Source organism: Petromyzon marinus, chromosome 85, assembly GCF_048934315.1.
Source record: "Petromyzon marinus isolate PM22_M1 ecotype Great Lakes invasive population chromosome 85, UKy_Petmar_22M1.pri1.0, whole genome shotgun sequence".
In the NCBI taxonomy this organism is placed as follows: domain Eukaryota; kingdom Metazoa; phylum Chordata; class Hyperoartia; order Petromyzontiformes; family Petromyzontidae; genus Petromyzon; species Petromyzon marinus.
Window position 1 is genome coordinate 2,160,677 of NC_133750.1, and position 144,179 is coordinate 2,304,855.

General features: G+C 43.1%; 2 protein-coding genes and 2 long non-coding RNA genes across 14 annotated transcripts; 2 read left to right on the forward strand and 2 right to left on the reverse strand.

Moving 5' to 3' along the window:
• Positions 1-23,408: 23,408 nt before the first annotated feature.
• On the reverse strand, positions 23,409-28,951 carry LOC142907916 (uncharacterized). The gene is made up of 2 exons (XM_076057877.1): positions 25,856-28,951; positions 23,409-25,082 (listed from the first exon to the last, which is right to left on the reverse strand). Exons 1-2 carry the CDS (start codon positions 26,038-26,040, stop codon positions 23,993-23,995), a joined length of 1,275 nt encoding a protein of 424 aa, XP_075913992.1. The 5' UTR covers positions 26,041-28,951; the 3' UTR covers positions 23,409-23,992.
• Positions 28,952-34,158: 5,207 nt separating this feature from the next.
• On the reverse strand, positions 34,159-43,667 carry LOC116936924 (uncharacterized). 8 transcript variants are annotated; one of them, XM_076057872.1, is made up of 5 exons: positions 43,545-43,667; positions 42,075-42,141; positions 41,022-41,147; positions 39,990-40,039; positions 34,159-37,616 (listed from the first exon to the last, which is right to left on the reverse strand). In XM_076057872.1, exon 5 carries the CDS (start codon positions 37,586-37,588, stop codon positions 36,257-36,259), a length of 1,332 nt encoding a protein of 443 aa, XP_075913987.1. In that variant the 5' UTR covers positions 37,589-37,616; positions 39,990-40,039; positions 41,022-41,147; positions 42,075-42,141; positions 43,545-43,667; the 3' UTR covers positions 34,159-36,256. The 8 variants fall into 8 exon arrangements, with proteins under 8 accessions (XP_075913987.1, XP_075913986.1, XP_075913985.1 ...); XM_076057871.1 differs by lacking the exon at positions 42,075-42,141; XM_076057870.1 differs by lacking the exon at positions 42,075-42,141 and having other exon boundaries at positions 41,022-41,210.
• A 4,096-nt stretch (positions 43,668-47,763) lies between these two features.
• LOC116936921 (uncharacterized) lies at positions 47,764-78,478 on the forward strand. 3 transcript variants are annotated; one of them, XR_012931390.1, is made up of 5 exons: positions 47,764-47,966; positions 60,163-60,296; positions 63,385-63,518; positions 66,400-66,533; positions 67,143-67,220. It is a non-coding gene; the product is annotated as an uncharacterized LOC116936921 (long non-coding RNA). The 3 variants fall into 3 exon arrangements; XR_012931389.1 differs by lacking the exons at positions 47,764-47,966; positions 67,143-67,220 and adding an exon at positions 78,406-78,478 and having other exon boundaries at positions 59,909-60,296; XR_012931388.1 differs by lacking the exon at positions 47,764-47,966 and having other exon boundaries at positions 59,910-60,296.
• Positions 78,479-106,990: 28,512 nt separating this feature from the next.
• LOC116936937 (uncharacterized) lies at positions 106,991-114,336 on the forward strand. Of its 2 annotated transcripts, none has more exons than XR_012931392.1 (3): positions 106,991-107,114; positions 110,202-110,335; positions 113,421-114,336. It is a non-coding gene; the product is annotated as an uncharacterized LOC116936937 (long non-coding RNA). The 2 variants fall into 2 exon arrangements; XR_012931391.1 differs by lacking the exon at positions 113,421-114,336 and adding an exon at positions 111,197-111,309.
• Positions 114,337-144,179: the final 29,843 nt, after the last annotated feature.

Below are 144,179 nucleotides of genomic sequence, written 5' to 3' on the forward strand. Positions count from 1 at the left end.
TGTATAGTGGTGTAGTGGTGAGTGTAGTGCATAGTAGTGTAGTGGTGAGTGTAGTGTATAGTGGTGTAGTGTAGTGGTGAGTGTAGTGTATAGTAGTGTAGTGGTGAGTGTAGTACGTAGTATTGTAGTGGTGAGTGTAGTGTATAGTAGTGTAGTGGTGAGTGTACTGTATAGTAGTGTAGTGTAGTGGTGAGTGTAGTGTATAGTAGTGTAGTGGTGAGTGTAGTGTATAGTAGTGTAGTGGTGAGTGTAGTGTATAGTAGTGTAGTGGTGAGTGTAGTGTATAGTAGTGTAGTGGTGAGTGTAGTGTATAGTAGTGTAGTGGTGAGTGTAGTGTATAGTAGTGTAGTGGTGAGTATAGTGTATAGTAGTGTAATGGTGAGTGTAGTGTATAGTAGTGTAGTGGTGAGTGTAGTGTATAGTAGTGTAGTGGTGAGTGTAGTGTATAGTAGTGTAGTGGTGAGTGTAGTGTATAGTAGTGTAGTGGTGAGTATAGTGTATAGTAGTGTAGTGGTGAGTGTAGTGTATAGTAGTGTAGTGGTGAGTGTAGTGTATAGTAGTGTAGTGGTGAGTGTAGTGTATAGCAGTGTAGTGGTGAGTGTAGTGTATAGTAGTGTAGTGGTGAGTGTAGTGTATAGTAGTGTAGTGGTGAGTGTAGTACGTAGTAGTGTAGTGGTGAGTGTAGTGTATAGTAGTGTAGTGGTGAGTGTGTTGTATAGTAGTGTAGTGGTGAGTGTAGTGTATAGTAGTGTAGTGGTGAGTGTAGTGTATAGTAGTGTAGTGGTGAGTGTAGTGTATAGTAGTGTAGTGGTGAGTGTAGTGTATACTAGTGTAGTCGTGAGTGTAGTGTATAGTAGTGTAGTGGTGAGTGTAATGTATAGTAGTGTAGTGGTGAGTGTAGTGTATAGTAGTGTAGTGGTGAGTGTCGTGTATACTAGTGTAGTGGTGAGTGTAGTGTATAGTAGTGTAGTGGTGAGTGTAGTGTATAGTAGTGTAGTGGTGAGTGTAGTGTATAGTAGTGTAGTGGTGAGTGTAGTGTATAGTAGTGTAGTGGTGAGTGTAGTGTATAGTAGTGTAGTGGTGAGTGTAGTGTATAGTAGTGTAGTGGTGAGTGTAGTGTATAGTAGTGTAGTGGTGAGTGTAGTGTATACTAGTATAGTGGTGAGTGTAGTGTATAGTAGTGTAGTGGTGAGTGTAGTGTATAGTAGTGCAGTGGTGAGTGTAGTGTATAGTAGTGTAGTGGTGAGTGTAGTGTATAGTAGTGTAGTGGTGAGTGTAGTGTATAGTAGTGTAGTGGTGAGTGTAGTGTATAGTAGTGCAGTGGTGAGTATAGTGTATAGTAGTGTAGTGGTGAGTGTAGTGTATAGTAGTGTAGTGGTGAGTGTAGTGTATAGCAGTGTAGTGGTGAGTGTAGTGTATAGTAGTGTAGTGGTGAGTGTAGTGTATAGTAGTGTAGTGGTGAGTGTAGTACGTAGTAGTGTAGTGGTGGGTGTAGTGTATAGTAGTGTAGTGGTGAGTGTAGTGTATAGTAGTGTAGTGGTGAGTGTAGGAGTGTAGTTAATGGACCCAGATTTTAAAAACAATCACTTGTTGGTACCACCTGAGGTGGCAAAGTCTAGTAATGACTTTTTAAATCCTCCATGTGTGTGCGCCATATTCTGATATGATAACCTTCACGGAGTGGCCGCTTAGTTGCAGTTACCATGACATTATACCCATACCCTGTTACAGGCGATGAAATGGGCATTATTACTGAAAAACTACCTAGACCAAAGCCAGTTAGGTCACAAACTGGTCTTTATTGGTCTAAATACACAATGAAATCACAGGATACTAAGGAATAACATAGTGAGGCAAGGAACTACTTGAATATTATAAACATTGACATTCGCATATATTTAGTCAATGATACGTGTAATCAAACCAATAAAAGTCATTTTTTGTCTGTCTGCATTCGCGTGCTTGCGAGGAATTTGGCTCTCAAACGTTGGGGTTTACGTAAAAATAAAATAGCCAGCTACCACGCCGTAAGCCCCGCGGTGGGCAAGCGCTATTCCTTTTTTTCCCATCCGTCACTTTTAACTTAGTTTAAACTGTTTTTTCTTGCGATTTATCTTCGCTTAAATATTTAGTTCCGCCTTTATTTATTCATTTTGTTCCGCCGTTCGGGGCGGGACATTGCGCGCCTCTGCGCATGCGCGAAACGCTCACAGGGTTAGCCCCTAGCAACCCACACGCGCCATCGCCGGAGGTGTGCGGGGCTTTTCATTCGCCGGCACACTCTACAAGGTAAGTCGCACACATTTGTAGTATTATACGCATTTATAAAATTACACTTTGCACAGCTGACAGGGGTTGCCCCTAGCAAGGCACACACGATCGGCAAACATTTTCATTCGCGTTAAAAATGCAACAACAAAAAATGAAAACGCTGAGGTCGTTTCTTCACAGTGTGATGTCCTCTTCTCCCCACCCCACCCCAATGCGTCCTGTTAATACTATAGACTCCCTAGCTATTCATATTATAGCGCTTAGATAGCATTATTGTAGCGCGGCCAGGGCGGAGCGGCCCAGCTCCCAGCCTGCCAAGGTACCACCTCGGCCGGCTGGGCAATCTAGGCGAGGCCGGGGGCTCTGCACGGGACTAGGCCTCACCACGGCAATGTTAAGTAAATTTCGATTTAAAGCATATTGATTAAAGTATATTGATTATATTGATGTAGTTTATATTTAGTTTTTTTAACGTCGGTTTATTGTATGGTAATAGGGTAGTTGCAGTTCTTTAGCGTCAATATGCTCAATTCTTCTGTTGATATGTATACCCAGCTTATTGGAGAGTATATTGATGATATTGATGTAGTTTATATTTTAGTTTTTTATCAGTTCTCTATAGGGTAGTCATTATATAGTGTAGTGTATACCCAGTTACATAATGTTAATAGCTCAGCTTATTGGAGAATATATTGAGTACATTGATTATATTGATGTAGTTTATAATTAGTTCTTTCACATCGGTTTATTGTATGATAGAAGGGTAGTTGCAGTTCTTTAGCGTCAATATACTAAATGCCTCTGTTGATATGTAAACTCTGACTTTAACATAGCCAATTCCGTGACCAGTTACATGCTAATTCCTCACATTAACATCATGCTAATCTCCCAGTTACATGCTAATTTCTGACTTTAACATCCTGCTAATCTCCCACATTAACACAGCTACTACAATGCTAAATTATTCTGTTGATATGTAAACTCCTTTGTCAAGGCGCTCTCCTCCTCCCAACCAGCTTAAAAGACGCTGCCAAGCTTAGCAGTGTTCATTGGAGCGCTGTCTTTCTGACAGCTCTGGTTCTTCACCTGAGGACGGCTGCTTGTGTTGTGGCCGAAACGTCGTGAGAATTTTAATTTTTTATGTTTTATTTTCATGATTTTATTATTTCCCTTGAACGTGACTTTACCGTAAGAACCAAGAAGAATATTATTGGTTCTTTCGGTAAAGTCACGTAGAAGGGAAACAATAAAATAATACAAATATAAAACAATAAAATTCTCACGACATTTCGACTGCAACACAAGCAATCATCATCAGGTGCGAAAACCACAGCACACCTGATGATGATTGTTTGTGTTGCAGTCGAAACGTCGTGAGAATTTTATTGTTTAAATATTTTTATTATTTTATTATTTCCCTTCTACGTGACTTTACCGAAAGAACCAAGAATATGAATCCCTGCAGTCACGAAAGCTTTAAATCTAAACCAAGAAGAATGTTAAGTAAACTTGATTTGGCGTTTTCGTGACACCAGGAATTACTCTTTGGTTTTCTCGGTAGTCACGTAGAAATAAGAAATAATAATAATAAAAATAAAATTACATAAAAGCATACGACGTTTCGATTGCAACGCAAACAATCATCATCAGGCATAGAAGAGCTAAATTTAAGAGAGCGAGGAAACAGAAAAGCAGGAGTTAACACAGAGACACAAAGAGAGATACAACGTATGGAGCACAGAGAGATAGGGTCTCTGTGTCGAGGCCTTAGCATGTAGGGGAGACAAAGAGAGATGGAGAAGCACATCAAATCGAACAAGATTTAGTAAAATTTGGAAACAATATAATGCAACACAGAGGGTCGGTCAAAAACACAATTAATGCATGGTCTGGCTGATTACGTTATTTCAAAGATTCCTATATTGTTCTTAAATTTTGCTAAATCTTGTTCGATTTGATGTGCTTCTCCATCTCTCCTTTTCTCCCGTACATGCTAAGGCCTCGACACAGAGACCCTATCTCTCTGTGCTCCATACGTTGTGTCTCTCTTTGTGTCTCTGTGTTAACTCCCTCTACTTAGGTGTCTGTGTGTATATATATCTGCGGTTCTGTGTTTCCTCTCTCTCTTAAATTTAGCTCTTCTATGCCTGATGATGATGATTGCTTGCGTTGCAATCGAAACGTCGTATGCTTTTATGTAATTTTATTTTTTATTATCATTTCTTATTTCTACGTGACTTTACCGAAAAACCAAAGAGTAATGTTAAGCAAGTTATATTGTATTGCGGATTTCGCTAAACTCACGCACATAGAAACTGATATTAAAATAATTCGCTTGGAAATATAAGAAACATTTGGTTTGTGTGCAGACAACTTATTTTTTTGTTAGCGTCTTTCGCTAAACTCACGCACATAGAAACCTTAGTTTTTAAATCATGACCTAAATATTTAAATAATATTGCTTGTGAGCAGACCAATATTTTTTTTTATTTTTCTTGCTTCTTTCGCTAAACGCACGTAAGAATTCAACCTAGAATTTACATGATCACTTTGGAAATATTAAAATAACATTGTTTCTGTGCAGGCAACTATTTTATCATTTTCCTGCTTCTTTAGCTACACTTGTTTACATTCACACCTATTTTTAAATATCACCTTGCATTTATACGAAGAATTATGTTTGTGTGCAGACAACTCATATTTCACAATGTACTTGCTTCTTAATTTCATTCTTATGTGTGTGTGTGTGCTTATGTCCTTGTGTGCGTTTGAGTCCATGTGCGTGTCTGCGACGATTTGTGTGTGTGGGTACGCCCGTGTGGGTGTGTGTATATAAGTCGATGTGTGTGTGTGCGTAGGTCGATGTGTGTGTGCGTAAGTCGATGTGTGTGTGTCAGTCGATGTGTGTGTGTGTCAGTGGATGTGTGTGTGTTAAGTGTTAATCAACGTGTGTGCGTGCTGTGTGTGTAGACCACTAATATTTCACAATCAGGTTGGAATTTTTTACAATAATAATGTGTGTCGAAGTCCATGTGTGCGTGTGAGTCCATGTACGTGTCTGCGTCGATGTGTGTGTGCGTGCGTAAGTCGATATGTGTGTGTCAGTCGATGTGTGTGTGTTAAGTGTTAATCAATGTGTGTGCGTGCTGTGTGTGTAGACCACTAATATTTTACAATCAGGTTGGCATTTTTTACAATAATAATGTGTCGAAGTCCATGTGTGCGTGTGAGTCCATGTACGTGTCAGCGTCGATGTGTGTGTGCGAATCAATGTCCCAACTAGTCTAACCTATAAAAGGATTTTTTTTGTCTGTCTGTCTGTGTGTCTGTGTGTCTGTCTGTGTGTGGGTGAAACTTGCGAAGGATTTGGCTCGCGAACCGTGGGGTTTACGTGAAAAAGAAGTACCTGATGACGATTGCTTGTGTTGCGATCGAAACTTCGTGATATTTTTTTTTTATATATTTCTATCTACGTGGCTTTACCGAAAGACCCAAGAATATGAATTCCTGCAGTCACGAAAGCTTTAAGTTAGGATTTATTTGGGGAATCTGTGTGTGCTGGCGGTTGTGCGTGTGTGCGGATGCGGGCGCTTGTGTGTGTGTCTGTGTGTGTGCGTGTGTGTCTGTGTGTGTCTGTGTGTGTGTCTGTGTGTGCGGGCGCTTGTGTGTGTCTGCGTGTGTGTGTCTGTGTGTGTGCGGGCGCCAATGCATGTAGGGCCGAGAGGGTCAAGTTGGAGTGTGCGGGGGCAGGGGGGATAAGAAACCAAAGACAGCAAGAACTTCGCGGGAAATACTTTTCAATTTAGTATAGTGGGGTAGCTTATAGTGTAGTGTAAAGTAGTGGTGTATAGTAGTTTAGTGTATAGTAGTGTAGTAGTGAGTGTAGTGTATAGTAGTGTAGTGGTGAGTGTAATGCATAGTAGTGTCGTGGTGAGTGTAGTGTATAGTAGTGTAGTAGTGAGTGTAGTGTATAGTAGTGTAGTGGAGAGTGTAGTGTATAGTAGTGTAGTGGTGAGTGTAGTGTATAGTAGTGTAGTGGTGAGTGTAGTGGTGAGTGTAGTGTATAGTAGTGTAGTGGTGAGTGTAGTGTATAGTAGTGTAGTGGTGAGTGTAATGTATAGTAGTGTAGTGGTGAGTGTAGTGTATAGTAGTGTAGTGGTGAGTGTAATGTATAGTAGTGTAGTGGTGGGTGTAGTGTATAGTAGTGTAGTGGTGAGTGTAGTGTATAGTAGTGTAGTGGTGAGTGTAGTGTATAGTAGTGTAGTGGTGAGTGTAGTGTATAGTAGTGTAGTGGTGAGTGTAGTGTATAGCAGTGTAGTGGTGAGTGTAGTGTATAGTAGTGTAGTGGTGAGTGTAGTGCATAGTAGTGTAGTGGTGAGTGTAGTGCATAGTAGTGTAGTGGTGAGTGTAGTGTATAGTAGTGTAGTGGTGAGTGTAGTGTATAGTAGTGTAGTGGTGAGTGTAGTGTATAGTAGTGTAGTGGTGAGTGTAGTGTATAGTAGTGTAGTGGTGAGTGTAGTGTATAGTAGTGTAGTGGTGAGTGTAGTGTATAGTAGTGTAGTGGTGAGTGTAGTGTATAGTAGTGTAGTGGTGAGTGTAGTGTATAGTAGTGTAGTGGTGAGTGTAGTGTATAGCAGTGTAGTGGTGAGTGTAGTGTATAGTAGTGTAGTGGTGAGTGTAGTGCATAGTAGTGTAGTGGTGAGTGTAGTGCATAGTAGTGTAGTGGTGAGTGTAGTGTATAGTAGTGTAGTGGTGAGTGTAGTGTATAGTAGTGTAGTGGTGAGTGTAGTGTATAGTAGTGTAGTGGTGAGTGTAGTGTATAGTAGTGTAGTGGTGAGTGTAGTGTATAGTAGTGTAGTGGTGAGTGTAGTGTATAGTAGTGTAGTGGTGAGTGTAGTGTATAGTAGTGTAGTGGTGAGTGTAGTGTAATGGTGAGTGTAGTGTATAGTAGTGTAGTGTATAGTAGTGTAGTGGTGAGTGTAGTGTATAGTAGTGTAGTGGTGAGTGTAGTGTATAGTAGTGTAGTGGTGAGTGTAGTGTATAGTAGTGTAGTGGTGAGTATAGTGTATAGTAGTGTAGTGGTGAGTGTAGTGTATAGTAGTGTAGTGGTGAGTGTAGTGTATAGTAGTGTAGTGGTGAGTGTAATGTATAGTAGTGTAGTGGTGAGTGTAGTGTATAGTAGTGTAGTGGTGAGTGTAGTGTATAGTAGTGTAGTGGTGAGTGTAGTGTATAGTAGTGTAGTGGTGAGTGTAGTGTATAGTAGTGTAGTGGTGAGTGTAGTGTATAGTAGTGTGGTGGTGAGTGTAGTGTATAGTAGTGTAGTGGTGAGTGTAGGGTTTAGTAGTGTAGTGGTGAGTGTAGTGTATAGTAGTGTAGTGGTGAGTGTAGTGTATAGTAGTGTAGTGGTGAGTGTAGTGTATAGTAGTGTAGTGGTGAGTGTAGTGCATAGTAGTGTAGTGGTGAGTGTAGTGTATAGTAGTGTAGTGGTGAGTGTAGTGCATAGTAGTGTAGTGGTGAGTGTAGTATATAGTAGTGTAGTGGTGAGTGTAGTGTATAGTTGTGTGGTGGTGAGTGTAGTGTATAGTAGTGTAGTGTATAGTAGTGTAGTGTAGTGGTGAGTGTAGTGTATAGTAGTGTAGTGGTGAGTGTATTATATAGTAGTGTAGTGTATAGTAGTGTTGTGGTGAGTGTAGTGTATAGTAGTGTAGTGGTGAGTGTAGTGTATAGCAGTGTAGTGGTGAGTGTAGTGTATAGTAGTGTAGTGGTGAGTGTAGTGTATAGTAGTGTAGTGGTGAGTGTAGTGTATAGTAGTGTAGTGGTGAGTGTAGTGTATAGTAGTGTAATGGTTAGTGTAGTGTATAGTAGTGTAGTGGTGAGTGTAGTGTATAGTATTGTAGTGGTGAGTGTAGTGTATAGTAGTGTAGTGGTGAGTGTAGTGTATAGTAGTGTAGTGGTGAATGTAGTGTATAGTAGTGTAGTGGTGAGTGTAGTGTATAGTAGTGTAATGGTGAGTGTAGTGTATAGTAGTGTAGTGGTGAGTGTAGTGTAATAGTAGTGTAGTGGTGAATGTAGTGTATAGTAGTGTAGTGGTGAGTGTAGTGCATAGTAGTGTAGTGGTGAGTGTAGTGTATAGTAGTGTAGTGGTGAGTGTAGTGTATAGTAGTGTAGTGGTGAGTATAGTGTATAGTAGTGTAGTGGTGAGTGTAGTGTATAGTAGTGTAGTGGTGAGTGTAGTGTATAGTAGTGTAGTGGTGAGTGTAGTGTATAGTAGTGTATTGGTGAGTGTAGTGTATAGTAGTGTAGTGGTGAGTGTAGTGTATAGCAGTGTAGTGGTGAGTGTAGTGTATAGTGTAGTGTAGTGGTGAGTGTAGTGTATAGTAGTGTAGTGGTGAGTGCAGTGTATAGTAGTGTAGTGGTGAGTGTAGTGTAATAGTAGTGTATTGGTGAGTTTAGTGTATAGTAGTGTAGTGGTGAGTATAGTGTATAGTAGTGTAGTGGTGAGTGTAGTGTATAGCAGTGTAGTGGTGAGTGTAGTGTATAGTAATGTAGTGGTGAGTGTAGTGTATAGTAGTGTAGTAGTGAGTGTAGTGTATAGTAGTGTAGTGGTAAGTGTAGTACATAGTAGTGTAGTGGTGAGTGTAGTGTATAGCAGTGTAGTGGTGAGTGTAGTGTATAGCAGTGTAGTGGTGAGTGTAGTGTATAGCAGTGTAGTGGTGAGTGTAGTGCATAGTAGTGTAGTGGTGAGTGTAGTGTATACTGTAGTAGTGTAGTGGTGAGTGTAGTGTATAGTAGTGTAGTAGTGAGTGTAGTGTATAGTAGTGTAGTGGTGAGTGTAGTGTATAGCAGTGTAGTGGTGAGTGTAATGCATAGTGGTGTAGTGGTGAGTGTAGTGCATAGTAGTGTAGTGGTGAGTGTAATGTATAGTGGTGTAGTGGTGAGTGTAGTGCATAGTAGTGTAGTGGTGAGTGTAGTGTATAGTGGTGTAGTGTAGTGGTGAGTGTAGTGTATAGTAGTGTAGTGGTGAGTGTAGTACGTAGTATTGTAGTGGTGAGTGTAGTGTATAGTAGTGTAGTGGTGAGTGTACTGTATAGTAGTGTAGTGTAGTGGTGAGTGTAGTGTATAGTAGTGTAGTGGTGAGTGTAGTGTATAGTAGTGTAGTGGTGAGTGTAGTGTATAGTAGTGTAGTGGTGAGTGTAGTGTATAGTAGTGTAGTGGTGAGTGTAGTGTATAGTAGTGTAGTGGTGAGTGTAGTGTATAGTAGTGTAGTGGTGAGTATAGTGTATAGTAGTGTAATGGTGAGTGTAGTGTATAGTAGTGTAGTGGTGAGTGTAGTGTATAGTAGTGTAGTGGTGAGTGTAGTGTATAGTAGTGTAGTGGTGAGTGTAGTGTATAGTAGTGTAGTGGTGAGTATAGTGTATAGTAGTGTAGTGGTGAGTGTAGTGTATAGTAGTGTAGTGGTGAGTGTAGTGTATAGTAGTGTAGTGGTGAGTGTAGTGTATAGCAGTGTAGTGGTGAGTGTAGTGTATAGTAGTGTAGTGGTGAGTGTAGTGTATAGTAGTGTAGTGGTGAGTGTAGTACGTAGTAGTGTAGTGGTGAGTGTAGTGTATAGTAGTGTAGTGGTGAGTGTGTTGTATAGTAGTGTAGTGGTGAGTGTAGTGTATAGTAGTGTAGTGGTGAGTGTAGTGTATAGTAGTGTAGTGGTGAGTGTAGTGTATAGTAGTGTAGTGGTGAGTGTAGTGTATACTAGTGTAGTCGTGAGTGTAGTGTATAGTAGTGTAGTGGTGAGTGTAATGTATAGTAGTGTAGTGGTGAGTGTAGTGTATAGTAGTGTAGTGGTGAGTGTAGTACGTAGTAGTGTAGTGGTGGGTGTAGTGTATAGTAGTGTAGTGGTGAGTGTAGTGTATAGTAGTGTAGTGGTGAGTGTAGGAGTGTAGTTAATGGACCCAGATTTTAAAAACAATCACTTGTTGGTACCACCTGAGGTGGCAAAGTCTAGTAATGACTTTTTAAATCCTCCATGTGTGTGCGCCATATTCTGATATGATAACCTTCACGGAGTGGCCGCTTAGTTGCAGTTACCATGACATTATACCCATACCCTGTTACAGGCGATGAAATGGGCATTATTACTGAAAAACTACCTAGACCAAAGCCAGTTAGGTCACAAACTGGTCTTTATTGGTCTAAATACACAATGAAATCACAGGATACTAAGGAATAACATAGTGAGGCAAGGAACTACTTGAATATTATAAACATTGACATTTGCATATACTTAGTCAATGATATGTGTAATCAAACCAATAAAAGTCATTTTTCGTCTGTCTGCATTCGCGTGCTTGCGAGGAATTTGGCTCTCAAACGTTGGGGTTTACGTAAAAAAAAAATAGCCAGCTACCACGCCGTAAGCCCCGCGGTGGGCAAGCGCTATTCCTTTTTTTCCCATCCGTCACTTTTAACTTAGTTTAAACTGTTTTTTCTTGCGATTTATCTTCGCTTAAATATTTAGTTCCGCCTTTATTTATTCATTTTGTTCCGCCGTTCGGGGCGGGACATTGCGCGCCTCTGCGCATGCGCGAAACGCTCACAGGGTTAGCCCCTAGCAACCCACACGCGCCATCGCCGGAGGTGTGCGGGGCTTTTCATTCGCCGGCACACTCTACAAGGTAAGTCGCACACATTTGTAGTATTATACGCATTTATAAAATTACACTTTGCACAGCTGACAGGGGTTGCCCCTAGCAAGGCACACACGATCGGCAAACATTTTCATTCGCGTTAAAAATGCAACAACAAAAAATGAAAACGCTGAGGTCGTTTCTTCACAGTGTGATGTCCTCTTCTCCCCACCCCACCCCAATGCGTCCTGTTAATACTATAGACTCCCTAGCTATTCATATTATAGCGCTTAGATAGCATTATTGTAGCGCGGCCAGGGCGGAGCGGCCCAGCTCCCAGCCTGCCAAGGTACCACCTCGGCCGGCTGGGCAATCTAGGCGAGGCCGGGGGCTCTGCACGGGACTAGGCCTCACCACGGCAATGTTAAGTAAATTTCGATTTAAAGCATATTGATTAAAGTATATTGATTATATTGATGTAGTTTATATTTAGTTTTTTTAACGTCGGTTTATTGTATGGTAATAGGGTAGTTGCAGTTCTTTAGCGTCAATATGCTCAATTCTTCTGTTGATATGTATACCCAGCTTATTGGAGAGTATATTGATGATATTGATGTAGTTTATATTTTAGTTTTTTATCAGTTCTCTATAGGGTAGTCATTATATAGTGTAGTGTATACCCAGTTACATAATGTTAATAGCTCAGCTTATTGGAGAATATATTGAGTACATTGATTATATTGATGTAGTTTATAATTAGTTCTTTCACATCGGTTTATTGTATGATAGAAGGGTAGTTGCAGTTCTTTAGCGTCAATATACTAAATGCCTCTGTTGATATGTAAACTCTGACTTTAACATAGCCAATTCCGTGACCAGTTACATGCTAATTCCTCACATTAACATCATGCTAATCTCCCAGTTACATGCTAATTTCTGACTTTAACATCCTGCTAATCTCCCACATTAACACAGCTACTACAATGCTAAATTATTCTGTTGATATGTAAACTCCTTTGTCAAGGCGCTCTCCTCCTCCCAACCAGCTTAAAAGACGCTGCCAAGCTTAGCAGTGTTCATTGGAGCGCTGTCTTTCTGACAGCTCTGGTTCTTCACCTGAGGACGGCTGCTTGTGTTGTGGCCGAAACGTCGTGAGAATTTTAATTTTTTATGTTTTATTTTCATGATTTTATTATTTCCCTTGAACGTGACTTTACCGTAAGAACCAAGAAGAATATTATTGGTTCTTTCGGTAAAGTCACGTAGAAGGGAAACAATAAAATAATACAAATATAAAACAATAAAATTCTCACGACATTTCGACTGCAACACAAGCAATCATCATCAGGTGCGAAAACCACAGCACACCTGATGATGATTGTTTGTGTTGCAGTCGAAACGTCGTGAGAATTTTATTGTTTAAATATTTTTATTATTTTATTATTTCCCTTCTACGTGACTTTACCGAAAGAACCAAGAATATGAATCCCTGCAGTCACGAAAGCTTTAAATCTAAACCAAGAAGAATGTTAAGTAAACTTGATTTGGCGTTTTCGTGACACCAGGAATTACTCTTTGGTTTTCTCGGTAGTCACGTAGAAATAAGAAATAATAATAATAAAAATAAAATTACATAAAAGCATACGACGTTTCGATTGCAACGCAAACAATCATCATCAGGCATAGAAGAGCTAAATTTAAGAGAGCGAGGAAACAGAAAAGCAGGAGTTAACACAGAGACACAAAGAGAGATACAACGTATGGAGCACAGAGAGATAGGGTCTCTGTGTCGAGGCCTTAGCATGTAGGGGAGACAAAGAGAGATGGAGAAGCACATCAAATCGAACAAGATTTAGTAAAATTTGGAAACAATATAATGCAACACAGAGGGTCGGTCAAAAACACAATTAATGCATGGTCTGGCTGATTACGTTATTTCAAAGATTCCTATATTGTTCTTAAATTTTGCTAAATCTTGTTCGATTTGATGTGCTTCTCCATCTCTCCTTTTCTCCCGTACATGCTAAGGCCTCGACACAGAGACCCTATCTCTCTGTGCTCCATACGTTGTGTCTCTCTTTGTGTCTCTGTGTTAACTCCCTCTACTTAGGTGTCTGTGTGTATATATATCTGCGGTTCTGTGTTTCCTCTCTCTCTTAAATTTAGCTCTTCTATGCCTGATGATGATGATTGCTTGCGTTGCAATCGAAACGTCGTATGCTTTTATGTAATTTTATTTTTTATTATCATTTCTTATTTCTACGTGACTTTACCGAAAAACCAAAGAGTAATGTTAAGCAAGTTATATTGTATTGCGGATTTCGCTAAACTCACGCACATAGAAACTGATATTAAAATAATTCGCTTGGAAATATAAGAAACATTTGGTTTGTGTGCAGACAACTTATTTTTTTGTTAGCGTCTTTCGCTAAACTCACGCACATAGAAACCTTAGTTTTTAAATCATGACCTAAATATTTAAATAATATTGCTTGTGAGCAGACCAATATTTTTTTTTATTTTTCTTGCTTCTTTCGCTAAACGCACGTAAGAATTCAACCTAGAATTTACATGATCACTTTGGAAATATTAAAATAACATTGTTTCTGTGCAGGCAACTATTTTATCATTTTCCTGCTTCTTTAGCTACACTTGTTTACATTCACACCTATTTTTAAATATCACCTTGCATTTATACGAAGAATTATGTTTGTGTGCAGACAACTCATATTTCACAATGTACTTGCTTCTTAATTTCATTCTTATGTGTGTGTGTGTGCTTATGTCCTTGTGTGCGTTTGAGTCCATGTGCGTGTCTGCGACGATTTGTGTGTGTGGGTACGCCCGTGTGGGTGTGTGTATATAAGTCGATGTGTGTGTGTGCGTAGGTCGATGTGTGTGTGCGTAAGTCGATGTGTGTGTGCGTAAGTCGATGTGTGTGTGTCAGTCGATGTGTGTGTGTGTCAGTGGATGTGTGTGTGTTAAGTGTTAATCAACGTGTGTGCGTGCTGTGTGTGTAGACCACTAATATTTCACAATCAGGTTGGCATTTTTTACAATAATAATGTGTGTCGAAGTCCATGTGTGCGTGTGAGTCCATGTACGTGTCTGCGTCGATGTGTGTGTGCGTGCGTAAGTCGATATGTGTGTGTCAGTCGATGTGTGTGTGTTAAGTGTTAATCAATGTGTGTGCGTGCTGTGTGTGTAGACCACTAATATTTTACAATCAGGTTGGCATTTTTTACAATAATAATGTGTCGAAGTCCATGTGTGCGTGTGAGTCCATGTACGTGTCAGCGTCGATGTGTGTGTGCGAATCAATGTCCCAACTAGTCTAACCTATAAAAGGATTTTTTTTGTCTGTCTGTCTGTGTGTCTGTGTGTCTGTCTGTGTGTGGGTGAAACTTGCGAAGGATTTGGCTCGCGAACCGTGGGGTTTACGTGAAAAAGAAGTACCTGATGACGATTGCTTGTGTTGCGATCGAAACTTCGTGATATTTTTTTTTATATATTTCTATCTACGTGGCTTTACCGAAAGACCCAAGAATATGAATTCCTGCAGTCACGAAAGCTTTAAGTTAGGATTTATTTGGGGAATCTGTGTGTGCTGGCGGTTGTGCGTGTGTGCGGATGCGGGCGCTTGTGTGTGTCTGTGTGTGTGCGTGTGTGTCTGTGTGTGTCTGTGTGTGTGTCTGTGTGTGCGGGCGCTTGTGTGTGTCTGCGTGTGTGTGTCTGTGTGTGTGCGGGCGCCAATGCATGTAGGGCCGAGAGGGTCAAGTTGGAGTGTGCGGGGGCAGGGGGGATAAGAAACCAAAGACAGCAAGAACTTCGCGGGAAATACTTTTCAATTTAGTATAGTGGGGTAGCTTATAGTGTAGTGTAAAGTAGTGGTGTATAGTAGTTTAGTGTATAGTAGTGTAGTAGTGAGTGTAGTGTATAGTAGTGTAGTGGTGAGTGTAATGCATAGTAGTGTCGTGGTGAGTGTAGTGTATAGTAGTGTAGTAGTGAGTGTAGTGTATAGTAGTGTAGTGGAGAGTGTAGTGTATAGTAGTGTAGTGGTGAGTGTAGTGTATAGTAGTGTAGTGGTGAGTGTAGTGGTGAGTGTAGTGTATAGTAGTGTAGTGGTGAGTGTAGTGTATAGTAGTGTAGTGGTGAGTGTAATGTATAGTAGTGTAGTGGTGAGTGTAGTGTATAGTAGTGTAGTGGTGAGTGTAATGTATAGTAGTGTAGTGGTGGGTGTAGTGTATAGTAGTGTAGTGGTGAGTGTAGTGTATAGTAGTGTAGTGGTGAGTGTAGTGTATAGTAGTGTAGTGGTGAGTGTAGTGTATAGTAGTGTAGTGGTGAGTGTAGTGTATAGCAGTGTAGTGGTGAGTGTAGTGTATAGTAGTGTAGTGGTGAGTGTAGTGCATAGTAGTGTAGTGGTGAGTGTAGTGCATAGTAGTGTAGTGGTGAGTGTAGTGTATAGTAGTGTAGTGGTGAGTGTAGTGTATAGTAGTGTAGTGGTGAGTGTAGTGTATAGTAGTGTAGTGGTGAGTGTAGTGTAGTGGTGAGTGTAGTGTATAGTAGTGTAGTGGTGAGTGTAGTGTATAGTAGTGTAGTGGTGAGTGTAGTGTATAGTAGTGTAGTGGTGAGTGTAGTGTAATGGTGAGTGTAGTGTATAGTAGTGTAGTGGTGAGTGTAGTGTATAGTAGTGTAGTGGTGAGTGTAGTGTATAGTAGTGTAGTGGTGAGTGTAGTGTATAGTAGTGTAGTGGTGAGTGTAGTGTATAGTAGTGTAGTGGTGAGTATAGTGTATAGTAGTGTAGTGGTGAGTGTAATGTATAGTAGTGTAGTGGTGAGTGTAGTGTATAGTAGTGTAGTGGTGAGTGTAGTGTATAGTAGTGTAGTGGTGAGTGTAGTGTATAGTAGTGTAGTGGTGAGTGTAGTGTATAGTAGTGTAGTGGTGAGTGTAGTGTATAGTAGTGTGGTGGTGAGTGTAGTGTATAGTAGTGTAGTGGTGAGTGTAGGGTTTAGTAGTGTAGTGGTGAGTGTAGTGTATAGTAGTGTAGTGGTGAGTGTAGTGTATAGTAGTGTAGTGGTGAGTGTAGTGTATAGTAGTGTAGTGGTGAGTGTAGTGCATAGTAGTGTAGTGGTGAGTGTAGTGTATAGTAGTGTAGTGGTGAGTGTAGTGCATAGTAGTGTAGTGGTGAGTGTAGTATATAGTAGTGTAGTGGTGAGTGTAGTGTATAGTTGTGTGGTGGTGAGTGTAGTGTATAGTAGTGTAGTGTATAGTAGTGTAGTGTAGTGGTGAGTGTAGTGTATAGTAGTGTAGTGGTGAGTGTATTATATAGTAGTGTAGTGTATAGTAGTGTTGTGGTGAGTGTAGTGTATAGTAGTGTAGTGGTGAGTGTAGTGTATAGCAGTGTAGTGGTGAGTGTAGTGTATAGTAGTGTAGTGGTGAGTGTAGTGTATAGTAGTGTAGTGTAGTGGTGAGTGTAGTGTATAGTAGTGTAGTGGTGAGTGTAGTGTATAGTAGTGTAGTGGTGAGTGTAGTGCATAGTAGTGTAGTGGTGAGTGTAGTGTATAGTAGTGTAGTGGTGAGTGTAGTGTATAGTAGTGTAGTGGTGAGTGTAGTGTATAGTAGTGTAGTGGTGAGTGTAGTGTATAGTAGTGTAGTGGTGAGTGTAGTGCATAGTAGTGTAGTGGTGAGTGTAGTGCATAGTAGTGTAGTGGTGAGTGTTGCGTATAGCAGTGTAGTGGTGAGTGTAGTGTATAGTAGTGTAGTGGTGAGTGTAATGTATAGTAGTGTAGTGTTCAGTGTAATGCATAGTAGTGTAGTGGTGAGTGTAGTGTATTGTAGTGTAGTGGTGAGTGTAGTGTATAGTAGTGTAGTGGTGAGTGTAATGTATAGTGGTGTAGTGGTGAGTGTAGTGCATAGTAGTGTAGTGGTCAGTGTAATGTATAGTAGTGTAGTGGTGAGTGTAGTGTATAGTAGTGTAGTGGTGAGTGTAATGTATAGTGGTGTAGTGGTGAGTGTAGTGCATAGTAGTGTAGTGGGTTCAAACGGACACTCAGACGTACTGTTTGTAGGCAACACATTTATTTAACCAACATGTTAATGTGATGCCACAACCACGGAGCCACTCTGCAAGCGCCGCGACCCTTCCCTGAACATACACACACGCCGCACACGTAGGGTCCCGGTGGGGGGATCGCCTGGCACCACGGGTTTTCATCCGAAGTGCCCCTAGTGGGGATGTCCCACGGTTTCCCGGTGCCAGGAGATTGGCCGACCCCCCCCCCCCCCCAGGCCAAATTGCATTGCGTCCCCCCCCCTTACATTGGCTTAAGATTGTATGGGCGCACAGAAGCTCACCGGGCTAACCGCAATGAGGCACTCACAGCACGGGGGAGGAGCCATGGGGGGAAATATTACACGGGCAGCGCAGACGAGGAGGTGGGAGAGAAATTCCTGGAAACGCCGCGGATGCGTATTCCTCGGGACGGACACCACGGTCAAACCGGTTGAGTCCGTGGTGGGGAGGACGGACGCGTAGGCAGTGGGTCGAGGCGCAAAGGAAAGTAACGCTCCAGGTAAGGGCGGGGCATCGGTTTAAAATCGAAAGGTAGGCACCCGATTGGCCGCGCAGGGTAACCCCACGTGACCCTGGATCGTCGGATTCCCAGGGCAAAAAAGGAGGGAGCGGAAAAAACGGGAAAGGGACTTCTCCTCCAGCCGTTCAGGCACCCGGTCCGACTCCCAGCCACTCGCAGCGTCCGTGAGACGCTAGCAAGTGCCGCTATGACCTGACCCCAGGCGTCGTCCCTCCGACTCCCACAGTGTCCGTGCGACACCGTGAGTTCTTCTGCGAGGAGAGAAGTAGAGTGGGGACACACCCAGGGATTGCGAAGGGACAGGTTAGGCACTGCTGGTAGAATATTTACTCCGGGACACACAGGGTTTTTCGTTAGACGCGCCCTTAATAAAAATTCAGTTCAGAAGATCGGTGCAGCGTGATTTCGATGTGTGTGGGTAGAACCTCGGCGTGGTGCCTGTGATTCTTGCGGAGGAGCGACTGCGTGGGGGACGGGGTTGCGTGAGAGAGCGAGCGCAGGGCTGCAGAGGGTCGGCGCGGGGTTGGGGTGCGAGGTGCGCGTAGATTACCATCTCTACGACCGCTATGGTTTACGCGTGTGTGTAGTAGAAGATGTGTGCCTGCAGCGCCGCATGAGTGATTAAGGCGGGGGCGATCCACCCGCTCGCTGGCGTTCCCGCGCATTTACACAGCGTGTTTACATAGCAAAAACAGCCTTAACGGCGAGGCGTGCACCCAGAGTCCTACCGCAGCCGCCCCCTTTTCGTGTAGCATCAGCCGATGCGCGTACGCGGATTAGAGCTTAACCACCCGGGCGGGCCGCGTGCATATTCATCCTGCCGCCGTGTCCGTTTGTTCTATTAGCGCCGGCCTTTGCGAAAGACACGCGCCTGCAGCGGCGCGCGCGTGCACGCCAGCTCGTTCGTTTTGGCGGGGGTGTACACGGGAGTGTGTGGGATAACTCCGGGCGGTGGTGAGCCAGCCAGTGAGCGATGTCCGTCAGAGAGGGCGCTGGCGCAGGGGGGGGGGGGGGGGGGGGGGGCGGTCACCGGCGAGTGGCGGAGGAGGAGGGGGGAGCGGAGGGGGTGGACGTCGCTCTCCACAGAATGGTGTCAGAGGTGGTACGACCCCCCCACGCCTCCAAGGGAGAGAGGCGCCCCACCCCCAAGCTAAGGTAAGATACGTATTCACCCGCAACCTCTACGTACGCCAAAAGATATGAACGGCTGAACGGACGCACAAGCGTTGCAACGGCTGAATATGCAGTTGGATGGGCGGGCAGCCAACTTTGCGGAAGCGCTTTTTCGGGGGGGGAGTTAATGCACCGCCTCGGCCAACGCTGCTGTGCGTATGACCGTGACGAGGCGAAGGCGGCATTCGATTCGCGCCGCCGCCAGCCCGGCGAGGACCTCCGCAACTACGCCGAGGGCGTGCACTCGCTCGCTCGCTAGCGCAGAGAGCGCACGCCCGGGGTACGCTGAGGAAATCATTGGGGACCTCGCCGACGACAAGGTCCAGAGATATCCGGCTGGAACCTCGTGGTGGCAGTCAGATCCGAGCCCCGCGCGCCTCCCATCTAACGCCTTTGTGGAGCGCGCACGTGCCTGTGAGAGACTCGCCAGTGAGCGCGTGCAGTTCCGAGCGCTGGGGACGGGAGTGCGCCGTCGCGAGCCTTTCGTGCAGAGGAGGAGGGGGAAGAGGAGGAGGAGGAGGAGGAGCTCGCCAGGACGGTGAGGGGGGGGAGGCAAGGGAGCCTCCGGGATCCCGGCAAACAACCCCGGGATGGGTAGCAGGGATAGAGACTGGCATAGGGGATATAGCCGGCCATGTGACCCATTCACGCGGGGAGGTGACCCAAGCCCGCGAGGAGGTGCACCAAGTACGTGGGGAGGTGATCCGAAATATGAACAAATTGCAGTCCACAGTGGAGGTAGTCCAGGCCGAGGTGGGGGGGGGGGGGGACTAGGCTCCACGGTAGGGGGACTAACCGAGCGGGTGTCCCAATTAGAGGCAGAGTTCGGGCAGATGCATGTCAGTAGGGGAAGGGAGCAGGGGGCCTCCATTGGAGCCACCACCCTTCCCCGAGGGGAGCAATCAACACAGTTCCAACGCAAATAAACTGCAATGATAATTCTAGATTTGAAGCTTTCGTGACTGCAAGGATTCATACTCTTTCTTTTTTTTCAGTAAAGTCACGTAGGTAAAATAAAATAAATGAAAACTAAATTAAATCACGACGTTTCGGAGGCAACACAAGCTTCCGTCTTCAGGTGGAACAGTCACAGCAAAAATAGCTGTATCAAGTGAAAAGCTCTGAGACATTCGAGATTATATACAGGTTAAGGGGGGGGGGGGGTGGAGCCAGAAAGGGACGTGGGTGGGGGAGAGGGCTAAGTTAAGCCGCCTTTTGTTATGCTGCAGGGGGTTCAGGGGAAGCGGTAGTGCAACTACACGTGATTTAATTTAGTTGTTTTCATTTATTTGATTTGACCTACGTGACTTTACCGAAAAAAAAACAAAGAGTATGTAATGATAAAGGGTGAGCAAGTGACCACCACGCAGATGCCAAGAACAACGCCTAAGAACGCGGCGGCTTCATGCGACTGGCTGCGGGAGTTGGTGGTGGGAATCACGGGGGCCACGTCGCTGGTGGAAGGGCAGGTGAACGGGCGGCGTACCCAGATTCTGCTGGACATGGGGGCGGTGGCCTCACTCGTGAGCGCAACATACTGCAGCGTGATCGGGGTTAAAATGGGCCACCTGCAGGGCCCAGATTGTGCGCTGCACACTGCAAGCGGAGCTGGGATGGGACTGATGGGGTCACCATTGAGGTCTGCCTCGAATACCAGGTGTGTACCCAGGAGTTCTGTCTCGAGCGTGTTATGCCACGAGTGTATTGCAGGCACCGACCTCCTGAAAAAGTTGGGGCTCAATGTACAGCCCGGCCAGCGGTGCGCCACCGTGGAGGGCAGCGGGGAGCGGATTCCATTCCTGGGACAGGAGCCGGATCGCCCCCGTTTCAAACCCGTGGCCGCTACCCTGGCGTCGGCCGTCACCATCGGGCCTCTCGCGGAGATGCTGGTGCCGGTGGAAACACCCTCCACCGACCACGCACACCGACCATCGGGTGAGGTAATGTTGACTCCTCACCAGGAGTTGGCGGCACGGTACGGGGTTGTGGGTGTCACGTTGCCCAATCAGGAGGGCTGATGGTTGGGGTGTTATCGCATTGCGCTGGTGTTCGACCACTCAGCCCTGTCTGTTAGGGATGTCAGCTTTTTATTACTCCGAGCTGACACCGACCACCCCAGGCAGATGAGTTACGTCCATGGAGCAGGCTACCACAAAGAACATCAACCGAATAAGAATCAATACCAGATCACCCACACACATCCACTCACACCTACGGTACCGACCACTTCCCCGAGACACACACAGAAGCTTTTGGGGGGGGGGGAAAGGGGGGGAAAGGGGGGGTCGTCCACCTCCCCTACGCAATTCTGCTTCAGAGTTCCCACGTTCCTCCTCCAGCGGTTTCCCCCTCCCCTATGCAACTCTACTTCACAGAGTACCCCTCTTCCAGGGTTTACACCTCCCCTCTGCAACTCTGCTGCACAGAGTTCCCGTCCTCGGACAGTGGGAGATGTCCGTGGGCCGCCCAAGCGGCCACCCCGGTAACCCGATGGCCACCGACTTCGCTCTCGGCCAGTGCCAGGCTGCAACTCGCTCGCTTCCCTGCTCCTGACGCTCCTGGCACGCCTCTTGAGGTCCCGGACGTCCCACCGGCCCTGGTTCACTCCCCAGGTCGGCCGCTGGAAATATATAATAATACCATTACTTAATGTTTCCCTGTATGATATCTATTCTGTAGAGTAGGAGACAGCCCTCAACTCCTACTTACAGTGACGATCCCCTGGTCCTCACTCGTGTCGGCCCCTTGAGGGTGGGAGCTCGCCCAGCCACTCCTGCTGCTGCCGCTGCCGCCGCAACCACTACTTCTGCTTCTGAGTTGCGCGCCCACACTGCCGATTCGTGCTCTCCTTTGTTAGGGCTGCGCAGCCCATTGTTCGGTCTCTGGGCCAATCCCGTGAGAGCTCCGTCTATAAATAGACTACGTTTCCCTAGAACTGGTTGGCTGTTCTCCACCAAAACCCGTTCCCACACCGGTCTGACCACACTCTCTCCAGCTCACGGGGTGTGCTTCACGCACTACGCCACACCCGCTTTGGTGGAAAGTAAAGGTGTGGTATGGCAACATTTTAATGGGTGATGTTCCCACGAATGTAACAAAACGATAGACGAAATGCAATGGGCTGTAACTAAGAAAGTCCAACGTATTTAGCAGTATAACATATTAATCAGCATCGCAGTACTACGTATCAGTAAATAGCGTGACGTGAGCAATCAAAACAATAGAAATGCATTGAAGAAATAATGTGAAATAAGTGTACATTAAAGAGCAGCAGTACGCACAGGTAAGTTGAGAAGCAGGCTACAGTGTAGATTATAGACTGCCAGTACGCCGACTCAATGACATAAGCATTGCTACAGTCGACATAAAAAGCTGACTATACGGTCAGCAGCTGAAAAAGCAGGATAAAGTCGACATGAAAGGCTGGCAGTACACTGAGTGAGGTAAAGAAGCAGGCAACAGATTATAGACTGGCATACACTCAATGCCCAAAAGCCAAATTAGCAGTGTAGATAATAGAGTGCCAGTGCACTGACGTTAATTAATGAGCAGGCAGCAGACAACAGCACAGACTGGCAGTAAACCGTCTTCGCATCATAAAAACATAGCTAAAAAAGAAAATATTTAGCAACCAAATAATGAAATATTAGTTTTCTGCACACAAACGTTATTGTAATATTTGCCAACTTATTTGTTTCATAATAATAAACAATAAACCTGAGTTCTTAACGAAATATTCAATTAAATTGTACTTTATATTGCCGTAGTGAGGCCTAGTCCCGTGTAGAGCTCGCGGCCTCGCCTAGACTGCCCAGCCGGAGGTGGTGACACATTGCCAGGCTGGGGGCTGGGCCGCTCTCCCCACCCGCGCTGCAATAATGCTAAGCGCTCTAATATTAATATCTCGGGACTTTATAGCAGTAACTGCACGCATTGGGGTGGGGGGGACATAAGACTGTGACGAATAAACCTCAGCGTTGTGTGTATATTTTTTAAACATTGTTAACGCGAATTAACATTTTTAGCGACCATGTGTGCATTGCTAGGGGCGCAATTGACCCGCGGCGGGCGGTAAATCTACATAAACCCTACCGTTAGAGAGACAAATCCCTCCAAAGCACGTGAACACACAGACACACAAAATGACATTTATATTTCATGCACTACTTTATCTATCTGTGACGAACGCTGCACATTCCGTTGTTTTCGATCTGTCCACGACACAAAGGAATGTTTTACACAAACTATAACTAGCACAGCCTTCTGGGAGTGCATCATTGATTCAGTGCAGGCCACCTGTGGACCCTTATTGGTGCACAGCGTCTCAAGAGCAGCTGGGCTTGCTTCCACCGATGGTTACGAACATCCAGACGTTAATCAGCAAGGAGCATTTCTAGTCCTAGTTAGACAAAATCTACGTCTACACGTAATACTAAATTATAATTCGTGTTGTAGAGAATGTATCTCCTCTACGTGTAACTTTTGAGTGGTATGCCTTGTAACTGATGAATGATCCGAGTGTGCTCCCTATTGCAAAGACAACGAGTTTCTCCAGAGGCAGATCCTTCCTACAAACACAAAAATACCCTTTGACCTGTATCACAAGAACAATGAGTCTCACCTGAGTTATCTGTACAGGTTACTTCCAAAACACACACTTTGTCCTAACATCACTTATTCAATGTTTGACCCTTATAGACAAACTGTTACATGTACGCACACAATCAGACAAGTATTCATAAATTATTGACAGTTATTTTAACAAAATTTTATTACTGCACTGAAATATACTGCATCAGGTTACATCGCATTAACAAGAAGCTATTTAAAAAAATACGCTTAACAGTGTATGTACAACATACTATTGCGTCATTCAAAACGAGTAGGCCATTGCATGCTGGCGTCTGGGTCAAAATTGATCAAATTCTAAACATTACCTACAAACTCCACAACTGAGATGGCACGTCAATGATCACCCCCTACTGACAGGCTCTTGTCCATATGCAGGCCGGTGCAGGGCCACCACCTTGTGCCACACAGGGGCAGCTGCTACTTGGGGATGCTCTTCGAGTGTTTGAAACGAGATACGATACAAAACTCCGAATTGCCGAGGCGATTAAGCAAGCACCATGTAAATGCAATTATGATAAAATAGTGAATGCTTGGGAGCTTAGTGGCTCTCGCTCCTGGTTAGAGATCTACCCAACCCACAGGTCCACAAAGACTGGCCGCTCTTACCCTGCAGGTTGAACCTAGGAATTGAGTGTTCAACTTCACATTCTTGTCATTAAAGGCCTGTGACAAAGGTGCACCTATTGGAGCGACATCGTCTCAAGCTTACACATCTACCGGGTCTCCATTTGACTTTGTATCGTCTCGGAGGAAGTCCACCCACACCTCCACTTCCACAAACTGCTGGGAGTTGCCTCGCTCTGCCTCAGAGTCAGAATTCTCCCCCTGCTTCACGTTGCCTCCATCGATGTGAAGGTCCGATTTGGGGGTTGAATCGTCATCTTCACATTTTACATTCACTTCTTCGCTCTTCACCATCACTTCTTCGCATTTTACCTTCACCTCTTCATATTTCACCTCGATACCTTGAAAAGTGTCCAAGCTGGGATTTTCTTCTGGTTCTTGTTTGATGAGGGATGGGATTATTGCGGCACTTTGACATTCACAAGCTGATTTCAGACTCCACTCCTTGTGGATCTTCTGATGCTTGTGTGTTCTCTGGTGTCTTTGAAGATTTGGTGAACATGCAAAGGCCTTCCCACACGGAGTGCACCTGAAGGGTTTATCTCCCGTGTGTGTTCTCTGGTGTATTACAAGAGTAGATGAACGTGCAAACACCGTCCCACACACACTGCACCTGAAGGGTTTCTCTCCCGTGTGTGTTCTCTGGTGTACATGAAGATTTGATGAATCTGAAAATGCCTTCCCGCACGGAGTGCACTTGAAGGGTTTCTCTCCTGTGTGAGTTCTCTGGTGTGTTACAAGAGTAGATAAATCTGAAAACGCCTTACCACATGGAGTGCACTTGAAGGGTTTCTCTCCCGTGTGAGTTCTCTGGTGTGTTACAAGAGTAGATGAATCTGAAAACACCTTCCCACACACACTGCACTTGAAGGGTTTCTCTCCTGTGTGTGTTCTCTGGTGTTTTTTAAGAGTAGAAGAACATGTAAACGCCTTCCCACACACACTGCACTTAAAGGGTTTCTCTCCCGTGTGTGTTCTCTGGTGTATTACAAGAGTATATGAATCTAAAAACGCGTTGCCGCACAGAGTGCACTTGAAGGGTTTCTCTCCTGTGTGAGTTCTCTGGTGCCGTGTCAAATTTCCAGTATGATCCGTGCTGTATGCACACCGGTCGCATTGTTGTCTTGTCATACCGAGCTGCGCCGAGTGCCTTTGCTCCATCAGAAAAATTCTGCAGAGGAAGCGACAGAGGAAGCGACAGCTGCAGACATAAAAAACGAATATCCACACCATCTCCACGTCAGTATCGAGGCAAAGAGGAATGCATAAATACACAGTAACACGTGACTTACACGTCTATTCTTATTCATATATTCATTATATAGTCAAAAAGTGTACCAAATTCATCACACGGGCTGTTATGGCACACGAGAGGGTGAATGGTCATAAATATGCCTGGAAGCCCTCGTATCTTCAAAATGAATGTTAACCCAAAACTCCGAGCACACAATTTCGGCTGTCTGGCTACAAAATAAATATTTATAAAAGCTAAATTCAGCTGACATCGCAAAATGTGTTGAAAATAAAACTATTTGTGTTATGCAGAAATGCATAAATGAATGTTCAATCGCAACTTAGAGGCGTGAAGCCAGCCAGGCTCACGATGTTCTTGAATGCTGGGGATGAACAGATCTGCCTTCAGCTGCATGTGTGTGCTGTATTGACTGTTTCCATTCTTACAAAGAGTTCCAGAGGAAAACAAAAATAAACTATTGTTTTGATATAACCTCCGTGTTCAGAGTTAATAGACTTTACTGCAAATACAAAATTTACATTGTTACACACTGGCATGGTTAACAGGTGGTGGTGTGTCCAGACCCACGCCTGGCCACCTTAACCTGCTCAGTATTAATGCTTCCTCACTCCACCAAGTAATTCATTGAGGATCAATCAACATTGCCGAGGCTGCCTGTCTCTCTCCGCTAGTGGTGAGATGTTAACTACCTCTCCTGGCATACAGGAAGTCGTTGGTTCGATCCCGACCCTGACGCCTGCTGTATATTTGGAGTTTGTGTCTCCCTCTCTCTCTCCCCGTGGTTGCGTGGATTTCCCTCCAGTTCCCCCGGTTGTCCCCACTCCACATGCAGAGTGAACACCACCACACGTCTAGAGTGAACACCGCCACGCATCTAGAGTGAACACCGCCACGCATCCAGAGAGAACACCGCCACGCGTCCAGAGTGAACACCACCACGCATCCAGAGTGAACACCGCCACGCGTCCAGAGTGAACACCGCCACGCATCCAGAGTGAACACCACCACACGTCTAGAGTGAACAGCACCACGCGTCTATAGTGAACACCACCATGCTGTTGACAAGCCCAATCTTGTTGTTGTTGTTGTGGGCAGGTCGCTCCTGAAAACAAGAGTGGTATAGCAGCTCAACGAGGGCGTGGCCTGGTAAAAAATGAAAAAAAAAACTGTGAATATTTAAAATAAAACAAAGTTACAAAGTAGCGAGCCAAGTGAAGAGAAATTAAAACTTAAGCAAGATACTCTTTGGTTCTTTTGGTAAAGTCGCGTAGAAAGACAATAATAATTAAATAATAGCATGCGACGTTTCGATTGCAACAAAAGCAATCATCATCAGGTACAAATGAATGAGGAAACAAACCTAGTAAACTTATAAATATAATGACTGGGGGCGAGGCAGTGCATATACTGTTCATCACCCACAAGATGGCGCCGATGATGGCAGCCTCGGCCGGTTGGTGCGCCCTGTTTTGTCCAGTTTTGTCTTGAGAGGGGCCTGCTGTTCAACACACCCGTGCTGGTGAGAGGGGCCTGCTGTTCATCACACCCGTGCTGGTGAGAGGAGCCTGCTGTTCATCACACCCGTGCTGGTGAGAGAGGCCTGCTGTTGAGGGGCCTGCTGTTCATCACACCCGTGCTGGTGAGAGAGGCCTGCTGTTCAGCACACTCGTGTTGAGGGGCCTGCTGTTCAGCACACCCTTGCTGGTGAGAGAGGCCTGCTGTTGAGAGGCCTGCTGTTCAGCACACCCGTACTGGTGAGAGGGGCCTGCTGTTCAGCACACCCGTGCTGGTGAGAGGGGCCTGCTGTTCATCACATGCGTGTTGGTGAGAGAGGCCTGCTGTTCAGCACACCCGTGTTGAGCGGCCTGCTGTTCAGCACACCTGTGCTGGTGAGAGGGGCCTGCTGTTCATCACACCCGTGCTGGTGAGAGAGGCCTGCTGTTCAGCACACCCGTGTTGAGGGGCCTGCTGTTCAGCACACCCGTGCTGATGAGAGGGGCCTGCTGTTGAGGGGGCTGCTGTTCAGCACACCCGTGCTGGTGAGAGAGGCCTGCTGTTCAGCACACCCGTGTTGAGGGGCCTGCTGTTCAGCACACTCGTGCTGGTGAGAGTGGCCTGCTGTTCATCACACCCGTGTTGGTGAGAGAGGCCTGCTGTTCAGCACACCCGTGCTGGTGAGAGGGGCCTGCTGTTCAGCACACCTGTGCTGGTGAAAGGGGCCTGCTGTTCAACACACCCGTGCTGGTGAGAGGAGCCTACTGTTCAACACACCAGTGCTGGTGAGAGAGTCCTGCTGTTCAGCACACCCGTGCTGGTGCGAAGATGGCGCCGATGATGGTAGCCTCAGCCGGTCGGTGCGCCCTGTTTTGTCTTGTTTTGTCTGTCAATTCAGTGTTTTGCCAAGATTTTCGGAGTTCTCTAACAAGAGACGAACTTTTAAATATCAGGGAAACAACTCCTGTGGATTTAATTCCTACTTTTCTGCTTCCAGCGGCAGAATTAGTAGGCATTCTAGTCAATGCCGCGCTAGGCTTTGCTCAAGCAGCGAAACGCCGCCCAAGGGGTAAATGGTCGGGGGCTCTCGTGCGGCTACGCAGACGCCGGATCCGAACAGTGCTTCCGAGCTTTTTCCTCTCCAACGTACGTTCACTGTACAACAAAATGGATGAACTTCAGCTACTGATGGTAAAAAACAAAGACTTTCTTTCAGCTTCTGTTTTGTGCTTCACGGAAACATGGCTGTTTGATTTGATTCCGGACACTTCGCTACAACTAGCAGGATTCCATCTTGTAAGATCGGATCGTGACATAGCACTCTCCGGCAAGACGAAAGGCGGTGGTATTTGTTTTTACATTAACAGTGGCTGGTGTGTAGATGTCACAGTGATTCTGCAACATTGTTCTCCACTCCTTGAATCAATTTTTATAACCTGTAAACCGTTTTACTCGCCTCGCGAGTTCGCGTCGCTCATTTTGGTCGGAGTTTATTTGCCGCCTTGTCCTCAGGTTAAAGAGGCCCAACGCATGCTCGCCGATCAGATTCTGAGTGTGGAGCGAGCAAATCCAGATTCGTTGGTTATCGTACTTGGCGACTTTAACAAAGGTAATCTCAGCCACGAACTCCCCAAATACATACAATTCATTAAATGCGCAACCAGAGAAGGGAACACTCTGGATCACTGCTACACTACAGTCAGTAGAGCCTACCACGCCGTCCCCCGAGCAGCACTAGGACACTCTGACCATGCCATGGTCCACCTGAGTCCTGCATACAGGCAGAAACTAAAACTCTGTAAACCTGCTGTGAGGACATCTAAACCGTGGACCAGTGAGGCTGTGGAAGATTTGCGGGCATGCTTAGACTGTACTGACTGGGATATGTTCACGACTGCTACCAATAGTCTGGATGAACTCACAGAGGCTGTGACGTCCTACATCAGCTTCTGTGAGGACTGCTGTATCCCAACACGTACCAGGGTGAACTTTAACAACAATAAGCCCTGGTTCTCAGCAAAGCTCAGAAGGTTGAGGTTGGAGGAGGAAGCGTTTAGGAGTGGGGATAGAGACAGATTCAAGGAGTCGAAGAACAGGTTTAGCAAAGCGGTGAGAGAGGCTAAACGACTGTACTCAGAGACTAAAACACCAGTTCTCTACTAACGATGCTGCTTCTGTCTGGAGAGGGCTCAGGCAGATCACCAACTACAAACCCAGACCCCCCCACACCACTAACGACTCCCGCCTAGCCAACGACCTGAACGAGTTCTACTGTAGATTTGAAAGACAATTGGATTGTCCTGAACCACCCCTTCCCACCCAAGAGGCCCCACCCCCCACCCATACTACAGAGACGATTCTCCCCTTTCAGGAGGGAGAAGTTAATAGACTTTTCAAGAGGCAGAATCCACGCAAAGCAGCCTGGTCGGACTCTGTCTCTCCAGCCACCCTCAGGCACTGCGCTGACCAGCTGTCTCCGGTGTTCACCAACATCTTTAACACCTCCCTGGAGACATGCCATGTACCAGCCTGTCTCAAGTCCTCCACCATCATCCCTGTGCCCAAAAAGCTAAGGCCAACAGGACTAAATGATTACAGACCGGTCGCCCTGACATCTGTGGTAATGAAGTCTTTTGAGCGCCTGGTCCTGGCACACCTCAAAGCCATCACAGACCCTCTCCTGGACCCCCTTCAGTTTGCCTACAGAGCCAACAGGTCTGTGGACGACGCAGTTAACATGGCCCTCCACTTCACCCTACAGCATCTGGACGCCCCAGCATTCTACGCCAGGATCCTGTTTGTGGACTTCAGCTCTGCCTTCAACACCATCATCCCTGCCCTGCTTCAGGACAAGCTCTTCCAGCTGAACGTGCCCTACACCACCTGTAAATAGATCACAGACTTCCTGTCTGACAGGAAGCAGTGCGTTAAGCTGGGAACACAAATCTCTGACTCCAGGTCCATCAGCACTGGAACTCCTCAGGGCTGCGTCCTTTCCCCACTGCTCTTCTCCCTGTATACCAACAGCTGCACCTCCAATCATCTGTCCGTCAAACTCTTGAAGTTTGCGGACGACACCACCCTCATTGGGCTGATCTCTGGTGGGGATGAGTCTGACGATAGGTGGGAAGCTGACAACCTGGTGACCTGGTGTAGCCAGAACAACTTAGAGCTAAATGCTCTAAAGACAGTTGAGATGGTTGTGGACTTTAGGAAGAATACAGCCCCCCTCACCCCCATCACCCTGTTAGACTCCCCAGTCAAAATTGTAGAGTCCTTCCGCTTCCTGGGCACTATTCTCTCCCAGGACCTCAAGTGGGAACTGAACATCAGCTCCCTCACCAAGAGAGCTCAACAGAGGATGTACTTTCTACGGCAGCTGAAGAAATTCAACCTGCCAAAGACAATGATGGTGCAATTCTATACAGCGATCATTGAATCCATCCTCACCTCCTCCATAACCGTCTGGTACGCTGCTGCCACTGCCAAGGACAAGAGCAGACTGCAGCGTATCATCCACACTGCTGAGAAGGTAATTGCCTGCAATCTACCAACCCTCGAGGACCTGCACACGACAAGGACCATGAGGCGAGCGAGGAAGATTATGGCCGATTCCTCCCACCCTGGACACTCTCTGTTTCAGCTACTCCCCTCCGGCAGAAGGCTTCGGTCCATCAGGACCAAAACCTCACGCCATAAAACAGTTTCTTCCCATCTGCTGCTGGCCTGTTAAACAAGGCCAAGGGCTTACACTGATTTTAACATTTTATCTACATGACACCTTGCCGATATTAACTATGTTAACCTATTTGTATTTTTAATTTTTAAATTATATCTTAAAGCTATTTTATATTCGATATTTATTCAATTTTATATACTTCAGCCCCTTGGTGTTAGTTAGACTTTACTTTTAACCCGTATTATTATAGTAAGACTTGTTTAAAACTTATTTAAGATTTTAGATTCCTATATGTTGAATGTATGCACCATCCTGCCAAAGTAAATTCCGTGTCGGTGTGAACTTTCATGGCGAATAAAACCCTTTCTGATTCTGATACAACACAGAGTCGGCTAACATAAGTCAACACCCCACCTGGTTGATTACGTTCTTCCAAAGATTGCTAAATTTGAGAGAGAAAACACAGACACGGAGACACAGACAGACACACAAGCAGAGATAGATAACACAGAGACACATAGAGAGAGACACACAGACACACAAAGATATCAGAGACACACAGAGAGACACACAGACACACAGAGAGAGATAACACAGAGAGACCCACACAGACACAGAGAAACAACGCCTCTGTGTCGAGGCCTTAAATAGAGAGATAGGGGGGCAGAGAGAGAGGGGGGTGTAGAGAAATTAACAAGTCAATGCAAGGCCGTAGCCATGGAGTCAACATTGGGGGGGACCAAATCTTCCAGGGGGTCTGGGGTCCCCCCCCCCCCAGAAAAAATATCTAAATGTGAAGACTAATTTCCTGCCTAAAATATTTAAAAACTTCACTAACACATGGGATGGACTTTTTCTGAATTTTTTACAACAATGTCTAATAGTGTATTGTATTACATAACTTTTTTTTTTTTACCATTTCTTGTTTCATCGTATGTAATGGCAGAGATTAGGGATTCATAAAGTACAACTATAACCACAATCATATGAACAGAAATCTATGCATTGTTATATGAAGACAAGTCCAGATTTTGTGGCCAAGGTTTAGCAAATTGTTGTTTTTATTAACATAACATCGCAATTATTATTTTACAAAAAAAATAGCAATAAATTGGGGGCATTTTGAGCATATTTGATTATTGGGGGGGGGATGTGTCCCCCCCCCAATATATATGATAATTATTATATATTATTAAAACTACGGCCTAGTGTCAATGAGAGATTTGGAGGTTTGGTGACTGCAGCAAATAAAAGCGCGACAACACGAGGACACACAGAGTCAGAAAGCACACTTAATCAAACAAACTGAGTAAAATTTGGAAATGTGATGCAATGGAACAGAGAGTTGGTCTACACACAATTAACGCATAGCCTGGTTGATTACGTTCTTCCAAAGATTGCTAAATTAAGCGAGAGAATTGAAGCAAACGCGATCAGGCGAGGGCAGGAGGCAAGGCCCCGCGTTGTAAAGTTCCAACCTGGACATCGCTTCCATGCTCGCTGCTACTCAGTTGACATCCCTACAAGAGAGAGCGAGGCTTTACCTCGGTAAACAACCACAACAACCACCACAACAACCACCACCACCACCACAACCACCACCAAAAGAACCACCACCACAACCACCACCACAACAACCACCACCACAATGAGAATTTCTCACCTCGGATTTGAGTTCACGCGCGGAGCGGCAACTTCCTGTTATCTTTGTTTCTATTCGGTAAAGTCACGTAGGTAAAAATAAAATAACAAAAATCACGACGTTTCGGCCACAACACAAGTGGCCTTCATCAGGTGAAGGGACCGGACTGTCCAGAGGACAGCGTTGGAGTGAAGACAGCCAAGCCCAGGTCGCGTCCTTTAAGCTGTGTGGGAGGAAACAAAAAACGCCTTGACAAATTGAGCTGCACCTGTGGTGACCGCCACACCGGGGAGACGAAGCGACATGTCTCCGACCGAATTCGCGAGCACAAACCAGACCTGAAACACGGCAGAACGAATTCCTCCGCCGCAGCTGATCACTGTTACAATGCTGTGGGTGATCACGACATAGCCCTCTCCGACACCAAGGTTCTCCGCAAACCCACGGGTTTTTATCAGAGATTTGTCCACGAGGCAATTCAGATCTACAAACACAGACACAACCTCAACCGAGAGGATGGTTTCAAATCAAGCAATCACCGGAAAGATGTTCTAAATCAAACCAAACTAATTCTCAATGGCACAGCACATTCCCTCAAGCAGTGGTATCCCAAACTTTCACAGCAGCTTGTGTCTGTGTTTGTGGGTCTGAATTGCCTCGTGGACAGATCTCTGATGGAGGCCCGTGGGTTTGCGGAGAACCTTGGTGTCGGAGAGGACTATGTCGTGATCACCCACAGTGTTGTGACAGTGGTCAGCTGCGGCGGAGGAATTCGTTCTGCCGTGTTTCAGGTCTGGATTGTGCTCGCGAATTCGGTCGGAGACATGTCGCTTCGTCTCCCCGGTGTGGCGGTCACCACAGGTGCAGCTCAATTTGTCAAGGCGTTTTTTTGTTTCCTCCCACACAGCTTAAAGGACGCGACCTGGGCTTGGCTGTCTTCACTCCAACGCTGTCCTCTGGACAGTCCGGTTCCTTCACCTGATGAAGGCCACTTGTGTTGTGGCCAAAACGTCGTGATTTTTGTTATTTTATTTTTACCTACGTGACTTTACCGAATAGAACCAAAGAGTATGGATCCTTGCAGTCACGAAAGCTTCAAATCTAGAATTCCTGTTATCTCGCGACGTCACGAAGCAGCAGCAGGTGACATGACGTCATTTGCGGGGTACAAGACACTTTCCTCCCACAACGAGCGGCTCTGTAACTTAAATAATGTTAATGAGCCCGGCCCATACGTGGAGGGATGGGGCGTGGGTGCCGAACCCGTCGCAATGAACTCGCGACGGCTATCACGAACACATTATGTTAATGAGCCAACAGTCACCGGGAGTGGCTTTGCCCAAATAAGGATTGGCACCGGAACAGTTATCGGCAGCGGCCGAGCGGAGGTGACGTTACGATCAAGAGCGCGGTGGTCGGTGACATGATGTCACTAGCGAGGCACATCTCCCCCTGGCGTTTGACGCCGATGAGGTCACGCTGAGCGGTGACGTCAGAGAGCGGGGACGTCAGAGAGCGGGGTCAGAGTTCAAGTTTGTTGAAAGAAGGGGAGCGGTAGTGACGTGCTGAGCGCTGCGCTCCGCACCCGACCAGCCGAGTCCCATTTCCGCTCGTGGCCAACACCGCCAGTGACGATTTTCTGAACCGGTCCTGAGCCTCCCCTACGTCGACTCAGCCTCAAACGAGTACCCGGTGCGGTGTGTAAACATCACCACTAGGGAGACAAAGGCGGCCAGGCATGGTGCTGGCCACCAACCCCCTCGTGTGCCGTTCCACCCTTAATAGGTACTCGCTAACAGCACTTGCCCCTAGTCTGTTAAGGCTATACAGGGTATCTTTGTCTTTATGTTAGGTGCTCACTAACAGCACTTGCCATGACATTCTGTGCAGGCTATACGGGGGATCTTTGTCTTTGTGTTGGGAGCAAGTTTGAGTGGCGTGTAGCCGTGGAAGCTGAACGGGCGCGTGCTGCTGCCGACAGTCGTTGACTACGGTTGGATAGACGCTGATAGACACACACAGACAAGACAGGCGGACAGACAAGAGGAACACAGAGACAACATAGACAGGCAGAGAGAGACACAGAGGTGAACAGAGACACAGACGGACAGAGAGATGTTGAACACACTTAACTCGCTCCATTGAAAGAGATTCCTCGATCTTTGCCCATCCCCGGAAGTCGTTCTAGTTTCAATTTATTTCATTGTGCGTGGTTTGTACGTGTAAGCAATGTGGGATATCGATGTACACAGCTATGAACAAGATCAGCAGACAAGACGTCTTTCAGACTCTTTGGTTCTTTCGGTAAAGTCACGTAGGTATAAAAAATAAAATAAATCACGACGTTTCGATCACAACACGAGCAGTCGTCCTCAGGCGAAAATATCCAGACATTGTCACGTGACAAAGATAAGGTGACCCCCCCCCCCACACCGTGGCTCGCCCCGCTCAGCTGAGCATCGTTTTAATTCAGTGGGATCACGCGAAGTTGTTTTCTGTAAGACGAAGGTACTTTGAAAACCCACTGGCTATACTCCTTTATATAAGTGCACAACTTTATCTATCTGTGACGAACGCTGCACTTTGTCGTTTTCATGCAGGGGGCGCTGTAAACCTATTAGCCCCCTGCATGAACGACGGAGGCGCAGGGACAGACGTTCGATCACGTTGGAATCGATCTGTAGACGACGGTCTTCTCGCACGGCCAGCTCTGTGTCGCCTCAACTCGATCCCGTGATCCCAACCAGGTGAAAGTCCGCATCGAACCGAACCCCCGGCAAGGCCATCTACTTCACGACGAGAAAAAATTTACACGAAATGTCGTTTTCAATTAAGTCTTCCAGATGTAAAATGATATAAGATTTTAATAAAGAAATAAAATTATCTAATTCAAAAAAATACAATTCAAAGTTGTTTCATTTTAAAACTTCAAAACTGAGCACCGGGTGCTTGCGTGAATGCGTCGCTCGTGTGCAATTTTTTTCGTGACTTTCCTGGCCCGAGGCTGTAAATGTTTGTGAGGGGCGCCGCAAGCGGTCCGGCTTGCTTCAACCCTTGGTTGTCAACATCCAGACGTTAATCGGCAAGGACCATTTCTCCTCCTAGTTCGCCAACATATAAGACGTCATGCAAAATTAGAATGAGTGTTGTTGTGGAGAATGTATCTACTAGATGTGCTCTGCCTTGTAACCGAATACAAATCTGAACCAAAAATGCGTTTCAAATGTGCCCTTAAAATTACCTCCTTACTATGAAGCAGATCAGCAGACACGACATCTTTCATTTATCGATCTCTCCACAAAACAAAGGAATGTTTTACACAAACTATAACTAGCACAGCCTTCTGAGAGTGCATCATTGATTCAGTGCAAGTCACCTGTGGACCCTGATTGGTGCACAGGCTCTCAAGAGCAGCGGGGCTTGCTTCAACCGATGGTTTCAAACATCCAGACGTTAATCAGCAAGGAGCATTTCTAGTCCTAGTTAGACAAAATCTACGTCAACACGTAATACTAAATTATAATTCGTGTTGTAGAGAATGTACCTCCTATACGTGTAACCTTTGAGTGGTATGCCTTATCTGTACAGGTTACTTCCACAACACAAACTTTGTCCTAACATCACTTATTCAATGTTTGACCCTTATAGACAAAATGTTACATGTACGCACACACACAATTATTCATTCTAAATTGACTAATTTTAACAAAATTTAATTACTGCACTGAAATATACTGCATTAACAAGTATCTATTCAAAAAAATATGCACCTTCTGCTTAACAGTTCATGTACAACATACTATTGCGCCATTCAAATCGAGTAGGCCATTGCATGCTGGTGTCTGGGTCAAAATTGATCAAATTCTAAACATTACCTACAAACTCCACAACTGAGATGGCACGTCAACCATCGCCCCCTACTGACAGGCTCTTGTTCACATGCAGGCCGGTGCAGGGCCACCCCCTTGTGCCACACAGGGGCAGCTGCTACTTGTGGGTGTTCTTCAAGTGTTTGAGACGAGATACAATACAAAACTCCAAATTGCCGAGGCGATTAAGCAAGCACCATATAAATGCAATTATGATAACATAGCGAATGCTTGGGAGCTTATTGGCTCTCGCTCCTGGTTAGAGATCTACCCAACCCACAGGTCCACAAAGACTGGCCGCTCTTATCCTGCAGGTTTAACCTAGGAATTGAGTGTTCAACTTCACATTCTTGTCATTAAAGGCCTGTGACAAAGGTTCATCTATTGGAGCGACATCGTCTCTGGCTTACACATCTACCGGGTCTCCATTTGACTTTGTATTGTCTCGTAGGAAGTCCACCCACACCTCCACTTCCACAAACTGCTGGGCGTTGCCTCGCTCTGCCTCACAGTCAGAATTCTCCTCCTGCTTCACGTTGCCTCCATCCATGTGAAGGTCTGATTTTGGAGTCGAATCTTCATCTTCACATTTTACCCTCACTTCTTCGCTCTTCACCATCACGTCTTCACATTTCACCTTCACCTCTTCATATTTCACCTCGACACCTTTAAAAGCGTCCAAGCTGGGATATTCTTCCGGTTCTTGTTTCATGAGGGATGGGCTCCTTGCGGCACTTTGACTTTCACAAGCTGATTTCAGACTCCACTCCTTGTGGATCTTCTGATGCTTGTGTGTTCTCTGGTGTCTTTGAAGATTTGCTGAATCTGAAAACGCCTTCACGCACAGAGTGCACTTGAAGGGGTTCTCTGCTGTGTGTGTTCTCTGATGTTTTTTAAGAGCAGATGTTTGTGGAAATTCCTTCCCACAAACACTGCACTTGAAGGGTTTCTCTCCCGTGTGTGTTTTCTGGTGTACATGAAGATTTGATGAACGTGCAAACGCCTTCCCACACACACTGCACCTGAAGGGTTTCTCTCCCGTGTGTGATCTCTGGTGTGCTACAAGAGTAGATGACTGTGCAAACGCCATCTCGCACACACTGCACCTGAAGGGTTTCTCTCCCGTGTGTGATATCTGGTGTGCTACAAGAGCAGATGACTGTGCAAACGCCTTCCCGCACACACTGCACTTGAAGGGTTTCTCTCCCGTGTGTGTTCTCTGGTGTGTTACAAGAGTAAATGAAAGTGCAAACGCCTTGTCACACACACTGCACTTGAAGGGTTTCTCTCCTGTGTGTGTTTTCTGATGTGTTACAAGATTATATGAATCTGAAAACGCCTTCCTGCACAAAGTGCACTTGAAGGGTTTCTCTCCTGTGTGTGTTCTTTGGTGTTTTTTAAAAGCAGATGGATGTGAAAATGCCTTCCCACACACACTGCACCTGAAGGGTTTTTCTCCCGAGTGAGTTCTCTGGTGTGTTACCAGAGTAGATGACTGTGCAAACGCCTTCCCACACACACTGCACTTGAAGGGTTTCTCTCCCGTGTGTGTTCTCTGGTGTGCTACAAGAGCAGATGATTGTGCAAACGCCTTCCCACACACACTGCACTTGAAGGGTTTCTCTCCTGAGTGAGTTCTCTGGTGCTGTGTCAAATGTTCAGGACGATCCGTGCTGTATGTACACCGGTCGCATTGATGCCTTTTTGCACCGACCTGCACCGAGTGCCTTTGATCCATCAGACCAATTCTGCAGAGGAAGCGACAGCTGCAGACAGAAAAAAATATCCACACCATCTACACGTCAGTATCGATGAACAGAGGAATGCATATATACAGTTACACGTGACTTACATGTCTATACTTATTCAGATTTTCATGATATAGTGAAAAAGTGTCCCAAAATTCATCACACAGGCTGTTATGGCACACAATGAGAGGGCAAATAGTCATAAACATGCCTGGAAGCCCTAGTGTCTTCAAAATGAATGTTAACCCAAAACTCCAAGCACACAATTTAGGTTGTCTGGCTTCAAAAGAAAGATTTATGAAAGCTAAATTCACCTGACATAGCAAACTGTCTTGAAAATAATACTATTTGTGTTATGCATAAATGCATAAATTAATGTTCAATCACAACTTAGAGGTGTGAAGCCAGGCAGAGATGTCCTAGAATGCTGGGATGAACAGTTCCGACTTCAGCTGCACGTGTGCTGTGATAACTTCCTGACTCCATTCTTACAAAGAGTTCCAGAGGAAAAAAAAAATAAACTACTGTTTTAATCTCACCTCTGTGCTCAATAGAGTTAAATGAGTTTACTGCAAATACAAACTTGACACTGTCACACACTCAGAGGCGGAGTCAGGATTTTCAGATCGGGGGGTAAACCCCTCCAGCAATGAAAAATGATAGGAGTTGTTAGTAAGGAGTTGTTAGTATGTAAGGAGTTGTTAGTAAGTAAGGAGTTGTTAGTAAGGAGTTGTCAGTAAGGAGTTGTTAGTAAGAACTTGTCCCTTGCTTTTTATTCGACGCGTGTGATCGGCATCGCGCTCGCTGAAGGTGTTTGCCTTCAGGGAAGTCGTGTACTGTATACGCAACTGTGCACAATTCTGCGAGTCGCTTGTAACTGCTTTACCGTTACTTATTGACAATTATGGACTCGGACTGTTGTCTTCTCCGAGTCCCCGGCACGTAATAATATGCCACACGGTGGCAGTGGGGGTCGAAAAATGCCGATTTATCTATATATCTGAAAGGGAAATGTGTGATACGTGTGTCTTTTCGAAATGTTTAGCATACTTTCCAACATGCTACACATTTTACATTTGGCATGTGGGTAGGTTCCATACTTTACACAATGTAAAATGTGTGAAAATAGACTTTGGTATTTTGGGGGGGGGGTGGAAGAAATGACAATGAAGTGTGTGGCGTCAACCCGCAACACACCTGAGTTAAGAGCTCTGCAATGCTTACCCCTACCATATGGCTCTTCGTGCGCCGTACTTCTAGAGCTGTTAACAGCGTGCCGGGAGATTTTAGGTGGCGCTTCGCTTCTGGCCGATGAAGTTATTGGCTTCTCGTAGTGTCAATACATATCCGTGTGAAGAACGGGTACAACTGCTATCTTAAATATAAAGCAGAAATGACATCTGTCTTTTGTGTGAAGCAGTAAAAACTCTCCAACGCCGAGCTCTGGTGTGATATTTTCACAGCTTATGCTGTCTGGAATTTCGAAGTGAACGCGCTATGTTCAGCTCGCCATGTCATTCCTTTCCCGAGTGGCCAAAATCGACCTTACGTAGAAGTGGGTTAACGTTGAATTTACTTCAGTGAAAACATCCAATTTAGGTAAATTTATTTGTTTCGGCTTTTTTCTTTCTTGCAAGCATACATTTTGTCAGGGTTTTTCAGTGAAATATAAAGGAATATGAAATTAATCCCAGACAATAATCCAAGTCCCGGGCGAAGGCGGGTAGTGAAGCTAGTTACTAATCACCCCAATGATCTGATCGAAATGATGGATTTCGATCGGATCGTTGGGGGGGCACGTGCCACCCCACCCCCACTGGCTCCGCCACTGTCACACACTGGCATGGTTCACAGGTGGTGGTGTGTCCAGACCCACGCCTGGCCACCTTCATCTGCTCAGTATTAATGCTTCCTCACTCCACCAAGTAATTCATTGAGGATCAATCAACACAGCTGAGGCTGCCTATCTCTCTCTCTCTACCGGTGGTCGAGTGGATTTCCTTCCCGATCCCCCGGTTTCCGCTCCACATGTAGAGAGCGAACACTGCCACGCATCTAGAGTGAACACCGCCACGCGTCTAGAGTGAACACCGCCACGCGTCTAGAGTGAACACCGCCACGCGTCTAGAGTGAACACCGCCACGCGTCTAGAGTGAACAGCGCCACGCGTCTAGAGTGAACACCGCCACGCGTCTAGAGTGAACACCGCCACGCGTCTAGAGTGAACACCGCCACGCGTCTAGAGTGAACACCGGCACGCGTCTAAGAGTGAACACCGCCATGCGTCTAGAGTGAACACCGCCAAGCGTCAAAGTGAACACCGCCACGCGTCTAGAGTGAACACCACTACACGTCTAGAGTGAACACCACCACGCTGTTGACAAGCCCCACCTTGTTGTTGTTGTGGGCAGGTCGCTTCAGCAGCTCAACGCGGGCGTGGCCTGGTAAAAAATGAAAAAAAAAACTGCGTGAATATTTAAAATAAAAAAAGTTACAAAGTAGCAAGCCAGGTGAAAAGAAATTAAAACTTAATCAAGATACTCTTTGGTTATTTCGGTACAGTCATGTAGAGCGGAAATAATAATTAAATAATTGCAAACGACGTTTCGATTGCAACACAAGTATAGTGGGTTCACGGGACACGGAGACGGTGGAGTAGAGGCAGCACTGTTTATTCAAGCTTGGCAAGTTACACTGAGAAGGGGTAACGGCCCCTTCACCCGTATACACACTGGGACACCCTCTAGGCTAACAGCCTAACCACTATGTTCCCAGTTCCTCCGCTACAGGGGCTAGAGGAGGCTGTCTGACCTGGCCCTGGTCATGGCACAGGTCACGGCACCCCACCAGACAGACCGACCCTTAAAAGGGCTCCGCCTCTGAGGCTCTGGGGCCGCACCACTGGCTTGCCCTGCCGGCCCTGAAAAGGGCAGCGGTCAGGGGACTTCCAGGGTCTATCCTAGGTCTCCCTTCTTCACTGGTTCTTCACCCTTGGCTTACCCCAAGACTCTGCCCCGAGCTCTCTGGCTCCCCGCCCTTTATACCAATACACCACTCAGAGGCGGGGATATAGCGGACGTGGTTGTAGCCACCACGATGTGACTGTGTGTTCCCTTCCCGCAACACCCCTACACAAGCAATCACCATCTCCATATATATAAAAGGGACATTTGTGAATGTGTCTGTTTAAAATGTTTAGCGTACTTCCCGACATGCAACAAACTTGACATTTGCCATGTGGGTACTTTCCAGGCTGTACCCCATGCAAAAATTATAAAAATACTTTTTTTGGGGGGGGAGCTCAATAATGCACATATATTTTTTGCACGGCAAGTGAGCTGTGATGTAAAATCTGTCACGTGACCCGCGCATGTGGCAGTGTAACGCATTGTAGTGTAGCGGTGAACGCGCTGCGCTACGAACCCGGCGACCCGAGTTCGATTCCCGCTCACGGCCACCACCGGTGACGATCATTTGAACCGGTCCTGGGCCTCCCCTAGGTCGACTCAGCCTCAAACGAGTAACTGGTGTGGTGTGTGAACATCGCCACTGGGGAGACAAAGGCGGCCGGGCGTGGTGAATCCAAGTCCCGGGCGAAGCCGGGTAGTAAAGCTAGTCGAAAATAAAAGGGAAATTTGTGAATGTGTGTCTGTTCGAAATGCAACAAACTTGAAATTTGACATGTGGGTAGTTTCCAAACTGTACACAGTAATGGATATATTTTGCACGGAAAATGAGCGGTGACGTCACATCTCTGTCATGTCACCCGCATGCGGAAACGTTACGCATTGTGTCTATTGACGTCACGCATCCCCCCCCAAACCCTCCGCGTAGGCCCTGTATCCCGCACAAATGCGCAGTTGGGGGGGGGAGGGGGGGAAATAATGGGTATAATATACTAGGCTACTAACTTTCACATTCTTTGGTTCTTTCGGTAAAGTCACGTAGAATGATAATAAAATAATAAATTGATAAAATAAAATAACACAATAAGTGAGAATATTATTGTGTTATTTTATTTTATTTTATCAATTTATTATTTTATTATCATTCTACATGACTTTACCGAAAGAACCAAAGAAGATGAATCATTGCAGTCACGAAAGCTTTAAATCGAAATACTAACTTTCAATTTGCCATGTAGCTAACTCCCAAACTGTACACAATGTAAAACATGTAAAATATATTTTTGATTTGATTTAAAGCTTTCGTGACTGCAGTAATTCATATTCTTAGCTCTTTCGGTAAAGTCACGTTGTGTATATTTTATTATTTTATTGTTTCCCTTCAACGTGACTTTACCGAAAGAGCTAAGAATATATATTTTTGTATTGGGGGGGGGGGGGGGGGGTGGTGCAATAATGGATATATTTTGCACGGCAAGCGAGCAGTGACGTCACATCTCTGTCATGTCACCCGCATGCGGAAGCGTTACACATTGTGTCTGCTGACGTCACGCATCCCCCCCCCCCCCACCCTCTGCGTTGGCCGTGTATTAATCCAAGACAAAAATCCAAGTCCCGGGCGAAGCCGGGTAGTAAAGCTAGTCAGGTACAAGTGAAAGAGGGAACAAACCTAGTACACTTAGAAATATAATGTAATACAACACAGAGAGTCGGCTAACATAACAGTCAACACCACACCTCGTTGATTACGTTCTTACACATATTGATAAATTTGAGAGAGAAAACACAGACACGGAGACACACAGACACATAAGCAGAGAGAGATAACACACAGACACACAGAGAGAGACACACAGACACAGAGATAGACACACACATAGACAAAGCGATAACACAGAGACACAGAGAGACAGACACAGAGAGAGATGACACACATAGACACACAGAGATGACACAGAGAGACACACACAGACACACAGAGACACACACAGAGAGATGACACACACAGAGAGAGATGACACACAGACACACAGAGAGATGACACACAGACACACAGAGAGATGACACAGAGAGACACAGAGAGATGACACAGAGAGACACAGAGAGATGACACAGAGACACAGAGAGAGACACACACATAGACAAAGCGATAACACAGAGACACAGAGAGACAGACACAGAGAGAGATGACACACATAGACACACACAGAGATGACACACAGAGAGACACACACACAGACACACAGAGACACACACAGACACACACAGAGAGATGACACATACACACAGAGAGAGATGACACAGAGACACACAGAGATGACACAGAGAGACACAGAGAGAACACAGAGACACAGAGAGAGAGACACACACATAGACACAAAGCGATAACACAGAGACACAGAGAGAAACAACGCCTCTGTGTCGAGGCCTTAAATAGAGAGCGGGGCAGAGAGAGAGAAATTAACAAGTCAATGCAAGGCCGTAGCCATGGAGTCAACATTGGAGAGGGGATGTCCCCCCCAATAAAAATTATAATTATTATATTATTACATATTATATATTACGATAATTATAATATAATTATGTTATAATTATTGTAATATATTATGACTACGGCCTTGTGTCAATGAGAGATTTGGAGGTTTGGTGACTGCAGGAAATCAAAGCGCGACAACACGAGGACACACACAGAGAGAGAAAGCACACTTAATCAAACAAACTGAGTAAAATTTAGAAATGTAATGCAATGCAACACAGAGAGTCGGTCAACACACAATTAACGCATAGCCTGGTTGATTACGTTCTTCCAAAGGTTGCTAAATTAAGCAAGAGAATTGAAGCAAACGCGATCAGGCGAGGGCAGGAGGCAAGGCCCCGCGTTGTAAAATTCCAACCTGGACATCGCTTCCACGCTCGCTGCTACTCAGTTGACATCCCTACGAGAGAGAGCGAGGCTCTACCTCGATAAACAACAACAACCACCACAACAACAACCACCACCACAACAACCACCACCACAACCACGATGAGAATTTCTCACGTCGGATTTCAGTTCACGCGCGTAGCGCAGATTCCTGATACCTCGCGACGTCACGAAGCAGCAGCAGGTGACATGACGTCACTTGCGGGATACAAGACACTCACCTCCCACAAGCGGCTCTTAACTTAAATAAATTATGCTAATGAGCCCGGCCACACGTGGAGGGGTGGGGCGTGGGTGCCGAACCCGTCGCAATGAACTCGCGACGGCTTTCACGAACACATTATGTTAATGAGCCGCCAGTCACCGGGCGTGGCTTTGCCCAAATAAGGATTGGCACTGGAACAGTTAACGGCAGCGGCCGAGCGGAGGTGACGTCACGCTTAAGAGCGCGGCGGTCGGTAGTGGGTGACATGACGTCACTAGCGAGGCCCACCGCCCCCCTCCATATTCAATGCAATTACCGTAACAAAAACACGTTCAAAATATTTTAAAAAACGTCCAAAATATTGAGCACATTCACAAGCGTATACAAACACACTGAAGACTAAATAATGATGATTGATTTTTTTGCGGTACATTATATTAAACCACGCTTACAAGCTAAACCATTCAGATGATTACTCAACGTTTATGCTGGAAATTAGAACATAACATAACCTCGTTTTCTAGAAACACCCCGCTAAACACAAGTGTCCTTAAATATATTTATGAAACAAAGTCAGTACAGTATAAATTTGCACCTCTTAGTCCAAATCAAAGTGGACATAACCATTTTGATACTTCTGACTGTGTGTCGCTGTTAAATCCTCAAAACTTACAGCAATTTAGACGACATTGTCGGGTGAATATTAGCAAATTTACCAGAAGCACATAATTATGCATGGAGATGTACATCTTAATTCAAACAGAAGTGAACAATTATTCAGTGGGATATACTTCACGAACAAATGTGCGAACAAATGACAGTACATACCTGTACACACATTCACGCGTGTACATATCCACATCAACGAGTGTAAATAAACACACGAGTGGACATACACAGCGGTACAGATTCACGTACATACAAACAGTAGCAGACTAGGATAGCGGGGTTTTGTGATTATTTTCACTGATTAATCTGACGATCTGAATCTTAGATGCCCCACAACACAGAATAACGTTACGCGAATGACAGAAACGCGTTCCATTCTAATTCATTCTCTGTATTCCACTACAAACGCATGGAATTATTAATAATGTTTTAAATAGTGCCCCCATGTTTAATGAGTGTAGTGAAGTCATTAGTTTTGTTTATTTAATTCCATTTGTTTGCCTTTGCTACGGCACACTGGTTGACATTATTCTTCCCATTTAAGTAATCTCTCTAGAATCATTTGTAATTTTCTTCATTAACTTCCTTGCATTCAATTGTAATCTCGGAAGTGACGCTCCTCATAATCTATCAACATACCTAAGCTCATGTGGCCATTGTGCTTAAGCCTAAGTAGGAATGTGCATTTCACTGCATCATTGTTCACTTCCGTTTGAACATGGATGGGCATCTTCTTGCATAATTACGTTGTTAGTTTGCACATTTCCAATGGCCTGCAAACTGCTATCGATTTATCCGTCTTACCTGTGAAACACAGTATAAAATATTGCAATGTTGATGGAGATATACTTAGACTAAGAGGTGCATGCTTCATAGCGTGCTGACGTGGTTTTATTAACGTGTTTAAGGACTCTTGTTGATCAAGGTGTGTCTAGACAACGAAGATGAGTTGTTAAATTCCATCAATTAAAATGTTTACAATTGCTGGTTGTTTTTACCCATCCGGATGGTATAGTTTGTAAGCGTTGTTTGTTATATTGTAACGCAGACATTATCACATTTCAGTCTATGGCATAAAGTCTCGTGTGTATTTACACTGCTGTGTATGTACCAGTGCTGTGTGTATGTATGTGTGTATATATTTTTTGCACGTGTTTTCATGGCAAAGTGCATTGAATGTGTAAGGGGTTTCCAGCCCCTCGCACCTGTCCAGAGACCTCGTGGGCCGCTGTGGTGGCTACGAGACTTCCCTCAAGGACATTGCTCTTATCCACCACAGCGTTACCGACCGGGAACGCCGATGAAGTTGAAGGTTGTTAATACAGAACTTTAATCGTGATAGGGGAATGCCAAACAACATGGAGTGGCTCTACTTCTGATGATAAAAGAACGTATACGTATGTGTATGTATGCAGGCACAATCGTGCGTGTTCGCAGTGGAACGCAATCCTTGTGTTCCTACACTGCTGTGTATGTACACTGCGTTGTATGTCTGTATGTATGTGCACCCCTGTATATGCACACTCGTGTGTGAATGCACAACGCTGTATATAATTATAAACAGTCGTGTTAGGATGCACACTCGTGTGTGCATGTCTACTCGTCCATTTTCTTTTAAAGGAATGAAATGGTAGCAATAATGTACGAACAGTCAATAATGTACGAACAGCCTCCAGGACATTGCTCACATCCACCACAGCGTTACCGTCCGGCACCGCTGGTGACGTAGGGGTTGTTTTTTTTACAGAACTTAACTCGTTTCTCAAAAGGAGGCAATCCCTGGTGTTTGCCATTCCCCTGCCACGAGTAAAAGTTGATACTATTCCCCTGCCCATATCGACACGAGTGTCCTTAAATATATTTATACGTAAAGTTTACCACGGTATAAAAACTTGCACCTCAAAGTGCACATCACAATTTTAATACTTCAGACTGCATTTCCCTGCTAACGTCTTTGAACTGGCAGCAGTTTGCAGCACATTGCAGGGTGAATTTTAGAAAATTAACGCGAATTATGCGGTGAGATGAACATATTATTCAGGCTTTAGCTCAATGGCATGATTAGCGAAGCTATGTTGCTAGATATGCAGATTGAAAATTCAAAAAAACAAATGAACGTAAAGTTCATGAAATGCAACGTCGAGAACTTCATCTTTCATCAATGCAACATCATTCCAAACGACCCCACCAATGTGATGCTGGTGTCATTGTCACCAATTCGAAAGACACCTGTGACTTACAGCTTTACACACCTTACGCCACGCTCCAAAGCCCCCTTCATTCGTTTTTGTTGTTTCTCCGAAGGAGGCACGCCCTGTTGTTTAGCCGTTCCCCTGCCATAAGTAAAGTTTTGCAAAAACAACCCCGTTACTTCATTGACGGTGCCGGACGGTAACGCTGTGGTGGATGTGATCAGTGTCCAGGAGGGAAGTCTCGGAGCCACCACAGCGGCACGCGAGGTCTTTGGACGGGTGCGTAGGGGCTGGTAACCCCTCAAAATTCAATGCAATTACCGTAGAAAAAACACGTCTATAAATATTAAACATGTGCAAAATATTGAATAAATACACAGTGGTTTATATACACACACCGAAGGTCGTATGTTACAGACTAAATGGTGACGATTTTAAATTTCGATTCAAGCTTTCGTGAGTGCAAGGATTCATCTTCTTTGGTTATTTCGGTAAAGTCACCACGTAGAATGAGAATAAAATGAAAAATAATAAAATAAAATAACCCAATAAAATTCTCACCAGACGTTTCGGCCACAACACAAGTGGCCTTCTTCAGGTGAAAGGAACAGACCTGTCGGGACGACAGAGCTTCAATGAACGTTGTTAAGATTCGTAGCGCCTTTTTAAGCTGGTTTAGAGAAGTGAGGCACCTTGACAAAGGGGTTTACATATAAAACAGGAGAATTTAGCATTCTTTTTTTTGTGTAACGTTATTATCAACCATGCTTACAGGCTAAACCATTTAGATGATTATTTAAAATTTATGAGAGAAATCATAACATAACACACTCGTTTGCTAGAAGCACTCTGCTCAACACGAGTGTCCTTAAATATGTTTATGAAACAAAGTCAGTACGGTATAAATTTGCACCTCTTAGTCCAAATCAAACTCGACATCTTTATTTTTATACTTCAGACTGTGTGTCGCTATTAAATCCTGAATAACTTGCAGCAGTGTAGAGGACATTGCGATGTGAATATTAGCAAATTAACAGGAAGCACGGAATTATGGATGGAGATGTACATCTTTATTCAAACGGAAGTGTACAATTATTCAGTGGGATCTACATACATATTAAGGTCTAATTACAATGGCCATATTAGCTAAGCTATGTTGATTGATATGAGGATTGTTAATGTAAAAAAAAAACAATTTCATGCAAGGTCCGTGATAGGCCAAATCGACAACAAAGGATTTGGATGCGAGAGGGGAGTTATATGGGGCTTAAAATCACACCTCAAGACCATTTGGAGAGGAATTTTCCTGAGGATAGACGCTCGACTCCTCGCTCTGCAGATTTCCCTTCTCCTGCGAGACCCAGCCTGGCGAGCACGATTGCGTGGCGACTGGTTGGCGACTTTGCTTCGGGAGAGTTCGTGGCGATCTCTTTAGACGGGTTACAGGGTCATCGATACACCGTGCATCTACAAGTAAGTGTCTTTGTTAGTGGATAATCTGGTAATCGCGTGTGTAGTCCGTCTTACGGGGCGTTACTGTGTCTCGGTTGGACGCTAGTGAGAGTTTGCTTTTTGGCGATTTGAGCCACAGAGCTTAGAGGGCGCCGTTAACTCTCAACAACACCCGCGACTGTTACTCTGCTCTGTAGAATCAGTCACATGGAGCAGATTAACTCTCCACAGTGCGACGCACACACGGGCGAGAAGCCGTTCAATTGCTCTGTGTGTGGGAAGGCATTTGCACAGAAATCAAGTCTTAACACCCACAAGAAAACACACTCGGGCGAGAAGCCATTCAATTGTTCTGCGTGTGGGAAGGCATTTGCACAGAAATCAAATCTTAACACTCACAAGAAAACACACACGTTCGAGAAGTCATTCAATTGCTCATTGTGTGGGAAGAAATTTGCACGGAAAACAAATCTTAACAGACACCAGAAAACACACGGGTGAGAAGCCATTCAATTGTTCTCCGTTAGAGAGGACACGGTCATCACCCCGAAACAAGTATGCGAAGATCTGCAATGAGAGGGAAGTGAAATCAAAAGGTGTAATGCAAAGGGCTGCAGTGAGTCCTGAACAAAATGCATCTGTCGACCCTATTCAGGTGGATCCTGAGAGATGCCTGGATGTAGTGGATGTAATGACTCCTGGCAACAATTCCTCTTTCGACCTCATGCAGTTGGATCCTGAGAGATTGCTGGATGTAATGAGCCCTGACAACAATTCCTCTTTCGACCACATGCAGGTAGATACTGAGAGATGGCTGCTGGAGTGGCTGGAGGGTCAAAGTATTGAGTACTTCTGTTAACTCTTGAAGTCCTGGAACGTGCATGTTTGTGTCTCTGTTAGATCAATCAATAAGGTTCAAATGATTACTTCCGTACTCCAAGCCAGAGTGATGTTGTGAATGCTTTATGATGTGTTCCGAAAAAAGTCTTGCTTTTAAGTTGCAGAATTGTTCACTTATTTCAGGATGACAACAATTTTATACTTCGATAGATGCGTTGCTTCGTCTGGTGGTTGTATAATCGGCACTGTTAAATGTGTGGTGTTTATGGTAGAAGGTGCCACGTGTTGTTATCTTCTCACAGCTACTTGAGTGTTGAAGTTCCTTCTAGACTTCGTCACGTTAAGGTGGTGCTTTGTAGTCATAACGGATTTCTTGTTGATGTTACGTGATGCACAGTGGTTGTGAGGTGGTCCAATTCCGGGTTTTACTCTCGTGACTAAGTGGTCTTGTTGAGCTAAAGTTGTAGAAAGACTGTGACCATAACGTTGCCCTGTATTTTAAACAATTTCTTTAATTTTCAATAATGTTTAATGAAACAAAAACTACTTCAAAGTGTCGGTTTCAGAATTTTCGTTCGTTGTTCCTGTGTTTGATGGCTTGGACTTGTGGACCAATGGATTCAGTCGATAAGGAGGACAATTTGTAAGGATTAAGACGTTCACGTGTTTGATTTTGAGAATATTTTATGACTGTAGAATTAATGAAAGTGAAATAATTTTCCAAGTTCCTTAACCGTTTGAAAAAGCGAATTCATAAAGATTTTGAAGCGAGGTTTTAACGTTGAAGTTGTTGCAGATTAATAAAGACCTGATTTGTTTTTTTAAAGATGACTGATCGTACATTATTGCTACCATTTCCTTCCTTTAAAAAGAACATGGACGAGTAGACATGCACACACGAGTGTGCATCCTAACTCGACTGTTTATAATTATATACAGCGTTGTGCATTCACACACGAGTGTGCATATACAGGGGTGCACATACATACAGACATACAACGCAGTGTACATACACAGCAGTGTAGGAACACAAGGATTGCGTTCCACTGCGAACACGCACGATTGTGCCTGCATACATACACATACGTATACGTTCTTTTATCATCAGAAGTAGAGCCACTCCATGTTGTTTGGCATTCCCCTATCACGATTAAAGTTCTGTATTAACAACCTTCAACTTCATCGGCGTTCCCGGTCGGTAACGCTGTGGTGGATAAGAGAAATGTCCTTGAGGGAAGTCTCGTGGCCACCACAGCGGCCCACGAGGTCTCTGGACGGTTGCGAGGTGCTGGTAGCCCTCCATATTCAATGCAATTACTGTTACAAAAACAAGTCGAATATTTTAAAAACCGTCTAAAATATTGAACACAAACACAAGAATATACATACACACTGAAGACTAAATATTTATGCTTGATTTTGTTGCGGTACGTTATGTTAAACCACGCTTACAAGCTAAACCATTCAGATGATTACTCAAAGTTTATGACTTCAATAGGAACATAGCAACCTCGTTTTCCAGAAACACCCCGCTCAACACGAGTGTCCTTAAATATATTTATGAAACAAAGTCAGTACAGTGTAAATTTGCACCTCTTTGTCCAAATCAAACTCGACGTCTTCATTTTGATTCTTTAGACTGTATGTCACTGTTAAATCCTCTAAACTGCTGCAAGTTTAGAGGACATAGCCGGGTGAATATTAGCAAATTAACAGGAAGCACAGAATTATGCATGGAGATGTACATTTTATTCAAACGGAAGCGTACAGTTATGCAGTAGGATGTACATACATATTAAGATTTAAGTACAATGGCCAGATTAGCTAAGCTAGGTTGATTGATCTGCGGATTGTTAATGTAAAAATTAACAATTGAATGCAAAGTCCATGATAGGCCAAGTCGAGAACAAAGGATTTGGATGCTAGAGGGAAGTAATAAGGGGCTTAAAATCAGACCTCAAGATCATTTGGAGAGGAAATTTACTGAGGATAGACGCTCGACTCATCGCTCTGCAGATTACCCTTTTCCTGCGAGACTCAGCCTGGCGAGCACGATTGCTTGGCGACTGGTTGGCGACTTTGCTTCGGGAGAGTTCGTGGCGATCTCTTCAGACGGGTTACAGGGTCATCGATACACCGTGCATCAACAACTAAGTGTCGTTGTTAGTTGATAACCTGGTAATCGCGTGTGTAGTCTGTCTTACGGGGCTTTACTGTGTCTCGGTTGGACGTTCGTGAGAGTTTGTTTGTTGGCGATTTGAGCCACGCAGCTTAGAGCGCCGTTAACTCTCAACAACACCCGCGACTGTTACTCTGCTCTGTAGAGCAGATGAACTCTCCACAGTGCCACACACACACGGGCGAGAAGCCGTTCAATTGCTCTGTGTGTGGGAAGGCTTTTGCATGGAAATCAGCTCTTTTCAGACACCAGAAAACACACTCGGGTGAGAAGCCGTTCAATTGCTCTGTTTGTGGGAAGGCATTTGCGGAGAAAACAACTCTTAACAGACACCAGAAAACACACACGGGCGAGAAGCCATTCAATTGTTCTTTGTGTGGGAAGGAATTTTTACGGAAATCAAATCTTAACTCTCACAATAAAACACACTCGGGTGAGAAGCCATTCAAATGCTCTGTGTGTGGGAAGGAATTTTTACGGAAATCAAATCTTCACAGTCACCAAAAAAACCATAGAGGCGAGAAGCCATTCCATTGCCCTGTGTGTGTGAAGGCATTTTCACGGAAATCAACTCTTAACAAACACCAGAAAACACACACGGGCGAGAAGCCATTCAATTGTTCTCCGTTAGAGAGGACACGGTCATCACCCCGAAAAATGCATGCGAATAACCGCAATGAGAGGGAGGTAAAATCAAAAGGTGAAATGCAAAGTCCTGCAGTGAGTCCTGAACAAAATGAATCTTTCGACCCTATACAGGTGAATCCTCAGAGATGCCTGGATGTAGTGGATGTAATGACTCCTGGCAACAATTCCTCTTTCGACCTAATGCAGTTGGATCCTGAGAGATTGCTGGATGTAATGAGCCCTGACGACAATTCCTCTTTCGACCCCATGCAGGTGGATACTGAGAAATGGCTGCTGGAGTGGCTGGAGGGTCAACGTATTGAGTACTTCTGTTAACTCTTGAAGTCCTGGAATGTGCATGTTTGTGTCAGTTATATCAATTAATAAGGTTCAAATGATTACTTCCGTACACTAAGCTCGAGTGATGTTGTGAATGCTTTCTGATGTGTTCGGAAAAAAAGTATGCCTTTAAAGTTGCAGAAGTGTTCACTTAGTTGAGGATGACAACAATTTTATTCTTCGATAGATGCATTGCTTCGTCTGGTGGTTGTATCATCGGCACTGTTAAATGTGTGGTGTTTATGGTAGAAGGTGCCACGTGTTGTCATCTTCTCACAGCTACTTGTGTGTTGAAGTTCATTCTAGACTTCGTCACGTTAAGGTGGTGCTTTGTAGTCATATCGGATTACTTGCTGATGTGGTGTGATCCACAGTGGTTGTGAGGTGGTCCAATTCCTGATTTTACTCTCGTGACTAAGTGGTCTTGTTGAGCTAAAGTTGGAGAAAGACTGTGACCATAACGTTGCCCTTTATTTTAAACAATTTCTTTAATTTTCAATATTGTTTAATGAAACAAAAACTACTTCAAAGTGTCGGTTTCAGAATGTGCGTTCGTGGTTCCTATGTTTGATGGCTTGGGCTTGTGGACGAATGGCTTCAGTCGATAAGGACGTCAATTGGGAAGGATTAAGACGTTCACGTGTTTGATTTTTTGAATATTTTATTACTGTTGAATTAATGAAAGTGAAATAATTTTCCTAGTTCCTTAACTGTTTGAAAAAGCGAATTAATAAATATTTTGATGCGAGTTTTAACGTTGAGATTGTTGCAGATTAATAAAGACCTGATTTGTTTTTTTTAAAGATGACTGATCGTACATTATTGCTACCATTTCCTTCCTTTAAAAAGAACATGGACGAGTAGACATGCACACACGAGTGTGCATCCTAACACGACTGTTTATAATTATATACAGCGTTGTGCATTCACACACGAGTGTGCATATACAGGGGTGCACATACATACAGACATACAACGCAGTGTACATACACAGCAGTGTAGGAACACAAGGATTGCGTTCCACTGCGAACACGCACGATTGTGCCTGCATACATACACATACGTATACGTTCTTTTATCATCAGAAGTAGAGCCACTCCATGTTGTTTGGCATTCCCCTATCACGATTAAAGTTCTGTATTAACAACCTTCAACTTCATCGGCGTTCCCGGTCGGTAACGCTGTGGTGGATAAGAGAAATGTCCTTGAGGGAAGTCTCGTGGCCACCACAGCGGCCCACGAGGTCTCTGGACGGGTGCGAGGTGCTGGTAGCCCTCCATATTCAATGCAATTACTGTTACAAAAACAAGTCCAATATTTAAAAAACCGTCCAAAATAATGAACACAAACACAAGAATATACATACACACTGAAGACTAAATATTTATGATTGATTTTGTTGCGGTACGTTATGTTAAACCACGCTTACAAGCTAAACCATTCAGATGATTACTTAAAGTTTATGACTTCAATAGGAACATAGCAACCTCGTTTTCCAGAAACACCCCGCTCAACACGAGTGTCCTTAAATATATTTATGAAACAAAGTCAGTACAGTGTAAATTTGCACCTCTTTGTCCAAATCAAACTCGACGTCTTCATTTTGATTCTTTAGACTGTATGTCACTGTTAAATCCTCTAAACTGCTGCAAGTTTAGAGGACATAGCCGGGTGAATATTAGCAAATTAACAGGAAGCACAGAATTATGCATGGAGATGTACATTTTATTCAAACGGAAGCGTACAGTTATGCAGTAGGATGTACATACATATTAAGATTTAAGTACAATGGCCAGATTAGCTAAGCTAGGTTGATTGATCTGCGGATTGTTAATGTAAAAATTAACAATTGAATGCAAAGTCCATGATAGGCCAAATCGAGAACAAAGGATTTGGATGCTAGAGGGAAGTAATAAGGGGCTTAAAATCAGACCTCAAGATCATTTGGAGAGGAAATTTACTGAGGATAGACGCTCGACTCATCGCTCTGCAGATTACCCTTTTCCTGCGAGACTCAGCCTGGCGAGCACGATTGCTTGGCGACTGGTTGGCGACTTTGCTTCGGGAGAGTTCGTGGCGATCTCTTCAGACGTGTTACAGGGTCATCGATACACCGTGCATCAACAACTAAGTGTCGTTGTTAGTTGATAACCTGGTAATCGCGTGTGTAGTCTGTCTTACGGGGCTTTACTGTGTCTCGGTTGGACGTTCGTGAGAGTTTGCTTGTTGGCGATTTGAGCCACGCAGCTTAGAGCGCCGTTAACTCTCAACAACACCCGCGACTGTTACTCTGCTCTGTAGAATCAGTCACATGGAGCAGATGAACTCTCCACATTGCCACACACACGGGCGAGAAGCCGTTCAATTGCTCTGTGTGTGGGAAGGCTTTTGCATGGAAATCAGCTCTTTTCAGACACCAGAAAACACACTCGGGTGAGAAGCCGTTCAATTGCTCTGTTTGTGGGAAGGCATTTGCGGAGAAAACAACTCTTAACAGACACCAGAAAACACACACGGGCGAGAAGCCATTCAATTGCTCTTTGTGTGGGAAGGAATTTTTACGGAAATCAAATCTTAACTCTCACAATAAAACACACTCGGGTGAGAAGCCATTCAAATGCTCTGTGTGTGGGAAGGAATTTTTACGGAAATCAAATCTTCACAGTCACCAAAAAAACCATAGAGGCGAGAAGCCATTCCATTGCCCTGTGTGTGTGAAGGCATTTTCACGGAAATCAACTCTTAACAAACACCAGAAAACACACACGGGCGAGAAGCCATTCAATTGTTCTCCGTTAGAGAGGACACGGTCATCACCCCGAAACAAGCATGCGAATAACCGCAATGAGAGGGAAGTGAAATCAAAAGGTGAAATGCAAAGTCCTGCAGTGAGTCCTGAACAAAATGAATCTTTCGACCCTATACAGGTGAATCCTCAGAGATGCCTGGATGTAGTGGATGTAATGACTCCTGGCAACAATTCCTCTTTCGACCAAATGCAGTTGGATCCTGAGAGATTGCTGGATGTAATGAGCCCTGACGACAATTCCTCTTTCGACCCCATGCAGGTGGATACTGAGAAATGGCTGCTGGAGTGGCTGGAGGGTCAACGTATTGAGTACTTCTGTTAACTCTTGAAGTCCTGGAATGTGCATGTTTGTGTCTCAGTTATATCAATTAATAAGGTTCAAATGATTACTTCCGTACACTAAGCTCGAGTGATGTTGTGAATGCTTTCTGATGTGTTCGGAAAAAAAGTATGCCTTTAAAGTTGCAGAAGTGTTCACTTAGTTGAGGATGACAACAATTTTATTCTTCGATAGATGCATTGCTTCGTCTGGTGGTTGTATCATCGGCACTGTTAAATGTGTGGTGTTTATGGTAGAAGGTGCCACGTGTTGTCATCTTCTCACAGCTACTTGTGTGTTGAAGTTCATTCTAGACTTCGTCACGTTAAGGTGGTGCTTTGTAGTCATATCGGATTACTTGCTGATGTGGTGTGATCCACAGTGGTTGTGAGGTGGTCCAATTCTTGATTTTACTCTCGTGACTAAGTGGTCTTGTTGAGCTAAAGTTGTAGAAAGACTGTGACCATAACGTTGCCCTGTATTTTAAACAATTTCTTTAATTTTCAATATTGTTTAATGAAACAAAAACTACTTCAAAGTGTCGGTTTCAGAATGTGCGTTCGTTGTTCCTATGTTTGATGGCTTGGGCTTGTGGACGAATGGCTTCAGTCGATAAGGACGTCAATTGGGAAGGATTAAGACGTTCACGTGTTTGATTTTTTGAATATTTTATTACTGTTGAATTAATGAAAGTGAAATAATTTTCCTAGTTCCTTAACTGTTTGAAAAAGCGAATTAATAAATATTTTGATGCGAGTTTTAACGTTGAGATTGTTGCAGATTAATAAAGACCTGATTTGTTTTTTTAAAGATGACTGATCGTACATTATTGCTACCATTTCCTTCCTTTAAAAAGAACATGGACGAGTAGACATGCACACACGAGTGTGCATCCTAACACGACTGTTTATAATTATATACAGCGTTGTGCATTCACACACGAGTGTGCATATACAGGGGTGCACATACATACAGACACACAACGCAGTGTACATACACAGCAGTGTAGGAACAGAAGGATTGCGTTCCACTGCGAACACGCACGATTGTGCCTGCATACATACACACACATACGTATACGTTTTTTATCATCAGAAGTAGAGCCACTCCATGTTGTTTGGCATTCCCCTATCACGATTAAAGTTCTGTATTAACAACCTTCAACTTCATCGGCGTTCCCGGTCGGTAACGCTGTGGTGGATAAGAGAAATGTCCTTGAGGGAAGTCTCGTGGCCACCACAGCGGCCCACGAGGTCTCTGGACGGGTGCGAGGTGCTGGTAGCCCTCCATATTCAATGCAATTACTGTTACAAAAACAAGTCCAATATTTTAAAAACCGTCCAAAATAATGAACACAAACACAAGAATATACATACACACTGAAGACTAAATATTTATGATTGATTTTGTTGCGGTACGTTATGTTAAACCACGCTTACAAGCTAAACCATTCAGATGATTACTCAAAGTTTATGACTTCAATAGGAACATAGCAACCTCGTTTTCCAGAAACACCCCGCTCAACACGAGTGTCCTTAAATATATTTATGAAACAAAGTCAGTACAGTGTAAATTTGCACCTCTTTGTCCAAATCAAACTCGACGTCTTCATTTTGATTCTTTAGACTGTATGTCACTGTTAAATCCTCTAAACTGCTGCAAGTTTAGAGGACATAGCCGGGTGAATATTAGCAAATTAACAGGAAGCACAGAATTATGCATGGAGATGTACATTTTATTCAAACGGAAGCGTACAGTTATGCAGTAGGATGTACATACATATTAAGATTTAAGTACAATGGCCAGATTAGCTAAGCTAGGTTGATTGATCTGCGGATTGTTAATGTAAAAATTAACAATTGAATGCAAAGTCCATGATAGGCCAAGTCGAGAACAAAGGATTTGGATGCTAGAGGGAAGTTATAAGGGGCTTAAAATCAGACCTCAAGATCATTTGGAGAGGAAATTTACTGAGGATAGACGCTCGACTCATCGCTCTGCAGATTACCCTTTTCCTGCGAGACTCAGCCTGGCGAGCACGATTGCTTGGCGACTGGTTGGCGACTTTGCTTCGGGAGAGTTCGTGGCGATCTCTTCAGACGTGTTACAGGGTCATCGATACACCGTGCATCAACAACTAAGTGTCGTTGTTAGTTGATAACCTGGTAATCGCGTGTGTAGTCTGTCTTACGGGGCTTTACTGTGTCTCGGTTGGACGTTCGTGAGAGTTTGCTTGTTGGCGATTTGAGCCACGCAGCTTAGAGCGCCGTTAACTCTCAACAACACCCGCGACTGTTACTCTGCTCTGTAGAATCAGTCACATGGAGCAGATGAACTCTCCACAGTGCCACACACACACGGGCGAGAAGCCGTTCAATTGCTCTGTGTGTGGGAAGGCTTTTTCATGGAAATCAGCTCTTTTCAGACACCAGAAAACACACTCGGGTGAGAAGCCGTTCAATTGCTCTGTTTGTGGGAAGGCATTTGCGGAGAAAACAACTCTTAACAGACACCAGAAAACACACACGGGCGAGAAGCCATTCAATTGCTCTTTGTGTGGGAAGGAATTTTTACGGAAATCAAATCTTAACTCTCACAATAAAACACACTCGGGTGAGAAGCCATTCAAATGCTCTGTGTGTGGGAAGGAATTTTTACGGAAATCAAATCTTCACAGTCACCAAAAAAACCATAGAGGCGAGAAGCCATTCCATTGCCCTGTGTGTGAAGGCATTTTCACGGAAATCAACTCTTAACAAACACCAGAAAACACACACGGGCGAGAAGCCATTCAATTGTTCTCCGTTAGAGAGGACACGGTCATCACCCCGAAAAAAGCATGCGAATAACCGCAATGAGAGGGAAGTGAAATCAAAAGGTGAAATGCAAAGTCCTGCAGTGAGTCCTGAACAAAATGAATCTTTCGACCCTATACAGGTGAATCCTCAGAGATGCCTGGATGTAGTGGATGTAATGACTCCTGGCAACAATTCCTCTTTCGACCAAATGCAGTTGGATCCTGAGAGATTGCTGGATGTAATGAGCCCTGACGACAATTCCTCTTTCGACCCCATGCAGGTGGATACTGAGAAATGGCTGCTGGAGTGGCTGGAGGGTCAACGTATTGAGTACTTCTGTTAACTCTTGAAGTCCTGGAATGTGCATGTTTGTGTCTCAGTTATATCAATTAATAAGGTTCAAATGATTACTTCCGTACACTAAGCTCGAGTGATGTTGTGAATGCTTTCTGATGTGTTCGGAAAAAAAGTATGCCTTTAAAGTTGCAGAAGTGTTCACTTAGTTGAGGATGACAACAATTTTATTCTTCGATAGATGCATTGCTTCGTCTGGTGGTTGTATCATCGGCACTGTTAAATGTGTGGTGTTTATGGTAGAAGGTGCCACGTGTTGTCATCTTCTCACAGCTACTTGTGTGTTGAAGTTCATTCTAGACTTCGTCACGTTAAGGTGGTGCTTTGTAGTCATATCGGATTACTTGCTGATGTGGTGTGATCCACAGTGGTTGTGAGGTGGTCCAATTCCTGATTTTACTCTCGTGACTAAGTGGTCTTGTTGAGCTAAAGTTGTAGAAAGACTGTGACCATAACGTTGCCCTGTATTTTAAACAATTTCTTTAATTTTCAATATTGTTTAATGAAACAAAAACTACTTCAAAGTGTCGGTTTCAGAATGTGCGTTCGTTGTTCCTATGTTTGATGGCTTGGGCTTGTGGACGAATGGCTTCAGTCGATAAGGACGTCAATTGGGAAGGATTAAGACGTTCACGTGTTTGATTTTTTGAATATTTTATTACTGTTGAATTAATGAAAGTGAAATAATTTTCCTAGTTCCTTAACTGTTTGAAAAAGCGAATTAATAAATATTTTGATGCGAGTTTTAACGTTGAGATTGTTGCAGATTAATAAAGACCTGATTTGTTTTTTTAAAGATGACTGATCGTACATTATTGCTACCATTTCCTTCCTTTAAAAAGAACATGGACGAGTAGACATGCACACACGAGTGTGCATCCTAACACGACTGTTTATAATTATATACAGCGTTGTGCATTCACACACGAGTGTGCATATACAGGGGTGCACATACATACAGACACACAACGCAGTGTACATACACAGCAGTGTAGGAACAGAAGGATTGCGTTCCACTGCGAACACGCACGATTGTGCCTGCATACATACACACACATACGTATACGTTTTTTTATCATCAGAAGTAGAGCCACTCCATGTTGTTTGGCATTCCCCTATCACGATTAAAGTTCTGTATTAACAACCTTCAACTTCATCGGCGTTCCCGGTCGGTAACGATGTGGTGGATAAGAGAAATGTCCTTGAGGGAAGTCTCGTGGCCACCACAGCGGCCCACGAGGTCTCTGGACGGGTGCGAGGTGCTGGTAGCCCTCCATATTCAATGCAATTACTGTTACAAAAACAAGTCCAATATTTTAAAAACCGTCCAAAATAATGAACACAAACACAAGAATATACATACACACTGAAGACTAAATATTGATGATTGATTTTGACGCGGTACGTTATATTAAACCACGCTTACAATCTAAACCATTCAGATGATTACTCAAAGTTTATAACGGAAATTAGAACATAACATCCTCGTTTTCTAGAAAAACCCCGCTCAACACGAGTTTCCTTAAATATATTCATGAAACCAAGTCAGTACAGTGTAAATTTGCACCTCTTAGTCCAAATAAAACTCTTTATGTTGATAATTCAGACTGTGTATCGCTTTTAAATCCTGAAAATCTTGAAACAGTGTAGGAAGCACAGAATAATGCTTGGAGATGTACATCTTTATTCAAACGGAAGTGTACAATTATGCAGTGGGATGTACATACTTATTAAGGATTAAGTACAATGTGCCAGATAAGCTAAGCTACGTTGATTGATATGCGGATTGTTAATGTAAAAATTAACAATTGAATGCAAAGTCCATGATATGCCAAGTCGAGAACAAAGGATTTGGATGCTAGAGGGGAGTTATAAGGGGCTTAAAATCAGACCTCAAGACCATTTGGAGAGGAATTTTACTGAGGATAGACGCTCGACTCATCGCTCTGCAGATTTCCCTTCTCCTGCGAGACCCAGACTGGTGAGCACGATTGCTTGGCGACTGGTTGGCGACGTTGCTTCGGAAGAGTTCGTGGCGATCTCTTCAGACGGGTTACAGGATCATTGATACACCGTGCATCAACAAGTAAGTGTCTTTGTTAGTGGATAACCTGGTAATTGCGTGTGTAGTCCGTCTTACGGGGCGTTACTGTGTCTCGGTTGGACGTTCGTGAGAGTTTGCTTTTTGGCGATTTGAGCCACGCAGCTTAGAGGGCGCCGTTAACTCTCAACAACACCCGCGACTGTTACTCTGCTCTGAAGAATCAGTCACATGGAACAGATGAACTCTCCACATTGCCACGCACACACGGACGAGAAGCCGTTCAATTGCTCTGTGTGTGGGAAGGCTTTTGCATGGAAATCAGCTCGTTTCAGACACCAGAAAACACACTCGGGTGAGAAGCCGTTCAATTGCTCGGTGTGTGGGAAGGCATTTGCACAGAAATCAAATCTTAACACTCACAAGAAAATACACACTACTGAGAAGCCATTCAAGTGCTCTGTGTGTGGGAAGGCATTTGCACAGAAATCAAATCTTAACACTCACCAGAAAACACACACGGGCGAGAAGCCATTCAATTGTTCTGTTTGTGGGAAGGCATTTGCAGAGAAATCATCTCTTAACAGACACCAGAAAACACACACGGGCGAGAAGCCATTCAATTGTTCTCCGTTAGAGAGGGCACGGTCATCACCCCGAAACATGCATGCGAATAACCGCAATGAGAGGGAAGTGAAATCAAAAGGTGAAATGCAAAGTCCTGCAGTGAGTCCTGATCAAAATGAATCTTTCGACCCTATACAGGTGAATCCTCAGAGATGCCTGGATGTAGTGGATGCAATGACTCCTGGCAACAATTCCTCTTTCGACCTCATGCAGTTGGATCCTGAGAGATTGCTGGATGTAATGAGCCCTGACGACAATTCCTCTTTCGACCCCATGCAGGTGGATACTGAGAAATGGCTGCTGGAGTGGCTGGAGGGTCAAAGTATTGAGTACTTCTGTTAACTCTTGAAGTCCTGGAATGTGCATGTTTGTGTCTCAGTTATATCAATTAATAAGGTTCAAATGATTACTTCCGTACACTAAGCTCGAGTGATGTTGTGGATGCTTGCTGATGTGTTCGGAAAAAAGTATGCCTTTAAAGTTGCAGAAGTGTTCACTTAGTTGAGGATGACAACAATTTTATTCTTCGATAGATGCATTGCTTCGTCTGGTGGTTGTATCATCGGCACTGTTAAATGTGTGGTGTTTATGGTAGAAGGTGCCACGTGTTGTCATCTTCTCACAGCTACTTGAGTTTTGAAGTTCCTTCTAGACTTCGTCACGTTAAGGTGGTGCTTTGTAGTCATATCGGATTACTTGTTGATGTGGTGTGATCCACAGTGGTTGTGAGGTAGTCCAATTCCTGATTTTACTGTCGTGACTAAGTGGTCTTGTTGAGCTAAACTCTTTGGTTCTATTGGGTAAAGTCAGCGCTGCAGGTCCTCCAGACAGTCTCGTCCCTTCACCTGATGAAGGCCGCTTGTGTTGTGGCAGAAACGTCGTAATTTTTGTTATTTTATTTTTTCCTACGTGACTTTGCTAAATTGAACCAAAGAGGATGGATCCTTGCAGTCACGAAAGCTTTAAATCTAGAATTGTTGAGCTAAAGTTGGGGAAAGACTGTGATCATAACGTTGCCCTATATTTTAAACATTTTTCCTTAATTTTCTTCATTATTTGATTAAAAAAAACTACTTGAAAGTGTCGGTTTCAGAATGTGCGTTCGTTGTTCCTATGTTTGATGGCTTGGACTTGTGGACGAATGGCTTCAGTCGAAAAGAACGTCAATTGGGAAGGATTAAGACGTTCACGTGTTTGATTTTTTGAATATTTTATTACTGTTGAATTAATGAAAGTGAAATAATTTTCCTAGTTCCTTAACTGTTTGAAAAAGCGAATTAATAAATATTTTGATGCGAGTTTTAACGTTGAGATTGTTGCAGATTAATAAAGACCTGATTTGTTTTTTTAAAGATGACTGATCGTACATTATTGCTACCATTTCCTTCCTTTAAAAAGAACATGGACGAGTAGACATGCACACACGAGTGTGCATCCTAACACGACTGTTTATAATTATATACAGCGGTGTGCATTCACACACGAGTGTGCATATACAGGGGTGCACATACATACAGACATACAACGCAGTGTACATACACAGCAGTGTAGGAACACAAGGATTGCGTTCTACTGCGAACACGCACGATTGTGCCTGCATACATACACACACATACGTATACGTTTTTTATCATCAGAAGTAGAGCCACTCCATGTTGTTTGGCATTCCCCTATCACGATTAAAGTTCTGTATTAACAACCTTCAACTTCATAGGCGTTCCCGGTCGGAAACGCTGTGGTGGATAAGAGCAATGTCCTTGAGGGAAGTCTCGTGGCCACCACAGCGGCCCACGAGGTCTCTGGACGGGTGCGAGGTTGCTGGTAACACTTCCATATTCAATGCAATTACCAAAACAAAAAACGTCCAAAATAAAACACGTGCATAAATATTGAACACATACACAAGAGTATACATACACACTGAAGACTAAATATGCATGATTGACTTTTTTGCGGTACGTTATGTTAAACCACGCTTACAAGCTAAACCATTCAGATGATTACTCAAAGTTTATAACGGAAATTAGAACATAACATCCTCGTTTTCTAGAAAAACCCCGCTCAACACGAGTTTCCTTAAATATATTCATGAAACCAAGTCAGTACAGTGTAAATTTGCACCTCTTAGTCCAAATAAAACTCTTTATGTTGATAATTCAGACTGTGTATCGCTTTTAAATCCTGAAAATCTTGAAACAGTGTAGGAAGCACAGAATAATGCTTGGAGATGTACATCTTTATTCAAACGGAAGTGTACAATTATGCAGTGGGATGTACATACTTATTAAGGATTAAGTACAATGTGCCAGATAAGCTAAGCTACGTTGATTGATATGCGGATTGTTAATGTAAAAATTAACAATTGAATGCAAAGTCCATGATAGGCCAAGTCGAGAACAAAGGATTTGGATGCTAGAGGGGAGTTATAAGGGGCTTAAAATCAGACCTCAAGACCATTTGGAGAGGAATTTTACTGAGGATAGACGCTCGACTCATCGCTCTGCAGATTTCCCTTCTCCTGCGAGACCCAGACTGGTGAGCACGATTGCTTGGCGACTGGTTGGCGACGTTGCTTCGGAAGAGTTCGTGGCGATCTCTTCAGACGGGTTACAGGATCATTGATACACCGTGCATCAACAAGTAAGTGTCTTTGTTAGTGGATAACCTGGTAATTGCGTGTGTAGTCCGTCTTACGGGGCGTTACTGTGTCTCGGTTGGACGTTCGTGAGAGTTTGCTTTTTGGCGATTTGAGCCACGCAGCTTAGAGGGCGCCGTTAACTCTCAACAACACCCGCGACTGTTACTCTGCTCTGAAGAATCAGTCACATGGAACAGATGAACTCTCCACATTGCCACGCACACACGGACGAGAAGCCGTTCAATTGCTCTGTGTGTGGGAAGGCTTTTGCATGGAAATCAGCTCGTTTCAGACACCAGAAAACACACTCGGGTGAGAAGCCGTTCAATTGCTCGGTGTGTGGGAAGGCATTTGCACAGAAATCAAATCTTAACACTCACAAGAAAATACACACTGGTGAGAAGCCATTCAAGTGCTCTGTGTGTGGGAAGGCATTTGCACAGAAATCAAATCTTAACACTCACCAGAAAACACACACGGGCGAGAAGCCATTCAATTGTTCTGTTTGTGGGAAGGCATTTGCAGAGAAATCATCTCTTAACAGACACCAGAAAACACACACGGGCGAGAAGCCATTCAATTGTTCTCCGTTAGAGAGGGCACGGTCATCACCCCGAAACAAGCATGCGAATAACCGCAATGAGAAGGAAGTGAAATCAAAAGGTGAAATGCAAAGTCCTGCAGTGAGTCCTGATCAAAATGAATCTTTCGACCCTATACAGGTGAATCCTCAGAGATGCCTGGATGTAGTGGATGCAATGACTCCTGGCAACAATTCCTCTTTCGACCTCATGCAGTTGGATCCTGAGAGATTGCTGGATGTAATGAGCCCTGACGACAATTCCTCTTTCGACCCCATGCAGGTGGATACTGAGAAATGGCTGCTGGAGTGGCTGGAGGGTCAACGTATTGAGTACTTCTGTTAACTCTTGAAGTCCTGGAATGTGCATGTTTGTGTCAGTTATATCAATTAATAAGGTTCAAATGATTACTTCCGTACACTAAGCTCGAGTGATGTTGTGAATGCTTTCTGATGTGTTCGGAAAAAAAGTATGCCTTTAAAGTTGCAGAAGTGTTCACTTAGTTGAAGATGACAACAATTTTATTCTTCGATAGATGCATTGCTTCGTCTGGTGGTTGTATCATCGGCACTGTTAAATGTGTGGTGTTTATGGTAGAAGGTGCCACGTGTTGTCATCTTCTCACAGCTACTTGTGTGTTGAAGTTCATTCTAGACTTCGTCACGTTAAGGTGGTGCTTTGTAGTCATATCGGATTACTTGCTGATGTGGTGTGATCCACAGTGGTTGTGAGGTGGTCCAATTCCTGATTTTACTCTCGTGACTAAGTGGTCTTGTTGAGCTAAAGTTGGAGAAAGACTGTGACCATAACGTTGCCCTTTATTTTAAACAATTTCTTTAATTTTCAATATTGTTTAATGAAACAAAAACTACTTCAAAGTGTCGGTTTCAGAATGTGCGTTCGTGGTTCCTATGTTTGATGGCTTGGGCTTGTGGACGAATGGCTTCAGTCGATAAGGACGTCAATTGGGAAGGATTAAGACGTTCACGTGTTTGATTTTTTGAATATTTTATTACTGTTGAATTAATGAAAGTGAAATAATTTTCCTAGTTCCTTAACTGTTTGAAAAAGCGAATTAATAAATATTTTGATGCGAGTTTTAACGTTGAGATTGTTGCAGATTAATAAAGACCTGATTTGTTTTTTTTAAAGATGACTGATCGTACATTATTGCTACCATTTCCTTCCTTTAAAAAGAACATGGACGAGTAGACATGCACACACGAGTGTGCATCCTAACACGACTGTTTATAATTATATACAGCGTTGTGCATTCACACACGAGTGTGCATATACAGGGGTGCACATACATACAGACATACAACGCAGTGTACATACACAGCAGTGTAGGAACACAAGGATTGCGTTCCACTGCGAACACGCACGATTGTGCCTGCATACATACACATACGTATACGTTCTTTTATCATCAGAAGTAGAGCCACTCCATGTTGTTTGGCATTCTCCTATCACGATTGAAGTTCTGTATTAACAACCTTCAACTTCATAGGCGTTCCCGGTCGGAAACGCTGTGGTGGATAAGAGAAATGTCCTTGAGGGAAGTCTCGTGGCCACCACAGCGGCCCACGAGGTCTCTGGACGGGTGCGAGGTTGCTGGTAACACTTCCATATTCAATGCAATTACCAAAACAAAAAACGTCCAAAATAAAACACGTGCATAAATATTGAACACATACACAAGAGTATACATACACACTGAAGACTAAATATGCATGATTGACTTTTTTGCGGTACGTTATGTTAAACCACGCTTACAAGCTAAACCATTCAGATGATTACTCAAAGTTTATAACGGAAATTAGAACATAACATCCTCGTTTTCTAGAAAAACCCCGCTCAACACGAGTTTCCTTAAATATATTCATGAAACCAAGTCAGTACAGTGTAAATTTGCACCTCTTAGTCCAAATAAAACTCTTTATGTTGATAATTCAGACTGTGTATCGCTTTTAAATCCTGAAAATCTTGAAACAGTGTAGGAAGCACAGAATAATGCTTGGAGATGTACATCTTTATTCAAACGGAAGTGTACAATTATGCAGTGGGATGTACATACTTATTAAGGATTAAGTACAATGTGCCAGATAAGCTAAGCTACGTTGATTGATATGCGGATTGTTAATGTAAAAATTAACAATTGAATGCAAAGTCCATGATAGGCCAAGTCGAGAACAAAGGATTTGGATGCTAGAGGGGAGTTATAAGGGGCTTAAAATCAGACCTCAAGACCATTTGGAGAGGAATTTTACTGAGGATAGACGCTCGACTCATCGCTCTGCAGATTTCCCTTCTCCTGCGAGACCCAGACTGGTGAGCACGATTGCTTGGCGACTGGTTGGCGACGTTGCTTCGGAAGAGTTCGTGGCGATCTCTTCAGACGGGTTACAGGATCATTGATACACCGTGCATCAACAAGTAAGTGTCTTTGTTAGTGGATAACCTGGTAATTGCGTGTGTAGTCCGTCTTACGGGGCGTTACTGTGTCTCGGTTGGACGTTCGTGAGAGTTTGCTTGTTGGCGATTTGAGCCACGCAGCTTAGAGGGCGCCGTTAACTCTCAACAACACCCGCGACTGTTACTCTGCTCTGTAGAATCAGTCACATGGAGCAGATGAACTCTCCACAGTGCCACACACACACGGGCGAGATGCCGTTCAATTGCTCTGTGTGTGTGAAGGCATTTTCACGGAAATCAACTCTTAACAAACACCAGAAAACACACACGGGCGAGAAGCCATTCAATTGTTCTCCGTTAGAGAGGACACGGTCATCACCCCGAGAAAAGCATGCGAATAACCGCAATGAGAGGGAAGTGAAATCAAAAGGTGAAATGCAAAGTCCTGCAGTGAGTCCTGAACAAAATGAATCTTTCGACCCTATACAGGTGAATCCTCAGAGATGCCTGGATGTAGTGGATGTAATGACTCCTGGCAACAATTCCTCTTTCGACCTAATGCAGTTGGATCCTGAGAGATTGCTGGATGTAATGAGCCCTGACGACAATTCCTCTTTCGACCCCATGCAGGTGGATACTGAGAAATGGCTGCTGGAGTGGCTGGAGGGTCAACGTATTGAGTACTTCTGTTAACTCTTGAAGTCCTGGAATGTGCATGTTTGTGTCTCAGTTATATCAATTAATAAGGTTCAAATGATTACTTCCGTACACTAAGCTCGAGTGATGTTGTGAATGCTTTCTGATGTGTTCGGAAAAAAAGTATGCCTTTAAAGTTGCAGAAGTGTTCACTTAGTTGAGGATGACAACAATTTTATTCTTCGATAGATGCATTGCTTCGTCTGGTGGTTGTATCATCGGCACTGTTAAATGTGTGGTGTTTATGGTAGAAGGTGCCACGTGTTGTCATCTTCTCACAGCTACTTGTGTGTTGAAGTTCATTCTAGACTTCGTCACGTTAAGGTGGTGCTTTGTAGTCATATCGGATTACTTGCTGATGTGGTGTGATCCACAGTGGTTGTGAGGTGGTCCAATTCTTGATTTTACTCTCGTGACTAAGTGGTCTTGTTGAGCTAAAGTTGTAGAAAGACTGTGACCATAACGTTGCCCTGTATTTTAAACAATTTCTTTAATTTTCAATATTGTTTAATGAAACAAAAACTACTTCAAAGTGTCGGTTTCAGAATGTGCGTTCGTTGTTCCTATGTTTGATGGCTTGGGCTTGTGGACGAATGGCTTCAGTCGATAAGGACGTCAATTGGGAAGGATTAAGACGTTCACGTGTTTGATTTTTTGAATATTTTATTACTGTTGAATTAATGAAAGTGAAATAATTTTCCTAGTTCCTTAACTGTTTGAAAAAGCGAATTAATAAATATTTTGATGCGAGTTTTAACGTTGAGATTGTTGCAGATTAATAAAGACCTGATTTGTTTTTTTAAAGATGACTGATCGTACATTATTGCTACCATTTCCTTCCTTTAAAAAGAACATGGACGAGTAGACATGCACACACGAGTGTGCATCCTAACACGACTGTTTATAATTATATACAGCGTTGTGCATTCACACACGAGTGTGCATATACAGGGGTGCACATACATACAGACACACAACGCAGTGTACATACACAGCAGTGTAGGAACAGAAGGATTGCGTTCCACTGCGAACACGCACGATTGTGCCTGCATACATACACACACATACGTATACGTTTTTTATCATCAGAAGTAGAGCCACTCCATGTTGTTTGGCATTCCCCTATCACGATTAAAGTTCTGTATTAACAACCTTCAACTTCATCGGCGTTCCCGGTCGGTAACGCTGTGGTGGATAAGAGAAATGTCCTTGAGGGAAGTCTCGTGGCCACCACAGCGGCCCACGAGGTCTCTGGACGGGTGCGAGGTGCTGGTAGCCCTCCATATTCAATGCAATTACTGTTACAAAAACAAGTCCAATATTTTAAAAACCGTCCAAAATAATGAACACAAACACAAGAATATACATACACACTGAAGACTAAATATTTATGATTGATTTTGTTGCGGTACGTTATGTTAAACCACGCTTACAAGCTAAACCATTCAGATGATTACTCAAAGTTTATGACTTCAATAGGAACATAGCAACCTCGTTTTCCAGAAACACCCCGCTCAACACGAGTGTCCTTAAATATATTTATGAAACAAAGTCAGTACAGTGTAAATTTGCACCTCTTTGTCCAAATCAAACTCGACGTCTTCATTTTGATTCTTTAGACTGTATGTCACTGTTAAATCCTCTAAACTGCTGCAAGTTTAGAGGACATAGCCGGGTGAATATTAGCAAATTAACAGGAAGCACAGAATTATGCATGGAGATGTACATTTTATTCAAACGGAAGCGTACAGTTATGCAGTAGGATGTACATACATATTAAGATTTAAGTACAATGGCCAGATTAGCTAAGCTAGGTTGATTGATCTGCGGATTGTTAATGTAAAAATTAACAATTGAATGCAAAGTCCATGATAGGCCAAGTCGAGAACAAAGGATTTGGATGCTAGAGGGAAGTTATAAGGGGCTTAAAATCAGACCTCAAGATCATTTGGAGAGGAAATTTACTGAGGATAGACGCTCGACTCATCGCTCTGCAGATTACCCTTTTCCTGCGAGACTCAGCCTGGCGAGCACGATTGCTTGGCGACTGGTTGGCGACTTTGCTTCGGGAGAGTTCGTGGCGATCTCTTCAGACGTGTTACAGGGTCATCGATACACCGTGCATCAACAACTAAGTGTCGTTGTTAGTTGATAACCTGGTAATCGCGTGTGTAGTCTGTCTTACGGGGCTTTACTGTGTCTCGGTTGGACGTTCGTGAGAGTTTGCTTGTTGGCGATTTGAGCCACGCAGCTTAGAGCGCCGTTAACTCTCAACAACACCCGCGACTGTTACTCTGCTCTGTAGAATCAGTCACATGGAGCAGATGAACTCTCCACAGTGCCACACACACACGGGCGAGAAGCCGTTCAATTGCTCTGTGTGTGGGAAGGCTTTTGCATGGAAATCAGCTCTTTTCAGACACCAGAAAACACACTCGGGTGAGAAGCCGTTCAATTGCTCTGTTTGTGGGAAGGCATTTGCGGAGAAAACAACTCTTAACAGACACCAGAAAACACACACGGGCGAGAAGCCATTCAATTGCTCTTTGTGTGGGAAGGAATTTTTACGGAAATCAAATCTTAACTCTCACAATAAAACACACTCGGGTGAGAAGCCATTCAAATGCTCTGTGTGTGGGAAGGAATTTTTACGGAAATCAAATCTTCACAGTCACCAAAAAAACCATAGAGGCGAGAAGCCATTCCATTGCCCTGTGTGTGTGAAGGCATTTTCACGGAAATCAACTCTTAACAAACACCAGAAAACACACACGGGCGAGAAGCCATTCAATTGTTCTCCGTTAGAGAGGACACGGTCATCACCCCGAAAAAAGCATGCGAATAACCGCAATGAGAGGGAAGTGAAATCAAAAGGTGAAATGCAAAGTCCTGCAGTGAGTCCTGAACAAAATGAATCTTTCGACCCTATACAGGTGAATCCTCAGAGATGCCTGGATGTAGTGGATGTAATGACTCCTGGCAACAATTCCTCTTTCGACCTAATGCAGTTGGATCCTGAGAGATTGCTGGATGTAATGAGCCCTGACGACAATTCCTCTTTCGACCCCATGCAGGTGGATACTGAGAAATGGCTGCTGGAGTGGCTGGAGGGTCAACGTATTGAGTACTTCTGTTAACTCTTGAAGTCCTGGAATGTGCATGTTTGTGTCTCAGTTATATCAATTAATAAGGTTCAAATGATTACTTCCGTACACTAAGCTCGAGTGATGTTGTGAATGCTTTCTGATGTGTTCGGAAAAAAAGTATGCCTTTAAAGTTGCAGAAGTGTTCACTTAGTTGAGGATGACAACAATTTTATTCTTCGAAAGATGCATTGCTTCGTCTGGTGGTTGTATCATCGGCACTGTTAAATGTGTGGTGTTTATGGTAGAAGGTGCCACGTGTTGTCATCTTCTCACAGCTACTTGTGTGTTGAAGTTCATTCTAGACTTCGTCACGTTAAGGTGGTGCTTTGTAGTCATATCGGATTACTTGCTGATGTGGTGTGATCCACAGTGGTTGTGAGGTGGTCCAATTCCTGATTTTACTCTCGTGACTAAGTGGTCTTGTTGAGCTAAAGTTGGAGAAAGACTGTGACCATAACGTTGCCCTTTATTTTAAACAATTTCTTTAATTTTCAATATTGTTTAATGAAACAAAAACTACTTCAAAGTGTCGGTTTGAGAATGTGCGTTCGTGGTTCCTATGTTTGATGACTTGGGCTTGTGGACGAATGGCTTCAGTCGATAAGGACGTCAATTGGGAAGGATTAAGACGTTCACGTGTTTGATTTTTTGAATATTTTATTACTGTTGAATTAATGAAAGTGAAATAATTTTCCTAGTTCCTTAACTGTTTGAAAAAGCGAATTAATAAATATTTTGATGCGAGTTTTAACGTTGAGATTGTTGCAGATTAATAAAGACCTGATTTGTTTTTTTTAAAGATGACTGATCGTACATTATTGCTACCATTTCCTTCCTTTAAAAAGAACATGGACGAGTAGACATGCACACACGAGTGTGCATCCTAACACGACTGTTTATAATTATATACAGCGTTGTGCATTCACACACGAGTGTGCATATACAGGGGTGCACATACATACAGACATACAACGCAGTGTACATACACAGCAGTGTAGGAACACAAGGATTGCGTTCCACTGCGAACACGCACGATTGTGCCTGCATACATACACATACGTATACGTTCTTTTATCATCAGAAGTAGAGCCACTCCATGTTGTTTGGCATTCCCCTATCACGATTAAAGTTCTGTATTAACAACCTTCAACTTCATCGGCGTTCCCGGTCGGTAACGCTGTGGTGGATAAGAGAAATGTCCTTGAGGGAAGTCTCGTGGCCACCACAGCGGCCCACTAGGTCTCTGGACGGGTGCGAGGTGCTGGTAGCCCTCCATATTCAATGCAATTACTGTTACAAAAACAAGTCCAATATTTTAAAAACCGTCCAAAATATTGAACACAAACACAAGAATATACATACACACTGAAGACTAAACATTTATGATTGATTTTGTTGCGGTACGTTATGTTAAACCACGCTTACAAGCTAAACCATTCAGATGATTACTCAAAGTTTATGACTTCAATAGGAACATAGCAACCTCGTTTTCCAGAAACACCCCGCTCAACACGAGTGTCCTTAAATATATTTATGAAACAAAGTCAGTACAGTGTAAATTTGCACCTCTTTGTCCAAATCAAACTCGACGTCTTCATTTTGATTCTTTAGACTGTATGTCACTGTTGAATTCTCTAAACTGCTGCAAGTTTAGAGGACATAGCCGGGTGAATATTAGCAAATTAACAGGAAGCACAGAATTATGCATGGAGATGTACATTTTATTCAAACGAAAGCGTACAGTTATGCAGTAGGATGTACATACATATTAAGATTTAAGTACAATGGCCAGATTAGCTAAGCTAGGTTGATTGATCTGCGGATTGTTAATGTAAAAATTAACAATTGAATGCAAAGTCCATGATAGGCCAAGTCGAGAACAAAGGATTTGGATGCTAGAGGGAAGTTATAAGGGGCTTAAAATCAGACCTCAAGATCATTTGGAGAGGAAATTTACTGAGGATAGACGCTCGACTCATCGCTCTGCAGATTACCCTTTTCCTGCGAGACTCAGCCTGGCGAGCACGATTGCTTGGCGACTGGTTGGCGACTTTGCTTCGGGAGAGTTCGTGGCGATCTCTTCAGACGTGTTACAGGGTCATCGATACACCGTGCATCAACAATTAAGTGTCGTTGTTAGTTGATAACCTGGTAATCGCGTGTGTAGTCTGTCTTACGGGGCTTTACTGTGTCTCGGTTGGACGTTCGTGAGAGTTTGCTTGTTGGCGATTTGAGCCACGCAGCTTAAAGCGCCGTTAACTCTCAACAACACCCGCGACTGTTACTCTGCTCTGTAGAATCAGTCACATGGAGCAGATGAACTCTCCACAGTGCCACACACACGGGCGAGAAGCCGTTCAATTGCTCTGTGTGTGGGAAGGCTTTTGCATGGAAATCAGCTCTTTTCAGACACCAGAAAACACACTCGGGTGAGAAGCCGTTCAATTGCTCTGTTTGTGGGAAGGCATTTGCGGAGAAAACAACTCTTAACAGACACCAGAAAACACACACGGGCGAGAAGCCATTCAATTGCTCTTTGTGTGGGAAGGAATTTTTACGGAAATCAAATCTTAACTCTCACAATAAAACACACTCGGGTGAGAAGCCATTCAAATGCTCTGTGTGTGGGAAGGAATTTTTACGGAAATCAAATCTTCACAGTCACCAAAAAAAACATACAGGCGAGAAGCCATTCCATTGCCCTGTGTGTGTGAAGGCATTTTCACGGAAATCAACTCTTAACAAACACCAGAAAACACACACGGGCGAGAAGCCATTCAATTGTTCTCCGTTAGAGAGGACACGGTCATCACCCCGAAAAAAGCATGCGAATAACCGCAATGAGAGGGAAGTGAAATCAAAAGGTGAAATGCAAAGTCCTGCAGTGAGTCCTGAACAAAATGAATCTTTCGACCCTATACAGGTGAATCCTCAGAGATGCCTGGATGTAGTGGATGTAATGACTCCTGGCAACAATTCCTCTTTCGACCTAATGCAGTTGGATCCTGAGAGATTGCTGGATGTAATGAGCCCTGACGACAATTCCTCTTTCGACCCCATGCAGGTGGATACTGAGAAATGGCTGCTGGAGTGGCTGGAGGGTCAACGTATTGAGTACTTCTGTTAACTCTTGAAGTCCTGGAATGTGCATGTTTGTGTCTCAGTTATATCAATTAATAAGGTTCAAATGATTACTTCCGTACACTAAGCTCGAGTGATGTTGTGAATGCTTTCTGATGTGTTCGGAAAAAAAGTATGCCTTTAAAGTTGCAGAGGTGTTCACTTAGTTGAGGATGACAACAATTGTATTCTTCAATAGATGCATTGCTTCGTCTGGTGGTTGTATCATCGGCACTGTTAAATGTGTGGTGTTTATGGTAGAAGGTGCCACGTGTTGTCATCTTCTCACAGCTACTTGTGTGTTGAAGTTCATTCTAGACTTCGTCACGTTAAGGTGGTGCTTTGTAGTCATATCGGATTACTTGCTGATGTGGTGTGATCCACAGTGGTTGTGAGGTGGTCCAATTCCTGATTTTACTCTCGTGACTAAGTGGTCTTGTTGAGCTAAAGTTGGAGAAAGACTGTGACCATAACGTTGCCCTATATTTTAAACAATTTATTTAATTTTCAATATTGTTTAATGAAACAAAAACTACTTCAAAGTGTCGGTTTCAGAATGTGCGTTCGTTGTTCCTATGTTTGATGGCTTGGACTTGTGGACGAATGGCTTCAGTCGATAAGGACGTCAATTGGGAAGGATTAAGACGTTCACGTGTTTGATTTTTTGAATATTTTATTACTGTTGAATTAATGAAAGTGAAATAATTTTCCTAGTTCCTTAACTGTTTGAAAAAGCGAATTAATAAATATTTTGATGCGAGTTTTAACGTTGAGATTGTTGCAGATTAATAAAGACCTGATTTGTTTTTTTAAAGATGACTGATCGTACATTATTGCTACCATTTCATTCCTTTAAAAAGAACATGGACGAGTAGACATGCACACACGAGTGTGCATCCTAACACGACTGTTTATAATTATATACAGCGTTGTGCATTCACACACGAGTGTGCATATACAGGGGTGCACATACATACAGACACACAACGCAGTGTACATACACAGCAGTGTAGGAACACAAGGATTGCGTTCCACTGCGAACACGCACGATTGTGCCTGCATACATACACATACGTATACGTTCTTTTATCATCAGAAGTAGAGCCACTCGATGTTGTTTGGCATTCCCCTATCACGATTAAAGTTCTGTATTAACAACCTTCAACTTCATCGGCGTTCCCGGTCGGTAACGCTGTGGTGGATAAGAGAAATGTCCTTGAGGGAAGTCTCGTGGCCACCACAGCGGCCCACGAGGTCTCTGGACGGGTGCGAGGTGCTGGTAGCCCTCCATATTCAATGCAATTACTGTTACAAAAACAAGTCCAATATTTTAAAAACCGTCCAAAATATTGAACACAAACACAAGAATATACATACACACTGAAGACTAAATATTAATGATTGATTTTGTTGCGGTACGTTATGTTAAACCACGCTTCTAAGCTAAACCATTCAGATGATTACTCAAAGTTTATGACTTCAATAGGAACATAGCAACCTCGTTTTCCAGAAACACCCCGCTCAACACGAGTGTCCTTAAATATATTTATGAAACAAAGTCAGTACAGTGTAAATTTGCACCTCTTTGTCCAAATCAAACTCGACGTCTTCATTTTGATTCTTTAGACTGTATGTCACTGTTAAATCCTCTAAACTGCTGCAAGTTTAGAGGACATAGCCGGGTGAATATTAGCAAATTAACAGGAAGCACAGAATTATGCATGGAGATGCACATTTTATTCAAACGGAAGCGTACAGTTATGCAGTAGGATGTACATACATATTAAGATTTAAGTACAATGGCCAGATTAGCTAAGCTAGGTTGATTGATCTGCGGATTGTTAATGTAAAAATTAACAATTGAATGCAAAGTCCATGATAGGCCAAGTCGAGAACAAAGGATTTGGATGCTAGAGGGAAGTTATAAGGGGCTTAAAATCAGACCTCAAGATCATTTGGAGAGGAAATTTACTGAGGATAGACGCTCGACTCATCGCTCTGCAGATTACCCTTTTCCTGCGAGACTCAGCCTGGCGAGCACGATTGCTTGGCGACTGGTTGGCGACTTTGCTTCGGGAGAGTTCGTTGCGATCTCTTCAGACGGGTTACAGGGTCATCGATACATCGTGCATCAACAACTAAGTGTCGTTGTTAGTTGATAACCTGGTAATCGCGTGTGTAGTCTGTCTTACGGGGCTTTACTGTGTCTCGGTTGGACGTTCGTGAGAGTTTGCTTGTTGGCGATTTGAGCCACGCAGCTTAGAGCGCCGTTAACTCTCAACAACACCCGCGACTGTTACTCTGCTCTGTAGAATCAGTCACATGGAGCAGATGAACTCTCCACAGTGCCACACACACACGGGCGAGAAGCCGTTCAATTGCTCTGTGTGTGGGAAGGCTTTTTCATGGAAATCAGCTCTTTTCAGACACCAGAAAACACACTCGGGTGAGAAGCCGTTCAATTGCTCTGTTTGTGGGAAGGCATTTGCGGAGAAAACAACTCTTAACAGACACCAGAAAACACACACGGGCGAGAAGCCATTCAATTGCTCTTTGTGTGGGAAGGAATTTTTACGGAAATCAAATCTTAACTCTCACAATAAAACACACTCGGGTGAGAAGCCATTCAAATGCTCTGTGTGTGGGAAGGAATTTTTACGGAAATCAAATCTTCACAGTCACCAAAAAAACCATAGAGGCGAGAAGCCATTCCATTGCCCTGTGTGTGTGAAGGCATTTTCACGGAAATCAACTCTTAACAAACACCAGAAAACACACACGGGCGAGAAGCCATTCAATTGTTCTCCGTTAGAGAGGACACGGTCATCACCCCGAAAAAAGCATGCGAATAACCGCGATGAGAGGGAAGTGAAATCAAAAGGTGAAATGCAAAGTCCTGCAGTGAGTCCTGAACAAAATGAATCTTTCGACCCTATACAGGTGAATCCTCAGAGATGCCTGGATGTAGTGGATGTAATGACTCCTGGCAACAATTCCTCTTTCGACCTAATGCAGTTGGATCCTGAGAGATTGCTGGATGTAATGAGCCCTGACGACAATTCCTCTTTCGACCCCATGCAGGTGGATACTGAGAAATGGCTGCTGGAGTGGCTGGAGGGTCAACGTATTGAGTACTTCTGTTAACTCTTGAAGTCCTGGAATGTGCATGTTTGTGTCTCAGTTATATCAATTAATAAGGTTCAAATGATTACTTCCGTACACTAAGCTCGAGTGATGTTGTGAATGCTTTCTGATGTGTTCGGAAAAAAAGTATGCCTTTAAAGTTGCAGAAGTGTTCACTTAGTTGAGGATGACAACAATTTTATTCTTCGATGGTGGTTGTATCATCGGCACTGTTAAATGTGTGGTGTTTATGGTATAAGGTGCCACGTGTTGTCATCTTCTCACAGCTACTTGTGTGTTGAAGTTCATTCTAGACTTCGTCACGTTAAGGTGGTGATTTGTAGTCATATCGGATTACTTGCTGATGTGGTGTGATTCACAGTGGTTGTGAGGTGGTCCAATTCCTGATTTTACTCTCGTGACTAAGTGGTCTTGTTGAGCTAAAGTTGGAGAAAGACTGTGACCATAACGTTGCCCTTTATTTTAAACAATTTCTTTAATTTTCAATATTGTTTAATGAAACAAAAACTACTTCAAAGTGTCGGTTTCAGAATGTGCGTTCGTTGTTCCTATGTTTGATGGCTTGGGCTTGTGGACGAATGGCTTCAGTCGATAAGGACGTCAATTGGGAAGGATTAAGACGTTCACGTGTTTGATTTTTTGAATATTTTATTACTGTTGAATTAATGAAAGTGAAATAATTTTCCTAGTTCCTTAACTGTTTGAAAAAGCGAATTAATAAATATTTTGATGCGAGTTTTAACGTTGAGATTGTTGCAGATTAATAAAGACCTGATTTGTTTTTTTTAAAGATGACTGATCGTACATTATTGCTACCATTTCCTTCCTTTAAAAAGAACATGGACGAGTAGACATGCACACACGAGTGTGCATCCTAACACGACTGTTTATAATTATATACAGCGTTGTGCATTCACACACGAGTGTGCATATACAGGGGTGCACATACATCTCTTATCCACCACAGCGTTACCGCTGTGGTGGATAAGAGAAATGTCCTTGAGGGAAGTCTCGTGGCCACCACAGCGGCCCACGAGGTCTCTGGACGGGTGCGAGATGCTGGTAGCCCTCCATATTCAATGCAATTACTGTTACAAAAACAAGTCCAATATTTTAAAAACCGTCCAAAATATTGAACACAAACACAAGAATATACATACACACTGAAGACTAAATATTTATGATTGATTTTGTTGCGGTACGTTATGTTAAACCACGCTTACAAGCTAAACCATTCAGATGATTACTCAAAGTTTATGACTTCAATAGGAACATAGCAACCTCGTTTTCCAGAAACACCCCGCTCAACACGAGTGTCCTTAAATATATTTATGAAACAAAGTCAGTACAGTGTAAATTTGCACCTCTTTGTCCAAATCAAACTCGACGTCTTCATTTTGATTCTTTAGACTGTATGTCACTGTTAAATCCTCTAAACTGCTGCAAGTTTAGAGGACATAGCCGGGTGAATATTAGCAAATTAACAGGAAGCACAGAATTATGCATGGAGATGTACATTTTATTCAAACGGAAGCGTACAGTTATGCAGTAGGATGTACATACATATTAAGATTTAAGTACAATGGCCAGATTAGCTAAGCCACGTTGATTGATATGCGGATTGTTAATGTAAAAATTAACAATTGAATGCAAAGTCCATGATAGGCCAAGTCGAGAACAAAGGATTTGGATGCTAGAGGAGAGTTATAAGGGGCTTAAAATCAGACCTCAAGACCATTTGGAGAGGAATTTTACTGAGGATAGACGCTCGACTCATTGCTCTGCAGATTTCCCCTCTCCTGCGAGACCCAGACTGGCGAGCACGATTGCTTGGCGACTGGTTGGCGACTTTGCTTCGGGAGAGTTCGTCGCGATCTCTTCAGACGGGTTACAGGGTCATCGATACACCGTGCATCAACAAGTAAGTGTCGTTGTTAGTTGATAACCTGGTAATCGCGTGTGTAGTCTGTCTTTCGGGGCTTTACTGTGTCTCGGTTGGACGTTCGTGAGAGTTTGCTTGTTGGCGATTTGAGCCACGCAGCTTAGAGGGCGCCGTTAACTCTCAACAACACCCGCGACTGTTACTCTGCTCTGTAGAATCAGTCACATGGAGCAGATGAACTCTCCACAGTGCCACACACACACGGGCGAGACGCCGTTCAATTGCTCTGTGTGTGGGAAGGCTTTTGCATGGAAATCAGCTCTTTTCAGACACCAGAAAACACACTCGGGTGAGAAGCCGTTCAATTGCTCTGTTTGTGGGAAGGCATTTGCGGAGAAAACAACTCTTAACAGACACCAGAAAACACACACGGGCGAGAAGCCATTCAATTGCTCTTTGTGTGGGAAGGAATTTTTACGGAAATCAAATCTTAACTCTCACAATAAAACACACTCGGGTGAGAAGCCATTCAAATGCTCTGTGTGTGGGAAGGAATTTTTACGGAAATCAAATCTTCACAGTCACCAAAAAAAACATACAGGCGAGAAGCCATTCCATTGCCCTGTGTGTGTGAAGGCATTTTCACGGAAATCAACTCTTAACAAACACCAGAAAACACACACGGGCGAGAAGCCATTCAATTGTTCTCCGTTAGAGAGGACACGGTCATCACCCCGAAAAAAGCATGCGAATAACCGCAATGAGAGGGAAGTGAAATCAAAAGGTGAAATGCAAAGTCCTGCAGTGAGTCCTGAACAAAATGAATCTTTCGACCCTATACAGGTGAATCCTCAGAGATGCCTGGATGTAGTGGATGTAATGACTCCTGGCAACAATTCCTCTTTCGACCTAATGCAGTTGGATCCTGAGAGATTGCTGGATGTAATGAGCCCTGACGACAATTCCTCTTTCGACCCCATGCAGGTGGATACTGAGAAATGGCTGCTGGAGTGGCTGGAGGGTCAACGTATTGAGTACTTCTGTTAACTCTTGAAGTCCTGGAATGTGCATGTTTGTGTCTCAGTTATATCAATTAATAAGGTTCAAATGATTACTTCCGTACACTAAGCTCGAGTGATGTTGTGAATGCTTTCTGATGTGTTCGGAAAAAAAGTATGCCTTTAAAGTTGCAGAAGTGTTCACTTAGTTGAGGATGACAACAATTGTATTCTTCGATAGATGCATTGCTTCGTCTGGTGGTTGTATCATCGGCACTGTTAAATGTGTGGTGTTTATGGTAGAAGGTGCCACGTGTTGTCATCTTCTCACAGCTACTTGTGTGTTGAAGTTCATTCTAGACTTCGTCACGTTAAGGTGGTGCTTTGTAGTCATATCGGATTACTTGCTGATGTGGTGTGATCCACAGTGGTTGTGAGGTGGTCCAATTCCTGATTTTACTCTCGTGACTAAGTGGTCTTGTTGAGCTAAAGTTGGAGAAAGACTGTGACCATAACGTTGCCCTGTATTTTAAACAATTTCTTTAATTTTCAATATTGTTTAATGAAACAAAAACTACTTCAAAGTGTCGGTTTCAGAATGTGCGTTCGTTGTTCCTATGTTTGATGGCTTGGGCTTGTGGACGAATGGCTTCAGTCGATAAGGACGTCAATTGGGAAGGATTAAGACGTTCACGTGTTTGATTTTTTGAATATTTTATTACTGTTGAATTAATGAAAGTGAAATAATTTTCCTAGTTCCTTAACTGTTTGAAAAAGCGAATTAATAAATATTTTAATGCGAGTTTTAACGTTGAGATTGTTGCAGATTAATAAAGACCTGATTTGTTTTTTTAAAGATGACTGATCGTACATTATTGCTACCATTTCCTTCCTTTAAAAAGAACATGGACGAGTAGACATGCACACACGAGTGTGCATCCTAACACGACTGTTTATAATTATATACAGCGTTGTGCATTCACACACGAGTGTGCATATACAGGGGTGCACATACATACAGACACACAACGCAGTGTACATACACAGCAGTGTAGGAACAGAAGGATTGCGTTCCACTGCGAACACGCACGATTGTGCCTGCATACATACACATACGTATACGTTTTTTATCATCAGAAGTAGAGCCACTCCATGTTGTTTGGCATTCCCCTATCACGATTAAAGTTCTGTATTAACAACCTTCAACTTCATCGGCGTTCCCGGTCGGTAACGCTGTGGTGGATAAGAGAAATGTCCTTGAGGGAAGTCTCGTGGCCACCACAGCGGCCCACGAGGTCTCTGGACGGGTGCGAGGTGCTGGTAGCCCTCCATATTCAATGCAATTACTGTTACAAAAACAAGTCCAATATTTTAAAAACCGTCCAAAATATTGAACACAAACACAAGAATATACATACACACTGAAGACTAAATATTTATGATTGATTTTGTTGCGGTACGTTATGTTAAACCACGCTTACAAGCTAAACCATTCAGATGATTACTCAAAGTTTATGACTTCAATAGGAACATAGCAACCTCGTTTTCCAGAAACACCCCGCTCAACACGAGTGTCCTTAAATATATTTATGAAACAAAGTCAGTACAGTGTAAATTTGCACCTCTTTGTCCAAATCAAACTCGACGTCTTCATTTTGATTCTTTAGACTGTATGTCACTGTTAAATCTTCTAAACTGCTGCAAGTTTAGAGGACATAGCCGGGTGAATATTAGCAAATTAACAAGAAGCACAGAATTATGCATGGAGATGTACATTTTATTCAAACGGAAGCGTACAGTTATGCAGTAGGATGTACATACATATTAAGATTTAAGTACAATGGCCAGATTAGCTAAGCTAGGTTGATTGATCTGCGGATTGTTAATGTAAAAATTAACAATTGAATGCAAAGTCCATGATAGGCCAAGTCGAGAACAAAGGATTTGGATGCTAGAGGGAAGTTATAAGGGGCTTAAAATCAGACCTCAAGATCATTTGGAGAGGAAATTTACTGAGGATAGACGTCCGACTCATCGCTCTGCAGATTACCCTTTTCCTGCGAGACTCAGCCTGGCGAGCACGATTGCTTGGCGACTGGTTGGCGACTTTGCTTCGGGAGAGTTCGTGGCGATCTCTTCAGACGGGTTACAGGGTCATCGATACACCGTGCATCAACAACTAAGTGTCGTTGTTAGTTGATAACCTGGTAATCGCGTGTGTAGTCTGTCTTTCGGGGCTTTACTGTGTCTCGGTTGGACGTTCGTGAGAGTTTGCTTGTTGGCGATTTGAGCCACGCAGCTTAGAGGGCGCCGTTAACTCTCAACAACACCCGCGACTGTTACTCTGCTCTGTAGAATCAGTCACATGGAGCAGATGAACTCTCCACAGTGCCACACACACGGGCGAGATGCCGTTCAATTGCTCTGTGTGTGGGAAGGCTTTTGCATGGAAATCAGCTCTTTTCAGACACCAGAAAACACACTCGGGTGAGAAGCCGTTCAATTGCTCTTTTTGTGGGAAGGCATTTGCGGAGAAAACAACTCTTAACAGACACCAGAAAACACACACGGGCGAGAAGCCATTCAATTGCTCTTTGTGTGGGAAGGAATTTTTACGGAAATCAAATCTTAACTCTCACAATAAAACACACTCGGGTGAGAAGCCATTCAAATGCTCTGTGTGTGGGAAGGAATTTTTACGGAAATCAAATCTTCACAGTCACCAAAAAAAACATACAGGCGAGAAGCCATTCCATTGCCCTGTGTGTGTGAAGGCATTTTCACGGAAATCAACTCTTAACAAACACCAGAAAACACACACGGGCGAGAAGCCATTCAATTGTTCTCCGTTAGAGAGGACACGGTCATCACCCCGAAAAAAGCATGCGAATAACCGCAATGAGAGGGAAGTGAAATCAAAAGGTGAAATGCAAAGTCCTGCAGTGAGTCCTGAACAAAATGAATCTTTCGACCCTATACAGGTGAATCCTCAGAGATGCCTGGATGTAGTGGATGTAATGACTCCTGGCAACAATTCCTCTTTCGACCTAATGCAGTTGGATCCTGAGAGATTGCTGGATGTAATGAGCCCTGACGACAATTCCTCTTTCGACCCCATGCAGGTGGATACTGAGAAATGGCTGCTGGAGTGGCTGGAGGGTCAACGTATTGAGTACTTCTGTTAACTCTTGAAGTCCTGGAATGTGCATGTTTGTGTCTCAGTTATATCAATTAATAAGGTTCAAATGATTACTTCCGTACACTAAGCTCGAGTGATGTTGTGAATGCTTTCTGATGTGTTCGGAAAAAAAGTATGCCTTTAAAGTTGCAGAAGTGTTCACTTAGTTGAGGATGACAACAATTGTATTCTTCGATAGATGCATTGCTTCGTCTGGTGGTTGTATCATCGGCACTGTTAAATGTGTGGTGTTTATGGTAGAAGGTGCCACGTGTTGTCATCTTCTCACAGCTACTTGTGTGTTGAAGTTCATTCTAGACTTCGTCACGTTAAGGTGGTGCTTTGTAGTCATATCGGATTACTTGCTGATGTGGTGTGATCCACAGTGGTTGTGAGGTGGTCCAATTCCTGATTTTACTCTCGTGACTAAGTGGTCTTGTTGAGCTAAAGTTGGAGAAAGACTGTGACCATAACGTTGCCCTGTATTTTAAACAATTTCTTTAATTTTCAATATTGTTTAATGAAACAAAAACTACTTCAAAGTGTCGGTTTCAGAATGTGCGTTCGTTGTTCCTATGTTTGATGGCTTGGGCTTGTGGACGAATGGCTTCAGTCGATAAGGACGTCAATTGGGAAGGATTAAGACGTTCACGTGTTTGATTTTTTGAATATTTTATTACTGTTGAATTAATGAAAGTGAAATAATTTTCCTAGTTCCTTAACTGTTTGAAAAAGCGAATTAATAAATATTTTAATGCGAGTTTTAACGTTGAGATTGTTGCAGATTAATAAAGACCTGATTTGTTTTTTTAAAGATGACTGATCGTACATTATTGCTACCATTTCCTTCCTTTAAAAAGAACATGGACGAGTAGACATGCACACACGAGTGTGCATCCTAACACGACTGTTTATAATTATATACAGCGTTGTGCATTCACACACGAGTGTGCATATACAGGGGTGCACATACATACAGACACACAACGCAGTGTACATACACAGCAGTGTAGGAACAGAAGGATTGCGTTCCACTGCGAACACGCACGATTGTGCCTGCATACATACACATACGTATACGTTTTTTATCATCAGAAGTAGAGCCACTCCATGTTGTTTGGCATTCCCCTATCACGATTAAAGTTCTGTATTAACAACCTTCAACTTCATCGGCGTTCCCGGTCGGTAACGCTGTGGTGGATAAGAGAAATGTCCTTGAGGGAAGTCTCGTGGCCACCACAGCGGCCCACGAGGTCTCTGGACGGGTGCGAGGTGCTGGTAGCCCTCCATATTCAATGCAATTACTGTTACAAAAACAAGTCCAATATTTTAAAAACCGTCCAAAATATTGAACACAAACACAAGAATATACATACACACTGAAGACTAAATATTTATGATTGATTTTGTTGCGGTACGTTATGTTAAACCACGCTTACAAGCTAAACCATTCAGATGATTACTCAAAGTTTATGACTTCAATAGGAACATAGCAACCTCGTTTTCCAGAAACACCCCGCTCAACACGAGTGTCCTTAAATATATTTATGAAACAAAGTCAGTACAGTGTAAATTTGCACCTCTTTGTCCAAATCAAACTCGACGTCTTCATTTTGATTCTTTAGACTGTATGTCACTGTTAAATCTTCTAAACTGCTGCAAGTTTAGAGGACATAGCCGGGTGAATATTAGCAAATTAACAAGAAGCACAGAATTATGCATGGAGATGTACATTTTATTCAAACGGAAGCGTACAGTTATGCAGTAGGATGTACATACATATTAAGATTTAAGTACAATGGCCAGATTAGCTAAGCTAGGTTGATTGATCTGCGGATTGTTAATGTAAAAATTAACAATTGAATGCAAAGTCCATGATAGGCCAAGTCGAGAACAAAGGATTTGGATGCTAGAGGGAAGTTATAAGGGGCTTAAAATCAGACCTCAAGATCATTTGGAGAGGAAATTTACTGAGGATAGACGTCCGACTCATCGCTCTGCAGATTACCCTTTTCCTGCGAGACTCAGCCTGGCGAGCACGATTGCTTGGCGACTGGTTGGCGACTTTGCTTCGGGAGAGTTCGTGGCGATCTCTTCAGACGGGTTACAGGGTCATCGATACACCGTGCATCAACAACTAAGTGTCGTTGTTAGTTGATAACCTGGTAATCGCGTGTGTAGTCTGTCTTTCGGGGCTTTACTGTGTCTCGGTTGGACGTTCGTGAGAGTTTGCTTGTTGGCGATTTGAGCCACGCAGCTTAGAGGGCGCCGTTAACTCTCAACAACACCCGCGACTGTTACTCTGCTCTGTAGAATCAGTCACATGGAGCAGATGAACTCTCCACAGTGCCACACACACGGGCGAGATGCCGTTCAATTGCTCTGTGTGTGGGAAGGCTTTTGCATGGAAATCAGCTCTTTTCAGACACCAGAAAACACACTCGGGTGAGAAGCCGTTCAATTGCTCTTTTTGTGGGAAGGCATTTGCGGAGAAAACAACTCTTAACAGACACCAGAAAACACACACGGGCGAGAAGCCATTCAATTGCTCTTTGTGTGGGAAGGAATTTTTACGGAAATCAAATCTTAACTCTCACAATAAAACACACTCGGGTGAGAAGCCATTCAAATGCTCTGTGTGTGGGAAGGAATTTTTACGGAAATCAAATCTTCACAGTCACCAAAAAAAACATACAGGCGAGAAGCCATTCCATTGCCCTGTGTGTGTGAAGGCATTTTCACGGAAATCAACTCTTAACAAACACCAGAAAACACACACGGGCGAGAAGCCATTCAATTGTTCTCCGTTAGAGAGGACACGGTCATCACCCCGAAAAAAGCATGCGAATAACCGCAATGAGAGGGAAGTGAAATCAAAAGGTGAAATGCAAAGTCCTGCAGTGAGTCCTGAACAAAATGAATCTTTCGACCCTATACAGGTGAATCCTCAGAGATGCCTGGATGTAGTGGATGTAATGACTCCTGGCAACAATTCCTCTTTCGACCTAATGCAGTTGGATCCTGAGAGATTGCTGGATGTAATGAGCCCTGACGACAATTCCTCTTTCGACCCCATGCAGGTGGATACTGAGAAATGGCTGCTGGAGTGGCTGGAGGGTCAACGTATTGAGTACTTCTGTTAACTCTTGAAGTCCTGGAATGTGCATGTTTGTGTCTCAGTTATATCAATTAATAAGGTTCAAATGATTACTTCCGTACACTAAGCTCGAGTGATGTTGTGAATGCTTTCTGATGTGTTCGGAAAAAAAGTATGCCTTTAAAGTTGCAGAGGTGTTCACTTAGTTGAGGATGACAACAATTGTATTCTTCAATAGATGCATTGCTTCGTCTGGTGGTTGTATCATCGGCACTGTTAAATGTGTGGTGTTTATGGTAGAAGGTGCCACGTGTTGTCATCTTCTCACAGCTACTTGTGTGTTGAAGTTCATTCTAGACTTCGTCACGTTAAGGTGGTGCTTTGTAGTCATATCGGATTACTTGCTGATGTGGTGTGATCCACAGTGGTTGTGAGGTGGTCCAATTCCTGATTTTACTCTCGTGACTAAGTGGTCTTGTTGAGCTAAAGTTGGAGAAAGACTGTGACCATAACGTTGCCCTATATTTTAAACAATTTATTTAATTTTCAATATTGTTTAATGAAACAAAAACTACTTCAAAGTGTCGGTTTCAGAATGTGCGTTCGTTGTTCCTATGTTTGATGGCTTGGACTTGTGGACGAATGGCTTCAGTCGATAAGGACGTCAATTGGGAAGGATTAAGACGTTCACGTGTTTGATTTTTTGAATATTTTATTACTGTTGAATTAATGAAAGTGAAATAATTTTCCTAGTTCCTTAACTGTTTGAAAAAGCGAATTAATAAATATTTTGATGCGAGTTTTAACGTTGAGATTGTTGCAGATTAATAAAGACCTGATTTGTTTTTTTTAAGATGACTGATCGTACATTATTGCTACCATTTCCTTCCTTTAAAAAGAACATGGACGAGTAGACATGCACACACGAGTGTGCATCCTAACACGACTGTTTATAATTATATACAGCGTTGTGCATTCACACACGAGTGTGCATATACAGGGGTGCACATACATACAGACACACAACGCAGTGTACATACACAGCAGTGTAGGAACACAAGGATTGCGTTCCACTGCGAACACGCACGATTGTGCCTGCATACATACACACACATACGTATACGTTCTTTTATCATCAGAAGTAGAGCCACTCGATGTTGTTTGGCATTCCCCTATCACGATTAAAGTTCTGTATTAACAACCTTCAACTTCATCGGCGTTCCCGGTCGGTAACGCTGTGGTGGATAAGAGAAATGTCCTTGAGGGAAGTCTCGTGGCCACCACAGCGGCCCACGAGGTCTCTGGACGGGTGCGAGGTGCTGGTAGCCCTCCATATTCAATGCAATTACTGTTACAAAAACAAGTCCAATATTTTAAAAACCGTCCAAAATATTGAACACAAACACAAGAATATACATACACACTGAAGACTAAATATTTATGATTGATTTTGTTGCGGTACGTTATGTTAAACCACGCTTCTAAGCTAAACCATTCAGATGATTACTCAAAGTTTATGACTTCAATAGGAACATAGCAACCTCGTTTTCCAGAAACACCCCGCTCAACACGAGTGTCCTTAAATATATTTATGAAACAAAGTCAGTACAGTGTAAATTTGCACCTCTTTGTCCAAATCAAACTCGACGTCTTCATTTTGATTCTTTAGACTGTATGTCACTGTTAAATCCTCTAAACTGCTGCAAGTTTAGAGGACATAGCCGGGTGAATATTAGCAAATTAACAGGAAGCACAGAATTATGCATGGAAATGCACATTTTATTCAAACGGAAGCGTACAGTTATGCAGTAGGATGTACATACATATTAAGATTTAAGTACAATGGCCAGATTAGCTAAGCTAGGTTGATTGATCTGCGGATTGTTAATGTAAAAATTAACAATTGAATGCAAAGTCCATGATAGGCCAAGTCGAGAACAAAGGATTTGGATGCTAGAGGGAAGTTATAAGGGGCTTAAAATCAGACCTCAAGATCATTTGGAGAGGAAATTTACTGAGGATAGACGCTCGACTCATCGCTCTGCAGATTACCCTTTTCCTGCGAGACTCAGCCTGGCGAGCACGATTGCTTGGCGACTGGTTGGCGACTTTGCTTCGGGAGAGTTCGTTGCGATCTCTTCAGACGGGTTACAGGGTCATCGATACATCGTGCATCAACAACTAAGTGTCGTTGTTAGTTGATAACCTGGTAATCGCGTGTGTAGTCTGTCTTACGGGGCTTTACTGTGTCTCGGTTGGACGTTCGTGAGAGTTTGCTTGTTGGCGATTTGAGCCACGCAGCTTAGAGCGCCGTTAACTCTCAACAACACCCGCGACTGTTACTCTGCTCTGTAGAATCAGTCACATGGAGCAGATGAACTCTCCACAGTGCCACACACACGGGCGAGAAGCCGTTCAATTGCTCTGTGTGTGGGAAGGCTTTTGCATGGAAATCAGCTCTTTTCAGACACCAGAAAACACACTCGGGTGAGAAGCCGTTCAATTGCTCTGTTTGTGGGAAGGCATTTGCGGAGAAAACAACTCTTAACAGACACCAGAAAACACACACGGGCGAGAAGCCATTCAATTGCTCTTTGTGTGGGAAGGAATTTTTACGGAAATCAAATCTTAACTCTCACAATAAAACACACTCGGGTGAGAAGCCATTCAAATGCTCTGTGTGTGGGAAGGAATTGTTACGGAAATCAAATCTTCACAGTCACCAAAAAAACCATAGAGGCGAGAAGCCATTCCATTGCCCTGTGTGTGTGAAGGCATTTTCACGGAAATCAACTCTTAACAAACACCAGAAAACACACACGGGCGAGAAGCCATTCAATTGTTCTCCGTTAGAGAGGACACGGTCATCACCCCGAAAAAAGCATGCGAATAACCGCAATGAGAGGGAAGTGAAATCAAAAGGTGAAATGCAAAGTCCTGCAGTGAGTCCTGAACAAAATGAATCTTTCGACCCTATACAGGTGAATCCTCAGAGATGCCTGGATGTAGTGGATGTAATGACTCCTGGCAACAATTCCTCTTTCGACCTAATGCAGTTGGATCCTGAGAGATTGCTGGATGTAATGAGCCCTGACGACAATTCCTCTTTCGACCCCATGCAGGTGGATACTGAGAAATGGCTGCTGGAGTGGCTGGAGGGTCAACGTATTGAGTACTTCTGTTAACTCTTGAAGTCCTGGAATGTGCATGTTTGTGTCTCAGTTATATCAATTAATAAGGTTCAAATGATTACTTCCGTACACTAAGCTCGAGTGATGTTGTGAATGCTTTCTGATGTGTTCGGAAAAAAAAGTATGCCTTTAAAGTTGCAGAAGTGTTCACTTAGTTGAGGATGACAACAATTTTATTCTTCGATAGATGCATTGCTTCGTCTGGTGGTTGTATCATCGGCACTGTTAAATGTGTGGTGTTTATGGTAGAAGGTGCCACGTGTTGTCATCTTCTCACAGCTACTTGTGTGTTGAAGTTCATTCTAGACTTCGTCACGTTAAGGTGGTGCTTTGTAGTCATATCGGATTACTTGCTGATGTGGTGTGATCCACAGTGGTTGTGAGGTGGTCCAATTCCTGATTTTACTCTCGTGACTAAGTGGTCTTGTTGAGCTAAAGTTGGAGAAAGACTGTGACCATAACGTTGCCCTTTATTTTAAACAATTTGTTTAATTTTCAATATTGTTTAATGAAACAAAAACTACTTCAAAGTGTCGGTTTCAGAATGTGCGTTCGTTGTTCCTATGTTTGATGGCTTGGGCTTGTGGACGAATGGCTTCAGTCGATAAGGACGTCAATTGGGAAGGATTAAGACGTTCACGTGTTTGATTTTTTGAATATTTTATTACTGTTGAATTAATGAAAGTGAAATAATTTTCCTAGTTCCTTAACTGTTTGAAAAAGCGAATTAATAAATATTTTGATGCGAGTTTTAACGTTGAGATTGTTGCAGATTAATAAAGACCTGATTTGTTTTTTTAAAGATGACTGATCGTACATTATTGCTACCATTTCCTTCCTTTAAAAAGAACATGGACGAGTAGACATGCACACACGAGTGTGCATCCTAACACGACTGTTTATAATTATATACAGCGTTGTGCATTCACACACGAGTGTGCATATACAGGGGTGCACATACATACAGACATACAACGCAGTGTACATACACAGCAGTGTAGGAACACAAGGATTGCGTTCCACTGCGAACACGCACGATTGTGCCTGCATACATACACACACATACGTATACGTTTTTTATCATCAGAAGTAGAGCCACTCCATGTTGTTTGGCATTCCCCTATCACGATTAAAGTTCTGTATTAACAACCTTCAACTTCATCGGCGTTCCCGGTCGGTAACGCTGTGGTGGATAAGAGAAATGTCCTTGAGGGAAGTCTCGTGGCCACCACAGCGGCCCACGAGGTCTCTGGACGGGTGCGAGGTGCTGGTAGCCCTCCATATTCAATGCAATTACTGTTACAAAAACAAGTCCAATATTTAAAAAACCGTCCAAAATAATGAACACAAACACAAGAATATACATACACACTGAAGACTAAATATTTATGATTGATTTTGTTGCGGTACGTTATGTTAAACCACGCTTACAAGCTAAACCATTCAGATGATTACTCAAAGTTTATGACTTCAATAGGAACATAGCAACCTCGTTTTCCAGAAACACCCCGCTCAACACGAGTGTCCTTAAATATATTTATGAAACAAAGTCAGTACAGTGTAAATTTGCACCTCTTTGTCCAAATCAAACTCGACGTCTTCATTTTGATTCTTTAGACTGTATGTCACTGTTAAATCCTCTAAACTGCTGCAAGTTTAGAGGACATAGCCGGGTGAATATTAGCAAATTAACAGGAAGCACAGAATTATGCATGGAGATGTACATTTTATTCAAACGGAAGCGTACAGTTATGCAGTAGGATGTACATACATATTAAGATTTAAGTACAATGGCCAGATTAGCTAAGCTAGGTTGATTGATCTGCGGATTGTTAATGTAAAAATTAACAATTGAATGCAAAGTCCATGATAGGCCAAGTCGAGAACAAAGGATTTAAGGGGCTTAAAATCAGACCTCAAGATCATTTGGAGAGGAAATTTATTGAGGATAGACGTCCGACTCATCGCTCTGCAGATTACCTTTTTCCTGCGAGACTCAGCCTGGCGAGCACGATTGCTTGGCGACTGGTTGGCGACTTTGCTTCGGGAGAGTTCGTGGCGATCTCTTCAGACGGGTTACAGGGTCATCGATACACCGTGCATCAACAACCAAGTGTCGTTGTTAGTTGATAACCTGGTAATCGCGTGTGTAGTCTGTCTTACGGGGCTTTACTGTGTCTCGGTTGGACGTTCGTGAGAGTTTGCTTGTTGGCGATTTGAGCCACGCAGCTTAGAGCGCCGTTGACTCTCGACAACACCCGCGACTGTTACTCTGCTCTGTAGAATCAGTCACATGGAGCAGATGAACTCTCCACAGTGCCACACACACACGGGCGAGAAGCCGTTCAATTGCTCTGTGTGTGGGAAGGCTTTTGCATGGAAATCAGCTCTTTTCAGACACCAGAAAACACACTCGGGTGAGAAGCCGTTCAATTGCTCTGTTTGTGGGAAGGCATTTGCGGAGAAAACAACTCTTAACAGACACCAGAAAACACACACGGGCGAGAAGCCATTCAATTGCTCTTTGTGTGGGAAGGAATTTTTACGGAAATCAAATCTTAACTCTCACAATAAAACACACTCGGGTGAGAAGCCATTCAAATGCTCTGTGTGTGGGAAGGAATTTTTACGGAAATCAAATCTTCACAGTCACCAAAAAAACCATAGAGGCGAGAAGCCATTCCATTGCCCTGTGTGTGTGAAGGCATTTTCACGGAAATCAACTCTTAACAAACACCAGAAAACACACACGGGCGAGAAGCCATTCAATTGTTCTCCGTTAGAGAGGACACGGTCATCACCCCGAAAAAAGCATGCGAATAACCGCAATGAGAGGGAAGTGAAATCAAAAGGTGAAATGCAAAGTCCTGCAGTGAGTCCTGAACAAAATGAATCTTTCGACCCTATACAGGTGAATCCTCAGAGATGCCTGGATGTAGTGGATGTAATGACTCCTGGCAACAATTCCTCTTTCGACCTAATGCAGTTGGATCCTGAGAGATTGCTGGATGTAATGAGCCCTGACGACAATTCCTCTTTCGACCCCATGCAGGTGGATACTGAGAAATGGCTGCTGGAGTGGCTGGAGGGTCAACGTATTGAGTACTTCTGTTAACTCTTGAAGTCCTGGAATGTGCATGTTTGTGTCAGTTATATCAATTAATAAGGTTCAAATGATTACTTCCGTACACTAAGCTCGAGTGATGTTGTGAATGCTTTCTGATGTGTTCGGAAAAAAAGTATGCCTTTAAAGTTGCAGAAGTGTTCACTTAGTTGAGGATGACAACAATTTTATTCTTCGATATATGCATTGCTTCGTCTGGTGGTTGTATCATCGGCACTGTTAAATGTGTGGTGTTTATGGTAGAAGGTGCCACGTGTTGTCATCTTCTCACAGCTACTTGTGTGTTGAAGTTCATTCTAGACTTCGTCACGTTAAGGTGGTGCTTTGTAGTCATATCGGATTACTTGCTGATGTGGTGTGATCCACAGTGGTTGTGAGGTGGTCCAATTCCTGATTTTACTGTCGTGACTAAGTGGTCTTGTTGAGCTAAACTCTTTGGTTCTATTGGGTAAAGTCAGCGCTGCAGGTCCTCCAGACAGTCTCGTCCCTTCACCTGATGAAGGCCGCTTGTGTTGTGGCAGAAACGTCGTAATTTTTGTTATTTTATTTTTTCCTACGTGACTTTGCTAAATTGAACCAAAGAGGATGGATCCTTGCAGTCACGAAAGCTTTAAATCTAGAATTGTTGAGCTAAAGTTGGGGAAAGACTGTGATCATAACGTTGCCCTATATTTGAAACATTTTTCCTTAATTTTCTTCATTATTTGATTAAAAAAAAACTACTTGAAAGTGTCGGTTTCAGAATGTGCGTTCGTTGTTCCTATGTTTGATGGCTTGGACTTGTGGACGAATGGCTTCAGTCGAAAAGAACGTCAATTGGGAAGGATTAAGACGTTCACGTGTTTGATTTTTTGAATATTTTATTACTGTTGAATTAATGAAAGTGAAATAATTTTCCTAGTTCCTTAACTGTTTGAAAAAGCGAATTAATAAATATTTTGATGCGAGTTTTAACGTTGAGATTGTTGCAGATTAATAAAGACCTGATTTGTTTTTTTAAAGATGACTGATCGTACATTATTGCTACCATTTCCTTCCTTTAAAAAGAACATGGACGAGTAGACATGCACACACGAGTGTGCATCCTAACACGACTGTTTATAATTATATACAGCGGTGTGCATTCACACACGAGTGTGCATATACAGGGGTGCACATACATACAGACATACAACGCAGTGTACATACACAGCAGTGTAGGAACACAAGGATTGCGTTCTACTGCGAACACGCACGATTGTGCCTGCATACATATACACACATACGTATACGTTTTTTATCATCAGAAGTAGAGCCACTCCATGTTGTTTGGCATTCCCCTATCACGATTAAAGTTCTGTATTAACAACCTTCAACTTCATAGGCGTTCCCGGTCGGAAACGCTGTGGTGGATAAGAGCAATGTCCATGAGGGAAGTCTCGTAGCCACCACAGCGGCCCACGAGGTCTCTGGACGGGTGCGAGGTTGCTGGTAACACTTCCATATTCAATGCAATTACCAAAACAAAAAACGTCCAAAATAAAACACGTGCATAAATATTGAACACATACACAAGAGTATACATACACACTGAAGACTAAATATGCATGATTGACTTTTTTGCGGTACGTTATGTTAAACCACGCTTACAAGCTAAACCATTCAGATGATTACTCAAAGTTTATAACGGAAATTAGAACATAACATCCTCGTTTTCTAGAAAAACCCCGCTCAACACGAGTTTCCTTAAATATATTCATGAAACCAAGTCAGTACAGTGTAAATTTGCACCTCTTAGTCCAAATAAAACTCTTTATGTTGATGTAAATTTGCACCTCTTAGTCCAAATAAAACTCTTTATGTTGATCATTCAGACTGTGTATCGCTTTTAAATCCTGAAAATCTTGAAACAGTGTAGGAAGCACAGAATAATGCTTGGAGATGTACATCTTTATTCAAACGGAAGTGTACAATTATGCAGTGGGATGTACATACTTATTAAGGATTAAGTACAATGTGCCAGATAAGCTAAGCTACGTTGATTGATATGCGGATTGTTAATGTAAAAATTAACAATTGAATGCAAAGTCCATGATAGGCCAAGTCGAGAACAAAGGATTTGGATGCTAGAGGGGAGTTATAAGGGGCTTAAAATCAGACCTCCAGACCATTTGGAGAGGAATTTTACTGAGGATAGACGCTCGACTCATCGCTCTGCAGATTTCCCTTCTCCTGCGAGACCCAGACTGGTAAGCACGATTGCTTGGCGACTGGTTGGCGACGTTGCTTCGGAAGAGTTCGTGGCGATCTCTTCAGACGGGTTACAGGATCATTGATACACCGTGCATCAACAAGTAAGTGTCTTTGTTAGTGGATAACCTGGTAATTGCGTGTGTAGTCCGTCTTACGGGGCGTTACTGTGTCTCGGTTGGACGTTCGTGAGAGTTTGCTTTTTGGCGATTTGAGCCACGCAGCTTAGAGGGCGCCGTTAACTCTCAACAACACCCGCGACTGTTACTCTGCTCTGAAGAATCAGTCACATGGAACAGATGAACTCTCCACATTGCCACGCACACACGGACGAGAAGCCGTTCAATTGCTCTGTGTGTGGGAAGGCTTTTGCACAGAAATCAAATCTTAACACTCACAAGAAAATACACACTGGTGAGAAGCCATTCAAGTGGAAATCAGCTCGTTTCAGACACCAGAAAACACACTCGGGTGAGAAGCCGTTCAATTGCTCGGTGTGTGGGAAGGCATTTGCACAGAAATCAAATCTTAACACTCACAAGAAAATACACACTGGTGAGAAGCCATTCAAGTGCTCTGTGTGTGGGAAGGCATTTGCACAGAAATCAAATCTTAACACTCACCAGAAAACACACACGGGCGAGAAGCCATTCAATTGTTCTGTTTGTGGGAAGGCATTTGCAGAGAAATCATCTCTTAACAGACACCAGAAAACACACACGGGCGAGAAGCCATTCAATTGTTCTGTTTGTGGGAAGGCATTTGCAGAGAAATCATCTCTTAACAGACACCAGAAAACACACACGGGCGAGAAGCCATTCAATTGATCTCCGTTAGAGAGGGCACGGTCATCACCCCGAAACAAGCATGCGAATAACCGCAATGAGAGGGAAGTGAAATCAAAAGGTGAAATGCAAAGTCCTGCAGTGAGTCCTGATCAAAATGAATCTTTTGACCCTATACAGGTGAATCCTCAGAGATGCCTGGATGTAGTGGATGCAATGACTCCTGGCAACAATTCCTCTTTCGACCTCATGCAGTTGGATCCTGAGAGATTGCTGGATGTAATGAGCCCTGACGACAATTCCTCTTTCGACCCCATGCAGGTGGATACTGAGAAATGGCTGCTGGAGTGGCTGGAGGGTCAAAGTATTGAGTACTTCTGTTAACTCTTGAAGTCCTGGAATGTGCATGTTTGTGTCTCAGTTATATCAATTAATAAGGTTCAAATGATTACTTCCGTACACTAAGCTCGAGTGATGTTGTGGATGCTTGCTGATGTGTTCGGAAAAAAGTATGCCTTTAAAGTTGCAGAAGTGTTCACTTAGTTGAGGATGACAACAATTTTATTCTTCGATAGATGCATTGCTTCGTCTGGTGGTTGTATCATCGGCACTGTTAAATGTGTGGTGTTTATGGTAGAAGGTGCCACGTGTTGTCATCTTCTCACAGCTACTTGAGTTTTGAAGTTCCTTCTAGACTTCGTCACGTTAAGGTGGTGCTTTGTAGTCATATCGGATTACTTGTTGATGTGGTGTGATGCACAGTGATTGTGAGGTAGTCCAATTCCTGATTTTACTGTCGTGACTAAGTGGTCTTGTTGAGCTAAACTCTTTGGTTCTATTGGGTAAAGTCAGCGCTGCAGGTCCTCCAGACAGTCTCGTCCCTTCACCTGATGAAGGCCGCTTGTGTTGTGGCAGAAACGTCGTAATTTTTGTTATTTTATTTTTTCCTACGTGACTTTGCTAAATTGAACCAAAGAGGATGGATCCTTGCAGTCACGAAAGCTTTAAATCTAGAATTGTTGAGCTAAAGTTGGGGAAAGACTGTGATCATAACGTTGCCCTATATTTTAAACATTTTTCCTTAATTTTCTTCATTATTTGATTAAAAAAAACTACTTGAAAGTGTCGGATTCAGAATGTGCGTTCGTTGTTCCTATGTTTGATGGCTTGGACTTGTGGACGAATGGCTTCAGTCGAAAAGAACGTCAATTGGGAAGGATTAAGACGTTCACGTGTTTGATTTTTTGAATATTTTATTACTGTTGAATTAATGAAAGTGAAATAATTTTCCTAGTTCCTTAACTGTTTGAAAAAGCGAATTAATAAATATTTTGATGCGAGTTTTAACGTTGAGATTGTTGCAGATTAATAAAGACCTGATTTGTTTTTTTTAAAGATGACTGATCGTACATTATTGCTACCATTTCCTTCCTTTAAAAAGAACATGGACGAGTAGACATGCACACACGAGTGTGCATCCTAACACGACTGTTTATAATTATATACAGCGTTGTGCATTCACACACGAGTGTGCATATACAGGGGTGCACATACATACAGACATACAACGCAGTGTACATACACAGCAGTGTAGGAACACAAGGATTGCGTTCCACTGCGAACACGCACGATTGTGCCTGCATACATACACATACGTATACGTTCTTTTATCATCAGAAGTAGAGCCACTCCATGTTGTTTGGCATTCCCCTATCACGATTAAAGTTCTGTATTAACAACCTTCAACTTCATCGGCGTTCCCGGTCGGTAACGCTGTGGTGGATAACAGCAATGTCCTTGAGGGAAGTCTCGTGGCCACCACAGCGGCCCACGAGGTCTCTGGACGGGTGCGAGGTGCTGGTAGCCCTCCATATTCAATGCAATTACTGTTACAAAAACAAGTCCAATATTTAAAAAACCGTCCAAAATATTGAACACAAACACAAGAATATACATACACACTGAAGACTAAATATTTATGATTGATTTTGTTGCGGTACGTTATGTTAAACCACGCTTCTAAGCTAAACCATTCAGATGATTACTCAAAGTTTATGACTTCAATAGGAACATAGCAACCTCGTTTTCCAGAAACACCCCGCTCAACACGAGTGTCCTTAAATATATTTATGAAACAAAGTCAGTACAGTGTAAATTTGCACCTCTTTGTCCAAATCAAACTCGACGTCTTCATTTTGATTCTTTAGACTGCATGTCACTGTTAAATCCTCTAAACTGCTGCAAGTTTAGAGGACATAGCCGGGTGAATATTAGCAAATTAACAGGAAGCACAGAATTATACATGGAGATGTACATTTTATTCAAACGGAAGCGTACAGTTATGCAGTAGGATGTACATACATATTAAGATTTAAGTACAATGGCCAGATTAGCTAAGCTAGGTTGATTGATCTGCGGATTGTTAATGTAAAAATTAACAATTGAATGCAAAGTCCATGATAGGCCAAGTCGAGAACAAAGGATTTGGATGCTAGAGGGAAGTTATAAGGGGCTTAAAATCAGACCTCAAGATCATTTGGAGAGGAAATTTACTGAGGATAGACGCTCGACTCATCGCTCTGCAGATTACCCTTTTCCTGCGAGACTCAGCCTGGCGAGCACGATTGCTTGGCGACTGGTTGGCGACTTTGCTTCGGGAGAGTTCGTGGCGATCTCTTCAGACGGGTTACAGGGTCATCGATACACCGTGCATCAACAACTAAGTGTCTTTGAGTGGATAACCTGGTAATCGCGTGTGTAGTCCGTCTTACGGGGCGTTACTGTGTCTCGGTTGGACGTTCGTGAGAGTTTGCTTTTTGGCGATTTGAGCCACGCAGCTTAGAGGGCGCCGTTAACTCTCAACAACACCCGCGACTGTTACTCTGCTCTGTAGAATCAGTCACATGGAGCAGATGAACTCTCCACAGTGCCACGCACACACGGGCGAGAAGCCGTTCAATTGCTATGTGTGTGGGAAGGCATTTGCACAGAAATCACATCTTAACACTCACAAGAAAACACACACGGGCGAGAAACCGTTCAATTGCTCTGTGTGTGGGAAGGCATTTGCAGAGAAATCAACTCTTAACGGACACGAGAAAACACACACGGGGGAGAAACCATTCAAGTGCTCTGTGTGTGGGAAGGCATTTGCGGACAAATCAAATCTTAACAGACACCAGAAAACACACACCGGCGAGAGGCCATTCAAGTGCTCTGTGTGTCGGAAGGAATTTTCACAGAAAGCAAATCTTAACACTCACAAGAAAACACACTCGGGTGAGAAGCCATTCAATTGCTCTGTGTGTGGGAAGGCATTTTCACAGAAATCAAATCTTAACAGACACCAGAAAACACACCCGGGCGAGAAGTCGTTCAATTGTTCTCCATTGGAGAGGGCACGGTCATCACCCCAACACATGCATGCGAAGATCCGCAATGAGAGTGAAGTGAAATCAAAAGGTGTAATGCAAAGTGCTGCAGTGAGTCCTGAACAAAATGAATCTTTCGACCCCATACAGGTGAATCCTGAGAAATGCCTGGATGTAGTGGATGTAATGAGTCCTGACTACAATTCCTCTATCGACCCCATGCAGGTGGATACTGAGAAATGGCTGATGGAGTGGCTGGAGGGTCAAAGTATTGAGTACTTCTGTTAACTCTTGAAGTCCTGGAATGTGCATGTTTGTGTCTCTGTTAGATCAATAATTAAGGTACACATTATTACTTCCATGATTTCCAGTACTCCAAGCTCGAGTGATGTTGTGAATGCTCTATGATGTGTTCGGAATAAAAGTCTTCCTTTTAAGTTCCAGAAGTGTTCACTCATTTCAGGATGACAACAATTTTATACTTCCATAGATGCGTTGCTTCGTCTGGTGGTTGTATCATCGGGACTGTTAAACGTGTGGTGTTTATGGTAGAAGGTGCCACGTGTTGTCATCTTCTCACAGCTACTTGAGTGTTGAAGTTCCTTCTAGACTTCGTCACGTTAAGGTGGTGCTTTGTAGTCATAACGGATTTCTTGTTGATGTTGTGTGATGCACAGTGGTTGTGAGGTGTCCAATTCCTGATTTTACTCTCGTGACTAAGTGGTCTTGTTGAGCTAAAGTTGGAGAAAGACTGTGACCATAACGTTGCCCTATATTTTAAACAATTTCTTTAATTTTCAATATTGTTTAATGAAACAAAAACTACTTCAAAGTGTCGGTTTCAGAATGTGCGTTCGTTGTTCCTATGTTTGATGGCTTGGACTTGTGGACGAATGGCTCCAGTCGATAAGGACGTCAATTGGGAAAAATTAAGACGTTCACGTGTTTGATTTTTTGAATATTTTATTACTGTTGAATTAATGAAAGTGAAATAATTTTCCTAGTTCCTTAACTGTTTGAAAAAGCGAATTAATAAATATTTTAATGCGAGTTTTAACGTTGAGATTGTTGCAGATTAATAAAGACCTGATTTGTTTTTTTAAAGATGACTGTTCGTACATTATTGCTACCATTTCATTCCTTTAAAAGAAAATGGACGAGTAGACATGCACACACGAGTGTGCATCCTAACACGACTGTTTATAATTATATACAGCGTTGTGCATTCACACACGAGTGTGCATATACAGGGGTGCACATACATACAGACACACAACGCAGTGTACATACACAGCAGTGTAGGAACACAAGGATTGCGTTCCACTGCGAACACGCACGATTGTGCCTGCATACATACACATACGTATACGTTCTTTTATCATCAGAAGTAGAGCCACTCCATGTTGTTTGGCATTCCCCTATCACGATTAAAGTTCTGTATTAACAACCTTCAACTTCATCGGCGTTCCCGGTCGGTAACGCTGTGGTGGATAAGAGAAATGTCCTTGAGGGAAGTCTCGTGGCCACCACAGCGGCCCACGAGGTCTCTGGACGGGTGCGAGGTGCTGGTAGCCCTCCATATTCAATGCAATTACTGTTACAAAAACAAGTCCAATATTTTAAAAACCGTCCAAAATATTGAACACAAACACAAGAATATACATACACACTGAAGACTAAATATTTATGATTGATTTTGTTGCGGTACGTTATGTTAAACCACGCTTCTAAGCTAAACCATTCAGATGATTACTCAAAGTTTATGACTTCAATAGGAACATAGCAACCTCGTTTTCCAGAAACACCCCGCTCAACACGAGTGTCCTTAAATATATTTATGAAACAAAGTCAGTACAGTGTAAATTTGCACCTCTTTGTCCAAATCAAACTCGACGTCTTCATTTTGATTCTTTAGACTGCATGTCACTGTTAAATCCTCTAAACTGCTGCAAGTTTAGAGGACATAGCCGGGTGAATATTAGCAAATTAACAGGAAGCACAGAATTATACATGGAGATGTACATTTTATTCAAACGGAAGCGTACAGTTATGCAGTAGGATGTACATACATATTAAGATTTAAGTACAATGGCCAGATTAGCTAAGCTAGGTTGATTGATCTGCGGATTGTTAATGTAAAAATTAACAATTGAATGCAAAGTCCATGATAGGCCAAGTCGAGAACAAAGGATTTGGATGCTAGAGGGAAGTTATAAGGGGCTTAAAATCAGACCTCAAGATCATTTGGAGAGGAAATTTACTGAGGATAGACGCTCGACTCATCGCTCTGCAGATTACCCTTTTCCTGCGAGACTCAGCCTGGCGAGCACGATTGCTTGGCGACTGGTTGGCGACGTTGCTTCGGAAGAGTTCGTGGCGATCTCTTCAGACGGGTTACAGGATCATTGATACACCGTGCATCAACAAGTAAGTGTCTTTGTTAGTGGATAACCTGGTAATTGCGTGTGTAGTCCGTCTTACGGGGCGTTACTGTGTCTCGGTTGGACGTTCGTGAGAGTTTGCTTTTTGGCGATTTGAGCCACGCAGCTTAGAGGGCGCCGTTAACTCTCAACAACACCCGCGACTGTTACTCTGCTCTGAAGAATCAGTCACATGGAACAGATGAACTCTCCACATTGCCACGCACACACGGACGAGAAGCCGTTCAATTGCTCTGTGTGTGGGAAGGCTTTTGCATGGAAATCAGCTCGTTTCAGACACCAGAAAACACACTCGGGTGAGAAGCCGTTCAATTGCTCGGTGTGTGGGAAGGCATTTGCACAGAAATCAAATCTTAACACTCACAAGAAAATACACACTGGTGAGAAGCCATTCAAGTGCTCTGTGTGTGGGAAGGCATTTGCACAGAAATCAAATCTTAACACTCACCAGAAAACACACACGGGCGAGAAGCCATTCAATTGTTCTGTTTGTGGGAAGGCATTTGCAGAGAAATCATCTCTTAACAGACACCAGAAAACACACACGGGCGAGAAGCCATTCAATTGTTCTCCATTAGAGAGGGCACGGTCATCACCCCGAAACAAGCATGCGAATAACCGCAATGAGAGGGAAGTGAAATCAAAAGGTGAAATGCAAAGTCCTGCAGTGAGTCCTGATCAAAATGAATCTTTCGACCCTATACAGGTGAATCCTCAGAGATGCCTGGATGTAGTGGATGCAATGACTCCTGGCAACAATTCCTCTTTCGACCTCATGCAGTTGGATCCTGAGAGATTGCTGGATGTAATGAGCCCTGACGACAATTCCTCTTTCGACCCCATGCAGGTGGATACTGAGAAATGGCTGCTGGAGTGGCTGGAGGGTCAAAGTATTGAGTACTTCTGTTAACTCTTGAAGTCCTGGAATGTGCATGTTTGTGTCTCAGTTATATCAATTAATAAGGTTCAAATGATTACTTCCGTACACTAAGCTCGAGTGATGTTGTGGATGCTTGCTGATGTGTTCGGAAAAAAGTATGCCTTTAAAGTTGCAGAAGTGTTCACTTAGTTGAGGATGACAACAATTTTATTCTTCGATAGATGCATTGCTTCGTCTGGTGGTTGTATCATCGGCACTGTTAAATGTGTGGTGTTTATGGTAGAAGGTGCCACGTGTTGTCATCTTCTCACAGCTACTTGAGTTTTGAAGTTCCTTCTAGACTTCGTCACGTTAAGGTGGTGCTTTGTAGTCATATCGGATTACTTGTTGATGTGGTGTGATCCACAGTGGTTGTGAGGTAGTCCAATTCCTGATTTTACTGTCGTGACTAAGTGGTCTTGTTGAGCTAAACTCTTTGGTTCTATTGGGTAAAGTCAGCGCTGCAGGTCCTCCAGACAGTCTCGTCCCTTCACCTGATGAAGGCCGCTTGTGTTGTGGCAGAAACGTCGTAATTTTTGTTATTTTATTTTTTCCTACGTGACTTTGCTAAATTGAACCAAAGAGGATGGATCCTTGCAGTCACGAAAGCTTTAAATCTAGAATTGTTGAGCTAAAGTTGGGGAAAGACTGTGATCATAACGTTGCCCTATATTTTAAACATTTTTCCTTAATTTTCTTCATTATTTGATTAAAAAAACTACTTCAAAGTGTCGGTTTCAGAATGTGCGTTCGATGTTCCTATGTTTGATGGCTTGGACTTGTGGACGAATGGCTTCAGTCGAAAAGAACGTCAATTGGGAAGGATTAAGACGTTCACGTGTTTGATTTTTTGAATATTTTATTACTGTTGAATTAATGAAAGTGAAATAATTTTCCTAGTTCCTTAACTGTTTGAAAAAGCGAATTAATACATATTTTGATGCGAGTTTTAACGTTGAGATTGTTGCAGATTAATAAAGACCTGATTTGTTTTTTTAAAGATGACTGATCGTACATTATTGCTACCATTTCCTTCCTTTAAAAAGAACATGGACGAGTAGACATGCACACACGAGTGTGCATCCTAACACGACTGTTTATAATTATATACAGCGGTGTGCATTCACACACGAGTGTGCATATACAGGGGTGCACATACATACAGACATACAACGCAGTGTACATACACAGCAGTGTAGGAACACAAGGATTGCGTTCTACTGCGAACACGCACGATTGTGCCTGCATACATATACACACATACGTATACGTTTTTTATCATCAGAAGTAGAGCCACTCCATGTTGTTTGGCATTCCCCTATCACGATTAAAGTTCTGTATTAACAACCTTCAACTTCATAGGCGTTCCCGGTCGGAAACGCTGTGGTGGATAAGAGCAATGTCCATGAGGGAAGTCTCGTAGTCACCACAGCGGCCCACGAGGTCTCTGGACGGGTGCGAGGTTGCTGGTAACACTTCCATATTCAATGCAATTACCAAAACAAAAAACGTCCAAAATAAAACACGTGCATAAATATTGAACACATACACAAGAGTATACATACACACTGAAGACTAAATATGCATGATTGACTTTTTTGCGGTACGTTATGTTAAACCACGCTTACAAGCTAAACCATTCAGATGATTACTCAAAGTTTATAACGGAAATTAGAACATAACATCCTCGTTTTCTAGAAAAACCCCGCTCAACACGAGTTTCCTTAAATATATTCATGAAACCAAGTCAGTACAGTGTAAATTTGCACCTCTTAGTCCAAATAAAACTCTTTATGTTGATAATTCAGACTGTGTATCGCTTTTAAATCCTGAAAATCTTGAAACAGTGTAGGAAGCACAGAATTATACATGGAGATGTACATTTTATTCAAACGGAAGCGTACAGTTATGCAGTAGGATGTACATACATATTAAGATTTAAGTACAATGGCCAGATTAGCTAAGCTAGGTTGATTGATCTGCGGATTGTTAATGTAAAAATTAACAATTGAATGCAAAGTCCATGATAGGCCAAGTCGAGAACAAAGGATTTGGATGCTAGAGGGAAGTTATAAGGGGCTTAAAATCAGACCTCAAGATCATTTGGAGAGGAAATTTACTGAGGATAGACGCTCGACTCATCGCTCTGCAGATTACCCTTTTCCTGCGAGACTCAGCCTGGCGAGCACGATTGCTTGGCGACTGGTTGGCGACTTTGCTTCGGGAGAGTTCGTGGCGATCTCTTCAGACGGGTTACAGGGTCATCGATACACCGTGCATCAACAACTAAGTGTCTTTGAGTGGATAACCTGGTAATCGCGTGTGTAGTCCGTCTTACGGGGCGTTACTGTGTCTCGGTTGGACGTTCGTGAGAGTTTGCTTTTTGGCGATTTGAGCCACGCAGCTTAGAGGGCGCCGTTAACTCTCAACAACACCCGCGACTGTTACTCTGCTCTGTAGAATCAGTCACATGGAGCAGATGAACTCTCCACAGTGCCACGCACACACGGGCGAGAAGCCGTTCAATTGCTATGTGTGTGGGAAGGCATTTGCAGAGAAATCAACTCTTAACGGACACGAGAAAACACACACGGGGGAGAAACCATTCAAGTGCTCTGTGTGTGGGAAGGCATTTGCGGACAAATCAAATCTTAACAGACACCAGAAAACACACACCGGCGAGAGGCCATTCAAGTGCTCTGTGTGTCGGAAGGAATTTTCACAGAAAGCAAATCTTAACACTCACAAGAAAACACACTCGGGTGAGAAGCCATTCAATTGCTCTGTGTGTGGGATGGCATTTTCACAGAAATCAAATCTTAACAGACACCAGAAAACACACCCGGGCGAGAAGTCGTTCAATTGTTCTCCATTGGAGAGGGCACGGTCATCACCCCAACACATGCATGCGAAGATCCGCAATGAGAGTGAAGTGAAATCAAAAGGTGTAATGCAAAGTGCTGCAGTGAGTCCTGAACAAAATGAATCTTTCGACCCCATACAGGTGAATCCTGAGAAATGCCTGGATGTAGTGGATGTAATGAGTCCTGACTACAATTCCTCTATCGACCCCATGCAGGTGGATACTGAGAAATGGCTGATGGAGTGGCTGGAGGGTCAAAGTATTGAGTACTTCTGTTAACTCTTGAAGTCCTGGAATGTGCATGTTTGTGTCTCTGTTAGATCAATAATTAAGGTACACATTATTACTTCCATGATTTCCAGTACTCCAAGCTCGAGTGATGTTGTGAATGCTCTATGATGTGTTCGGAATAAAAGTCTTCCTTTTAAGTTCCAGAAGTGTTCACTCATTTCAGGATGACAACAATTTTATACTTCCATAGATGCGTTGCTTCGTCTGGTGGTTGTATCATCGGGACTGTTAAACGTGTGGTGTTTATGGTAGAAGGTGCCACGTGTTGTCATCTTCTCACAGCTACTTGAGTGTTGAAGTTCCTTCTAGACTTCGTCACGTTAAGGTGGTGCTTTGTAGTCATAACGGATTTCTTGTTGATGTTGTGTGATGCACAGTGGTTGTGAGGTGTCCAATTCCTGATTTTACTCTCGTGACTAAGTGGTCTTGTTGAGCTAAAGTTGGAGAAAGACTGTGACCATAACGTTGCCCTATATTTTAAACAATTTCTTTAATTTTCAATATTGTTTAATGAAACAAAAACTACTTAAAAGTGTCGGTTTCAGAATGTGCGTTCGTTGTTCCTATGTTTGATGGCTTGGACTTGTGGACGAATGGCTCCAGTCGATAAGGACGTCAATTGGGAAAAATTAAGACGTTCACGTGTTTGATTTTTTGAATATTTTATTACTGTTGAATTAATGAAAGTGAAATAATTTTCCTAGTTCCTTAACTGTTTGAAAAAGCGAATTAATAAATATTTTAATGCGAGTTTTAACGTTGAGATTGTTGCAGATTAATAAAGACCTGATTTGTTTTTTTAAAGATGACTGTTCGTACATTATTGCTACCATTTCATTCCTTTAAAAGAAAATGGACGAGTAGACATGCACACACGAGTGTGCATCCTAACACGACTGTTTATAATTATATACAGCGTTGTGCATTCACACACGAGTGTGCATATACAGGGGTGCACATACATACAGACACACAACGCAGTGTACATACACAGCAGTGTAGGAACACAAGGATTGCGTTCCACTGCGAACACGCACGATTGTGCCTGCATACATACACATACGTATACGTTCTTTTATCATCAGAAGTAGAGCCACTCCATGTTGTTTGGCATTCCCCTATCACGATTAAAGTTCTGTATTAACAACCTTCAACTTCATCGGCGTTCCCGGTCGGTAACGCTGTGGTGGATAAGAGAAATGTCCTTGAGGGAAGTCTCGTGGCCACCACAGCGGCCCACGAGGTCTCTGGACGGGTGCGAGGTGCTGGTAGCCCTCCATATTCAATGCAATTACTGTTACAAAAACAAGTCCAATATTTTAAAAACCGTCCAAAATATTGAACACAAACACAAGAATATACATACACACTGAAGACTAAATATTTATGATTGATTTTGTTGCGGTACGTTATGTTAAACCACGCTTCTAAGCTAAACCATTCAGATGATTACTCAAAGTTTATGACTTCAATAGGAACATAGCAACCTCGTTTTCCAGAAACACCCCGCTCAACACGAGTGTCCTTAAATATATTTATGAAACAAAGTCAGTACAGTGTAAATTTGCACCTCTTTGTCCAAATCAAACTCGACGTCTTCATTTTGATTCTTTAGACTGCATGTCACTGTTAAATCCTCTAAACTGCTGCAAGTTTAGAGGACATAGCCGGGTGAATATTAGCAAATTAACAGGAAGCACAGAATTATACATGGAGATGTACATTTTATTCAAACGGAAGCGTACAGTTATGCAGTAGGATGTACATACATATTAAGATTTAAGTACAATGGCCAAATTAGCTAAGCTAGGTTGATTGATCTGCGGATTGTTAATGTAAAAATTAACAATTGAATGCAAAGTCCATGATAGGCCAAGTCGAGAACAAAGGATTTGGATGCTAGAGGGAAGTTATAAGGGGCTTAAAATCAGACCTCAAGATCATTTGGAGAGGAAATTTACTGAGGATAGACGCTCGACTCATCGCTCTGCAGATTACCCTTTTCCTGCGAGACTCAGCCTGGCGAGCACGATTGCTTGGCGACTGGTTGGCGACGTTGCTTCGGAAGAGTTCGTGGCGATCTCTTCAGACGGGTTACAGGATCATTGATACACCGTGCATCAACAAGTAAGTGTCTTTGTTAGTGGATAACCTGGTAATTGCGTGTGTAGTCCGTCTTACGGGGCGTTACTGTGTCTCGGTTGGACGTTCGTGAGAGTTTGCTTTTTGGCGATTTGAGCCACGCAGCTTAGAGGGCGCCGTTAACTCTCAACAACACCCGCGACTGTTACTCTGCTCTGAAGAATCAGTCACATGGAACAGATGAACTCTCCACATTGCCACGCACACACGGACGAGAAGCCGTTCAATTGCTCTGTGTGTGGGAAGGCTTTTGCATGGAAATCAGCTCGTTTCAGACACCAGAAAACACACTCGGGTGAGAAGCCGTTCAATTGCTCGGTGTGTGGGAAGGCATTTGCACAGAAATCAAATCTTAACACTCACAAGAAAATACACACTGGTGAGAAGCCATTCAAGTGCTCTGTGTGTGGGAAGGCATTTGCACAGAAATCAAATCTTAACACTCACCAGAAAACACACACGGGCGAGAAGCCATTCAATTGTTCTGTTTGTGGGAAGGCATTTGCAGAGAAATCATCTCTTAACAGACACCAGAAAACACACACGGGCGAGAAGCCATTCAATTGTTCTCCATTAGAGAGGGCACGGTCATCACCCCGAAACAAGCATGCGAATAACCGCAATGAGAGGGAAGTGAAATCAAAAGGTGAAATGCAAAGTCCTGCAGTGAGTCCTGATCAAAATGAATCTTTCGACCCTATACAGGTGAATCCTCAGAGATGCCTGGATGTAGTGGATGCAATGACTCCTGGCAACAATTCCTCTTTCGACCTCATGCAGTTGGATCCTGAGAGATTGCTGGATGTAATGAGCCCTGACGACAATTCCTCTTTCGACCCCATGCAGGTGGATACTGAGAAATGGCTGCTGGAGTGGCTGGAGGGTCAAAGTATTGAGTACTTCTGTTAACTCTTGAAGTCCTGGAATGTGCATGTTTGTGTCTCAGTTATATCAATTAATAAGGTTCAAATGATTACTTCCGTACACTAAGCTCGAGTGATGTTGTGGATGCTTGCTGATGTGTTCGGAAAAAAGTATGCCTTTAAAGTTGCAGAAGTGTTCACTTAGTTGAGGATGACAACAATTTTATTCTTCGATAGATGCATTGCTTCGTCTGGTGGTTGTATCATCGGCACTGTTAAATGTGTGGTGTTTATGGTAGAAGGTGCCACGTGTTGTCATCTTCTCACAGCTACTTGAGTTTTGAAGTTCCTTCTAGACTTCGTCACGTTAAGGTGGTGCTTTGTAGTCATATCGGATTACTTGTTGATGTGGTGTGATCCACAGTGGTTGTGAGGTAGTCCAATTCCTGATTTTACTGTCGTGACTAAGTGGTCTTGTTGAGCTAAACTCTTTGGTTCTATTGGGTAAAGTCAGCGCTGCAGGTCCTCCAGACAGTCTCGTCCCTTCACCTGATGAAGGCCGCTTGTGTTGTGGCAGAAACGTCGTAATTTTTGTTATTTTATTTTTTCCTACGTGACTTTGCTAAATTGAACCAAAGAGGATGGATCCTTGCAGTCACGAAAGCTTTAAATCTAGAATTGTTGAGCTAAAGTTGGGGAAAGACTGTGATCATAACGTTGCCCTATATTTTAAACATTTTTCCTTAATTTTCTTCATTATTTGATTAAAAAAACTACTTCAAAGTGTCGGTTTCAGAATGTGCGTTCGATGTTCCTATGTTTGATGGCTTGGACTTGTGGACGAATGGCTTCAGTCGAAAAGAACGTCAATTGGGAAGGATTAAGACGTTCACGTGTTTGATTTTTTGAATATTTTATTACTGTTGAATTAATGAAAGTGAAATAATTTTCCTAGTTCCTTAACTGTTTGAAAAAGCGAATTAATACATATTTTGATGCGAGTTTTAACGTTGAGATTGTTGCAGATTAATAAAGACCTGATTTGTTTTTTTAAAGATGACTGATCGTACATTATTGCTACCATTTCCTTCCTTTAAAAAGAACATGGACGAGTAGACATGCACACACGAGTGTGCATCCTAACACGACTGTTTATAATTATATACAGCGGTGTGCATTCACACACGAGTGTGCATATACAGGGGTGCACATACATACAGACATACAACGCAGTGTACATACACAGCAGTGTAGGAACACAAGGATTGCGTTCTACTGCGAACACGCACGATTGTGCCTGCATACATATACACACATACGTATACGTTTTTTATCATCAGAAGTAGAGCCACTCCATGTTGTTTGGCATTCCCCTATCACGATTAAAGTTCTGTATTAACAACCTTCAACTTCATAGGCGTTCCCGGTCGGAAACGCTGTGGTGGATAAGAGCAATGTCCATGAGGGAAGTCTCGTAGTCACCACAGCGGCCCACGAGGTCTCTGGACGGGTGCGAGGTTGCTGGTAACACTTCCATATTCAATGCAATTACCAAAACAAAAAACGTCCAAAATAAAACACGTGCATAAATATTGAACACATACACAAGAGTATACATACACACTGAAGACTAAATATGCATGATTGACTTTTTTGCGGTACGTTATGTTAAACCACGCTTACAAGCTAAACCATTCAGATGATTACTCAAAGTTTATAACGGAAATTAGAACATAACATCCTCGTTTTCTAGAAAAACCCCGCTCAACACGAGTTTCCTTAAATATATTCATGAAACCAAGTCAGTACAGTGTAAATTTGCACCTCTTAGTCCAAATAAAACTCTTTATGTTGATAATTCAGACTGTGTATCGCTTTTAAATCCTGAAAATCTTGAAACAGTGTAGGAAGCACAGAATAATGCTTGGAGATGTACATCTTTATTCAAACGGAAGTGTACAATTATGCAGTGGGATGTACATACTTATTAAGGATTAAGTACAATGTGCCAGATAAGCTAAGCTACGTTGATTGATATGCGGATTGTTAATGTAAAAATTAACAATTGAATGCAAAGTCCATGATAGGCCAAGTCGAGAACAAAGGATTTGGATGCTAGAGGGAAGTTATAAGGGGCTTAAAATCAGACCTCAAGACCATTTGGAGAGGAATTTTACTGAGGATAGACGCTCGACTCATCGCTCTGCAGATTTCCCTTCTCCTGCGAGACCCAGACTGGTGAGCACGATTGCTTGGCGACTGGTTGGCGACGTTGCTTCGGAAGAGTTCGTGGCGATCTCTTCAGACGGGTTACAGGATCATTGATACACCGTGCATCAACAAGTAAGTGTCTTTGTTAGTGGATAACCTGGTAATCGCGTGTGTAGTCCGTCTTACGGGGCGTTACTGTGTCTCGGTTGGACGTTCGTGAGAGTTTGCTTTTTGGCGATTTGAGCCACGCAGCTTAGAGGGCGCCGTTAACTCTCAACAACACCCGCGACTGTTACTCTGCTCTGAAGAATCAGTCACATGGAACAGATGAACTCTCCACATTGCCACGCACACACGGACGAGAAGCCGTTCAATTGCTCTGTGTGTGGGAAGGCTTTTGCATGGAAATCAGCTCGTTTCAGACACCAGAAAACACACTCGGGTGAGAAGCCGTTCAATTGCTCGGTGTGTGGGAAGGCATTTGCACAGAAATCAAATCTTAACACTCACAAGAAAATACACACTGGTGAGAAGCCATTCAAGTGCTCTGTGTGTGGGAAGGCATTTGCACAGAAATCAAATCTTAACACTCACCAGAAAACACACACGGGCGAGAAGCCATTCAATTGTTCTGTTTGTGGGAAGGCATTTGCAGAGAAATCATCTCTTAACAGACACCAGAAAACACACACGGGCGAGAAGCCATTCAATTGTTCTCCGTTAGAAAGGGCACGGTCATCACCCCGAAACAAGCATGCGAATAACCGCAATGAGAGGGAAGTGAAATCAAAAGGTGAAATGCAAAGTCCTGCAGTGAGTCCTGATCAAAATGAATCTTTCGACCCTATACAGGTGAATCCTCAGAGATGCCTGGATGTAGTGGATGCAATGACTCCTGGCAACAATTCCTCTTTCGACCTCATGCAGTTGGATCCTGAGAGATTGCTGGATGTAATGAGCCCTGACGACAATTCCTCTTTCGACCCCATGCAGGTGGATACTGAGAAATGGCTGCTGGAGTGGCTGGAGGGTCAAAGTATTGAGTACTTCTGTTAACTCTTGAAGTCCTGGAATGTGCATGTTTGTGTCTCAGTTATATCAATTAATAAGGTTCAAATGATTACTTCCGTACACTAAGCTCGAGTGATGTTGTGGATGCTTGCTGATGTGTTCGGAAAAAAGTATGCCTTTAAAGTTGCAGAAGTGTTCACTTAGTTGAGGATGACAACAATTTTATTCTTCGATAGATGCATTGCTTCGTCTGGTGGTTGTATCATCGGCACTGTTAAATGTGTGGTGTTTATGGTAGAAGGTGCCACGTGTTGTCATCTTCTCACAGCTACTTGAGTTTTGAAGTTCCTTCTAGACTTCGTCACGTTAAGGTGGTGCTTTGTAGTCATATCGGATTACTTGTTGATGTGGTGTGATCCACAGTGGTTGTGAGGTAGTCCAATTCCTGATTTTACTGTCGTGACTAAGTGGTCTTGTTGAGCTAAACTCTTTGGTTCTATTGGGTAAAGTCAGCGCTGCAGGTCCTCCAGACAGTCTCGTCCCTTCACCTGATGAAGGCCGCTTGTGTTGTGGCAGAAACGTCGTAATTTTTGTTATTTTATTTTTTTCTACGTGACTTTGCTAAATTGAACCAAAGAGGATGGATCCTTGCAGTCACGAAAGCTTTAAATCTAGAATTGTTGAGCTAAAGTTGGGGAAAGACTGTGATCATAACGTTGCCCTATATTTTAAACATTTTTCCTTAATTTTCTTCATTATTTGATTAAAAAAACTACTTCAAAGTGTCGGTTTCAGAATGTGCGTTCGATGTTCCTATGTTTGATGGCTTGGACTTGTGGACGAATGGCTTCAGTCGAAAAGAACGTCAATTGGGAAGGATTAAGACGTTCACGTGTTTGATTTTTTGAATATTTTATTACTGTTGAATTAATGAAAGTGAAATAATTTTCCTAGTTCCTTAACTGTTTGAAAAAGCGAATTAATAAATATTTTGATGCGAGTTTTAACGTTGAGATTGTTGCAGATTAATAAAGACCTGATTTGTTTTTTTAAAGATGACTGATCGTACATTATTGCTACCATTTCCTTCCTTTAAAAAGAACATGGACGAGTAGACATGCACACACGAGTGTGCATCCTAACACGACTGTTTATAATTATATACAGCGGTGTGCATTCACACACGAGTGTGCATATACAGGGGTGCACATACATACAGACATACAACGCAGTGTACATACACAGCAGTGTAGGAACACAAGGATTGCGTTCCACTGCGAACACGCACGATTGTGCCTGCATACATACACATACGTATACGTTGTTTTATCATCAGAAGTAGAGCCACTCCAGGTTGTTTGGCATTCCCCTATCACGAGTAAAGTTCTGTATTAACAACCTTCAACTTCATCGGCGTTCCCGGTCGGTAACGCTGTGGTGGATAAGAGCAATGTCCTTGAGGGAAGTCTCGTAGCCACCACAGCGGCCCACGAGGTCTCTGGACGGGTGCGAGGTTGCTGGTAACACCTCCATATTCAATGCAATTACCAAAACAAAAACACGTCCAAAAAATAAAACACGTGCATAAATATTGAGCACATACACAAGAGTATATATCCACACTGAAGACAAAATATGCATGATTGACTTTTTTGCAGTACGTTATGTTAAACCACGCTTACAAGCTAAACCATTCAGATGATTACTTAGTTTATGACGGAAATTAGAACATAACATCCTCGTTTTCTAGAAAAACCCCGCTCAACACGAGTGTCCTTAAATATATTCATGAAACCAAGTCAGTACAGTGTAAATTTGCACCTCTTAGTCCAAATAAAACTCTTTATGTTGATAATTCAGACTGTGTATCGCTTTTAAATCCTGGAAATCTTGCAGCAGTGTAGGAAGCACAGAATAATGCTTGGAGATGTACATCTTTATTCAAACGGAAGTGTACAATTATGCAGTGGGATGTACATACTTATTAAGGATTAAGTACAATGTGCCAGATTAGCTAAGCTACGTTGATTGATATGCGGATTGTTAATGTAACAATTAACCATTGAATGCAAAGTCCATGATAGGCCAAGTCGAGAACAAAGGATTTGGATGCTAGAGGGGAGTTATAAGGGGCTTAAAATCAGACCTCAAGACCATTTGGAGAGGAATTTTACTGAGGATAGACGCTCGACTTCTCGCTCTGCAGATTACCCTTCTCCTGCGAGACCCAGACTGGTGAGCACGATTGCTTGGCGACTGGTTGGCGACTTTGCTTCGGGAGAGTTCGTGGCGATCTCTTCAGACGGGTTACAGGGTCATCGATACACCGTGCATCAACAAGTAAGTGTCGTTCTTAGTGGATAACATGGTAATCGCGTGTGTAGTCCGTCTTACGGGGCGTTACTGTGTCTCGGTTGGACGTTCGTGAGAGTTTGCTTTTTGGCGATTTTATCCACGCAGCTAACAGGGCGCCGTTAACTCTCAACAACACCCGCGACTTTTACTCTGCTCTGAAGAATCAGTCACATGGAGCAGATGAACTCTCCACAGTGCGACGCACACACGGGCGAGAAGCCGTTCAATTGCTCTGTGTGTGGGAAGGCATTTGCACAGAAATCAAGTCTTAACACCCACAAGAAAACACACTCGGGCGAGAAGCCATTCAATTGTTCTGCGTGTGGGAAGGCATTTGCACAGAAATCAAATCTTAACACTCACAAGAAAATACACACTGGTGAGAAGTCATTCAAGTGCTCTGTGTGTGGGAAGGCATTTGCACAGAAATCACATCTTCAGTCACCAGAAAACACACACGGGCGAGAAGCCATTCAAGTGCTCTGTGTGTGGGAAGGCATTTGCACAGAAATCAAATCTTAACACTCACAAGAAAACACACACGGGTGAGAAGCCATTCAATTGTTCTCCGTTAGAGAGGACACGGTCATCACCCCGAAACAAGTATGCGAAGATCTGCAATGAGAGGGAAGTGAAATCAAAAGATGTAATGCAAAGGGCTGCAGTGAGTCCTGAACAAAATGCATCTGTCGACCCTATTCAGGTGGATCCTGAGAGATGCCTGGATGTAGTGGATGTAATGACTCCTGGCAACAATTCCTCTTTCGACCTCATGCAGTTGGATCCTGAGAGATTGCTGGATGTAATGAGCCCTGACGACAATTCCTCTTTCGACCCCATGCAGGTGGATACTGAGAAATGGCTGCTGGAGTGGCTGGAGGGTCAAAGTATTGAGTACTTCTGTTAACTCTTGAAGTCCTGGAATGTGCATGTTTGTGTCTCAGTTATATCAATTAATAAGGTTCAAATGATTACTTCCGTACACTAAGCTCGAGTGATGTTGTGGATGCTTGCTGATGTGTTCGGAAAAAAGTATGCCTTTAAAGTTGCAGAAGTGTTCACTTAGTTGAGGATGACAACAATTTTATTCTTCGATAGATGCATTGCTTCGTCTGGTGGTTGTATCATCGGCACTGTTAAATGTGTGGTGTTTATGGTAGAAGGTGCCACGTGTTGTCATCTTCTCACAGCTACTTGAGTTTTGAAGTTCCTTCTAGACTTCGTCACGTTAAGGTGGTGCTTTGTAGTCATATCGGATTACTTGTTGATGTGGTGTGATCCACAGTGGTTGTGAGGTAGTCCAATTCCTGATTTTACTGTCGTGACTAAGTGGTCTTGTTGAGCTAAACTCTTTGGTTCTATTGGGTAAAGTCAGCGCTGCAGGTCCTCCAGACAGTCTCGTCCCTTCACCTGATGAAGGCCGCTTGTGTTGTGGCAGAAACGTCGTAATTTTTGTTATTTTATTTTTTCCTACGTGACTTTGCTAAATTGAACCAAAGAGGATGGATCCTTGCAGTCACGAAAGCTTTAAATCTAGAATTGTTGAGCTAAAGTTGGGGAAAGACTGTGATCATAACGTTGCCCTATATTTTAAACATTTTTCCTTAATTTTCTTCATTATTTGATTAAAAAAACTACTTCAAAGTGTCGGTTTCAGAATGTGCGTTCGATGTTCCTATGTTTGATGGCTTGGACTTGTGGACGAATGGCTTCAGTCGAAAAGAACGTCAATTGGGAAGGATTAAGACGTTCACGTGTTTGATTTTTTGAATATTTTATTACTGTTGAATTAATGAAAGTGAAATAATTTTCCTAGTTCCTTAACTGTTTGAAAAAGCGAATTAATAAATATTTTGATGCGAGTTTTAACGTTGAGATTGTTGCAGATTAATAAAGACCTGATTTGTTTTTTTAAAGATGACTGATCGTACATTATTGCTACCATTTCCTTCCTTTAAAAAGAACATGGACGAGTAGACATGCACACACGAGTGTGCATCCTAACACGACTGTTTATAATTATATACAGCGGTGTGCATTCACACACGAGTGTGCATATACAGGGGTGCACATACATACAGACATACAACGCAGTGTACATACACAGCAGTGTAGGAACACAAGGATTGCGTTCCACTGCGAACACGCACGATTGTGCCTGCATACATACACATACGTATACGTTGTTTTATCATCAGAAGTAGAGCCACTCCAGGTTGTTTGGCATTCCCCTATCACGAGTAAAGTTCTGTATTAACAACCTTCAACTTCATCGGCGTTCCCGGTCGGTAACGCTGTGGTGGATAAGAGAAATGTCCTTGAGGGAAGTCTCGTAGCCACCACAGCGGCCCACGAGGTCTCTGGACGGGTGCGAGGTTGCTGGTAACACCTCCATATTCAATGCAATTACCAAAACAAAAACACGTCCAAAAAATAAAACACGTGCATAAATATTGAGCACATACACAAGAGTATATATCCACACTGAAGACAAAATATGCATGATTGACTTTTTTGCAGTACGTTATGTTAAACCACGCTTACAAGCTAAACCATTCAGATGATTACTTAGTTTATGACGGAAATTAGAACATAACATCCTCGTTTTCTAGAAAAACCCCGCTCAACACGAGTGTCCTTAAATATATTCATGAAACCAAGTCAGTACAGTGTAAATTTGCACCTCTTAGTCCAAATAAAACTCTTTATGTTGATAATTCAGACTGTGTATCGCTTTTAAATCCTGGAAATCTTGCAGCAGTGTAGGAAGCACAGAATAATGCTTGGAGATGTACATCTTTATTCAAACGGAAGTGTACAATTATGCAGTGGGATGTACATACTTATTAAGGATTAAGTACAATGTGCCAGATTAGCTAAGCTACGTTGATTGATATGCGGATTGTTAATGTAACAATTAACCATTGAATGCAAAGTCCATGATAGGCCAAGTCGAGAACAAAGGATTTGGATGCTAGAGGGGAGTTATAAGGGGCTTAAAATCAGACCTCAAGACCATTTGGAGAGGAATTTTACTGAGGATAGACGCTCGACTTCTCGCTCTGCAGATTACCCTTCTCCTGCGAGACCCAGACTGGTGAGCACGATTGCTTGGCGACTGGTTGGCGACTTTGCTTCGGGAGAGTTCGTGGCGATCTCTTCAGACGGGTTACAGGGTCATCGATACACCGTGCATCAACAAGTAAGTGTCGTTCTTAGTGGATAACATGGTAATCGCGTGTGTAGTCCGTCTTACGGGGCGTTACTGTGTCTCGGTTGGACGTTCGTGAGAGTTTGCTTTTTGGCGATTTTATCCACGCAGCTAACAGGGCGCCGTTAACTCTCAACAACACCCGCGACTTTTACTCTGCTCTGAAGAATCAGTCACATGGAGCAGATGAACTCTCCACAGTGCGACGCACACACGGGCGAGAAGCCGTTCAATTGCTCTGTGTGTGGGAAGGCATTTGCACAGAAATCAAGTCTTAACACCCACAAGAAAACACACTCGGGCGAGAAGCCATTCAATTGTTCTGCGTGTGGGAAGGCATTTGCACAGAAATCAAATCTTAACACTCACAAGAAAATACACACTGGTGAGAAGTCATTCAAGTGCTCTGTGTGTGGGAAGGCATTTGCACAGAAATCACATCTTCAGTCACCAGAAAACACACACGGGCGAGAAGCCATTCAAGTGCTCTGTGTGTGGGAAGGCATTTGCACAGAAATCAAATCTTAACACTCACAAGAAAACACACACGGGTGAGAAGCCATTCAATTGTTCTCCGTTAGAGAGGACACGGTCATCACCCCGAAACAAGTATGCGAAGATCTGCAATGAGAGGGAAGTGAAATCAAAAGATGTAATGCAAAGGGCTGCAGTGAGTCCTGAACAAAATGCATCTGTCGACCCTATTCAGGTGGATCCTGAGAGATGCCTGGATGTAGTGGATGTAATGACTCCTGGCAACAATTCCTCTTTCGACCTCATGCAGTTGGATCCTGAGAGATTGGTGGATGTAATGAGCCCTGACAACAATTCCTCTTTCGACCACATGCAGGTAGATACTGAGAGATGGCTGCTGGAGTGGCTGGAGGGTCAAAGTATTGAGTACTTCTGTTAACTCTTGAAGTCCTGGAACGTGCATGTTTGTGTCTCTGTTAGATCAATCAATAAGGTTCAAATGATTACTTCCGTACTCCAAGCCAGAGTGATGTTGTGAATGCTCTATGTTGTGTTCCGAAAAAAGTCTTGCTTTTAAGTTGCAGAATTGTTCACTTATTTCAGGATGACAACAATTTTATACTTCGATAGATGCGTTGCTTCGTCTGGTGGTTGTATAATCGGCACTGTTAGATGTGTGGTGTTTATGGTAGAAGGCGCCACGTGTTGTCATCTTCTCACAGCTACTTGAGTGTTGAAGTGACTTCTAGACCTCGTCACGTTAAGGTGGTGCTAAGTAGTCATATCGGAATACTTGTTGAAGTTGTGTGATGCACAGTGGTTGTGAGGTGGTCCAATTCCTGAATTTATTCTCGTGACTAAGTGGTCTTGTTGAGCTAAAGTTGGAGAAAAACTGTGATCATAACGTTGCCCCATATTTTACACGTTTTTCTTTCATTTTCTTTATTGTTTAATAAAACAAACTACTTCAAACTGTCGGTATCAATATGCGTTCGTTGTTCCTGTGTTTGATGGCTTGGACTTGTGGATCAATGGCTTCAGTCGATAAGGACGTCAAATTGGAAGGATTAAGACGTTCACGTGTTTGATTTTGAGAATATTTTATGACTGTTGAATTAATGAAAGTGAAATCATTTTCGTAGTTCCTTAACTTGTTTGAAAAATCGAATTAATAAAGATTTTGATGCGAGTTTTAACGTTGATATTGTTGCAGATTAATAAAGACCTGATTTGTGTTTTTAAAGATGACTGTTCGTACATTATTGCTACCATTTCATTCCTTTAAAAGAACATGGACGAGTTGACATTCACACACGAGTGTGCATCCTAACACGACTGTATATATACAGCGGTGTGCATTCACACACGAGTGTGCATATACAGGGGTGTACATACATACAGACATACACAGCAGTGTACGAACACAAGGATTGCGTTCCACTGCGAACACGCACGATTTTACCTGCATACATACACACATACATATACGGTATTTATTTTTCTCAGAAGAAGAGCCACTCCATGTTGTTTGGCATTCCCTGCCACGAATAAAGTTCTGTATTAACAACCTTCAACGTCATCGGCGTTCCCGGTCGGTAACGCTGTGGTGGATAAGAGCAATGTCCTTGTGGGAAGTCTCGTAGTCACCACAGCGGCCCACGAGGTCTCTGGACGGGTGCGAGGTGCTGGTAACCCTCCATATTCAATGCAATTACCGTAACAAAAACACGTCCAAAATATTAATAAAACGTCCAAAATATTGAGCACATACACAATAATATACATACACACTGAAGACTAAATATTGATGATTGATTTTTTTGCGGTACGTTACGTTAAACTACGCTTACAAGCTAAACCATTCAGATGATTAGTCAAAGTTTATGACTTAAATTAGAACATATCAACCTCGTTTTCTAGAAACACCCCGCTCAACACGAGTGTCCTTAAACATATTCTTTTTTTAAACAAAGTGGGTACAGTATAAATTTGCACGTCTTAGTCCAAATCAAACTGGACAACAGCCTTTTGATTCTTTAGACTTTATGTCGCTGTTTAATCCTTTAAACTTGCAGCAGTGTAGAGGACATTGCGGGGTGAATATTAGCAAATTAACAGGAAGCACGGAATTATGCATGGAGATGTACATTTTATTCAATGGAAAGCATACAAATATGCAGTGGATTTACATATATATATTAAGGTTTAATTACAATGGCCAGATTAGCTAAGCCGATCTTGACTTCGCTGGTACCAGTCATCGGCAAGTGCACTCAGCTCCACATCTTCCTGTACCACATCACTCCATCTCTTCTCTAGCCCGTGCCGCACCCGTTCAGCCGATCCGTACGAACAAAAGCTGAATGGGCATGCGGTGATTGGACATGCGGGCTACATGGCCCAGCCAACGCAGCCTTGCCTGCCGGAGGTGCTCACCGGTTGGACATTGTCCAGATCTTTCGAGGATTTGTGAGCTCCTCACACAATCCAGCCTGGTTAATCCCAGGATTGATTGTAAGCAGGCCAGCGTAAATGTTTCTAACCGGCGAAGATGTTCCATTTAGGGGGGGTCCACGTTTCGCAAGAGTAGAGAAGGGAGGGAATGACCGTGGCCGAGAAGACCTGAAGCTTAGTGCGGAGCGACAGACCAGGTAGCTTCCACGCAGCGTTACGCAACCGATGAAAAGATAATGCCGCTCGACTGATTCGGAGTGAGACCTCTGCTGTGAAACCGGAGCCGGTCATGAGCACACTGCCCAGGTATGGGAAACTCTCTACTCTCTCCACAACTGCCCCATCACCGATTGGGAGTTGTGGGGGTGGAGTGCCCGATGGTATCAATACCCAGGCATACACACACGGGTGCACATGCATACAAGAGTGCGCATACACAAAGGAGCGTGCATACACAGCAGTGTACGTACACAGGGATTGCGTTCTACTACACGAACAAATGTGCGAACAAATGATAGTACATACCTATACACACATTCACGCGTGTACATATCCACATCAACGAGTGTAAATAAACACATGAGTGGACATACACAGTAGTACAGATCCATGTACATACATACAGTAGCAGACTAGGATAGCGGGGTTTTGTGATTATTTTCACTGATTAAACTGACGATCTGAATCTTAGATGCCCCTCATCACTGAAGAACGTTACGCGAATGACAGAAACGCGTTCCATTCTAATCCATTCTCTGTATTCCACTACACACGCATGGAATTATTAATAATGTTTTAAATAGTGCCCCCATGTTTAATGAGTGTAGTGAAGTCATTAGTTTTGTTTATTTAATTCCATTTGTTGCATTTGCTACGGCACACTGGTTGAGATTATTCTTCCCGTTTAAGTAATCTCTCTAGAATCATTTGTAATTTTCTTCATTAACTTCCTTGCATTCAATTGTAATCGCGGAAGTGACGCTCCTCACATCTATCAACATACCTAAGCTCATGTGGGGATTGTGCTTAAACCTAAGTAGGAATGTTTATTTCACTGCATCATTGTTCACTTCCGTTTGAATACGGATGGGCATCTCCTTCCATAATTACGTGCATGTTGTTAGTTTGCACATTTACAATGGCCTGCAAACTGTGATCGATTTATCAGCCTTACCTGTGAAATACAGTATAAAATCTTGCAATGTTAATGGATATATACTGACACTAAGAAGTGCATGCTTCATAGCGTGTTGACGAGTTTCTGGATGGGTGCGAGGGGCTGGTAACCCCTCAATATTCAATGCAAGAACCAAAAAAACACGTCAAAAAATATTAAACACCTGCAAAATATTGAACACAAATACACAGTGGTGTAGATACACACACCGAAGGTCGTATGTTACAGAATAAATAGTGACGATTGTTTTTTTGCGCAACGTTATTATAAACCACGCTTACAGGCTAAACCATTCAGATGATTATTCAAAGATTATGATAGAAATCATAACATAACATACTCGATTGCTAGAAGCACCCTGCTCAACACGAGTGTCCTTAAATATATTTATGAAACAAAGTCAGTACGGTATAAATTTGCACCTCTTAGTCCAAATCAAACTCGACATCTTAATTTTGATACTTCAGACTGTGTTTCGCTATTAAATCCTGAAAAACTTGCAGCAGTGTAGAGTACATTGCGGGGTGAATATTAGCAAATTAATAGGAAGCACGGAATTATGCATGGAGATGTACATCTTTATTCAAACGGAAGTGTACAATTATGCAGTGGGATGTACATACTTATTAAAGGCTAATTACAATGGCCAGATTAGCTAAGCTATGTTGATTGATATGCGGATTGTTAATGTAAAAATTAACAATTGAATGCAAAGTCCATGATAGGCCAAGTCGAGAACAAAGGATTTGGATGCTAGAGCGGAGTTATAATTGGCTTAAAATCAGACCTCAAGACCATTTGGAGAGGAATTTTACTGAGGATAGACGCTCGACTTCTCGCTCTGCAGATTACCCTTCTCCTGCGAGACTCAGCCTGGCGACTGGTTGGCGACTTTGCTTCGGGAGAGTTCGGGGCGATCTCTTCAGACGGGTTACAGGGTCATCGATACACCGTGCATCAACAAGTAAGTGTCTTTGAGTGGATAAACTGGTAATCGCGTGTGTAGTCCGTCTTACGGGCGTTACTGTGTCTCGGTTGGACGTTCGTGAGAGTTTGCTTTTTGGCGATTTGAGCCACGCAGCTTAGAGGGCGCCGTTAACTCTCAACAACACCCGCGACTGTTACTCTGCTCTGTAGAATCAGTCACATGGAGCAGATGAACTCTCCACAGTGCCACGCACACACGGGCGAGAAGCCGTTCAATTGCTTTGTGTGTGGGAAGGCATTTGCACAGAAATCACATCTTAACACTCACAAGAAAACACACACGGGCGAGAAACCGTTCAATTGCTCTGTGTGTGGGAAGGCATTTGCAGAGAAATCAACTCTTAACGGACACGAGAAAACACACACGGGGGAGAAACCATTCAAGTGCTCTGTGTGTGGGAAGGCATTTGCGGACAAATCAAATCTTAACAGACACCAGAAAACACACACCGGCGAGAAGCCATTCAAGTGCTCTGTGTGTCGGAAGGAATTTTCACAGAAAGCAAATCTTAACACTCACAAGAAAACACACTCGGGTGAGAAGCCATTCAATTGCTCTGTGTGTGGGAAGGCATTTTCACAGAAATCAAATCTTAACAGACACCAGAAAACACACCCGGGCGAGAAGTCGTTCAATTGTTCTCCATTGGAGAGGGCACGGTCATCACCCCAACACATGCATGCGAAGATCCGCAATGAGAGTGAAGTGAAATCAAAAGGTGTAATGCAAAGTGCTGCAGTGAGTCCTGAACAAAATGAATCTTTCGACCCTATTCAGGTGGATCCTGAGAGATGCCTGGATGTAGTGGATGTAATGACTCCTGGCAACAATTCCTCTTTCGACCTCATGCAGTTGGATCCTGAGAGATTGCTGGATGTAATGAGCCCTGACAACAATTCCTCTTTCGACCATATGCAGGCAGATACTGAGAGATGGCTGCTGGAGTGGCTGGAGGGTCAAAGTATTGAGTACTTCTGTTAACTCTTGAAGTCCTGGAATGTGCATGTTTGTGTCTCAGTTATATCAATTAATAAGGTTCAAATGATTACTTCCGTACACTAAGCTCGAGTGATGTTGTGGATGCTTGCTGATGTGTTCGGAAAAAAGTATGCCTTTAAAGTTGCAGAAGTGTTCACTTAGTTGAGGATGACAACAATTTTATTCTTCGATAGATGCATTGCTTCGTCTGGTGGTTGTATCATCGGCACTGTTAAATGTGTGGTGTTTATGGTAGAAGGTGCCACGTGTTGTCATCTTCTCACAGCTACTTGAGTTTTGAAGTTCCTTCTAGACTTCGTCACGTTAAGGTGGTGCTTTGTAGTCATATCGGATTACTTGTTGATGTGGTGTGATCCACAGTGGTTGTGAGGTAGTCCAATTCCTGATTTTACTGTCGTGACTAAGTGGTCTTGTTGAGCTAAACTCTTTGGTTCTATTGGGTAAAGTCAGCGCTGCAGGTCCTCCAGACAGTCTCGTCCCTTCACCTGATGAAGGCCGCTTGTGTTGTGGCAGAAACGTCGTAATTTTTGTTATTTTATTTTTTTCTACGTGACTTTGCTAAATTGAACCAAAGAGGATGGATCCTTGCAGTCACGAAAGCTTTAAATCTAGAATTGTTGAGCTAAAGTTGGGGAAAGACTGTGATCATAACGTTGCCCTATATTTTAAACATTTTTCCTTAATTTTCTTCATTATTTGATTAAAAAAACTACTTCAAAGTGTCGGTTTCAGAATGTGCGTTCGATGTTCCTATGTTTGATGGCTTGGACTTGTGGACGAATGGCTTCAGTCGAAAAGAACGTCAATTGGGAAGGATTAAGACGTTCACGTGTTTGATTTTTTGAATATTTTATTACTGTTGAATTAATGAAAGTGAAATAATTTTCCTAGTTCCTTAACTGTTTGAAAAAGCGAATTAATAAATATTTTGATGCGAGTTTTAACGTTGAGATTGTTGCAGATTAATAAAGACCTGATTTGTTTTTTTAAAGATGACTGATCGTACATTATTGCTACCATTTCCTTCCTTTAAAAAGAACATGGACGAGTAGACATGCACACACGAGTGTGCATCCTAACACGACTGTTTATAATTATATACAGCGGTGTGCATTCACACACGAGTGTGCATATACAGGGGTGCACATACATACAGACATACAACGCAGTGTACATACACAGCAGTGTAGGAACACAAGGATTGCGTTCCACTGCGAACACGCACGATTGTGCCTGCATACATACACATACGTATACGTTGTTTTATCATCAGAAGTAGAGCCACTCCAGGTTGTTTGGCATTCCCCTATCACGAGTAAAGTTCTGTATTAACAACCTTCAACTTCATCGGCGTTCCCGGTCGGTAACGCTGTGGTGGATAAGAGCAATGTCCTTGAGGGAAGTCTCGTAGCCACCACAGCGGCCCACGAGGTCTCTGGACGGGTGCGAGGTTGCTGGTAACACCTCCATATTCAATGCAATTACCAAAACAAAAACACGTCCAAAAAATAAAACACGTGCATAAATATTGAGCACATACACAAGAGTATATATCCACACTGAAGACAAAATATGCATGATTGACTTTTTTGCGGTACGTTATGTTAAACCACGCTTACAAGCTAAACCATTCAGATGATTACTTAGTTTATGACGGAAATTAGAACATAACATCCTCGTTTTCTAGAAAAACCCCGCTCAACACGAGTGTCCTTAAATATATTCATGAAACCAAGTCAGTACAGTGTAAATTTGCACCTCTTAGTCCAAATAAAACTCTTTATGTTGATAATTCAGACTGTGTATCGCTTTTAAATCCTGGAAATCTTGCAGCAGTGTAGGAAGCACAGAATAATGCTTGGAGATGTACATCTTTATTCAAACGGAAGTGTACAATTATGCAGTGGGATGTACATACTTATTAAGGATTAAGTACAATGTGCCAGATTAGCTAAGCTACGTTGATTGATATGCGGATTGTTAATGTAACAATTAACCATTGAATGCAAAGTCCATGATAGGCCAAGTCGAGAACAAAGGATTTGGATGCTAGAGGGGAGTTATAAGGGGCTTAAAATCAGACCTCAAGACCATTTGGAGAGGAATTTTACTGAGGATAGACGCTCGACTTCTCGCTCTGCAGATTACCCTTCTCCTGCGAGACCCAGACTGGTGAGCACGATTGCTTGGCGACTGGTTGGCGACTTTGCTTCGGGAGAGTTCGTGGCGATCTCTTCAGACGGGTTACAGGGTCATCGATACACCGTGCATCAACAAGTAAGTGTCGTTCTTAGTGGATAACATGGTAATCGCGTGTGTAGTCCGTCTTACGGGGCGTTACTGTGTCTCGGTTGGACGTTCGTGAGAGTTTGCTTTTTGGCGATTTTATCCACGCAGCTAACAGGGCGCCGTTAACTCTCAACAACACCCGCGACTTTTACTCTGCTCTGAAGAATCAGTCACATGGAGCAGATGAACTCTCCACAGTGCGACGCACACACGGGCGAGAAGCCGTTCAATTGCTCTGTGTGTGGGAAGGCATTTGCACAGAAATCAAGTCTTAACACCCACAAGAAAACACACTCGGGCGAGAAGCCATTCAATTGTTCTGCGTGTGGGAAGGCATTTGCACAGAAATCAAATCTTAACACTCACAAGAAAATACACACTGGTGAGAAGTCATTCAAGTGCTCTGTGTGTGGGAAGGCATTTGCACAGAAATCACATCTTCAGTCACCAGAAAACACACACGGGCGAGAAGCCATTCAAGTGCTCTGTGTGTGGGAAGGCATTTGCACAGAAATCAAATCTTAACACTCACAAGAAAACACACACGGGTGAGAAGCCATTCAATTGTTCTCCGTTAGAGAGGACACGGTCATCACCCCGAAACAAGTATGCGAAGATCTGCAATGAGAGGGAAGTGAAATCAAAAGATGTAATGCAAAGGGCTGCAGTGAGTCCTGAACAAAATGCATCTGTCGACCCTATTCAGGTGGATCCTGAGAGATGCCTGGATGTAGTGGATGTAATGACTCCTGGCAACAATTCCTCTTTCGACCTCATGCAGTTGGATCCTGAGAGATTGCTGGATGTAATGAGCCCTGACAACAATTCCTCTTTCGACCACATGCAGGTTGATACTGAGAGATGGCTGCTGGAGTGGCTGGAGGGTCAAAGTATTGAGTACTTCTGTTAACTCTTGAAGTCCTGGAACGTGCATGTTTGTGTCTCTGTTAGATCAATCAATAAGGTTCAAATGATTACTTCCGTACTCCAAGCCAGAGTGATGTTGTGAATGCTCTATGATGTGTTCCGAAAAAAGTCTTGCTTTTAAGTTGCAGAATTGTTGACTTATTTCAGGATGACAACAATTTTATACTTCGATAGATGCGTTGCTTCGTCTGGTGGTTGTATAATCGGCACTGTTAGATGTGTGGTGTTTATGGTAGAAGGCGCCACGTGTTGTCATCTTCTCACAGCTACTTGAGTGTTGAAGTGACTTCTAGACCTCGTCACGTTAAGGTGGTGCTAAGTAGTCATATCGGAATACTTGTTGAAGTTGTGTGATGCACAGTGGTTGTGAGGTGGTCCAATTCCTGAATTTATTCTCGTGACTAAGTGGTCTTGTTGAGCTAAAGTTGGAGAAAAACTGTGATCATAACGTTGCCCCATATTTTACACGTTTTTCTTTCATTTTCTTTATTGTTTAATAAAACAAACTACTTCAAACTGTCGGTATCAATATGCGTTCGTTGTTCCTGTGTTTGATGGCTTGGACTTGTGGATCAATGGCTTCAGTCGATAAGGACGTCAAATTGGAAGGATTAAGACGTTCACGTGTTTGATTTTGAGAATATTTTATGACTGTTGAATTAATGAAAGTGAAATCATTTTCGTAGTTCCTTAACTTGTTTGAAAAATCGAATTAATAAAGATTTTGATGCGAGTTTTAACGTTGATATTGTTGCAGATTAATAAAGACCTGATTTGTGTTTTTAAAGATGACTGTTCGTACATTATTGCTACCATTTCATTCCTTTAAAAGAACATGGACGAGTTGACATTCACACACGAGTGTGCATCCTAACACGACTGTATATATACAGCGGTGTGCATTCACACACGAGTGTGCATATACAGGGGTGCACATACATACAGACATACACAGCAGTGTACGAACACAAGGATTGCGTTCCACTGCGAACACGCACGATTTTACCTGCATACATACACACATACATATACGGTATTTATTTTTCTCAGAAGAAGAGCCACTCCATGTTGTTTGGCATTCCCCTGCCACGAATAAAGTTCTGTATTAACAACCTTCAACGTCATCGGCGTTCCCGGTCGGTAACGCTGTGGTGGATAAGAGCAATGTCCTTGTGGGAAGTCTCGTAGCCACCACAGCGGCCCACGAGGTCTCTGGACGGGTGCGAGGTGCTGGTAACCCTCCATATTCAATGCAATTACCGTAACAAAAACACGTCCAAAATATTAATAAAACGTCCAAAATATTGAGCACATACACAATAATATACATACACACTGAAGACTAAATATTGATGATTGATTTTTTTGCGGTACGTTACGTTAAACTACGCTTACAAGCTAAACCATTCAGATGATTAGTCAAAGTTTATGACTTAAATTAGAACATATCAACCTCGTTTTCTAGAAACACCCCGCTCAACACGAGTGTCCTTAAACATATTCTTTTTTTAAACAAAGTGGGTACAGTATAAATTTGCACGTCTTAGTCCAAATCAAACTGGACAACAGCCTTTTGATTCTTTAGACTTTATGTCGCTGTTTAATCCTTTAAACTTGCAGCAGTGTAGAGGACATTGCGGGGTGAATATTAGCAAATTAACAGGAAGCACGGAATTATGCATGGAGATGTACATTTTATTCAATGGAAAGCATACAAATATGCAGTGGATTTACATATATATTAAGGTTTAATTACAATGGCCAGATTAGCTAAGCCGATCTTGACTTCGCTGGTACCAGTCATCGGCAAGTGCACTCAGCTCCACATCTTCCTGTACCACATCACTCCATCTCTTCTCTAGCCCGTGCCGCACCCGTTCAGCCGATCCGTACGAACAAAAGCTGAATGGGCATGCGGTGATTGGACATGCGGGCTACATGGCCCAGCCAACGCAGCCATGCCTGCCGGAGGTGCTCACCGGTTGGACATTGTCCAGATCTTTCGAGGATTTGTGAGCTCCTCACACAATCCAGCCTGGTTAATCCCAGGATTGATTGTAAGCAGGCCAGCGTAAATGTTTCTAACCGGCGAAGATGTTCCATTTAGGGGGGGTCCACGTTTCGCAAGAGTAGAGAAGGGAGGGAATGACCGTGGCCGAGAAGACCTGAAGCTTAGTGCGGAGCGACAGACCAGGTAGCTTCCACGCAGCGTTACGCAACCGATGAAAAGATAATGCCGCTCGACTGATTCGGAGTGAGACCTCTGCTGTGAAACCGGAGCCGGTCATGAGCACACTGCCCAGGTATGGGAAACTCTCTACTCTCTCCACAACTGCCCCATCACCGATTGGGAGTTGTGGGGGTGGAGTGCCCGATGGTATAAATACCCAGGCATACACACACGGGTGCACATGCATACAAGAGTGCGCATACACAAAGGAGCGTGCATACACAGCAGTGTACGTACACAGGGATTGCGTTCTACTACACGAACAAATGTGCGAACAAATGATAGTACATACCTATACACACATTCACGCGTGTACATATCCACATCAACGAGTGTAAATAAACACATGAGTGGACATACACAGTAGTACAGATCCATGTACATACATACAGTAGCAGACTAGGATAGCGGGGTTTTGTGATTATTTTCACTGATTAAACTGACGATCTGAATCTTAGATGCCCCTCATCACTGAAGAACGTTACGCGAATGACAGAAACGCGTTCCATTCTAATCCATTCTCTGTATTCCACTACACACGCATGGAATTATTAATAATGTTTTAAATAGTGCCCCCATGTTTAATGAGTGTAGTGAAGTCATTAGTTTTGTTTATTTAATTCCATTTGTTGCATTTGCTACGGCACACTGGTTGAGATTATTCTTCCCATTTAAGTAATCTCTCTAGAATCATTTGTAATTTTCTTCATTAACTTCCTTGCATTCAATTGTAATCGCGGAAGTGACGCTCCTCACATCTATCAACATACCTAAGCTCATGTGGGGATTGTGCTTAAACCTAAGTAGGAATGTTTATTTCACTGCATCATTGTTCACTTCCGTTTGAATACGGATGGGCATCTCCTTCCATAATTACGTGCATGTTGTTAGTTTGCACACTTACAATGGCCTGCAAACTGTGATCGATTTATCAGCCTTACCTGTGAAATACAGTATAAAATCTTGCAATGTTAATGGATATATACTGACACTAAGAAGTGCATGCTTCATAGCGTGTTAACGAGTTTCTGGATGGGTGCGAGGGGCTGGTAACCCCTCAATATTCAATGCAAGAACCAAAAAAACACGTCAAAAAATATTAAACACCTGCAAAATATTGAACACAAATACACAGTGGTGTAGATACACACACCGAAGGTCGTATGTTACAGAATAAATAGTGACGATTGTTTTTTTGCACAACGTTATTATAAACCACGCTTACAGGCTAAACCATTCAGATGATTATTCAAAGATTATGATAGAAATCATAACATAACATACTCGTTTGCTAGAAGCACCCTGCTCAACACGAGTGTCCTTAAATATATTTATGAAACAAAGTCAGTACAGTGTAACTTTGCACCTCTTTGTCCAAATCAAACTCGACATCTTTATTTTGATAATTCAGACTGTGTGTCGCTATTAAATCCTGATAATCTTGCAGCAGTGTAGAGTACATTGCGGGGTGAATATTAGCAAATTAACAGGAAGCACAGAATTATGCATGGAGATGTACATTTTATTCAAACGGAAGCGTACAGTTATGCAGTAGGATGTACATACATATTAAGATTTAAGTACAATGGCCAGATTAGCTAAGCTAGGTTGATTGATCTGCGGATTGTTAATGTAAAAAATAACAATTGAATGCAAAGTCCATGATAGGCCAAGTCGAGAACAAAGGATTTGGATGCTAGAGGGAAGTTATAAGGGGCTTAAAATCAGACCTCAAGATCATTTGGAGAGGAAATTTACTGAGGATAGACGCTCGACTCATCGCTCTGCAGATTACCCTTTTCCTGCGAGACTCAGCCTGGCGAGCACGATTGCTTGGCGACTGGTTGGCGACTTTGCTTCGGGAGAGTTCGTGGCGATCTCTTCAGACGGGTTACAGGGTCATCGATACACCGTGCATCAACAACTAAGTGTCGTTGTTAGTTTTTAACCTGGTAATCGCGTGTGTAGTCTGTCTTACGGGGCTTTACTGTGTCTCGGTTGGACGTTCGTGAGAGTTTGCTTGTTGGCGATTTGAGCCACGCAGCTTAGAGCGCCGTTAACTCTCAACAACACCCACGACTGTTACTCTGCTCTGTAGAATCAGTCACATGGAGCAGATGAACTCTCCACAGTGCCACACACACACGGGCGAGAAGCCGTTCAATTGCTCTGTGTGTGGGAAGGCTTTTGCATGGAAATCAGCTCTTTTCAGACACCAGAAAACACACTCGGGTGAGAAGCCGTTCAATTGCTCTGTTTGTGGGAAGGAATTTTTACGGAAATCAAATCTTAACTCTCACAATAAAACACACTCGGGTGAGAAGCCATTCAAATGCTCTGTGTGTGGGAAGGAATTTTTACGGAAATCAAATCTTAACTCTCACAATAAAACACACTCGGGTGAGAAGCCATTCAAATGCTCTGTGTGTGGGAAGGAATTTTTACGGAAATCAAATCTTCACAGTCACCAAAAAAAACATAGAGGCGAGAAGCCATTCCATTGCCCTGTGTGTGTGAAGGCATTTTCACGGAAATCAACTCTTAACAAACACCAGAAAACACACACGGGCGAGAAGCCATTCAATTGTTCTCCGTTAGAGAGGACACGGTCATCACCCCGAAAAAAGCATGCGAATAACCGCAATGAGAGGGAAGTGAAATCAAAAGGTGAAATGCAAAATCCTGCAGTGAGTCCTGAACAAAATGCATCTTTCGACCCTATACAGGTGAATCCTCAGAGATGCCTGGATGTAGTGGATGTAATGACTCCTGGCAACAATTCCTCTTTCGACCTAATGCAGTTGGATCCTGAGAGATTGCTGGATGTAATGAGCCCTGACGACAATTCCTCTTTCGACCCCATGCAGGTGGATATTGAGAAATGGCTGCTGGAGTGGCTGGAGGGTCAACGTATTGAGTACTTCTGTTAACTCTTGAAGTCCTGGAATGTGCATGTTTGTGTCTCAGTTATATCAATTAATAAGGTTCAAATGATTACTTCCGTACACTAAGCTCGAGTGATGTTGTGAATGCTTTCTGATGTGTTCGGAAAAAAAGTATGCCTTTAAAGTTGCAGAAGTGTTCACTTAGTTGAGGATGACAACAATTTTATTCTTCGATAGATGCATTGCTTCGTCTGGTGGTTGTATCATCGGCACTGTTAAATGTGTGGTGTTTATGGTAGAAGGTGCCACGTGTTGTCATCTTCTCACAGCTACTTGTGTGTTGAAGTTCATTCTAGACTTCGTCACGTTAAGGTGGTGCTTTGTAGTCATATCGGATTACTTGCTGATGTGGTGTGATCCACAGTGGTTGTGAGGTGGTCCAATTCCTGATTTTACTCTCGTGACTAAGTGGTCTTGTTGAGCTAAAGTTGGAGAAAGACTGTGACCATAACGTTGCCCTTTATTTTAAACAATTTCTTTAATTTTCAATATTGTTTAATGAAACAAAAACTACTTCAAAGTGTCGGTTTCAGAATGTGCGTTCGTTGTTCCTATGTTTGATGGCTTGGGCTTGTGGACGAATGGCTTCAGTCGATAAGGACGTCAATTGGGAAGGATTAAGACGTTCACGTGTTTGATTTTTTGAATATTTTATTACTGTTGAATTAATGAAAGTGAAATAATTTTCCTAGTTCCTTAACTGTTTGAAAAAGCGAATTAATAAATATTTTGATGCGAGTTTTAACGTTGAGATTGTTGCAGATTAATAAAGACCTGATTTGTTTTTTTAAAGATGACTGATCGTACATTATTGCTACCATTTCCTTCCTTTAAAAAGAACATGGACGAGTAGACATGCACACACGAGTGTGCATCCTAACACGACTGTTTATAATTATATACAGCGTTGTGCATTCACACACGAGTGTGCATATACAGGGGTGCACATACATACAGACACACAACGCAGTGTACATACACAGCAGTGTAGGAACACAAGGATTGCGTTCCACTGCGAACACGCACGATTGTGCCTGCATACATACACACACATACGTATACGTTTTTTTATCATCAGAAGTAGAGCCACTCCATGTTGTTTGGCATTCCCCTATCACGATTAAAGTTCTGTATTAACAACCTTCAACTTCATCGGCGTTCCCGGTCGGTAACGCTGTGGTGGATAAGAGAAATGTCCTTGAGGGAAGTCTCGTGGCCACCACAGCGGCCCACGAGGTCTCTGGACGGGTGCGAGGTGCTGGTAGCCCTCCATATTCAATGCAATTACTGTTACAAAAACAAGTCCAATATTTTAAAAACCGTCCAAAATATTGAACACAAACACAAGAATATACATACACACTGAAGACTAAATATTTATGATTGATTTTGTTGCGGTACGTTATGTTAAACCACGCTTCTAAGCTAAACCATTCAGATGATTACTCAAAGTTTATGACTTCAATAGGAACATAGCAACCTCGTTTTCCAGAAACACCCCGCTCAACACGAGTGTCCTTAAATATATTTATGAAACAAAGTCAGTACAGTGTAAATTTGCACCTCTTTGTCCAAATCAAACTCGACGTCTTCATTTTGATTCTTTAGACTGTATGTCACTGTTAAATCCTCTAAACTGCTGCAAGTTTAGAGGACATAGCCGGGTGAATATTAGCAAATTAACAGGAAGCACAGAATTATGCATGGAGATGTACATTTTATTCAAACGGAAGCGTACAGTTATGCAGTAGGATGTACATACATATTAAGATTTAAGTACAATGGCCAGATTAGCTAAGCTAGGTTGATTGATCTGCGGATTGTTAATGTAAAAATTAACAATTGAATGCAAAGTCCATGATAGGCCAAGTCGAGAACAAAGGATTTGGATGCTAGAGGGAAGTTATAAGGGGCTTAAAATCAGACCTCAAGATCATTTGGAGAGGAAATTTACTGAGGATAGACGCTCGACTCATCGCTCTGCAGATTACCCTTTTCCTGCGAGCCTCAGCCTGGCGAGCACGATTGCTTGGCGACTGGTTGGCGACTTTGCTTCGGGAGAGTTCGTGGCGATCTCTTCAGACGTGTTACAGGGTCATCGATACACCGTGCATCAACAATTAAGTGTCGTTGTTAGTTGATAACCTGTTAATCGCGTGTGTAGTCTGTCTTACGGGGCTTTACTGTGTCTCGGTTGGACGTTCGTGAGAGTTTGCTTGTTGGCGATTTGAGCCACGCAGCTTAGAGGGCGCCGTTAACTCTCAACAACACCCGCGACTGTTACTCTGCCCTGTAGAATCAGTCACATGGAGCAGATGAACTCTCCACAGTGCCACACACACACGGGCGAGACGCCGTTCAATTGCTCTGTGTGTGGGAAGGCTTTTGCATGGAAATCAGCTCTTTTCAGACACCAGAAAACACACTCGGGTGAGAAGCCGTTCAATTGCTCTGTTTGTGGGAAGGCATTTGCGGAGAAAACAACTCTTAACAGACACCAGAAAACACACACGGGCGAGAAGCCATTCAATTGCTCTTTGTGTGGGAAGGAATTTTTACGGAAATCAAATCTTAACTCTCACAATAAAACACACTCGGGTGAGAAGCCATTCAAATGCTCTGTGTGTGGGAAGGAATTTTTACGGAAATCAAATCTTCACAGTCACCAAAAAAACCATACAGGCGAGAAGCCATTCCATTGCCCTGTGTGTGTGAAGGCATTTTCACGGAAATCAACTCTTAACAAACACCAGAAAACACACACGGGCGAGAAGCCATTCAATTGTTCTCCGTTAGAGAGGACACGGTCATCACCCCGAAAAAAGCATGCGAATAACCGCAATGAGAGGGAAGTGAAATCAAAAGGTGAAATGCAAAATCCTGCAGTGAGTCCTGAACAAAATGAATCTTTCGACCCTATACAGGTGAATCCTCAGAGATGCCTGGATGTAGTGGATGTAATGACTCCTGGCAACAATTCCTCTTTCGACCTAATGCAGTTGGATCCTGAGAGATTGCTGGATGTAATGAGCCCTGACGACAATTCCTCTTTCGACCCCATGCAGGTGGATATTGAGAATGGCTGCTGGAGTGGCTGGAGGGTCAACGTATTGAGTACTTCTGTTAACTCTTGAAGTCCTGGAATGTGCATGTTTGTGTCTCAGTTATATCAATTAATAAGGTTCAAATGATTACTTCCGTACACTAAGCTCGAGTGATGTTGTGAATGCTTTCTGATGTGTTCGGAAAAAAAGTATGCCTTTAAAGTTGCAGAAGTGTTCACTTAGTTGAGGATGACAACAATTTTATTCTTCGATAGATGCATTGCTTCGTCTGGTGGTTGTATCATCGGCACTGTTAAATGTGTGGTGTTTATGGTAGAAGGTGCCACGTGTTGTCATCTTCTCACAGCTACTTGTGTGTTGAAGTTCATTCTAGACTTCGTCACGTTAAGGTGGTGCTTTGTAGTCATATCGGATTACTTGCTGATGTGGTGTGATCCACAGTGGTTGTGAGGTGGTCCAATTCCTGATTTTACTCTCGTGACTAAGTGGTCTTGTTGAGCTAAAGTTGGAGAAAGACTGTGACCATAACGTTGCCCTTTATTTTAAACAATTTCTTTAATTTTCAATATTGTTTAATGAAACAAAAACTACTTCAAAGTGTCGGTTTCAGAATGTGCGTTCGTTGTTCCTATGTTTGATGGCTTGGGCTTGTGGACGAATGGCTTCAGTCGATAAGGACGTCAATTGGGAAGGATTAAGACGTTCACGTGTTTGATTTTTTGAATATTTTATTACTGTTGAATTAATGAAAGTGAAATAATTTTCCTAGTTCCTTAACTGTTTGAAAAAGCGAATTAATAAATATTTTGATGCGAGTTTTAACGTTGAGATTGTTGCAGATTAATAAAGACCTGATTTGTTTTTTTAAAGATGACTGATCGTACATTATTGCTACCATTTCCTTCCTTTAAAAAGAACATGGACGAGTAGACATGCACACACGAGTGTGCATCCTAACACGACTGTTTATAATTATATACAGCGTTGTGCATTCACACACGAGTGTGCATATACAGGGGTGCACATACATACAGACACACAGCGCAGTGTACATACACAGCAGTGTAGGAACACAAGGATTGCGTTCCACTGCGAACACGCACGATTGTGCCTGCATACATACACACACATACGTATACGTTTTTTTATCATCAGAAGTAGAGCCACTCCATGTTGTTTGGCATTCCCCTATCACGATTAAAGTTCTGTATTAACAACCTTCAACTTCATCGGCGTTCCCGGTCGGTAACGCTGTGGTGGATAAGAGAAATGTCCTTGAGGGAAGTCTCGTGGCCACCACAGCGGCCCACGAGGTCTCTGGACGGGTGCGAGGTGCTGGTAGCCCTCCATATTCAATGCAATTACTGTTACAAAAACAAGTCCAATATTTTAAAAACCGTCCAAAATATTGAACACAAACACAAGAATATACATACACACTGAAGACTAAATATTTATGATTGATTTTGTTGCGGTACGTTATGTTAAACCACGCTTCTAAGCTAAACCATTCAGATGATTACTCAAAGTTTATGACTTCAATAGGAACATAGCAACCTCGTTTTCCAGAAACACCCCGCTCAACACGAGTGTCCTTAAATATATTTATGAAACAAAGTCAGTACAGTGTAAATTTGCACCTCTTTGTCCAAATCAAACTCGACGTCTTCATTTTGATTCTTTAGACTGTATGTCACTGTTAAATCCTCTAAACTGCTGCAAGTTTAGAGGACATAGCCGGGTGAATATTAGCAAATTAACAGGAAGCACAGAATTATGCATGGAGATGTACATTTTATTCAAACGGAAGCGTACAGTTATGCAGTAGGATGTACATACATATTAAGATTTAAGTACAATGGCCAGATTAGCTAAGCTAGGTTGATTGATCTGCGGATTGTTAATGTAAAAATTAACAATTGAATGCAAAGTCCATGATAGGCCAAGTCGAGAACAAAGGATTTGGATGCTAGAGGGAAGTTATAAGGGGCTTAAAATCAGACCTCAAGATCATTTGGAGAGGAAATTTACTGAGGATAGACGCTCGACTCATCGCTCTGCAGATTACCCTTTTCCTGCGAGCCTCAGCCTGGCGAGCACGATTGCTTGGCGACTGGTTGGCGACTTTGCTTCGGGAGAGTTCGTGGCGATCTCTTCAGACGTGTTACAGGGTCATCGATACACCGTGCATCAACAATTAAGTGTCGTTGTTAGTTGATAACCTGTTAATCGCGTGTGTAGTCTGTCTTACGGGGCTTTACTGTGTCTCGGTTGGACGTTCGTGAGAGTTTGCTTGTTGGCGATTTGAGCCACGCAGCTTAGAGGGCGCCGTTAACTCTCAACAACACCCGCGACTGTTACTCTGCCCTGTAGAATCAGTCACATGGAGCAGATGAACTCTCCACAGTGCCACACACACACGGGCGAGACGCCGTTCAATTGCTCTGTGTGTGGGAAGGCTTTTGCATGGAAATCAGCTCTTTTCAGACACCAGAAAACACACTCGGGTGAGAAGCCGTTCAATTGCTCTGTTTGTGGGAAGGCATTTGCGGAGAAAACAACTCTTAACAGACACCAGAAAACACACACGGGCGAGAAGCCATTCAATTGCTCTTTGTGTGGGAAGGAATTTTTACGGAAATCAAATCTTCACAGTCACCAAAAAAACCATACAGGCGAGAAGCCATTCCATTGCCCTGTGTGTGTGAAGGCATTTTCACGGAAATCAACTCTTAACAAACACCAGAAAACACACACGGGCGAGAAGCCATTCAATTGTTCTCCGTTAGAGAGGACACGGTCATCACCCCGAAAAAAGCATGCGAATAACCGCAATGAGAGGGAAGTGAAATCAAAAGGTGAAATGCAAAATCCTGCAGTGAGTCCTGAACAAAATGAATCTTTCGACCCTATACAGGTGAATCCTCAGAGATGCCTGGATGTAGTGGATGTAATGACTCCTGGCAACAATTCCTCTTTCGACCTAATGCAGTTGGATCCTGAGAGATTGCTGGATGTAATGAGCCCTGACGACAATTCCTCTTTCGACCCCATGCAGGTGGATATTGAGAAATGGCTGCTGGAGTGGCTGGAGGGTCAACGTATTGAGTACTTCTGTTAACTCTTGAAGTCCTGGAATGTGCATGTTTGTGTCTCAGTTATATCAATTAATAAGGTTCAAATGATTACTTCCGTACACTAAGCTCGAGTGATGTTGTGAATGCTTTCTGATGTGTTCGGAAAAAAAGTATGCCTTTAAAGTTGCAGAAGTGTTCACTTAGTTGAGGATGACAACAATTTTATTCTTCGATAGATGCATTGCTTCGTCTGGTGGTTGTATCATCGGCACTGTTAAATGTGTGGTGTTTATGGTAGAAGGTGCCACGTGTTGTCATCTTCTCACAGCTACTTGAGTGTTGAAGTGACTTCTAGACTTCGTCACGTTAAGGTGGTGCTAAGTAGTCATATCGGAATACTTGTTGAAGTTGTGTGATGCACAGTGGTTGTGAGGTGGTCCAATTCCTGATTTTACTCTCGTGACTAAGTGGTCTTGTTGAGCTAAAGTTGGAGAAAGACTGTGACCATAACGTTGCCCTTTATTTTAAACAATTTCTTTAATTTTCAATATTGTTTAATGAAACAAAAACTACTTCAAAGTGTCGGTTTCAGAATGTGCGTTCGTTGTTCCTATGTTTGATGGCTTGGGCTTGTGGACGAATGGCTTCAGTCGATAAGGACGTCAATTGGGAAGGATTAAGACGTTCACGTGTTTGATTTTTTGAATATTTTATTACTGTTGAATTAATGAAAGTGAAATAATTTTCCTAGTTCCTTAACTGTTTGAAAAAGCGAATTAATAAATATTTTGATGCGAGTTTTAACGTTGAGATTGTTGCAGATTAATAAAGACCTGATTTGTTTTTTTAAAGATGACTGATCGTACATTATTGCTACCATTTCCTTCCTTTAAAAAGAACATGGACGAGTAGACATGCACACACGAGTGTGCATCCTAACACGACTGTTTATAATTATATACAGCGTTGTGCATTCACACACGAGTGTGCATATACAGGGGTGCACATACATACAGACACACAGCGCAGTGTACATACACAGCAGTGTAGGAACACAAGGATTGCGTTCCACTGCGAACACGCACGATTGTGCCTGCATACATACACACACATACGTATACGTTTTTTTATCATCAGAAGTAGAGCCACTCCATGTTGTTTGGCATTCCCCTATCACGATTAAAGTTCTGTATTAACAACCTTCAACTTCATCGGCGTTCCCGGTCGGTAACGCTGTGGTGGATAAGAGAAATGTCCTTGAGGGAAGTCTCGTGGCCACCACAGCGGCCCACGAGGTCTCTGGACGGGTGCGAGGTGCTGGTAGCCCTCCATATTCAATGCAATTACTGTTACAAAAACAAGTCCAATATTTTAAAAACCGTCCAAAATATTGAACACAAACACAAGAATATACATACACACTGAAGACTAAATATTTATGATTGATTTTGTTGCGGTACGTTATGTTAAACCACGCTTCTAAGCTAAACCATTCAGATGATTACTCAAAGTTTATGACTTCAATAGGAACATAGCAACCTCGTTTTCCAGAAACACCCCGCTCAACACGAGTGTCCTTAAATATATTTATGAAACAAAGTCAGTACAGTGTAAATTTGCACCTCTTTGTCCAAATCAAACTCGACGTCTTCATTTTGATTCTTTAGACTGTATGTCACTGTTAAATCCTCTAAACTGCTGCAAGTTTAGAGGACATAGCCGGGTGAATATTAGCAAATTAACAGGAAGCACAGAATTATGCATGGAGATGTACATTTTATTCAAACGGAAGCGTACAGTTATGCAGTAGGATGTACATACATATTAAGATTTAAGTACAATGGCCAGATTAGCTAAGCTAGGTTGATTGATCTGCGGATTGTTAATGTAAAAATTAACAATTGAATGCAAAGTCCATGATAGGCCAAGTCGAGAACAAAGGATTTGGATGCTAGAGGGAAGTTATAAGGGGCTTAAAATCAGACCTCAAGATCATTTGGAGAGGAAATTTACTGAGGATAGACGCTCGACTCATCGCTCTGCAGATTACCCTTTTCCTGCGAGCCTCAGCCTGGCGAGCACGATTGCTTGGCGACTGGTTGGCGACTTTGCTTCGGGAGAGTTCGTGGCGATCTCTTCAGACGTGTTACAGGGTCATCGATACACCGTGCATCAACAATTAAGTGTCGTTGTTAGTTGATAACCTGGTAATCGCGTGTGTAGTCTGTCTTACGGGGCTTTACTGTGTCTCGGTTGGACGTTCGTGAGAGTTTGCTTGTTGGCGATTTGAGCCACGCAGCTTAGAGGGCGCCGTTAACTCTCAACAACACCCGCGACTGTTACTCTGCCCTGTAGAATCAGTCACATGGAGCAGATGAACTCTCCACAGTGCCACACACACACGGGCGAGACGCCGTTCAATTGCTCTGTGTGTGGGAAGGCTTTTGCATGGAAATCAGCTCTTTTCAGACACCAGAAAACACACTCGGGTGAGAAGCCGTTCAATTGCTCTGTTTGTGGGAAGGCATTTGCGGAGAAAACAACTCTTAACAGACACCAGAAAACACACACGGGCGAGAAGCCATTCAATTGCTCTTTGTGTGGGAAGGAATTTTTACGGAAATCAAATCTTAACTCTCACAATAAAACACACTCGGGTGAGAAGCCATTCAAATGCTCTGTGTGTGGGAAGGAATTTTTACGGAAATCAAATCTTCACAGTTACCAAAAAAACCATACAGGCGAGAAGCCATTCCATTGCCCTGTGTGTGTGAAGGCATTTTCACGGAAATCAACTCTTAACAAACACCAGAAAACACACACGGGCGAGAAGCCATTCAATTGTTCTCCGTTAGAGAGGACACGGTCATCACCCCGAAACAAGTATGCGAAGATCTGCAATGAGAGGGAAGTGAAATCAAAAGATGAAATGCAAAGGGCTGCAGTGAGTCCTGAACAAAATGCATCTGTCGACCCTATTCAGGTGGATCCTGAGAGATGCCTGGATGTAGTGGATGTAATGACTCCTGGCAACAATTCCTCTTTCGACCTCATGCAGTTGGATCCTGAGAGATTGCTGGATGTAATGAGCCCTGACAACAATTCCTCTTTCGACCACATGCAGGTAGATACTGAGAGATGGCTGCTGGAGTGGCTGGAGGGTCAACGTATTGAGTACTTCTGTTAACTCTTGAAGTCCTGGAATGTGCATGTTTGTGTCTCAGTTATATCAATTAATAAGGTTCAAATGATTACTTCCGTACACTAAGCTCGAGTGATGTTGTGAATGCTTTCTGATGTGTTCGGAAAAAAAGTATGCCTTTAAAGTTGCAGAAGTGTTCACTTAGTTGAGGATGACAACAATTGTATTCTTCGATAGATGCATTGCTTCGTCTGGTGGTTGTATCATCGGCACTGTTAAATGTGTGGTGTTTATGGTAGAAGGTGCCACGTGTTGTCATCTTCTCACAGCTACTTGTGTGTTGAAGTTCATTCTAGACTTCGTCACGTTAAGGTGGTGCTTTGTAGTCATATCGGATTACTTGCTGATGTGGTGTGATCCACAGTGGTTGTGAGGTGGTCCAATTCCTGATTTTACTCTCGTGACTAAGTGGTCTTGTTGAGCTAAAGTTGGAGAAAGACTGTGACCATAACGTTGCCCTATATTTTAAACAATTTATTTAATTTTCAATATTGTTCAGATGATTACTCAAAGTTTATAACGGAAATTAGAACACAACATCCTCGTTTTCTAGAAAAACCCCGCTCAACACGAGTGTCCTTAAATATATTCATGAAACCAAGTCAGTACAGTGTAAATTTGCACCTCTTAGTCCAAATAAAACTCTTTATGTTGATAATTCAGACTGTGTATCGCTTTTAAATCCTGAAAATCTTGAAACAGTGTAGGAAGCACAGAATAATGCTTGGAGATGTACATCTTTATTCAAACGGAAGTGTACAATTATGCAGTGGGATGTACATACTTATTAAGGATTAAGTACAATGTGCCAGATTAGCTAAGCTACGTTGATTGATATGCGGATTGTTAATGTAAAAATTAACAATTGAATGCAAAGTCCATGATAGGCCAAGTCGAGAACAAAGGATTTGGATGCTAGAGGAGAGTTATAAGGGGCTTAAAATCAGACCTCAAGACTATTTGGAGAGGAATTTTACTGAGGATAGACGCTCGACTCATTGCTCTGCAGATTTCCCCTCTCCTGCGAGACCCAGACTGGTGAGCACGATTGCTTGGCGACTGGTTGGCGACGTTGCTTCGGAAGAGTTCGTGGCGATCTCTTCAGATGGGTTACAGGATCATTGATACACCGTGCATCAACAAGTAAGTGTCTTTGTTAGTGGATAACCTGGTAATCGCGTGTGTAGTCCGTCTTACGGGGCGTTACTGTGTCTCGGTTGGACGTTCGTGAGAGTTTGCTTTTTGGCGATTTGATCCACGCAGCTTACAGGGCGCCGTTAACTTTCAACAACACCCGCGACTTTTACTCTGCTCTGTAGAATCAGTCACATGGAGCAGATGAACTCTCCACGGTGCCACGCACACACGGGCGAGAAGCCGTTCAATTGCTCTGTGTATGGGAAGGCATTTGCACACAAATCAAGTCTTAACACTCACAAGAAAACACACTCGGGCGAGAAGCCATTCAATTGTTCTGTGTGTGGGAAGGCATTTGCACAGAAATCACATCTTCACAGTCACAAGAAAACACACACGTTCGAGAAGACATTCAATTGCTCATTGTGTGGGAAGAAATTTGCACGGAAAACAAATCTTAACAGACACCAGAAAACACACGGGTGAGAAGCCATTCAATTGTTCTGTGTGTGGGAAGGCATTTGCACGGAAAACAACTCTTTACAGACACCATAAAACACACACGGGTGAGAAGCCATTCAATTGTTCTCCGTTAGAGAGGACACGGTCATCACCCCGAAACAAGTATGCGAAGATCTGCAATGAGAGGGAAGTGAAATCAAAAGGTGTAATGCAAAGGGCTGCAGTGAGTCCTGAACAAAATGCATCTGTCGACCCTATTCAGGTGGATCCTGAGAGATGCCTGGATGTAGTGGATGTAATGACTCCTGGCAACAATTCCTCTTTCGACCTCATGCAGTTGGATCCTGAGAGATTGCTGGATGTAATGAGCCCTGACAACAATTCCTCTTTCGACCACATGCAGGTAGATACTGAGAGATGGCTGCTGGAGTGGCTGGAGGGTCAAAGTATTGAGTACTTCTGTTAACTCTTGAAGTCCTGGAACGTGCATGTTTGTGTCTCTGTTAGATCAATCAATAAGGTTCAAATGATTACTTCCGTACTCCATGCCAGAGTGATGTTGTGAATGCTCTAAGATGTGTTCCGAAAAAAGTATTGCTTTTAAGTTGCAGAATTGTTCACTTATTTCAGGATGACAACAATTTTATACTTCGATAGATGCGTTGCTTCGTCTGGTGGTTGTATAATCGGCACTGTTAAATGTGTGGTGTTTATGGTAGAAGGTGCCACGTGTTGTCATCTTCTCACAGCTACTTGAGTGTTGAAGTGACTTCTAGACTTCGTCACGTTAAGGTGGTGCTAAGTAGTCATATCGGAATACTTGTTGAAGTTGTGTGATGCACAGTGGTTGTGAGGTGGTCCAATTCCTGATTTTACTCTCGTGACTAAGTGGTCTTGTTGAGCTAAAGTTGGAGAAAAACTGTGATCATAACGTTGCCCCATATTTTACACGTTTTTCTTTCATTTTCTTTATTGTTTAATAAAAAAACTACTTCAAACTGTCGGTATCAATGTGCGTTCGTTGTTCCTGTGTTTGATGGCTTGGACTTGTGGATCAATGGCTTCAGTCGATAAGGACGTCAATTTGGAAGGATTAAGACGTTCACGTGTTTGATTTTGAGAATATTTTATGACTGTTGAAAGTGAAAACATTTTCGTAGTTCCTTAACTTGTATGAAAAATCGAATAAAGATTTTGATGCGAGTTTTAACGTTGATATTGTTGCAGATAAATAAAGACCTGATTTGTGTTTTTAAAGATGACTGTTCGTACATTATTGCTACCATTTCATTCCTTTAAAAGAACATGGACGAGTTGACATTCACACACGAGTGTGCATCCTGACACGACTGTATATATACAGCCGTGTGCATTCACACACGAGTGTGCATATACAGGGGTGTACATACAGACATATACAGCAGTGTACGAACACAAGGATTGCGTTCCACTGCGAACACGCACGATTTTACCTGCATACATACACACACATACATATACGGTATTTTTTTCTCAGAAGAAGAGCCACTCCATGTTGTTTGGCATTCCCCTGCCACGAATAAAGTTCTGTATTAACAACCTTCAACGTCGTCGGCGTTCCCGGTCGGTAACGCTGTGTTGGATAAGAGCAATGTCCTTGTGGGAAGTCTCGTAGCCACCACAGCGGCCCACGAGGTCTCTGGACGGGTGCGAGGTGCTGGTAACCCTCCATATTCAATGCAATTACCGTAACAAAAACACGTCCAAAATATTAATAAAACGTCCAAAATATTGAGCACATACACAATAATATACATACACACTGAAGACTAAATAATGATGATTGATTTGTTTGCGGTACGTTACGTTAAACCACGCTTACAAGCTAAACCATTCAGATGATTACTCAAAGTTTATGACTTAAATTAGAACATATCAACCTCGTTTTCTAGAAACACCCCGCTCAACACGAGTGTCCTTAAACATATTCTTTT

What these genes read in the sequence shown, in the direction of transcription:
- LOC142907916 (XM_076057877.1), bottom strand. Translation starts at nt 26,040, where the DNA reads ATGCGTGGCGGTGTTCACTCTAGACGTGTGGTGGTGTTCACTCTGCAT. An exon ending in CTTCCTGTATGCCAGGAGAG is followed by an intron (nt 25,083 to 25,855) that starts GTAGTTAACATC and finishes CTTCCTCTGCAG; the next exon opens with AATTTTTCTGATGGAGCAAA.
- LOC116936924 (XM_076057869.1), bottom strand. Translation starts at nt 37,588, where the DNA reads ATGGATCAAAGGCACTCGGTGCAGGTCGGTGCAAAAAGGCATCAATGC.